Consider the following 123738-nt stretch of genomic DNA (forward strand, 5'->3'; position numbering starts at 1 on the left):
TTATCGATGGGGGTCATGGGGCCATATATAGCATGAATGATAATATGTTAAGATAGGGGGACCAAAGAATAGATTAGAAATATACTAAGATTGAAGATTAAATCAATATATAAAAAATAAAACTAGTATCAATACAAGCAAAAGAAAATGTACAAAATAATTATTTCTTAATATATTTCAATTTTCAATTCAATCACTTATCAAAATGGAACCTTCAATTCTTTTATGTCCCACAAATAATCTATAATTGAATATGTACTAAATTTCGTAACAATTTATCTTTTGATATACAACAACATCAAGGAAATAGTTAAAAACTCATCTTCGATTGTGTTTTGAAGCTTAATTTTGACAATATTCATAGTTGAAAGTGTTCATTTTGTAGTTGCGGTAGCAACGGAAAAGGTAAGCACAAGTAGAACAACTCGATAAACAATTAAGTTGACAGACAGTTGATCACTTGATCTTTGAGTGCATACCAACCATTAACACAATTAAGAAATATTTGATAATCCCCATAAATATAAATGTTGAACAACGTCATATTAATCCCAAATAGATAACAAACTGTTTAGTGACTAAAAAGTTCTGATTTTTTTTTTGACATGTTCACACGAGAGGGGGGAGGAAGATTCGAACTAGTGACTTTCGTTTCATGGGGCGTGGTCCTCAACCGATTGAACTACCCCTTGGAAAAAAAAAATAAAAAAATAAAAAAAATTCTAAATTTCATGTTCAGGGAAAAATTTTATTCTCTTGATATTGCTAGGTTACTGTTTGAGTTATGTTAAAATATTAATTAAATAGTTATATTAATTATTTATAAATTTTTAAAAGAATTGCTTTTAACCATTTTTCTAACACTTTTCACGAACCTGCGTAAAACAGAGGAATGTGAGTCTGTTGGACTCCCACGACCGGTTTGAGAGATAAATAGTACGTTGCAGAACACATGATGGTATCGTTATATTATTAGACCGTTTGTATGAAATTTTATTTTTTCCCCGGTCCCAATTAATTTTCATTTACGCAACCGTCAAGGTCGCCGTCCTGTGACCTTGGACCATAACTACGGTATACCAATCAAGTTACCACATATAACCCTTGGATTTTGGCGGGAAATCCTACCCCTACTTAACCACCAGTTTTAGCGCGCACTGAAGTGACAGACTCAGAGAGAGAGAGAGATTCAGAGATGGTGGGTCTACCGTACGATCTACTGGCGAACCCATTGGGAGCCGTCCGATTGACGTTCGAGAAGGCGGTGGCCGCCTCGGGATTCGAAACGGACGGGAGGGACTGGGGGGCCGTCGATCTCTTCCGCCAGTTCCTCTTCGACCAAGGCTGCCTCTCTCAGGTCTTCCTCTTCTCCTTCAACAAATTTCTAGGGCTCTACTAGAATCAATTATATAATTGTTTCTAAAATTGCTCCTTTTTTTTTTCTTTAAAGAAGAGAAATGCAATCCATCCTTGATTTATTTTATTTTATTTTTAATTAAGATTGATCTAAGAGTGGATTATGCCTACAGAATGCTAGGAGAATGCAAATAGCATGTCTCTTAAAAAAACTTCTTTTATTTATTTCTTGCCATTTCTTAACAGCTAGATCCTGGGTTTTATATCAATTTGATTGCTTTTTTCCTTTTTCGGGCTTTAATCTGAATAATTAATGTAATTTTAGTCCTAAATATAGTGGATTTATCACAGAGACAATTCATTAAGACTTGGGTCTAATAGCAAATTGATTGATTTTCTTCTTTGCGGGCTTTAATTTGAAAAACTAATGTAATATTAGTCCTAATTATTGTAAAATTATGACGAAGATTATTGATTAAGACTTGACTGGCTGTTGTGTGTCATTTTAGGTCCCGATTCTTAACGGTGACACTATCAGATGGTTACAGCCCAAAACTCTGGTTCGGTTCCGGGGAATGGTACAAGACATGTTGGGTAATGAGTTTTATGTCGGTGCATATAAGGTAACTCCCTATTTTTTGGCCTTCTGATGATGATTTCTGAGTGAACTGCCTCAAGCACAAAATTTTCATGCTAATGACTGTTGTTTTTCTTCAAGGATGGGTCGGTATGGCGAACCAACAAGTTTACGGATGTTTCCCAGTTCCCTATTGCTGCTTCCCAGTTCCCTATTGCTGCTTCTTCAGCCAATATGCGAGTTTGGGAACGCCGTCTGCTTTACTGTGTTCCTGTGAGTTATCTATACTAGCAATTTTTTTTTTCCTGTGTTCAGCTTGTATTTTTAATCCTAAGACATAAGCATATTACTAAGTGTATTGTATTGGAGTTGTTATTATGAGGGCTTATCAGTTATCTAGAGGAACTCGATTGCAGCCAGCTAACATAGAAAACCATCTTCTATGTTATCTATTTGAATTTACTTTCAGTTTTGAATTAAGGTTCTGCATGAAATGAAAACCATGACTTAGCTCGTCTTGGGTTGTTCTTTTTTGTGTTTTTCTTGTTTTAAGGTTCCAGGGCAGAATTCTTGGACTGAACCATCTTCTGAATCAGTGTTGAATCGATGTATTGATTCCACATCCCAACAGAGAGAGAAGCGCAGGAGAGTGGATGATGAAGCTATTGATCACATGGATATGCTTGTAAGTTCCCTGTAACTGTATCTCTTATTTGTTCTTTTCATTGAGCTAGCTGCTCAAGAATAATCTTGTGGTGAGTACGAAAGGGTATGGTCTTACGTTCCTGTGGTCTTGTTTGGCTTGGCTTCAATATAGTCATGCATCAGTATGCTAGTTGGGGAAGTTTTATGGGGTTAACGTCTTACTCAATCCGTGTGTGAGTGGGGTATGGCCCTGCGTTTGAGGGTTCCCCGCCATTAAAAGAAAAAAGTGTAGGTACACTGATCAGACACATTTTTATTTTGGACCTTTTTCAGATGGTTAAAAATCTGATTGATTGATGATTTCTTGGGTCTTTAGGAACTGCTCAGCTGCTGTCTGCTTCACAATATGATTTCCCATGTCCTTGATTTATCTGACATACCATATTGATGTCAGGTCTCTGATGATGGGGTTCAAGGTTCTCCTAGTACCAAAAAGATGGTGAGTAGAGATGATTCTGATTAAGCATTTTATTTGATTTTTTTATCCCTTTCCTTTCCATTGGATGGATAAGAATAATCTGAATTTTTGGAATCTGTAAGTCAATTGATTTTTTTTTTATCTGGTCTGCCTCGCCTGAAGTTCAAATATGTTTAGAACCATGAAATTTCTGGGTTCTTTGATTAAAGGGAAACGTGTCATGGACTGGCTTGATCTTTAGGGGCTTTACATGGCTCTCTTGGCTAAATTGCATTTCTTCCTGGACAAACATGAACTGGTTCTTCGACTTGACAAATTCTGTGGTTTATATGATCCAATTCCTTTGGACTTTGCACATGTCTCTTGATCTTTAGGGGCTTTACAGAGTTCTTGTGGCTAAATTGCATTTCTTCCTGGACATACATGGACTGGCCATTCAACTTGACAAATTCTGTGGTTTCTATCATCCAATTCCTTTTGACTTTGGCACACAGCTGATATGTTGAATCAATTGTTTGCCACATGCACTTTATGTTTCCTTTGAATAGATTACATCACGATCTATACTTCATTTTTATTTTAATGAATTGTAGGCTCCTGATCAAGAATTGTATGTTCATTTAATTTCTTTATCTATGCTAGAAAGAGGATGAACAACCTTCCGTGTCTTCTCAGAATCATGAGTCCATAACTGAAAGCTGTCGCTCTAATATGAGTATGGTACCTGCCATTGACAGAGATTCTCTTCCTTGCCTTGTTAAGGTAAGTGGCTCGTCAATTTTGTTCCTTTAACTTAATGCTAATATTACTAATATAAATGGTGTTGAACTGAATTTGTTTTCTCATTTATCCCTTAAGTTTGTGAAATTTCTGAAAGTACTTTATTATGCAGATATATGATTCTCCGGAGTCTGACTTAAAACTGAATGATGTTTTTGAGTTCATTGGAGTCCTCACTTTGGACTCAGAGCTTCAAGCAGACAAGCATCATGATGAGCTCTCTAATGGTTTTTGTGAAGATGTCTTGGTTCATTTGCCCCCTAACAAGGTATTTGACCCCTTACAAATGCAAATTTGTTATTGGGTTTTCACTGTATATGTTGTTGGCACCTAACTATACTCTAAATAACAGCTGAATTGTGCTTCTGCAATCTAATTAGATAATGAGTAATGTGACTGTCAAATCTTCGCCATATATCAGTCTATACAGAACTATCTTGTCCTCTTGTGGCACCTTATTTAGTTGCATCCTCACCTTTTTTTTTTTTGTTCTGTATTTTTTGGTGTAGGTACCACGCCTCCATTGTCTTATTCACAGGAAGCTTTCAGCTTCTGACTTTCTCAATTGTTCCCCCATGTTGGAGGTGATTTTATACACCTTAGTTTTATTCCATCCCTCTGAATGATTGTTAATCTACTTTATGTCTGTTGCCTTTTCAGTCATATCAGATCTTAGTGTTTCCTTTTTAAATCTTTTCTTGTCTTGCGTTGTTTAACTATTGTGTACTATATGTTCCTACAGTCAAAGCCCAATTTTGTCAAAGAGATGAGGGAGGCTCTGTTGAGGCATCTAACAGCCGTTCTTGGCAATGATGGTCTAGCTGCTCATTTCATGTTGTTGCATCTTCTGTCCAGGGTAAGTGATTTCCTTTCATGATAATGATGTTTTGTAATTATTCTTGTTAAACTTTCGTGTTTCACTAGTCCATATCTTGTCTCAGTGATCTTAATTAAGATAGTTCCTTCTCCATATCTCCTGCACCTATGGGTTAAATTTATGAGATTTTCTTGAGCAGGTGCATGCTAGAGTAGACGCTGTTGCTGTGGGCAAGCTTTCACTAAATCTCACTTGTTTAAGCAAAGAAAGTGCGTCTCTGTTTGGCAGTCAACTTAGCCTTGCTTTCAGAAACCTCTTACCTTTCACACATAGCATACTCCTCACGGTGGAGTATCTTAACTCTGTATCACTTGCACCAAAAAAGGATTACGAGACAGACAGGTAGTCAGATTTATCACTTTGTGACTAGGAAATCATTCTGCCTTTAATTAGTGGCCTGATATTTACAACTATAAATTCTCTCATAGATTTTTTACATTCTAACGTGTTTATGTTCCAGACTGATAACTGGAGTTCTGCAGCTAGCTGAGGGCTCACACGTGATCGTTGATGAGACCCAATTGGAAGCAGGGACCCTCAACTCTGTTGGGGTAGAAAATGCAAGGTTATTAAAAAATCTGACGGAGCTGCAAAAGGTAATTCTTTTATCATTTATATTATGATGTTTGTGTGTATATTCCGTATATCTTATATATAGCTCTATGTGAATTGGGAGAGATTTGTTGGACTGCTTAATGAACAAATGTACAGAAACTCGCACTCATTTATCTCCTAAAGTTAAAATACATCACCTCAAATATCACCAGCACCTGTGCTTCATGGAGCTACTGTTTGAGAGTAGCTCACAACCACTTTATTGAAAGTAAGATCTTGATATATATATTAAAAATCTATTTGTTCGCAGGTGGAATATGATTTTAAGTACTATAAAATGGAGATGGCAGCTGATGTCCAATTGCTAAATCTTTCTGAGGGGAAATCAAATATCTTGCCAGCTGATGTAGTTATACCTTTCCAGCCTTCTTCAGTGGGTTCATCTGAAGTTGTGGCTGCACAAGCACTAGAAGCTTGGAGATGGTACTTGGCTACAGTTAAATCATTGCCACATTCTATTGATTCAGAAATGCAGAAGGTATGAGTTAGCTTGATGTCATTCTTGATAAACAAATTCCTCTGGAAAAGAGGCTTTGGCTCAGGAACATAGTCATAAAAATCATAAAGCCTTTCTCTTTGTGTGGTCAGAGAACATTTTTGAGCATTCATATGTAGCATTCATGACTAATGAATGCTACATGTCTGGTTTGGATGATATAATATAGATGCACCTGCCATAAAATTATTCGTCAATCATTTCTTACTTGTGTTGATTTTCCCTACTCATCTTTGGATTAAGAGTCGAGATGGAGGCGCCTTTAGAACCTTAATGTTGTTGCCTGATAATTCATAGGTGGTAGAAAATGACTTGGTCGCAGCAAGGCAAGCAGACCGGAGCATAGGGAGCCATGATTTTAACAGGTTGGGGACCTGGAAGTCGAGTGGCAATAGTATTTTGTCTCGGTATTTTGTTGCACATTAGTAATTTTATTTTTTGGCATACAGATGGCTGACAATGGGCCGCCTAATGTCTCTGAGTTTCGGTGAAACCTGCCTGTCCTTGGAGCACTGGCAGATGGTTATGGAACTGGAGAGGCTACGTAGAGAGAGGTTTAAATGAAGATATGCAATCACTTGGTGGGATTGGAATGGTTTTAAACTGATGTATGTTAAAGCCCAGGGCTGTCAGATTATGTTTAGTGAAAGGTTTATATATGAAAATGTATTTGCCATTTAATGGGAACATGCTACTATTTACATCGTCCAAGCTTGAAATGAATTGGCCTATGTGAATCGACCAAATTTATCAGATGAGAAATGTTAGAAGTATTAAATCTTTTATTAAGAGATGGGTACCAAAATGATTTGCAGCTTATTCATTAAAAAGATTACACGATCTAGAATGTTATTGTATCCCGTAGTTGGATTATAGTCTCTTACCATAAAAATGCGCATGAATATGGCTGCATGCGCAGCACCCTCAACTATGAGAAATTCACCAATCCACATGTGATGTGTGAACAATAACACTTGGGTACCATAGTCAATCACTATATATGGATAAAGGGGCATTGAATACATATGGTGAGCTATAACAATGGTTAAAGAACCTAACATGGCTAGGTTAATAGATAATTGAGCATGTTATGACGGTCTGAACTCTTGACTTACACCACGCCCTTGATACCCTTTCTATAGGGATGCAGCTTACCTTCCTTCCTACACTGGTAGTGGGATAAAGGTTTCCCTTTCTAGTAGCTATAGTAGCTAGATAGAGTATCAGACCATTCTTGCATACTATCTTTTATAAGGATTTTAGTGTACCAGAATAGTTTGCTCTTCCTGTCTATAGGGATGTAGCTCTCTTTTTCTTTGCTTCTAGGAGCAGAGCTGGGTCTAGTTGTTAGGACCTCATATAGGGCCATAAATAATTAACTAATAGAAATTTGTTTAGGGGTACTAATGAACAAAATTTACATTATTTTGATACCCATATCTTGGTAACAGATTTGATACCCATGGCATTTTTTTATCAAATAACTTCTTGCTATCTCCACAGATGCTACAGTTTGTGTCAGAGGCTTCTGGTCATGGGTTTAGAACTTTACACATTGCTACTAAACGTGCATATTTTAGTTATGCATTATGCTATTTGGCGATGTCTTCCACAAATCTGAGCCTGTCATGCAGGATTGGCAGCCATGCTTGATTTGATATTTCTAGTGAAAAATTGATGTCGAAAGAACAGGCTATTGCTTTTGCTCTTGGCTTGTTGTGCGCGTTTGTTATTAATTATAAGGAATGACAATTCGTGTTCGTGTGTCGAGTTTAAGTCGTATTAAAGATGTGTAAAAGATTATTTTAACCCAATTCATTTAATTAAATGGATTAAGCTCTTCAACTCTAATCCGTTAATTTCACATGCAATTCTATAATTCTACATATATCTAGATTGTTGTCCACTAGCCTTGTTACTTGGTCGGTTTAAAGTAGTCTTGCCCAAAAAAAAATGTGAAAAGTTGAACAGGTACTATTAAAATATGGGGAGCACTTTGCCCAAAGGACTGTACACAGAACACTGCCAGTGAAAATAAAGTTGCCACAACTTGGAGATAAAGTTTACAAACTCTAAGATATTCAATGCCCCAAATTTAAATAAAAGGCAATAAATGGAATATCCATCCCTATTTTTCTTAAGAGAAACTAATAAATTTCACAAACAAACTCAAACTGGTTATATATATATATATATATATATATATATATATATATGTAAAGGCCTAGCGGGTGCCAAACAGACACCTCAGCAATACGCGGCCACACAGGCCGAGCCCATCCTACTCTACCCTGTGTATCCCACCTTCACCATAACGAAGATGGAACATTTCCAATTGACAATATAATGTATATTTTCCTTTTTACTATGTAATAAAAATCTAGAATTGAGCCCCCTCAAATGTCTGTCCAAACTGCCAATTTGCCGGAACCACGTTGTAGCTGGTCACCGTCTGACCATCACTGGTGGTGACTTGGAATGAAAGACTCTGTCCATTCAGGTAGTTATTGCTCTGCCAGTTCTGGCCCCAGTTCCTTGACATGGCTTGCCACCCAGTGTTGGACCCCTTGATCGACACAGAATGCACATCTCCGGCGCCGCCAACGTTTGTGATCAACACCAAGTTGAAGTAAGAGTGACCGTTGACGGTAAACCTTATGCCTCCTTTCTTCACACAGGGCACTCTGTTTGGACCAACACAAAGACAAAGTATGTAAAATTAGATGAGCTCCATCGCCAGCCAAGTATTTTCATGATTTCTAGTAGATTGTGTTTTTTTTTTTACCTTCTAAATGCTATGGGAACAATCCCAGCTCGGTATTGAGCGATTTGCAAGAAAGCAGGCTCCGCCATGTCGAAGTGTTGGAGTGGAGGGTTGCACCACCCGCCGTTGTCGTTGGGCAAGTCATTGTTAGGGGGGCAGAAGTTAGTGGCAGTGACAGTGATGGTACCGGGGAGGCACCATTTGGGGTCATCGTTGCATTTCATCTCATAACAAGACCCGCAGCTCAAACCATTGTTGAACAGAGCAGTGCTGAGTGCTGCAGTGTTAGTCCCATACCCTTGGCTGTACAGATTACCGTACCCACAAGCACCCCCTGCAATTAATACCAACATAGCCCATGAGAAACCCAATTACAAGCTCTCCTAGACAATCATTTTGCTTGTAAGAAGAGAAATTTTAAAACTTACCCATTGTGCCGGATGCGTCACCCCCGCCATAGAACGTGGCATGACCACCTTCCCACCCTCCGGAGTCACCGTAGGCTCCTCGAAGGCATAGGTTTAGGATAGAGAAGAGAAGAGAAATAGCAGAGAATGCCGCAACAGCCATTGTGTAAAATTGTGTCTAAGCGTGTGTAGAGGGGAGGGAGGGGAGGGAGTGAGTGCCAAGTGCTTAGTGCTTAGTGCTTAGAATTGGGGAATGGGGAGCTCATTTATATAGGAAAAGAGAGGCCTTTTGGCCTTTGGGGGCTGTTAGAGGTGGGGTCGTGTAGTAGAAAGAGAAGTTGTCGAGGCTCACATTTGCACATGCAAATGTTCTAGTTAGACTACCAACTGCTGAGCCTCATTGGCCCCACTTGCACATGCATTTCTCAACCGTCTTAATTCCTTTTCATTTGATGTTTACTTCCTATATTTTTATGCTTGTTTGCTTGTGGTTGGAAATTTATGTGGTATTTTCTTATTCAGTGCCTGAGATTATGCAATCAGCCAACAGTTTTAAGGCCTTTGATTGGGGAGCTTAGAGTCTTACAAGTAATTAAGTCCAACTTGGTGGCTTCAAAGGTACACCAAAAGGAACAATAGCCCTCTGCGTAGGGGCAGTAACTAGTATTCCAAAGTTAATATGGAATTCTGTTCAGGGTCATCTCCATATATGTACCCAGTTCTGCATGTTTTGTTCATCATCTACTCTGTTTGACCATAACAATTAGCAAAAAAAAGAAATACATGGTATGTTTGCCGGTTCGGCAATGCTGATTTGCTGTCGGAACTAAGTAGGAGCGGTAAGATTTCGTAGGTCAATCATAGTCCGACTCATTTAATTAAACGGGTAAAACCCATCGATCCTAATCCGCTAATTTTGTGTTGAATTCGTGTCAGGTTTACGAGTCGTGTCAAAAATTGACAACCTCAGCTACAATACAATAAGCTTGCCTCTATGTACCTGCATGCAGAGGATCTAAGCTAGGTCGCATGCATGATTGTTCAATGAGGAGATATGGAATCTCTTAAAGCTTGATGAGCCATGCATCATGCATGACTCGGAAAATGAAATACATTTTCTAATTTCACACCCTAAAATTTAAAGTACCAATCGTACCAACCATGAATCTAATAATTACATATATGACCCATGCATCAAAATATATATATGCATGGACTTTTTTGATAGGTTTCCACATTCAATTTGTCAAACTTAAAAGTAATCACCTTAATTTATGCAGGCCATAGTTAATTTATATGTGAATGGCATCAAGTCGGTGCTTGTCAATCCAAACCCTCTCATTAATTAGTGTCATGCAGGGATCTGCAATAGTAATTCAAATGAGAGAAAATTTGAAATTTTGGTACAAAGACTTTTTATGAAATTAACATAAAAAAGCAAGCGGGCCGGCGTTAGTTGTGCTGAAAGATTAGTATATGATTTGATGTATTTTAGTCATAAGTCTACTCATTTAACAATAATAGAATGTTCTTTTTGGCATGTCAATTAATTAATAGACGTGAGCAACTTCGTCTATTTGAGAAAGTGGCCTACCATGTTACGAGCACATGCAACTCCCGACCTTCGCGGTCCCTTGTAGTCATACGTCGTTTTCATATCAAATTTCATATATATATATATATGCTTTCATTTTCTAAGCATCTAATAATAATTTTTTATTTTTTATTTTTAATTTTTTCCAGATTTATCATAAATTTAATTCCTCCCTCCAAATCCTCAAGTTTGTCCCTTCATGGAGGTGGATTTTTTGGAGAGTCAAATCATCAACCATTTGTATGATTTAGGAAGCAACATAAATTATTTTCATTTTTGTAGATAAAATATTGTGAGCAATGAGCGTGCAAGGCTTTTTCTCTCTGTCATGAATGCGTATGCAATCTGGGTTCACGTATTTCGGTGCTATAAGTCAAGAGTGGCGGGCTTTACTATCAATAAAAGGCTATGTGAAAACTTGGAAAATCAAAAACCCGACACATTTTTTCCTGCATGATATATGACTGCAGGGAAATTTTGTCTGATTGAAGAAAAAGTAAGCTATAACATTAATACGTATCTTTTCTTAAGTTCATAACCATTGGATTTTTTGCGAGTCGTGTCAAAAAATGTTAGTTTTAAATATCACGTGTCGAGACTCCTTAACTCTAACTCATTAATTTCGTGTATGGTTTTGGGAGGACGTTTTAAGCAAACAGTGAGCATTTAGCTGATTTGATTCGTTTATATGAGCTCTTGTTGTGGCATTATAAGCACCATCAGGGTTGTAGCTAGATATATGAGGCAGGATTTTCGTCTTCCAATGTAAAGAAGTACTGTATGGTCTTGGTTCAGTTGGTTGTCTCTACGGCTATCAAAATATGTGATCCAAAAGTTGCAGAAGAGGTTGTAATGGGGGACCAGGTTGAGGAAACTTGAAATGAGGTCCACAAAAAGGGATGTGGATTTTATCCAAATGTTGTTTGTCTGTTTGGAAACAATATTAATGAAAGTGCCCTTCACAAGGGATATATTGTCTATTAGAACCCTAAAACATGGAAGGGACAATGGGCAAGAGGGTTTTGAATGGTCACTTTCCAAATGGTAGTTAATGAGTGTGGACACATATAGCAGGCAGGCAGAGACTGGTCGCACATGAGTTTCAAATTCAAACTGCAGGGTCCAACCCCTTCCATGTGCATTTAAATGGAGTGTTGGAAGTGTAGGCCTGCCATGACCCTTGTTAAGGTGACAAGTTGGTTGAGTTGGTGCCCTAATCTCTATTTTTATCCACGCGCGTGGTGAAAGGATCTGTTTGCTTGGCTAAAATATTCACCTTTCTGCATGCTTTTTCCTTTTTCTTTAACCTTTGAAGCGCTTCTACTTTATAAAATATGCAGGTTTTCCCTTCTAGAAGTTCCAAGGAAAGAGATTTTATTTTAGGTTTAGGTAAAATATATATATATATATATATTAAAAATGATTATGCAAGTGAATATACATGCAGTGAAATTCAGTCACCAAGCACTTGCAAAGAGAGTAAGGACAATCGAAGATTTGTAGGCAGGAAAACACTCTCTTACTTAAGTTCACAAAGCAGGGAGAATGGTATGACGGTCAAAACAATAGTTAGGGGTTTTCTCATATTGAGCATGAATGTGTATGGTTATACCTAGAATGGTGATATTACATTCTCTTATGTAGAACGTCCATTGATAGGTTCTGGCTTTAGCTGGAATTAGCGCTATTAAAATATGAAAGACATCTAAATATCTGTTTGTTTGACACACATGTGAGGGTTTATATGTGTATGAAAGACATCAAAGAATTATTAAAAGAATGTAAAAAAATGTCTTTTAAAAAAAAAAAAAAAAAAGGAAGGGAAAAAATGACTAAATTAGACCATTATGAATATATGATGATGAAGAACTTTTGACCCTCAAAAACCTATGGAGTGGACCATGCATTGGGCCGATAGACCACGCACCGAAGGTAAATCTTCGTTGTCTTGGACTAACCTAATTTTAATACAGACGAGATTTGATCGTACCTTTACGGTTGAACTTATTTTCACGTACATTATCACACAATTGTATTCATTTGTTATGTACATAAGACTATATAAATTAATTTTAATTCGACTCATTTAATTAATCGGATCAAACTGCTTAACTATAACTTGTTAATTTTATGTTAAGGTCGCACTAAAAATTGTCGACCCTAATTTCACCTTCACCAAAAAAAATTAAATAGCACTTTTTTAAACAGTCATGAACGGGGCAGAAAAGACTTTCCTATTGCAGGTTCAAACTACTGGATATCAAACAACCCCAACTATGTGCTTATGATTGAGGGTGCTTGGACCTCGGACTGTAGGCCACCATGACCCTTAAAAGTAATATAATTATATGTTCAAGTCAATAAGATCAAGATGCTTAGAAGAAAAAAAAAAAAGAAAAAAAAAAGAAGAAGATCAAGATGGACCCTATAAGACACCTCCTAGTGGTAAACGTGGCCCAATCACCCAAAATTCTATGTTCCCTTTTCGTTCATCCCCTTTCCTATGTAATATTTTGCATTCTTTTATATTTTAATATTTTTCTACAAAGATAATGATATTTCAAAGTTGTTTTTTTGGTATTTCTGTACTCAACTCTCTACCATGTGAAAAAATGTTAACTAAGAGTCCTTTGGGCCCGGCGTTTTGCACGCTAAAAGTGCATTTTTAAACAAAATCACGAAATGTATTTTAATTTGAGAGTCCATTTTTAAAAAGTGATGATTTGAAAACGTAAAAAACGAATCTGCATTTCTAAATCACAGGTAAGGGAGTACAATTTTATCAAATGCTAAACATCGTTACTTAAAAATCACATTTTTAAATTGCTATATTTAAATAGTAAGCTTTTAGACCACATAACCAAACAGACTCTTAAGAGATATCACGTGGTGCTGAAAAAGAGTCACCCATCTTATAACCACACATTACCAACTTACAGACTATAGAGATAGGCACATAGAGCTTTCCATATTGGATGTAGATCATTATGCAGTTGGGATTTAATATCCGAGCAAAGAAAAGTACTACTTCCATTCAAAACCTACGGAGTAGAGTGCTTCACCTCAAAATTCATTGAATATGAAATACATACAGCATTTAATAACAGTCGTGCTAGCAGGCTCTTGAGTATTTATTGACACTGACTACGCTGATGGCATTGCCACCAAATATCAAGACAGAATTGCCTCTCATTTACTACTGACAGAGAGAGAGAACCACCGGTTGACTAATAGACAGGTTTCTTCTGCCAGCGATGTGATTTTGAACAGTAACAAGAGAACAAAATATTGAGAGGTGCCTGGGATGAATGCTGCATCTTTCTAATCTTTTGGAAAGCTCTCTATTCCCATAAGAAAAAGACCCCCCAACAAAAAAAAAAAGAAAAAAAGAAATTTGGAATGCAACAATGAAGAACTCATGAATGTATAAGACCTGAAAAGCTACAAAAAAAAAAAAAAAAAGAAGCCCAATCGCTCTGAAAGAATTAATTTCAAAAATAAATAATACCTTCGGCTGTCAATAAGTCAGTCTATGAACAATCCAACAAATAGGGGCAGGTGAAGGTTGGAAAACTTTGCATCAAAATCTGTTGCTGCTTTCACTTACAGAAATAGAGGTGCCTTCAGGCTTCATCATATGGGAGCTTCTGCCACTGATATCAAGCCCCTGCAACCGGCCAATAGGATCCTGCTGCAACATATCTGTGTAGGCATGTGAGTGGGCTGCAGCAAGCAGAGGCTGATGAGGTGTTGACATGTTAGACTGGAATGGATGAAATTGTGGCATTTCCATGTTTTGGGGGTCACGTGGCTGTGAGAAGAACGAAGATGTAGGGTACAAAATGGGGTGCATTCCCAGATTGTAAGTATCAGTGTGTGTCATTATTTCTCCAGTTGCAACCTTGAGCCTCTCAACTTCCTTCTTCAGTGCTTCATTTAGAGCTGTTTTGGGGAACAGTCATACAAGTGCATTGCTATTAGCATGTTCCCTCGCTATTTTCTATGACAGATAACACATATTCACAATAATAAACGGATAGAAGTCATAGATACATGGCCAATATCCTTGTAAGATTGTTTGCACCTAATAGATAAGCAATTTGAGGTACTAGCAGACAATAATTGGACCAAATTGATGTGCTCGTCGACCACAACTAAGTAGGAAGTATACAAAGGACTCATAGGTACCACCAGCTTTTGGTATCCCATTAAGAAGTAAATTATTGTACAAGTATTCCTATAAGGTGGTCAGCACAAAAGTTAGTTCATCTTTGATAGACATCAACCAGGAAACAACATAGAACGATTTTTAGTACTTGCATACTGCCCACACCACCTAAAAGAGATAATAATGCTTGCACTTGTAACAAGTGACAAGTGGAAACACTAAACATTCAAGAATGGGTGCACAAAGCAGAGATCATATGTTGAACATAGCATGACAATGGTTTTTATTACCAAAGAAAGTCATTTATTTTAAAAACTGGCATGGATGATTCATACCATCACGTAACTGAGCTTGTTGTTCCATAGCTTGTAACCGAAGCTTAAGCTCTGTATTTTCAGTGCTCAGGCCTGATGTATCTCTCTAAAAGAAAACAGAAACCGAAAAGACAAAAAGCCCTCAGTTAGAAATCCACCGAAAGAAAAGCACTGTATAACAAAATAAAGAGACAACAAAAATTAAAGAACAGGGTTCTTAATTATATTCAGAATCATGTAAATATACTACAGAAGGATAAATAAGTAACAGAAACAACAGGAGACTGCCGAGAGAATGAGCAAGTAATCACCAAGGTTTTCTTTACAACGACAACCAATTCCTAACTTACTAGTGCATATAACCTTCATGAGAAATGGAATATGTAGCAAGTATAGGTATATAAAAAAATAAAAATAAAAAGCATTTTATTCTTTTTTCAAATTTTGTAACACCTTTTTTAAGGAAGAAGCCTCTGTTACAGGCAGAAATATACACACTGGAGTAGCACAAAGGAATTGTATCCATATTTAGTCATATTTGATTTTGATACTTCCTCATATACTTTCCTATGCATATTCAATAGGACATATAGTACATAAGCCTTGTCCTTAACTTTAGAAATGTACCAAATGCTTCTAAAGTTCACCTGCAAAGGCATAGGACACCACCTTGAACAATAGCATTGTTTTGTGATCTATAACTATGTTGTCAACACATTTCCTTTTAGATTCTTGTCAGTTGGTTCATAAGTTAGCCAACTAGAGAGGTGGAAGTTCAAGATTGGAGCCGGGAAAGAGGCTTTGAAATCCACATATTATTATAGAAAAAAAAAAATTAAAAAAAAAGGGGGATATATACACACCATAAAACCTATGCTTTAAATTGGACAATAAATGAAAAGATAAAGGAAATCAAAAGCCAAGAAATGATACCCACAAATGACCATTTTAGTTACTATTTTTTTTTTCTCCCCTTTTTTACTAGGTTAGACTTGAACCTAAGAACTGCAAACCCCACCCACTGGTTACCACTTGAGCCAAAACTCAAGTATCACCAACATTTCCATTACCTTATATCAATCGCCCATTTTTATCACCTTTCATCAACCTTGACCTTTATTTGTTATGCAATTTTAGTGTACATATTAAGCATTTTGGTACCCAGAAAAGTGCAAAGTACACAGTTATCACAAATGGACTACATCAGAGTGCAAGGGAGTCCATGCACATCCATGCGAAACAAATAAAAACATCATTTAGCAAGTCAGATGAGCATTTCAGTAAGAACCTGAAAAAGAGTAAGTTGTGCAGAAAGAGTTGTTGCTTCTGTTTGAAGGGTTTGAACTTTTCTCTCAAGTTCTGATATGTAGCGAGCTTTCCTCTCTTTTGAGCGAGCAGCAGACTGTCGATTTGCCAAAATCCTGTAACAAATATGTTGTTAACTTGTAAGCTTACTCGTAAACTCAAGTAAAACTGTACTTTAAAACAAAATCACAAATTAACTCTATAAAAGAGAATGTTAACCTTACTAGAGAACCAGACATATGAATTTCTTCCCATTAAGCACCAGCTCAAAAATGCTAATTTTATAAAAGAGAATTTCATTTAAGTCTACAAGTGAAGTTTATAAAATAAGGTTAGCATGTCATTAGATAGCCAAATTTTAGGATTTCTTCCCATGAATCTCTGGCTCAAAAACAAAATGCATAATTCTGCCAACTTATTTGCAATACATTTAACTCTCATCCATTATTCTCATATTTGAATGGACAAAACACATTTTTACAACTGGTGCACAACATTACGCCTAGTCATAAAAAATTAGGCTTCTTTGTTTTTCTTTGGGTGGGGTGGCGGGTTTGAAAAATAGGAACACAGATCCAGTGACTAGAATAACATTAGTCAGCCATGTGCGTGACTTATTAAAGGATGTAGTGACAAAGGTTCAAAAAACACCTAATTTGCTTACATTAGGTAAACGTAACCAATTGTCCTCATTTGTTTACTCAAGTTTTAGGAAGACTTATGCTTTTTGCACCAAAAATGGAACGTATCCAGAACGTAGGAACTCATATCAATCGACATTTAAACATATGAAGAAATCATATAATTATGGGTCAACTAGTCCCAGTAGCTCATGTTAATAGCATGTTCAAGTAGAAAGGTACATGTTTCAAAGTTCAGTAAATGCAAGTAAATAACCCATTGGACCATACATAAAAGTAAGCAACCAAAGCAGGCTAAATCTCCCAGATATTCCATCAAACATTGACTTGCGATAAACAGAAACCGAACCCTACTGTCATGGGGGATTATAGGCCAATTGCATGTTGTAATGTGCTTTATAAGTGCATTACTAAAATTCTCTCCAATAGAATGCTGCCTATCCTTGATTCCTTGATTAGCAGAAATCAATCTGCTTTTATTCCAGGTAGGAGTATTTCTGAAAACATTCTTTTGGCTCAAGGGCTTGTCAGAAATTATCACCGGAAGGAAGGGAGTCCTAGGTGCACTATGAAGATTGATTTGATGAAGGCGTATGACTCGGTGGATTGGAACTTCATTATTCATTGTATTACTTGTTTTGGCTTCCCTGCAAAGTTCATTAATTGGATTAAGGTTTGCATTTCTTCCCCTAGATTCTCCATCTCCCTTAATGGGACCTTGGTGGGTTACTTTAAAGGGGAAAGAGGCTTGAAGCAAGGGGATCCTCTCTCCCCTTATTTGTTTGTGTTAATCATGGAAGTGTTCTCTCGAATTATGGAAAATTGCACTAGGGAAGGATCTGGGTTTAAGTTTCACCATAGATGTTCTAGGTTGAAACTTACCCACTTATGCTTTGCAGATGATCTGCTCATTTTCTCGGATGCTAGTCTGGTTTCCACTTCTGTTATCAAACAGGCTTTGGTGGAGTTTAAGCATCTTTCAGGCCTTAAAGCTAATCCCTCTAAAAGTTCCTTTTTTTGCTCAGGTGTCTCAGATAGATTGAAAGCTACTCTGCTGGAGGATTTGCTGCTGATTGCAGAATGTTATTGGAAATGATTACAGGACGGATTGATTCCTGGACTTCCAAGAACCTTACTACTCTGCTGGAGGATTTGCTGCTGATTGCAGAATGTTATTGGAAATGATTACAGGACGGATTGATTCCTGGACTTCCAAGAACCTTACATTTACAGGTAGATTGCAACTTCTCTCTTCTGTTTTATATAGCCTTCAAGTTTATTGGACTGGTATTTTTGTCTTGCCTAAGAAAAGTTTGAAGGACATCAATCAGAAGTTTAATAGGTTCATTTGGAATGGAAAGAATGGAAATTTTGCTAAGGCCAAAATAGCTTGGAATGAGATTTGCTACCCGAAGCGAGAGGGTGGTTTGGGGTTGAAAAATCTGGATATTTAGAACATATCTTCCATGATGAGGCACATTTGGAGTATGTTTGCTCGATCTGGCTCAATCTGGGTGGCCTGGATTAAGGAATATATGCTGAAAGGGAGAAGCTTCTGGAGTGTAAGCATCCCCCAAAATTGTTCCTAGAGTTGGAGGAAACTCCTGAAGTTGTGCAGGCATGCCAAGAATTTTCTTAAGCATGAAGTGGGAGATGGGAAGGCAATTCATTTGTGGATGGATAACTGGCATCCTTCTGGAGCTTTGGTAGAAAAATATGGTTTCAGAATTGTCTATGACTCTCAAAGTCGTCTGGATGCAAAGTTAGATTCGGTTCTGAAAAATGGTATGTGGTGTTGGAAACCAGCTTGTTCTGAAACTCTAGTTGAAATCCAGAGTAGGATCCTTGAAGTCCAGCTTGGAGATGTTGACAGGCCTATATGGACCATTTCAAGGAGTGGTTTCTATGACAGTGCTGACAATTTGAACTTTCTTCCGCAGAGGAAAAATGAAGTGGCTTGGTGGTCTCTTAACTGGTTTCCTCAAGCCATTCTGAAGCAAGCTTTCTTACTTTGGCTGGCTGTTTATAATAGACTGACCACAGGTGACCGGCTACTGTCTTGGGGTTTTTCAGGAGACACTAGCTGTGTTTTCTGCAGAAGGGGCACTGAGAGTCGTGATCATTTATTTTTTCAGTGTAGTTTTAGTTCCAGGATTTGGAAGGAGTGTATGAATCGATGTAGCATTGTGCAGCCTGGCTTTGATTGGCAGGAAGTGATGGAGGAAGGCTGTAGAAAATGGAGAACTAAATTGACACCTGGTGTTGTTTGCAGATTGGTGTTAAGCTCTACTTACTGTCTATGGTTTGTGGAGAGCTAGGAATGAAGTTAAGGATGATGGCCAACCTCAAACAGAGGAGCAAGTCTTGAAGCTGATTTTCTGGGAGGTTAGATCCCGGGTTGCAGGCAAAGGGAAGTTTAAGAAGAACAAGGAGAATATTAGCCTATGTCATAGATGGAATATAGATACTGCTATTCTGATTTCATGTCTAGTTGGTTTGTTTAGTTTCTTGTGGATCAGTGTTCTGTTTTTGTAATATGATCTAGTGATATGGAGGACTTTGTATGTACTTTTGGCTCTTTGTGTTTATAATATAGTTCTACTTATTCATCGAAAAAAAACCAACTCATTCCATCTTCCTAACATGGATGACCTATATTAAACTTGTGATTACAGTATATAGAACGCACTGAATTTTATGAGATTAAAGATCCCTCCCAACCTCATTTCAATTCATCTATCAAAACTCTATAAAGGGCTCAGCGAGAACCTAATTATGAGATCAAAACACACACAAAATTAAAAAAAAAAAAAAAAAAAAAAAAAAAAAAAAAAAAAGAGGCAAAATTTTAAGTTCTGAAAACAGAAATTCAGTGTGACCCATCAAACTACTAATATGTTGTACAAAAGGTAAAACATGTAGGTAGGGAAATATAATGGCAATACATTCACAAAAATAGAATAATTTTTTTTTTCTTTTCAAATTACGAATCTGCTTCACATTCCTATCAAATTTAATCCAAAAATATACAATTTTCCATCTAAACATCCCCAGAAAGATAACCAAAAGATCAAAAGCTATATGAAACATCATAATTCACAAATTTATTATTCATAACCATAAACAGAACAAAAACCCAACCTCTTGGCTCGCTTGGGATCGGCGGTCCACAATTCAGCAAGCTTCTCAGGAGCAATGGCCTTCTTGGCCTCTATGCTCTCCAACATCCAAGGCTCATCCACCGAATTGCTATGCCGGTGCCTCGGCCTCTCGTCTGGTTTCTGGGTAGAGGGTCCGGTTCCTTCGAGTCCGGACCCGAACTTCTCGATGTCCATGTAGCTGCAGAAGAGGTCGTCCTCGAGAAATGGATCCGAGACCAGATCCAGGTCGTCGGGGATCCGGATGTGGACCTCGGAGTGGGCCCGCCGGTGGTTAGCCCCCCGGAAGGCCGAGGCCATTTCCAATTGGGGCTGAGGGCTTGGGTTTTGGCTCTGATTCGGGTTCGGGTTTGACGGATCCATGTGTTCGTACGGTGATCAGAGTGGTTCTTCTTCTTCTTCACTCATGATTCACAGTTTGCGCCTCTTGGTACGAGAATAGTTTTTATTACTTCGAGTCAATGACCGGGGAAACGATGTCGTTTTGGAGTAGTTATTTTAACTTTTCAGACCACCAATTCGCCCCCTCCTATATAAAAGCTGACAAATTATATTGTGCACACGTTCACATTTAGTGTAGGGTGAGATCCTATATGTGAAACTCATCCCACACGTATGGTGTATACAAATATGGGAGCTTTTTTTTCACCACCAACTCTTTTTATTTTCTTATATGAAAGTCCCTCTATTTTTATTTTTATTTTTCAAATAATATTATTATATGTCTGAACATGTATCTGCTCATAAGAGGTTTTATTCTCCTATTTTGTAATCACATGAAATCCATTACCTTTTTAGGAAGATGTCGAATTTTGTTCAAAGTGGAATAATTTTCCACATGAATTATCAAATTAGCATAAGGTCAAAACAATTTTGTTAAGAAAATGTTATTATTAGGAGAATAACAAAAATAAAACTGATTTTTATACATTCATATTCGTTATTATTTGTTTTTCTAAAAGAAATTCCAATTTGCTCTCAACATTATTCGGGGTACGTCACGAAGAGAATATTAGTATTAAACAGACTTGCTCACTGCTTATAAGTTAGAATTTTTTTTCTTTTTTTTTACATGTCCATACAAGAGGGGGGAAAGGAGATTCGAACTAGTGACATCCGCTTCATGAGACGTGATTCCCCGTCGATTAAGCTATCCCTTATGGACTTATAAGTTGGCATTTAGTTTAAGAGATCGATAGGATTAAATTTTAAATAGGCCTAAGTATAAACATTACTAGTTTTTTTTAAATTAAAGTATCTCCAGCAAATTAAGTAAAACACTAGTATGCTTTCCGCTCTTTTAGGGTTTTGGGCTGAACATTCAATAATAACCCACATGGGCGGGCGGGCGGGCGAATGGCGGAAAAAAGCGCGCCGGATAAACATCATGTTAAGAGATAGAGATGGGAACGTTATTAAGATAATGGTGATGGCACAAATGCGAGAGTGGGTGCTATATAAATATTCTTTTGAAAAAAAAAAAAAAAATCCTATATAAATAAAAAAGTCCAAAGATGGAGTAATTATACTTAATGTGGCCCGTCTGGTACCTGACACGTGTTTTGCTTGAACTCACGCAACTACTGCAAAGTGTAGGCTAGTATAACTCGATCTTCCCCATTTTCTTCACCTAATTCCTAATAAGAAAGGTGTTAGATTGATTGCAAAGGTAGAAAAGTCGGTGACATGGGTGATGGGGTTGGGGTCCGATGGAACTTGTATAGACAGGTGTCAAACTCAGTGAATTCGAGGGTCCAGTGGGCAGTGGGGTTAGCGGTCTGAAACGAGAATAGACAAATGTGGACCTATCACTGGGTGGCCATGGGGAGTTTCTGCCGGAGCCACATGATCTCCATGTGCCACAGCGCCACTCTTTTCTTCACACGCCGTACGCAAATAAATAGAGTCACAGATGTCTCAACTGAACAGGATAAACATGCCCCATCACAAAGGAAAAATACATTGACTAAGCTAACTAAGCTCTTAGCTCTCCATCACTTAAGCTGTTCAGCAGGGTCTGATCGATGAAATATATAAAAAAAAAAAAAAAAAAAAAAAAAAAAAAAAAAACGGCACGTATACAGCTTGATGAAAATATTCTTGGTTTATTGTTGAGAGGCCAAAGCAACAAAATGGCTCCAATGGTGATGCTGATAATTGTTGATGATGAATGATGATCATTCCTTTCAAAAACCTCAATAGAAGTTGAAGGCGCAAAAGGAGATAGTAGGGCAGTGAGACAGATGGCAATAAATTTATAAGATAAGTACCCCTTTCCTTGTGATCACATTAGCATTGTATTTATTGTCACGTAAGCGATTGATTTTGACTCTTGAGTTTACCCAATTCACAAGGCTATTAGGATGACAATTATGCATGGCCTCTACCTCTATTATTATTTTTATTTTTTTAGCCTGAGCTTTTTTGATTGAAAATTCCATCAATTTATGCTTAAACAAGAGACCGAAATGAAACTCACTTGCCTAATTAAATTTTAAGTTGCCTAATTATCTATTTCGACATATGAGTATCATATGAACTCTCTCTCATGTATTAAACATTAAATTTCTCGAGTATGGAGATCTCCCATGCGGGCTTGTCCTCCCATAGTTAATATACATAATATTATTATTATTATTATTATTATATGCTAATAGCTATAGCAGTTAGGTATCATGTCATGCAAAATTGTACACATCCATGGTGACAATGGCCAAAAACCAAAGAACATATATTATACTCAACCTTTAAATTCAAGAAAGAGAGGAGGAGTGGGAGAATAGCATTTTTTTTTCTTCAAATAAGCAAACTAAGATTAGGTGGGATCAGGTACCATAATCAAAGGTTCTCAGGCACATTTTTCTTCAAAACTATTATAAAGTTCAACCCTCGCTGAATGTAGTTCTCTCAACAATGATTTTGAAGTGAAAAGACAGGCAACACATAAGTATCTCTACTTTCACTTGGTATCCTCCCATCTGTGTCGCAGTTCTCTCTTCCACAACCCTCTCAAGTCTCAATCCCATAATCTACAAAGAACCCATCAAGCCATCTATTCCCTTCTCCCTCCGTCTGCTTCACTCAAATCAATCCTCCTCCTGTGTCTTGAAAGAAACTAGAAAATATCCAACCTCTCTCGCCTTCAATCTCTTCACTCGGGTTGTCATCAATTATCATAAGGTGTTGGTCGATCTGACGAAGAAAGAAATTGTTTGCATTGATGATTTTCAATGAAGGTGATAATTGTCATTCAAAGTCTCAAAAACTGTTCACCACCCCTTCCCTTATCCTAGTGACCCAACAAGATACTTTTTTGATGGTCTTTTTATCAGCTGGTTAGAATCCTAACAGACGGGCAATAACTCAAAAAAAAAAAAAAAAAAAAAAATCCCATCTTTCTCTTTACATAACTCAAAGCAGAGATCTGCAAGTGTTTTTCCTTGGCTTCTCTCTGTTCACACATGAAGTCCAGCCTCTAGGGTCTTATCCAAGATCAGAAGAAGCTGAAACCAACAAGACAAGCTACTTAATTTGTTGAATACACGAGTTATATGAAGTCCCTTCTTTCCGTCTCCTTTGTCGTTCGGTTCGCTGCTGAGAAGCCGTGGAGCAACGAAATCTCAAGCCCATTTACAGAACTTTTCTGAAATCAAGAGGGTGGGTGCAAGAATTTTGTGAATTACCCTGTTTGTTAGTTTTTCAGTGCAGAACCCGTATTGAATTGAGCAATGGTGACAAATCTTCATCATCGCCTACACCGTCTACTACTCGACTCAGAATCGAGCGCGCCGCCGTCTAACGGAAGTAGGAATGAACGCGGTTACGCTAGCGAGGCAAACTTCGATACCAACATGGTGATAATCCTAGCAGCCTTGCTCTGTGCATTAATAGGCGCACTGGGGCTAAATTCAATTGTGCGTTGCGCTCTAAGATGCAGCCGTAGGTTTGCTTTTGAAACACCGGATGAGGCCGCTACTCGTCTAGCCGCCACGGGCCTTAAAAAGAGCGCATTGCGTCGGATCCCAGTCGCAGTATATGGGTCGCCGTCGGTTCTAAATATTCCGGCCACAGATTGTCCCATTTGCCTTGGTGAATTTGAAGATGGTGAGAAAGTTAGAGTGCTGCCAAAATGCAACCACGGCTTCCATCTAAGGTGCATAGACCCATGGTTAGCGTCACACTCATCATGTCCAACTTGCCGGCAGTCGTTGCTAGACCAACCGACGAGTTCTGACGCCGGGGATGCTGATGCTGGAATCCGGAATCATGCAAATCCAATACCAGAGGGACAAGGGGATGTGGCAATAGCTGTGGATCATCATGACTTCATTGGGTAAGTTAAATCTTGAACTGCAAAGATTCCCCCCACTTCTCCTTCTTTCTTTCTTTTTTCTTTTCTTTATATATATATATATATATATATATCTTAGTATTTTCTTTTCATGCTGCTGGCTTGGTCATGTAATTATGCATAGAGAGATCAGAGTGAGAGACACCTTTGCTAGTTGCAATGTCAGTGCTTATATGGAGGTTTCTGAGGCGATACTGTGTATGTACATGATTAGTCTGATAATTAAAGAAATTAGTATTGGAAAGTTTGTTTATCTGTGCTGCTCTACCTCCCTTAATCTGAGTTTTCTGTTACAAGGCCAAACTGTTCATCATATGATGATTGATATTTTCCCCAAAAGAGAGAGAGAAAAAAAAAGTTATAAAAAAGTGGGTTGCTGAATAGACAGAATTTGGTTTTGTAAAATACAAGAATCAACATTTCGACTCCACCAAGATATGAAAATCATGTCATGGTTATATCACAATAGTGGAATGGTATTCCCTTTAAACTAGAATATTTACAAGTTTATTGGCCTAATCATAGATCAAAAGCAACCCCACTTTTCACGCTCAATTTTTACACAGATTAAGGCATGTTTTAAGCAATTGACATGAAAAGATACTTAAAAACACGTTATATCAACTGATATGAATGAAGCTGGCATGTAAATTTAGTGAATCAAAGCAGGTGAACTTGCATTTGAACGTGGGCAGTGGGCACCGGCAGTGCTAAAGTGCTTAACTTGGAGGCACTTCCACGTGCTTGGCACGCGCCACTCTCTAGTCAATTATTATTCAAAGTGTTTTGCATTGCCAACTAAAGTCAGTTCATAGGTTTTGATTCCTTTTATTTTTGAGTTAAAAGTAGAGTTATTGGGGCATAAGGCATCATCTCTTTTTTCCTTTTACATTTTCAAACTTCCATTCTCTCCCCAATATGCTCTATAAAATGCCTGGGCACCTTTAGCCACCCTTCTGCTGATGACAGGTCAAAATGTTGTCACTCAAACACCATCCTAAGTGTAAGTGAGTACCCTTACAGGTCTTACAACTTTTATTCTAAGACCATCAAAAATATGTTTTATCAGTTTAATAAGTTAGTCTACATTCTTAAATCAATATTGGATTTGGTTTTTCAAATTACATCTTGGAGGTCAGATCGATGATGATGAGATTCTAATACTGAGTCCACTGTCCACTTTTCTTGGTGTCAGAAGAACATGGGAGCTTGTTTAATTATAGGAAGTACAGAAAGAAGAAAAAAGCTGATGGAAACGGAAGCATCTCTCAAAAACTTGGTAGGCTAAGGGGAAAATAAAAATAAAAAATTAGGTTTGGTCTGATTTGATTTGATAGCCTTTTCTTATCAACTTTCCCTTTTGCCCTGTTTGATTTGATAGCCATTTGAGGAGAAAGAATCCTAATTTTGGTGATTATAGAATGGAATCTTGAACTCTTAGCTTTTTTTATTTTTTTTTCAAAATGCATTCATGCACTTACTCGAGACATGTCTATGTAATGAGGATGATACCTGTAGTGTGAGGAGGACATTTTACCAAAGCATCTTCCATCATTAGGAAGTAGGAACACCCCGATTGGTTAATTTCGAGATTTTTCCTTGATTGGGAAGTAGATTTGCGGCAAAAGAATTTTACTTTTAGAGTTTATTATATATTATGTTGTTTGTTTGAATCCTTTTTAACCAATATGAACAAACATGTCCACTCTACACATCTCCTGCATTTGTTGCGCCACCATGAGTCTACAATACATATGCCTACACCGTACCAGCTTGGTACACAGTTTGTCAGGGATTGCACCCAAAAGCTACGCCGTTTTGTAACAATTCATCCAACGAATATTTTCAGTGGTCATATCGAGTGGAACACAAAAAAGGAATAGGTAGAGAAAAGGACCTGCCACTCTTGTAAAGTTGCCTTTTATGTGCTCCAAATCCTATGATCATCATTCTTTCTTTGAGAATATATATAAAGATTTCAACAACAAGATTATGTTATTCAGACTAACTCATCCAAAATTTAGTATTAATTTTTATTATTGAGCAGTAAATAAGCACTTAAAAGTCAAATGACACCCTTGGCTAATGGTCATTAGCCAAGATGGTCGGTTGCCGTGGTCGCATGGCTATCTGACGGACTACCCATAAATAAATAAGGACATAAATTTTTTACAATTAAGATGGTTGGTCACGGTGGTCACATGAATTGTTATGATTGGGTTGTAAATTTTTTATTGGATAAAATCAAGTTTACGAATAAAACTGATATAGAGATAAGTCTATTTCTAAACATATGTTTGAAGAAAGTTTCTCTAAAACCCTTCCGTAATTATCACATCATGGACTTGATATTCACGTTCGTAACAGTATCTGTGAACCAATAATGATGCAAAGGGATTAGCTGTTGGCCCTTGAAAATCAATATTTATACTATCAACGAAGGAAATCTATAATGATGTTCATAAGGGCATTCTTTACCTCATTTCCACAAAAACCATAATTCCTTACTAAAAAAAAACAACTGGGTTTTTTTTTTTTTTTTTTTGAACGGAATAGCATGTGCTACTCATATATTAAAGCCCAAAGGGCATACATGATGAGAAATGAGGAACAGACCCCTCACACTTTAAGCCAGAAGGATCTGGCTTAAAAACAACTGCCTAGCAGAATCACAAATTTCACTAGAATTACAATAAATCCCCTAACTAAAAAATTCTAGTAAAACTTAAACCACACAAAGGCAAACTGTACATAGAAACAAGGGAAAATACAACACAAAGGCAGAAAGCCCTAAATAAGTCGCCGGCAGTGGATAAGGGGACTGAATCGCCGGAGTGACGGCGCGTGTGGGACACGCGCCGCATCCGGTCGCACCCGGCCGAAGATCCGACGCCGTCAAGCACGGCCAGAAAATGCGGAGCGTAACCTGCACGCGTGGATAATAAGCAGCGACGCCCTGGCGCGTGAGGGCCACGCGCCGAGCTCCGAGGACCTGCACGACCGCAGCTTCCAGCACCCAGGGCGGAACACGGCAGGGACCTCGGCAGGGTAGCGCGTGTCCACCAGGAGTCAACGGACATGCGTAGATCTAGCTTCGAAAATAAGAGAAAAACCAGGAAAGTCTGGCCAGAAAACACACCGTCGACGACACCGAAACCGACCTCACTCCACTGTCGACTTCTTAAGGAAGGTCATCCTGCCCAGAAACAGAAAGAAAACAAGAAAAAACAAGAACAAACAACGCCACCATAGCCGAAAGAGCTATGGGCGAAACAACCACCACCGGTACAACCGGGGGGAACAAAACTCTACAGTCCTAAGACTGAGAGGACTGTTTTTTGGTTTTTTACGATGATGTGACATAAATATAATAATAATTTTTAGTGTTTTGTGTTTAAAGTGGCTTGATGATGCCGTTATTTTTTTTGCTAAAAGCAAATTTTTATCCTAAAAAAACATTGCCAAACGAGTCCACTCACAAGATTGTGTATGAAATTGCTGAACAAAAGCCATGCTCTAACATAGCCCATTCTTGCCCAAAGCAATTTAAGATCTCACTTGAACTTCTCTTAAGTCATAGGATTTCATCTCCCTCACCAATTAATCACCATGCTCATAAACACACGGGCCTTGTTTGGCAAGTGTTTGAAGAGTGCAAAGTAGTGCGTGTGTTCAGGATAAACATTTCCAAAAAAAATTTCACATTTTTCAAAAACAATTAGCATCAAAACATTCTTAACTTTTTTTTTACTTTTTATATCACATCAATAAATTTTTATTACTCTTCAAATAAAAAAATCAACTACAATACAAAATTTTTTCACTTTTTTATACAAAACTTTTTTACTTTATATCACATCTATCACTTTTTACTAACTCAAATTTTTTTATCACTATTCTGTTCTGTCCCTCACTTTCCAAACAAGGCCATAAACACAACATGCAAAGCAACCCCCAAAACTGAAACCATCCCCCGCAACCCGAAAACACATAACCAAAAAACCATCCCTGACCAAAAGTGCCCTGAGCCAAATCCCCAATCAAAAACCCACAAAAAAAAAAAAAAAAAAAACCATTCCACCACCGTAAACGCACAAAACCAAACAATCCATTGCACACGTTGTTAGGAGTCTTACAGTCATATTGAAACATATGTTATTTATCTAATGAGAGTATTATTTCTTGTAAAATTTTAGTAGTAAATAATAATAGAGAATAAAGGGATAGTATGTTATCCCTAAGTAGTTGTATATTATCTTTATTAATAGTTGTTAGTGATAGAATATATAGTCATGATAAGATACGTCTCTATGAAGTGTTAGTGATATGATACATCTTTATAAGACTATTTCATGTTTAGCACATTTCTTTTTAATTCTATATAAACCCATTCGGGCTTTGATGAATAAAGTAAGCAAAAGATTATTAATATTCAGTTCTTGAGTTGATTTGAGAGGTATTATGGTTCTTCGAGCCACCCTTATTTATCCGTTACATGTTTGAGTAATTAGACACGTAACACACGCACAAAACCACCTATTCACAAGCAAAAAACCAAACCCAAAAATCACAGAGATTCAATCCAAACCCAGGGATTAAGCCCACATCGCGGTGGGAAGCAAAAAGGGAATATAAGAGACAAAAGCATCACTTTGAGGAACAAAATGGAAGCAACTTTTTTTAAGTTGAAAACCGTAGCTACCATATATATTATTGATACAGAAGCATAACGAGCCGGCTTTTGCCTTCCATGGACAAAGTTCCGATCAGAGCAGCAAACAAAGCACCACAAGACCCATAAATAAGACAACAAAAGTAAAATGTTCATGATTTAGATAACTCGGCAGAGAGGGTGTTAGCTAAGGAGGATATGGTTGTCTGAGACACCCCTCTAGTCCCTCCCAAGTACCATTTCTTGATCATCTCAACCACATTTGCATTCTCCACTTTGATTTTTGACTCCTTTCCTTCAGTCGAAAGAACAATCTGACACACACAAATATACGCACCCGGTATTAGAGTATTAATTCAATAATCATTTCTTATCAGTTTTTTGAGACAAATGGTGAGCAAAGGTACTCAGTTCAATTCGAATCTTGTTTTTATCATTCACCACACTGTTATTAACTTATGAGGAAGAATGTTAAAATATTAATTGACTTATTAAATCAATCTTTTTCTATCGGTTGGTACAATTAGCAAGGAATATTAGAAATATATGTAAGGCTATGGACACTAATGTTACTGATCAGAATGATATTTTACCTCGGCGGTGGCAGAAGTTGCTGGAAAATGATATGTGATTATGGAATTTTTCTTGAAATAAGCAGACTGGAAGAATTCAACAAGTTTTTCCAAGGCTACCTCCTCCTCCTCTTCATACTTGTCATCGGCAGCCAATCTATCCCTCACAGCGCTCTCTAGCTGCACTCCATATTGAGAACCCTTGATCTCCTTAATCACCACTATTCTTAGAAATTTCTCCACCGGAGCTACATATATATATATATAGGGAGAGATTGGAGAAGTTGTTTTTAGCAATACCCAAGTGGCTAATATGGTATATATAGTGTTCATTTCATTATAGACTACAGTACTAGGAAAAGATAACTTCATCAATAGCAGCAAACTACAGATTTGGATTACTGGAGCTAGAAATGATTATACCAGAAGCAAGGGCGTCAAAGAAGTCATCATCTTCAGCTAGGACACCTCCAGGTTTACCCTTCCATTGCTGCAGATGCTTCACAATTTCGGGTTCTAAATAAACTCCAATTGCTGTGAACTTAATTTGGAGAAAGTGTATCTCAATGTCCGTAATTCCTATCACACCAAAGAGAAGAAATTAAATTTTCGTCGAAGTCAGGCCGCTGTTAGGAGATCTAGAAGATCGAAGAACAGCATGATCATGAACATTATAGTACTAGAAGCAGGGCATGTTGTTGTGTACGTACCATGACCCAGCAGAGATAACGGCTTTGTGGTGGTAATCTGAGGAGGAAAAGGGATTTCATCCACCATAACCATTTCAGTGCCCACTGTTGTAGCACACATCAAGAACAGAGTCTAGGTGATGAGAAATATTAGAAGAAACAGAAAGTGTATATAAATAATGAAAAAAAAAAAAAAAGAAAAAAAAAAAAAAGAGCTCTTACTGGTTGTAGTGCTGCTCTGAGACAATATTGCAGTGATCAGAAAGAACTCAAAGAAGAGGGGGGAAGATTTATCAAAGAGGAGGAGGAGGGAATAGCTGATATTTAAGGCGGCTTTCTTCGGGGGTTGCTGTGCTAGCTGACACTCTTCTTATGTGCATGCCTTCCAGTCTTGGCTTTAGGAGTTAGGACAGTGGTAGGTAGGGGAGGGTTGCTGAGCTTGTGTTTCATCTCATTTTCTTCCGCTGTCACGGTCTTGGCCTCATATTTTTATTTTATTTTTATTTTTTTTTACATGTCCATACACCGGAGGAGAAGAGACTCTTCGACCTCATTGCCGTCATACAAAAAAGTCATTTTCTGATTTTTAGTTCATCAATCTACTTCCATGCCTATTGCCCAACACTATTAATTCTTCGGTCCAAATAATTACTTAAAGCTTGATCGATCAAACATTCATGGGATTTCCTGGGGATTAAATTGATTAATCAATTTTCCCGTACGTGCTGGTTTGGTTCGGGCTTGAAATTACATTTGAGGCCTTATGGCTAGCAAGTATCCACGTGTTGGGTTTCCATAACCACCGCTCATTTTACCTACCTCCCAATTCTTCCGTTGTACGTATCGTTTAGTCACTGGTGGTACCCCGCTTGCCACCTGCATAATCGTTAACGCATAAAATGACTCTTATCATTTTAAGTAAAAAGAAGATGATCCGATTTCCATTTTAACAAGGAATAAGTATTGCTCAAAAGAAATAACAATATAAGGTTTGAAAAAGAAAAGAAAAAAAAGGAGGAAAAAAAAAACTATTATTTCTCCCTTAATTTATCACGCAATTTTCAATGTTTTTCCATTTTTTTTTTTTTAATGCGGATAATGTAACCTACTAATTTACCATTAGGGTTGCAACGTGTAATACCCCTTATTTTAAGATATTGAATTAAATATCTTAAAATATGATTTAAGACTTAATAATAAGGTAAAAGAATAAATATAAATATTTATGAAAATAAATATTCATTTTGTAACACTTATAGTTTTAATTTGATAAAAGTTTAAACAGACCTTAAACTTTAGAATAACGAAAATATGGTCAAACGAATTCCGTTTTGGTCGATTCAAAAGTCAGAATGCTCATCTCGAAGTCCTCTAACTACCCTCCAAATTTCAGAATTTTTAGACTTCGTTTAGCACCAAAAAATATCCACAAAAAATGGTACCCTGATTTGGATGAAAATTGAACAATAATAATTTGTTGGCCCATTTCTATTTATTAAGACCCAGCAGCCCACATGTTTAGGAACCCAACCCCTAGCCCATAGAATCATTAATATCAGCCCAGCCGTCATGTTTTTTTTAAAAGGAACTAGTCCAGTCCACGCCAAGACCAACCCGTTTTCATGTGATTTTTGCTCAGCCCAACCCAGCTCAATCAACAGAGAAACCAACGAAAGGAAATTCAGTTAGGAATAGACTTCTAGTGCTAAGTTCAGAACCAAGGAGTGATTAGTTAGAGATAAGAGATATTCACAGCTCATCAACAACGTGCTGCCTTCTTCACCGAACACCCAGCCGTTGATCAGTTTCAGCTGCAAGTGATCTCAACCCTTTAGGTAGTCTATAAATAGAGAGGTCCCTTCATCCATTCACGCATATTTCTTCTTCTCTCTGTTTTTCTATTTGCTGCAACTCTCCTCTCTTTCGCTCAATTCTCTCATTTTCTCCCTTTTCTCTTGTGGTTTGCATCAGTAGAAGCTGCAGAAATTCTGTGTTTCTTTCCCAAAAACAGCAGCTCTCTCTCTTCTCCTTCTTAGCTTAGAATCAGTAAAGAAAAGAAATAGAAGCTCTTAAAACCCAACTTTCCTCATCTCTCACTCTCGGGTCTGTGCTAAAGACAGCAGAAAAACTATTTCTCTCTTCTTACTTTCGGTTTCCAGCAAAGGAAAAGGAAGGATAAAAGAAAAAGGTAAAGTCTTCTTCACTTTCGGTCAATTTCAGCAAACAAGGAGACAAGTTCTACCTATTTCTAGAACACTAGAAGCAATCAGTAAGTGATAAGGATGGTTCCTTGTTGATATATATATTTATATATTGGATTACCAAAAGATATTATATATATATATATATATATATATATATATATATATATATATATATATATATATATATATATGTACCGAATGATATATATGTTTAAAAGTATATTTTAAAAATGATATATTTTGTGATATACTTTAATTATTATGATTTTCAAGTTAAAATATTATAATGTCTTAAGTTATGTTTTAAAAGGGTATTTCAAGAGGCGTATTTAAGTAATAAATCACGCTGTTGTGATGACTAAGTAAAAAGTAATATTTTACAAAAGTGCTGTTATGGGGCCAAAAATTTTAAAAGTATTTTTAGGCATTAGTGTTACTAATGCCGTTATTTCACCCAAATTTTATAAGAAGATTAAAATAAGAATTATTTATATTGTACCACTTGTGTACTTTTAAAATATAAAATTCATTACTTATATTAATGGAGTCACTATGTCGATTTGGTACAAAAATATATATAAGCTTTTAGTGCTAATGCCGCAATAATGTCCACACGAAATACGTGGTAATATAATCAACCTATTTTATACCGTTATAATATCTAAGCGACATTAGAAATTGGGATAAGTGATTTATTAGTCGAAAGTGATAAAATGTTAAAATAGGGTCTTAGTATTTTATACTAATATATTATCAAATGTATATAACTGTGCGGTCATTATTCCTGTGGATCTCTATTTGTAGCAGAAAACTGTGAGTATTTCTTATTCACTGAGGGTGATGCTGAATTTCCATAATGTTATGGTTTCTGCTTTATTTAATTGTTTGCGCATGTGAAATTTGCATATTTTGTTGTTTTAATTAGTGAATTTATTTATAAAAGAGTTGAGAGTGACGTCTGCTAACGGACCAGGGAATGACGTCTGCTTGTGCCAAAAATATTAATAAAAAACAGAGTAGGGAGTGACGTCTGTCTGTGCCAAAAAAATAATAAATTATTAGAGGATTAACGTCTCCTTATAACTCGCTAAACGGGAGTGACGTCTCCTATAACACGTTAGACAAGAGTTACGTCTCCTAGATTTTATATACTGGAGTGACGTCTCTTTGAATCTATTTGATAGAGTTACATCTCTATAAGGTGAATGCTAGAAGAAAATGGTTATTTAAATAAATAAGACTGTGCATATAAAACTGTCATTTTATTATGTCATTGCATTGTGTTATTTATTTCTAATAAATCATCAATCATATTATTATTGAAAACAGTGGATTCACTAGGTATTTTTGTATTATTGTTTCTCACTGTATTATATATTAATACAGGTAATGAGGCGGAGTATCAGGATTGTCCAGACCTTTAGATGATCAGGTTGGCAGTATCTGAGAATAAGATGCCTCCCATTTTGTGGACTACTATGTTTAGTCCATTATTATATTATTCAATGAACAATATTTATATTTTTGTTGGTATGTATTAATGATGCTATGATTATAAGGTTTGTAAATTATCCGTGCCATATGTGGCACAAATACTATTTTAATGTGTAATTATTTAATTACACTCTTTATATATATTTTGAAGTATTTTTCTTAGAAGCTCTGATGTGTTATCATTAAAAAAATATTTTTCGCAGCCAATTTATAACTCTGATGATGTCGTAATGTCACGTAAAAATCGAAATTCTCACTTACGTCTTTTTGTAAAAGGCGGAGCGTTATACAATGTCCCTCACTCCCTCCTTTTGCAATTCAAAATGACAAAAATATATTGTTTGTGTAAGTTTTTTTTTATGGCCTGTTGTACAAAACAGATATTTACCAATTGAATTATCCTTTTATTTAAATTTTTTTTTTTTTTTTTGAAGGAAAGTTGAAACTTTCATTGATATAACCAACCATTACAACAAACATTTCAGAATACATACATTGCAGCATTCATCCACCCTAGGTGTACAAACAATTTGAGTCCAAAGACTCAAATAAATATAGACAGTTGCAACTAAAAAAATCCAACCAACAGAATGGTGCCTCTGCGTTGACATACACCTTTACATGAACAAGGAGTCAGTCACACAAACTGGGCAAAAGCCAATAATTGAATTAGTACACGCACAATGCAAACTGTCAGAAAAACCCACGATTAAATTAAAACACAGAAGAGCTCAAAGAGGATTCTGTCTTCCGGGAGAGCCACCGTCAGTGGCGGTGCGTGTAACACACGCGCCGGCGCCAGAGCATCCCCTCAACCCCCAAACACCAAAAAACCTCTGATCACCACTAGTCCCACCATACACGCCGAAAAACACACGGATTGAAGCCCCCACGCGCGCCCAAATCAGAAAGAAAGCACTAGCGCGTGAAGCCCACGCACCGACCACCGTGAAACCCCACGGCCGTGAAGAGCGGCAGAAGCACCGGAGACTGACGGCGAAAAAGGCTAGAAGGCGCGTGTTCACCAGAAGACGACGGAGAAACGTAGATCTAGCCACCAAAATCCGACCATGAGAAACGCAAGGCCACTGAAACTCCGCCGTCGAACACACCGAGATCAACCGCGCCCCTCCGACATCCTCCACAGAGAACTCTCTTGCCACCACAAACTAAAAACTAGACAAAACAAATAAACTCCACCGGATCAACACCGAGGAGACAAAACTTCCACACCCCTAAAGGATGGGAGACTAAACAACACTCAAAAAACCAAAGGAGGAGGGAGGCGTGAAGCCCCCCTCCCCCACCACAAACAGCCAAAGACGCCTCTCTCTCTCTCTCTCTATAAAATCGGGAGCTTCTCTCTCTAGCCAAAGGTTATTAATTGTACTTATCCTTTTATTTAAATTGAGATCTATCTTTAGAATTTAACTTAAAATTTTGAACACATTTACACACACATATGTATCATGTATGTATATCTTTTCTAAATTGTCATCCATAAGAAGCGAAAAAAAAAAAAAAATTTAAATTCTCTAGAGTCCACTGTTTAAAGCCCTAAATCCGATAAACGAGAAGTAAAAGATTTTGCCTATAATTGTCTAATTGGTGTAGGATGTCCACTAATTTTACGGACTAAACACAACACAACTTTTTCTAGATGTGTTTAATATTTTTTTTTTTTTTTTTTTTTTGTCTATCTCCTGCATATATTTTTTTTAATAAATTTATCATTAAATCTGTGAAATTTATATGTAATCTTACAAATTTAATAAGCATCTTCTACACGGAGAGATGAGTAAAAAATATACAAAAGAATGAAACTAACAATTTTTTTATTTTTTATTTTTTATTTTTATTTTTCGTGTCCAAAAGAAATTAACAATTTCAGGGAGGCATATCTTTGCATAGACTAATAAAAGAAAACTACCCACTTGGGCTTGGCAGCCCAGCCTTAAACAAAAGCCGGGCTTTTGTATAAAGGCAAATAGGCCCTTTAGGGCCGGACTGGGTCACGTTCAGAGGTCCACTTTCACTGAAGTTTGAGTTTAAAGACAGAAAGAAGGTCAACTTTGATGTGCGACCTGTCACTCTTTCTTTTTGGGTTGTTGGTTGCTACCAGCTGCCACGATTCAGTTGGAAATTTTCTCTTTCGCGTGGACCAAAAAGCTCCACCCGGGAGAGTCGTGTGGGTAAAGCTAGGGCAGGGCTTTTTTTTTCTTTTTATTATTATTATTTTTCTTTTTATATATATATACATATACTTACGGATGACCTTAATGATATTATCGTAGAGGGTGACTCACAAATTGTGGTTCTTAAGTTTCTCAACCAAGACTTATCGCTTGATTGGCAATCTGACATTGGAGTGTACAAACGGAGCGGTTATAACCGCTTATAATTGTTAACCGTTAACCACCTAGACGGAGACGGTTAGCGATTATAGGATTTGAAAAAAGCAATTAATAATCACTAACCGCTTATATATATATATATATATATATAAATAAAAAATCGGGGACCGGGGAGAGGGGCAAAACGACACCGTTTTTTAGATTATATAAATTCATATTTTAGGTTTCGGGTTGGATCATTTTTTTCATTTCATTTTCCTCCCCTCAGTCCTTACCTCACCTTGAACCACTCTCCCTGTTGCCCAGTCTCTTGTGAGTCTCGCCTCCTCTCTCGTCACCCCTCCAACCTCCACTCTCCAGCGCAGTTCGAACCTCTCCGCTAGTCTCGTCTTCGCCACCGCTGCTACACTATAAGGTTCTTTCGTTTTTTTCTTTATTTTTTCTCTTTGATTTTTTTGTTTCATTCGTGTGCCTTATCTATCTGACTTCGATTTTAGTGGTTTTGTTATAGTTTTTGATTGGGGGATTGCTTTGAATATTAGGGTTTGATCAGGCTTTTGGAGTAGAAGGGAATTTTCAGAGGGGTATCTAGTTTTGGGTGAAGATCTTTGTATTTGTGGTAAGTGTTCTAGTTTTTAGATTGCTTTGAATTTTATTATTTATGAAACTTACTTTCCAATTAATTATCACTTCTTGTTTTGTAGATGATGATCAATCAAGTACCGAAGTGGACTTTATCCAAGTATGTTAGGTAGTGTGTTATTGTAATGTTTTGGACCTTTGATATTGGATTTGTAAAGTTATTTGGATTTGTATTTGGTGGGTTTTGAATTTGTTTGTCTTTGGTTATTCGGATTTGTTATGTTTAATATTTGGATTTAGATTTGGATTTGGATTTAGATTTAGATTTGGATTTTTTTTTTTTAAGATTTGGATTTGTTACTAATTAGAAACTTTTAGATTTTGAATTTTTTATCTTAAAATCTGCACTAAAACGGCCCAAAAAGTGGCCAAAACCGGACAAAATCGACCAAAAACAAGCACAAAATTGACCCAAAATGGGCCTATAACCGGCCCATAACCCATATTCAAAAGCGGTTATATAACCGCCGGTTATGTAGTCAATAACCGCTAACCGGCGGTTAGCGGAGGCGGTTGGTGAAATACAATAACCGCTATGCGGTTAGCAGTTTTAGCCAATACCCACCGGTTATAACAGCTTGTACACCCATAATTTGACCCTTTTATTTTTCACGCTCGCCAACTTATTAATTTTAAGGGTAATTACCTTTTCCCTCTCATGAACTACCGGTCTGTGTCATTTTGCCCCCACGAACTACCACTTCGACAAAAAAAGAGCATCAAACTATCATCTTTACATACTTTGACCCATTCCGTCAGTCTAATTCATGCAAAGACTTAAATGCCCTAACTCAATTTAAAAAATGACCTAAATACCTTCATCTTAAACAAAAAAAAAAAAAAAAAAACCTGAAGGAAAAGGGGGTGGCCGGGGTGGGCTGCGACCCACCCCAGAGGTGGCGGTCCTTCAGTTTTTTTTTTTTTTTTTTTTTTTTTTTTTTTTTTTTTTTTAAATATTAATTTTAATATTTTTTTATTAATTAATGTGGAGGGCATTTTGGTGTTTAAAATTAACGGAAAAAAATTGCATATTCCATTCAAGTTAACGGGATTCCCTGACGGAAGGGGCCAAAGTATGTAAAGATGGTAGTTTGATGCTCTTTTTTGGTCGAAGTGGTAGTTTGTGGGGGCAAAATAACACAGGCCGGTAGTTCATGGGAGGAAAATGTAATTACCCCTTAATTTTATTTAGACGGGTAATTTTGCAAAGTTCATTGCAATGTTAATCTTGTTAGATGGGCAACTCTATAACCAAAAGTAAAAATTTAATCCATTTCTTTTTATTATTGTCATCCCATTAGTTGTATGGATAATGCTATTTAGTATACTGTTATATGAGAATTATAAAATTAATATGATATGACAATAAAAATTAGTTATTAATTTTTTTTTAATTCAATTTTTTATTTTTTAAATACTGATTTAATAACTAATTTTTATTATTACATCGTCAAATAATATAACAATTATATTTAGCAGTCTTCCAAATAGATGAAAATATTAACCAGAAGTTGTTCTTTTTTCTTTTTCCAATGTTTTGTTTCTTCTGTCTTGTTGTCTTATTTGGTCATAATTATTATTATTTATTATTTATTATTTATTTTTAAAAAAAAGAGAGAGGAAAGATTCCTGGTGAGGTAGAGGTGAGGTGGAGGTATTGGTTTGCACTTTGCTGATGTGTAACATGGCGCTAGCGTCATTGGTCAGGCTTTTGGACGAGGCAGACGTGAAGTGTGTGCTAGCGTACAAAGAGCATGCACTTTCCACGAGTTGGCACGTTCTTATCGCGGTCTTTCACCCTACGGCTTGGTATAAAACACGTGTAAAACATTTACAAAAACAAAAAATTAATTTAAGAGTAACCATAAATACTACACTATATATCACTCAATTTTAATATTGCAAATTTGCAATTTGCAAGCTCATCAGTTATTAATTTTTTTAAAAAAATTTAGGATTGATTTAAAGATGCCACATCAGCCTAACATAGTAAAAATATTCCATGTAACATTAATTTTTTTTTTTAAAAAAAATTAATAGACATTTTAATATAAATCCAATAAAATAAATTAATATAAAAAGGAATTTTAGAATGACGGTGCTTGCTGATTAAGCATTTAAGCGTGAGCAATTACAGCGTCGCGTGTGAGGCTCGTGGAGAAACCAATATACACGTTGTAATTCACCCGGGGCACGTGGCCCGTCGCTTCCCACCTGGAACCGCATAAAGGTAGACGTAACTTCGTAGCGGCTTCAATTATTGGTGGCGTAACATTTAAGAGCGCGAGCGTGGCGTGAAGAAATCGCAGTAAGCCAAGCTTGACCTCTCCGCGTCCACATAATAATTATTTAGTTATCCTGTTTAAATAGGACTCGAAGACTACCAATACATAAAAAAGCCACGAGAAGAGCAAGATCGAAGAAATTTGTGTTGGCTTCTACGAAATTCCGATTCTTCTCACCGGAATGGCTTCCTCGTCGTGTTACGTTGAGAATTACAGCGTTTCGAATCTCCGGCAATTATTGGATAATAATCCTGCGAATCAGAGTGTTAGACGGCCCTGTTCCTTGATGATCAGCAACCGAAAAGGGAGAACAAACTCGGTGAAGATGGCGGTAGAGACTGCCAGTTGTTCGAAGAAATTGGAGCCTCGGAGAAGTTGCGGCAACAGCGCGACTATTGTTGGCGAAAAGCTGGACGAGTGGATGCGAGAGTCGGTGGTGGACATCGTGAAGAACCTACGCGAAGCTCCTCTGTTGGTGCAGGTGTTCGCGGAGGATGAAGAGAAAGGCGGCGCGGCGACGAGGATGAAGACGGAGAAGGCGGTGGCGGAGGAGGATTGGTTGGCGGCGAAGGGAAAGTGGGAGAGCGGAGAGGCTCCGTTGCCGCAGGGGGTTATATTGGTGGAAGAGCTGGAAGACGAAGAGGAAGTGGAAGAGGAAGAGGAAGAGGAGGGCGAGGGATCAGAAGGAGAGTCGACGACGAGGGCGTGGGGGATAGTGGTGCAGGGAAGAGGCGCGGAGTGTGGACCCGCCTGCTATCTGTTGAAGACGAGCAGGGTGAGGGGGATGGCCTCAATCTGTAGCACCCACTTTTGTTTGGTGAGGGTGAAGGGCTTCAGGGAAACGGCGGCGTCTCAGCTCAAGAATTGTTGGTTGTCGACGTAGCGTCTCAGCTCAGAACTCGGAAGGGGATTGATCGGTCGGTGACTCGGTGCATTGGAATTTTATTTTATTTTTTCTTTGTAAATTTCGACAAATATTTTTTGCAATTCAGGATTAATTCCTTCGATCCATTTATGATTCCTTTTTTGAATTGCCTTATGCTGTTGGGCTTTAGATTTCGAAAGAAATGACGAGTTGTTGCACGGCCCAACAAGGTTTATGTGTGATGGGCTATGCATCTGAATTCTCCCCTAAACCTTGGTTTTTTTCTCACTAATAATTATTATGATTATACAAGAAAAATGGATGCTGTGATAATTCTTTATGACAATTTTTAATGCTATTTCTTTTGGGTTTGTTTCTTACTATTTGTAAAATCAATCTGTAAATAGAAGTGAGAAATTTTTTTATTCTTAAGAAAAAAAATGGAAATCAAAAGGCTTTTATTTGGTTATGGATACAAAAATATAGAAAATAAATCAAACAATATAGGCAGTTAAAACAACAATTTATATATAATCATAAGGATATTTTTTTGAAATAATAAAATAATTCATACACGATGCTTAGGAGTAAAATATTCTACGAAATCCTATTAGATTTTTAATCATTTCGAAATGTGAGTTTAGTCATGTTGGACCTAGTGACCTGAACACCTGACCCATTGACAAATAGAGATGGATACAACCACAAAGCATCATACTGAATACCATCTCTTAGCGCATTAACCTTAGTACTTGCAATCCCATGGGCCTAGGAAATGCAACAACTTGCAACAACTTGAAAGCCTCCGATTAGTGCGTGCCACATGACAGGCGGCTACGACAAATTGGTTATAAAAGGCAGTGGACATAGAGTAAAAATTAGACTTTCGTTTCCTTCTCTTAGATGTTTTCTTCTATTTTTAGTTTCATTCAACTCGTCATACTGAGTTAAGCATCGAAACTTTTATCCACCGGCCTATTCCAGCAAGCTTTTGTACTAATATTTCCTATTCTTAGTAGGTACTTTGAATCGCCACCTTGACTTGCCATCAACTGCTATAACAACTACTATTTCCACTCCAAAAAAAAGAAAAAAGAAGTCACGTTCCCAAAAACCCACACTAAGGGAATCAATGTTATATGAAAATGTTAATAGTACAAAATCTTTTATTAAGAGATTGGCACCCAAATAATGTGGAGTTTATTTATTGATACATATAGCATTTATCTTTATTAATTGTTAAGATGTGTTACAAATTCTCTTCATCCCTTTCTCCCATCCTCCCACATTATCTAATAATGATTTTTAAAAGTAGAATGATAGAAGAAAGGCACAAGAAGAAAAGAAATAATTTCTTTTAATTGTTTTGATCAGCATCAATGAATAACATCACATGATTTTGATATCATTATTTTAATTAAAAATTTGGTACCCCTTTACATTTATAGGTTAGATTTCCTTTATTCTTAAAAAAAAAAAAAAGAAAAAAAAAGAAAAAGGGTTAAGATTTCCTAATTCCTATAACCAAATTTGGAACCAGAGAATGCCACATGTGCGGCACGTGCAGTAAAGTCCCTCCAACCTCGTAGGATTTGAATTTGAAAAGTAATCCCCGTTGCCTAAAAACAATTACTGTACATGCGAGGGAGCCAACCTTTGGTTGCGCGGTCTTCCTCTGCAAATTCAAATCAAATCAATAATAATAATTTCAAAACCCCGAAACAAAAAGATCTCTCGTTTCCTACATCTTCTTAAAACCCCTAATCGCTCCCATCCAAACCCTTTCAATAATCTTCATCTCCAAAATCCAACCTTAACCTTCAATTCATAATCGCAACCCATAGAGCCAGAACAAACATTCAACATTCTTCTTTACCCTTTTTTTTTTTTTTTTTTGGAGGTCAAATTCTTATCCCTAGAAACCAGATTTGTTGGTTTAGGAAAAGGGCAAGTGCTAAAAGCTTTGTCTTTGAAGAGATAATGGTGGACAGTGAAGGCAATTCTTTATTGATACCCAGATCGGCTTCAAAGGTTGGCTTCTCTTGTTATTGGGTTCCTGTGAAAGAATTTGTCTTTCTGTATATGATTCTTATGGATCTTTGTTTTCTTCATTCTGGGTGGCTTTAGATTTTGGTAGAGAAGCGGAGTAATGTTGGAATCGGAGAAAAAGATGACCCTGGTCGTAAGCGGGTTAAAATGCGTGATCTTGAATCCGTGTGTCGGTCTGAAGGTGAAGTCTTACTTAAAATCTTCGATTTTTTTTTTTTTTTTTTTTTTTTTTTTTTTTTGTTGTTGTTGTTGTTGTTGTTGTTGTTGTTGGTTACTTTTAGAGATTAATATATTTAAGGTCTAGAATGGTTAGGATTGAGCCGGTATGCCTTTTAAAGGCGGATAATTCTTGGAAATTTTGTCTGGTTTTTGAAAATGTGCAGTCTTTGCGCTCCTCTTTCAGTTGAACGCGTTTCCCCTATCACTTATTCTAATTTTCTCACAGTATGGTGAACAAGTAGTAATGCCATTTTGAATGATACTTTCTCGTTCTCCTGTTTATGCAATGCATGTAGAGTTCTGATGAAGCACTTTGTGCACTTAATCATCCTGTAACTAAAATGAAGTAGAGCATAAAAACAAAAGAGAGTTTTGAATTACGGACAATGATGTCTAAGCACCTTAAAAGGGTTGCTCATTTGGCCGGATTTTGAAACATATACGTATTACGTAATACACCTATCCTTCATATTTGCTTTTTTCTTATACTTAATCGATTTCCTATGTGAGAAGCTGGATTTAAATTCAAAAGCAGTTAATTTCTACATTTATGCAACAGAAATCAACACCCATCATCCAAAATCGTTGAAAAACAAAGAGTCCATTGATCAATTTCAACTTGGTGAAGAAGAGATGTCCCAAGTTACTGAGGTGACTGTAACTTTGGATTTGGATGCTTCTCAAGCGGATAAAACTGGAAAAAACACATTCCCCATAGCAGTCAATCTTGCCCGTGGAACAGTGGATCTCAATACTGAAATTTGTATGGCCAAAGATTCTGCCTGTGGTGGTAGTCAGAAATGTGCTGAGAATTCCAACGAACTGTCTTTGCTCAGGAAGCATGACAGAGTACATGATAGTAATTGTGTGACCTCAAGAGGCATTGGCTTGGATCTTAACGCAGAAGATGTCTCTAGCTCAGTGAACCAGGAGACTTCTTATCCTTCCAAAGTTCATGATCATTTGAAGTCAAGAGATTTCTCAGAGTGTGGAAGTTCTATGGGCCCACTGGAAGAGGTAGATCCAAAGAGACGCTGGGAGGAGATGAAGCAAAACGGTTTTCTCTCATCTTCTTATGGACGCATTCCAATGCCAAAGCAACGCGGAAGGAAAATTAAAGATTACGTTATCAAGAAAAAGATGGAGCTTGCAAAGAGAGAACAGGTTGACCGGTTTGCTAAGATTGCTGCCCCAAGTGGACTGCTGAACGGATTAAACCCGGGGATTATAAACCATGTGAGAAACAGAAAACAGGTTCACTCCATTATAGAGGCCCTCGTAAGGTCTGAAAAACTTGAAAATGGCGACATTGGAAGCAAACAGGCAGCTCATATGAAAAGTGGAACTACAGAAGCTGGCAACAGGAAAGACTTAGAAAATATGAATGATCCAGGAACACATCGAGCCAGTTTTCTTCATGAAGATGGACCTTTAAGTTCTTTATCTGGGATCAAGCAGACAAAAGAATACCCTATACCAATGAATAAATCTTCTCATTTGATTATAGAGGGCAAAGGTGGACTTAATGACCCCAGCATGGTAGAAAGGGTTCGCGGTAAAAGTTGTGCCTCACACTCCAACCCTGTCAGTGAGGATGATACACTAGAGCTGAAGTTGTCATCATCAACTCAGGCATCTGAGAATACTAGCTCCTTGTCTAACGAGGAATCAGCAAACTTTGCCAGCACGTTTAAAGGTTAATATACAATTCCTTGATATCTTTGCTTCTCTGATGCTTTAAATGTTTACTGCCTTCTTTATTTCCTTTTCACAAAATTTTGTTTAAAAAAAAGTAGAAAACAGTCGGCACAATAATTTGGTATGTTGTTGGGAGCATAGTCGTTACTGATGGGTGCAAGAAATTACATTTTTCAGTAATACACTCTTGTACAAGAAGAAAATGGTGATAGTTCCACAAGTAATAAGTAAAGTAGGATTGAAGACCAGGTGATATTATACATAATTAGGCATCAGTAAAGATTGCTTTAGTGGTACAATGAGAAAAATAAAATCAGCTTAGATCTATTATTTTTTCTTTTTCAGCTGCTAGCGTTGCTTCTCAGTGGTTAGAACTTCTTCATCAAGATGCTCAAGGACGTCTTACTGGTATGCACTTGTCTTTATACTATTATACGAGGTTGTTGAGGATGCTTTACTCTTTTGTTTGGTAATGTATGTTGTTCTGTAAATGCAGCACTACGACGTAGCAAGAAGAGAGTTCGAGCTGTAATTATGACAGAGTTGCCTTTCTTGATATCAAAAGAATTCTCATCTGATCAGGAGAATAATCCTTATGTCACGAAAAATTCCACTGATAGAGTTCTCAATAATACAGCTGCAGACATGCATCGAGCAAGATGGAGTGCTCTGTTTGATCAAATGGATAAAGGACTTACTGAAGAAGAGAAACACCTTGTGAGTATATCAAAGAGAATTTTCTGTTTCACTTGCTGTATCTAAAACGGTGAAATATCCTGGCCTTAGAATCTGCGCTGTACGCACCTTGAACAGACATGGGACGCCTAAAGATCTCTTTTTTTTTTAAAGAAAAACTAAAACTCTTTTTTTTTTCTCAATGGAAAAGAGAAGAATGATTTCTGCCAACTTAACTGCTTAAATTCCTTTGGATACTTCGTGATGGAATAGAAATTTATTTTCTTTTACTTAATGTAAATTTCTCTGCAGAACGTTTTATAAGGCTCAGTATCTTTAAGGGTTTTCTTGATCATGAATTTCAGGAAAGTTGGTTGAACCAAATAAAAGAAATGCAGCTTCATTGTGACCGGGGTCTGCACCATGTCCACTGGAACATGAGTTTTGGCCTGAAACAGCTGGGAACATCAGAAAATGAATCCAGGTAACGCCCATTGTAGTTATTTCTGCTATCATCAACCTATTATTCTCATGGATATGTCCTAGTGGTACATTGTACGCCATATTTTTCAGCTCCACTAAGCACGCTTTCATCTTATTTACATACAAATGCAGTGAATTAATGTATGAAACAGCCGGCTGGTCTATAAGTACTTCCAATTCAATTAGATTACAAATTTTGATTTACAATTTTGGAAGGGAGGGAGAAGGAGAATCCTGTCTATGATATTTTCTGGTTTGTAACACATTTCCGTTATGAAGTTAGAAAAGTGTCAAGCATAAGATTCCTACATCCGTTGGCAAGAGCACGCACCTTGAATTGGCTTTATAAACTTGGACTCAGCAAAATCTTATGTTCTATAATCACATAAATTTTCAAAAATTGCATTGCAATAGAATAAGAATTCTGGAAATTGAGTAAAGTCAGCTTTGTCTTTTGTCCAGAGAAAGAGTATATAGAGGTTTACTTTGTTTGTTGTGAAAGTCCATATGTTGAGACCCAGTTATTGTGCGTTTACCTTCAAACTGTTTCCTGCAAATTTTAAACTGATCTTCTTGATTCAAATGTCCTGTGGAACATTGAATCCCCGTTTTCTACCATAACCTTAATTAAATTGTCACGTTTCTTTCTTCTATTTGATTCATAATCAGAGAAAATCATTGTTGCTTAACAAAGAAATGAATTGTTTGGTCATTTTCATTTTTCTTTTGCTAATATACACAAGATCTCGTTATCGAAATTAGAATATACTTTGTAGTGTTATCCAAGTATTCTATTAAGTTTTTCTCTATATTTGTAATTAGGATGTTGTAAGCTTTCTCTAATAGGTTATTCTTATGTCATTATTATCCGTGGAAATAATAAAAATACACATGAATGATGTTGTAACTTGTACTTCTAGATGTAATAAATACTTGTCCTCAGATTAATTCAGTGTAAGTTACATGTCATTGTAAAAATTACAAATTACTAATTTTTTGTGCATAATCGACCCTTGCATTTAAGTCTTTTGGTATAAGCTGAAGTTTCATAAGAAAGTCATGTACTTTTAACAAAAATATGGATCAAGATTAAAAGATGGAGATGATATGTATATATCCCATTCGTTAGTTGTAGCTCCAGACAAATACATGCCACTTGCCTACAACATAGGATTCATGTATCAGAACTCTTTCTAAAAGAACTTCAGTTCTATCAGGGTGTGTGAGTGAATTTACCAAGTAAAAAGAAAAACATTAAACAGTTGGATCACTTTGTTCATCTTGCAGATCAAGAAAACTGGATAACTCAGAGAAGGAACTAGCTGTTATGGCTGCTGCGGCTTCCATTTACTCGACATCCAATTTTCTTTTGTCAGAGAACGTATCCTGTTTCTGATCATAACTAGTCTTTTCTCCCCTCTGTCTAATCATATTGACCTTTTCTCCATGGTACCATCCTTGATAAATCTCCATGTGCTTTAACAACTAGTGCTTAGGTCTCCCAGATGGAAAAGGTTCTGCTGGTTGTTGAGCCCTGTAACTTTAGATGTGAGATCATTTTTTTCTTTTTTCTTTTTCTTTTTGGGTCAAATCTACTTGCTTCCCTTTATGGGAGTAGAGGCCTTATCTGATAGTTAGAAATGTAATTGATGAATTAAAAATTTGTAAGAATATTTCCTATATTCTTTTTCCCTTGGTTCTGGAAAGAAGACAACTGTGGGTGAATTTCAGATTTCTATTGCACTTTCTCTTTGCAATCTCTTTTTTTTGGTATTGTACATGCTTTCTCTTGCTGGGTTTCTATTATGAGAATTTCACTTCATTAGTTACTAGCTTTTCTTCACTTTGTTTGGGTGGCAAATATTCTCATCCATCAATACAAGATATATCCATGTCTCTATCCTTTTGTATCTTGGCCAGGCGACAAACAACTTGTTTTCTCATAGTCCTAGCTATCATGTTCCTCCCCCTTTAATCGTCATCTTCACCAAGCTGGCACGTGCTGCCTAAATTTGTCATGTAAAAAGAGAAGTTGAGCTAGAGCGGGCAGACTATTCAAAATCTGTTTAAATAAATGAGTCTTATAAGAGCTCTTTTACATTTTTTGTTGTCCAAACTAATAGCAATCTGAACAGTAAAATTGTTGAAGATCTTTATCCAGCATTTGGATGGAATAGCAACTCAAACTAGAAAAAAACGAAGTGTTAGGTCAGAGCAACACCCAAATTTGGGTTGCAAATAGATTGTTCAAAAAGTTCTTTGCATGAGAGGGAGAGAGTGCGTGTCTGTGAGACCAACAAATTGAAGTAGCACCAGATCTTATAAACCAAAATTGATTACATGTTCGTTTTCCTTCTATACACAAGCTTTGCTTAAATACAACGTAGCTCAAACTAAAGCAAAGACGACTATAATAATGCTCCTATCTCCAATCTCCAATCTCATCCAGGTTTTCTCAAATCAGTAATGACAAAGCTTCCATAATTTACAGGGCCTCAATAATCATGATGTTCGCTTGTAAGAAATACGACAATGCAAGTACAAACAAGAACCCTCTTCCTCTAGAGTGACAAAATATTTCAAGCGTGGGATATTGGTAAAGTATGTTTTATACAACATTTCCATTTGGTATGCTGCAGCTCTAGAGCCAGTTTGGTGCCATCTTGCTTGACATTGGCTTCAAGGATGGGTCATCTGAAACCTTGGCGAGTGAGCGATACTGCAATTTTACACTTTCCGCATTGTCCAATGTCTTGACTACGTACCTATATATTAGTTTTGCATCAGTAACAAAAGCAAATTAAATTTTTATTATTTTAGATTCGAATGAACAATTCAACACAAGCAGTATTATAGTAAATGCTAATTAATACACCAGATAACTAAACCAAGAGAATCTGGCTCTTTCTCATGTCTCATTCCCCATGATTCCTTTTATCCTGCTTTTTGTTTCTATTCTAACTTAGAATCAAATCTCTCAACTGACTGTGAATGATGCTTCTTGGCCTGTTCCCAAAACTGTTTTCTGATCTAAGCTACTGAGTTCAATTGTAACTATAACTTCATCCACACAGGTACAGAGAAAGATAACCGCTGCAATGCAAATGTCAGGTCAGAAAAAAAAGAGTACTGATCACAACCAAATTCATCTTCAACATCAAAATGCCTATACCACACCAGTCAAAGGTTCTAACTAGCACTGCTGTATACAACCTCAACATTCTTCCAGCATTCAAAGAATGCATTATGAGAATAGGTACCCGCTACACTAATTTATCCTATATGACCATCCTAGTACATTATGGAGATTCAAACTACCAGCTCAGCAATGTATCAGTCCCAACTATTTGGCACCAATAAAGAATTTCTTCTTTTTCAGCTCTATTTAGAGCCATAACCTCCATTAGATCTTTGGCGTTGAAATTCAGACAATGACAATGTACATCAAGATAGGTGTCTTAACTAATATTTCAAACCTTAGAAACTGTAGACAAGGTAAGGGAAATAGAAGAAGAAAAATGTCTAACCATCCATTTAAGCATTGTGTTGTTACAATAGCCTCCCGTCCAACAAAGCGCTGTGGTGTCCTCTTGTTCCCCTGATCCATTTTCCCTCCAATTATTACTTTCAAGAAACTACTAAACAAGAATTACAAGAAAACCTTGGGACTTTGTTTTCCATAGAAAAGAACCTTTATGATGACCCGGTCTGTCACTGCAAATGGAAACTGAACACCTCTACCCCTAGAAGGATCCATGAGAGTTGAATCGCCAAAACCACCCTTGTCCTACAAGAAACAAAATAGATATTTGAAAGGAACTGTCAAGTAAAATGTAATGACAGTTGTAAGTAGCCAGGCTGTCCATTCTCAAGCCAGACTGGCTGAAAAAGTAGTACCATAATGTGCAAGAAATTATGAATAGAACATGCCATACAAGAGAATGTTGAAAGACAGCAATAGGGTGCAGAGCTGCATGGTTAAAAGAGAGGTCAGCCCAGATCAAACTACACAAGTTAAAACTTGGCAATCTGTCTTGTTCATTTCCATCTATCCAACAAGCACAAGAGGAAACAACATGAGAGCTGCGTAATCTCAAAAAGACGGCATTAGGGTGCAGGGAGGCATTGTAGGGCAGGCCCGCCCAGATCAATTTGCAGAAGTATAAAAAAGAAAACTGGACCATCAGCTTTACGCATTTCCTTTTGGAAAACAAGGAATATAGGCTGTTCTCTCTCTCTCTCTCTCTCTCAAAACCACAGGCATGTACCATTTGTAATGTCTTTATGAAACTTAGAATGTTACAAAATTTGAGGCATAAAAGACTAGCGTGGCCAAACCTTTCTCTTCTTTTGAACTCTATCTATCTCTCGAAAACACACTATTTCTAGTGTCTTTATGAAACTTAGGATGTTGCAAAGTTTGAGACATAAAAAATAATAACCTCATCAAACCTTTTCCTTCTTTTGGATGAGCAATAAGGGCATTTTGCCACATATCTGTTGCTCTCTCACACCCTGACGACCCCCCCCCCCCCCCCCTCTATCTCTCTCTCAAGATGCACTATTTCGAATGTCTTTATGAAACTTAGAAATTTACAAAATTTGAGGCATAAAAAAGACTAACCTGGTCAAACCTTTCTCTCCTTCTTTTGGATGAGCGATAAAGCAGTAATTCTTCTTCCCGGCGGAATGCTTGCACAGCAGCTCGCAATGCTGAACATGTAAAGCCAACAAAAAAGAAGAAGCAAATAATCAGACTAAGTATCATACAAACATACTAACATTCTAAACATGACTTAAATACTCCGTTTATATACTTGCTTTTGGCTGTAACAGTTACTGACCCAATTCCCAATTCTTGCAACCCTATGGGTTGTAAACCTCTCATTATCATTAAGAAATTTTGGCCTACTCAAAAACAGTGGCCTCAGTATTAACAAACAACTCTAAACACAAAATACTTGCAAAACACTCAAAACTACTTTTACTTTTATGTTACATCATAACATTTTTTCAACCGGAAAGCAAAAAACACTCTAAAAAGTTTTATCAAATGAACCCAATAACACTGGTTCCCCCCCCCCCCCAAAAAAAAAAAAAACAAAAAAACAAAAATAAGAGATTTTAGTTCTCGGCTCTGGAGTTTGGGCTCTTTTTTTTCCTTCCTTTTTAGTTTTATCATATATGTTGCGACTTGAATAATCAAGTCAGATGGGTCCCGGCACTATTTCTTTCTCTGTTGGATTGGTTTGGAAAAACAGCTGCCTACCCTTCCTCCTTTTCCTAGCCTATTTGGAAGTCTTATCTTACGCTGCCTATGCTCCTATAAAAGAACAAACTCGGCCAGTTTATGAACGTGGAGAAAAGAGAGAAATGCAAGTCGTGCAACAGAAACAAAGTGAGTCGCACAGCTTCAACCGCCAGAAATTTCTCACAAATTGTAGTGCCGCACGGTACTAAGAAAAAAAGAGAAGTTTTCTCATTTGTGTGACAGTGAGAATTGAGTGTACAGGGCTTTGGGTTTTGAGTGATTTTCTTCTTGCTACTGTATGTACTTCAATTTTTGATAGTGAATTTCCTCTTGGTCGTCTCCGCTTATGGATATAGGCTTGTTAAGCTAAACCACATTAAATCTTGGTGTCCTATGTGATTGAGTTACTTTTATTCTATTCTTTTTCTGCTTCTTTGGGATCCTAAAATTAGAATTCTAGTTGATGCACAATAAAAACAGGCTACATACCACTACAAACTGTAAGAAGTAGATTACGATAATCTTTTATGTCAGAATCTAGACTTACAGAGATTTGGAGCCATTGAGTCTTCTGAAATTGACTGAGAACAAGTGTAGCAAGCTTTCTGAAGATGCATCATAAGATTTAATCAAAATACTATTTGATGGCCACAGTTCGAAGAAATGGCTAGTATTACACTGACCCCAAAAAAACTTCCAACCTAGGAACTAGATGCCCATAATTAATTAATTCATAAAAATCAAATATGAACGGCAAGTGAAAAAGGATGCTAACACCATAAGAAAAAGCACCGAGAAAACACAGCTCAAAAAGATCAGGATGCACAGGAGTTGCCAAAGGAAGCGACTGTATTGGATCATAAAATGAGCCAATGTTGCACATTTTCACATTATAGTACGAGGAAGGAAGGATTTTCAATATATTTGCTCACGTGCAGAACTCACTTCAATAATTTTGCAAGCAAATGATGATTACAAAGATAACCACCAAACACTGATGGTGTGCAAGCACACTCAAATCAGTGGGCAAATTTCAAAGCCCCAAAACTACTATTCTGCTGTGACTTCAATTTGTCTGTGCTTATATGTCATAAAAAATAGTGCACATCGATTTTTACCCAGCACCAGAAATTATGTATAACTTTCAATAATGTGACAGAAATAATCATGTTAAGAGGAATTTTCTGAGAACTCACCATTCTAGTAACATGTTGCATTCCACCACCACCGAAGGAGTGTCCACAAGATAATATCATCGCATCATCCATGAGAGCTCCCCTGAATAATGAAAAAGTATGATTAAAGTATAAGATATGATTCTAATAATGAAGAGGCTAAAAGACACATTCACCAGGAAAAAAAAATTGTGCACAACGTGCCTGTACACATGCACGCACACATAAAGACATACCTACATTCAAATGTATATAAAAATCAGATCATACTTATAGAAGAGCTCACAAAATGTTTTTTTTTTTTCCTTTTTGTTGTTAACCAATAAAGTAATACATAGAGCAGCAATAAAAAGCAGCTCATGATAAAACAAACAAACTTACGTGACGGGGTCGGAAAGAATCGCCCTGAGTGAGTCTCCGTACTCACTTGAAACGGAAACATCCTTTCTCCCACTAAACCCGCAGCCGTTGTCCACAACTGCTACCACATCCTTGTGCCCAGAAGCAGAAGCAGCAAGACCAGAAGACCCCTCCAAATACTGAGAGTAATACAAATCCCCATCGGATTCCGCAATCGTGACCGCATTTTGGTAACCCCCGACTCTGAGCCTCTCCTGCTGCTGTTGATGATGATGATGATGATTATGACTGTCGCTCGTCGCGTCGTTCAGAGATTGACCCACGTTCCCATCCTTCGCCACCAACACCTCTCTACTACTACTCGACCCTACTACCAAATCCAATTGCAATATTAAAAAAGAAGTCCCGAATTTGGAAAGTAAAAAAAGATTCGGAATTTCCCAGAGATCTCACCAAACGTGGAATGGTGGTGGTTCGCTTTCCCATTTCCCATTCTGTCGGTAACAACATTGTCAGCAGTGGCATTGGTATTCCTATCAATCTTATTGCCGGTGTTAGCGTCGTCGTTGTTGTTGCTTTCATCAACACCAACACCATTGACAAGTCGTTCGACTTCACCGTCATCGACCTCGTCGTCGTCGTCATCGCCATCGTCTTCGTCGTCGGAATCGTCGGCGCTGGGCGTGGCAGCGCCTCCATCGTCGTTCCAGTGGGTACGGCGGAAGTGGGGCCCTTGGGGGGGAGTGAAGAAGAGCTTGTCGTCTATGAAGCCCGTGAGTTCTCGCGTGGTCTTTGGGCGCTGTGTGGCTGAGCAATTGAAGCTCAGGGGCATGGCTTCGTCTTGGAACAGCAGGTGGTTGGAGTGCGAGTGGGAGGGTCCCATTCCCATTTCCTCCGACGACATTTTCAGTCTTCGCTGTGACGAAACCCTTAATTTGGGGATTTTGAATTGGAATTGGAATTGGGCATTGGTTTTGGTTTGGGAATATCGGTGCTAGGGCTTCGGGGTGGAGTCAGATGGGGTTTGATTTTGTGTTACACCACTCACCTTAGATGGATTCCACGGCATGCATGACAAGAGGTGAATGGTGATGATGCCAAAATATTTTATTTATCATGAACTATTTATATATATATATATTTAGAGAAAAAACCGCAGTAACTAGTTACCGTAACCGTAGCGACACTAAATAAAGGTTATTTTTTTTTTTTAATTCTCGAATCTCGAGTGAACCTTTAGGGCTGCTTTGCTGGTTCATAATTGGGACTGGGCCTGCTTTTTTGTGAGCTTGGGCTCATATGGATTTCAGCGCAACCAATGACTAAGCCAAGCCAGCGGGCAGGGCTAATTCCATGAGGCCCAGCAAGCATTGAAACTGAAGCAGACCGACTCAACTCAATGGACTCATGGGTATGTTTGGGTTGCATGTTTAAACCCTGAATATGAGAGAGAGTCTAGTTCGTGTGAATCAAACTAATTTAAACCAAATCTAGACCCAAAAACAAAAATGTGAATCCAATCTATCAAACTCATTGGGCTGCTTAGGGTAATTACTTTCACTATTTTCTACCCACTTAAGCTTTTTGTGGGACTTTAATATGTTTGCTCCAGTAATTTAAAAACGTGCAGTTTTAAAAAAAATATTGATTTTAAAAGGTAATTAACGAAAATACGATTTTTTTTATTTTTTTTATTTTTAAAACAACAATTAAGTGTTTGATAAAGAAAACAATTTGTTCAAAAATACACTTTTAGCCAGGGAAATGGCCAAACAAACTCTTACATAATTTAGTAAATATATTGGAAGAGATGCTTTTGTCCTTCCATTATTCCATACGCCATTTCAACATCATATGCTCTCATCAGGGCTCGGTTGCTTCAACTAAAGTTGAGAGGTATCATTTTGTCTCTCAATAAAGTAAGGGACAGAAAATACAAATAAAAAGAAGAAAAAGGAAAAGCTGTCAGTGCATATGCAACACTTTCTCTTCGTTTCGATAGTGCTTTTTTCACTTTTTCATCTCTAAAAAACAATGAATGAATGAGACTCTTTGCTTTAATAGCTTTTTGTTTCAGTGCTTGCTGCTCTTTTAAGATTCGGATTATTGAGGTTGATGAAGCTGGTCGAATTCGTCTTTTGTTTATGATATCATGCCATTTTGTTCACAACTTGTTTGGGCTGGGTGCATGCTTCCCATGCATCTTCGATTCCATGTTGATCCAATAAGAGAAGCAAACCGATTGAGATGCCTTGTTAGTTGTTCCTGTTATTAGGCTACTCGGATTTTTATGAAATTTGAACAGATTAAAAGGAAGAGACCGTAAAATTTATGTGCTTCGAACAGGTGGCCGAGCTTGATAGTCGACACCTGGGGACAACCTAATAATAAGGGATCATCATTCTAAGCAAATGGGGTTGCCATAACTCCAAGGGGTTGGCCTAGTGATTAAGGTTTGGGATTTCTAGAGTGTGATACCCATGAGGTCACGAGTTCGAAACTTGTTAGGTTCAAATTTTTTCTTGGGGTCAGCCACCCGGGTTGTGTGGGGGGATTTTCGAGTCTCTAACCATCTGCTCGCGATTTAAGGTTTAATACCTGGAGTGGCATCGGATATTGAGCTGTGGATTAGTCTACAGTTCCTAACAGGCGGTCACTACGCTTGGAAGGTTTGACTACCACTTTGCGTGGGCTAATCGTTCAACGAACGAGGTACATTGTAGCTATAGGTGCTGTGAAATACCCTGATAAAAAAAAAAAAAAAAAAAAAAGGGATGTTACCATGTGTGTAGTATATATATATAAATTGGACAGAAGAGATACTTTTGTCAAGCATTGAGGAATATTACAAAAAGAGTAGTTGTATCTTTCTGTCACTTAGAGAGATCAAAGGGACTCAGATATTCATTGGTAAAAGAAAATTAAGATTGTTAATGAGCCATGTGCCAATCGATGATGGCAAAGCCTACATATTATTAAGGTTTCCTTGGGCCCAACACCATTTATATAACTTATAGCCAACAGCCCTAGGGACAACTCATTGCTTGTAATTTATGCACATGGCTATGAGTATTTATATTCTTCGACTCCCCCCACCACATAAAGGCCGGTTTCTAATGTAGTGCTCTAATAGATGAAAATGAACACCAATAAGAAGAAGAAGAAGGGCAACCCATTGGATAAAAACATGAACAAACCGGTATAATTCATTCTTGAAAACTGATTTACATAAAGAATTTAAGTCATGTAGAACACTTATTATCATAACATACCATCACGCTCTGTAGTTAATGTTTACGGCTGCTCACTTTATTAATACTAAAATGATGGTAGGTTTTTTTTTTTAGTGGCTTTATTCATTCATCAGTATTCAATGACTTAATATTATGCTCATACATAGTATGTCCGCAACTCATTCGATTTTATACTCGGTGAACTTCGTCCGAACCTATACTTAACGTGGTGAGCCGATTTAAAGAAAGTTGAAATTAGAACTAAGGACATGGGGTAACAAAAATATAAAAAGACTACTTCTGTTCCGACAGCATCATAGTTTGCAATATTCTTCCTCCACACTTTCACCATCGTTATCTTTGGGGCATTGGCTCTTTATTCTTTACCCTACCTTTCCCTTTTCCCATGGTGGTTGTTCCCCCCGCTCCATTATTCTATTCAGTACCTTAGATTATTTGCTTGAAGTGGGTGCTAAGAATCTTGGAAGTCCTCAGGCTCTTAAATCACTTTTGACTCATAAACTATATTCTAATGCCTTCACCATTGCTATCATTGGAAATACATGATTTGGATAGATGGGATGACCATTATTTAATTTAATTGGAGCCTGAAAGTCAGATTTGCCCTTAATTATGAAGGACATTTGAGCGTTCTTGCCGGGCTAACGAAATGTTATTTTAACTAATGGAAATGCTAATAATTGTATTCAGCTCAATAATTAGGAAAAACATTTGTTAAGCTACTACAATGAACACGGTTCACTCATCAAATGTAAAAACAAAGCATTTTTTAATCTTTAATATTCTCTCTTTTATCAATAGTGAATAATAATAAAAAAAAAAAAATTAAAGAAAATAGTAAAAATTAATAGCTAAAATATATATAGTGTTAGATATAAGTCGTATGGAAAAATGGGTACCTAAAATAATAATAAAAAAAATTAAAAAGAAAAAAGAGTAATTTTTTTTTTAAGCTAAAATGGATAACAAATTTACCCAGATGTGTAAGTGCTTGCAGGTGAAATAGGGCTTAAGATTATATTTTTGGCAAGACAGGTTTAAAACTTTGGTTTGTCCAATACCAAAAACGCTGCCACAGTAGAAGCATTATGTTTTTCATGACTAGGAAAGCTCATCTTCCTTGTAATAATTGTCACATCCTGGTCGGCACCAAATGGAGCTCCACTAAGTGATAAATCTACCAAAAAAGTACAGTGGACAGGGTTGGCTGGAACAAGGAAATACTAGGAAGTATGAACTGCCTAACAAATGAGACTTACACACTTTCTCTGCACTGTGAAATTTGAGTAGGAAAATCTACAGCTCCGCTCAAATTGCCTCCAGGGCTCCATCAATGATAGTAACAGTCATAACTAAGCCACAATATTGAATATGATAAAGATTAGTAACATGGTAACAATATTCATTGGGGGAATTGAACCAAATCGGGACCCGGTGAAGAGGAATCCGGTAACGTGGCTATTACATAGAGCAGAAATACAAACATAAACGGGAAACAAGCATGAAAAACTGCAACAAAAAGAAAAAGGAAAAGTGTTCCACCTATCAAATTTTTCTTTTCCCTAATAAAAACCGGATTCTTCTTCGCCGGACAACCCATCTTCAATCCCTTCTCCCAATATCTGATAAGATTAGCTAAACTCATTCCAACTCCTCTTGGCCTTCAGAAGGGCATCTGATCAGCTCCAATATATTAACTACTTCTCCCATGTCAGGCCGGTTTGATGGCACTTGCGATGTGCATATCAAGCCTAACTTCATTATGGGAATTGCCTCCTCAGCTGGAAAGTTACCCTGGAGCCTCCCATCAACACATTCCTCCACCCTGCCTTCTTCCAGTGCTCCCCTGATCATGTCACAAAGCACTACAACATCATCTTCCATGTACTCCACAGGCCTCTTCCCAGTAACCACCTCCAGAACTAAAACCCCAAACCCATACACATCGCACTTCTCAGTTATTTTTACTGTTCTACAGGCAAACTCAGGTGCCATGTACCCTAGAGCACTCTGAATCTTGCTGCTTAAAACATAACGATCAAGCATAGGTAACAATCTTGCCAGGCCAAAATCTCCCACTTTAGGTTCACCTGTGCTGTCAATCAGGACATTGCTTGATTTTATATTGTAATGAATGATGTTTGATTGGTGCAAGTAAGCCAAGCTTTTAGCTGTTCCAAGTATTATACTGAATCTCTCATTCCAGGAGAGGAAGTTTCCACCTAATCCTTCATGGAGCTGTTTATACAAACTACCACCAGAGACAAATTCGTATATGAGGAGCTGTAATGATGGAGTCCAGTAATAACCTTCAAGTGCCACAAGATTAGGGTGCCTGACTTTACCCAATTTCTTCACTTCTCTTTCAAAATCATCTTGAGACTTCACAAGACTCGAGACAGTGAGCTTCTTGATCGCAACTGGGTGCCCATCTCGAAGAACAGTCCGGTAGACTGCTCCAAACCCACCACGGCCAAGCTCACAATCCTTGTTGAGCAAAGCATGTGCTCCCGTGCTGAAGTCAGGGTCGCCAGAAAACATGACAAGCTTGCCAGAATTGGCATCTGTAGTGGGGGAATGGCTGAAGTCATCCCCAGCAGATAATGCGAGGCCTGCTGCAGATCTAGATGTGGATGACCTAACACGAAGATTAAGTACTGTGATGGAAATAACACCAACGACAATGACTGCAGCAGCTCCAATGGCGATGAGTGCAGAAATGCTGAGGATAATTCTCTTGTGACCAATGTTTGGGGGTAATGAACCAGAAGTGGAATCAGAAGAGGAGTTAGGATTGAGGACAATGGGTTTCGGAAGGACCACAGAGCAAGAATTATTGGCTGCAGAACCACAAAGGGATGGATTTCCACCGACGGAGGACGGGGAGATGGTATTAAAAAAGCCACCAGCAGGTAGTTCACCCTGGAGATTATTGTGAGAAATATTGAAGGACAGAAGGTGGGGAAGATTGGCCAATTGCTTGGGTAGGTTTCCAGAAAGGTTGTTAAAAGACACGTCCACATTTTGTAGGTTGGTAAGTTGGGCTATTGCTGCAGGTATAGGGCCACTCAGTCTGTTCTGAGAAACAATCCTGCACAATCCAACAAAAACAAAAGAACATAGACAAGAAATTAAAAACCTATTAAATCGATAGAAGCTAATCACGAAGAAATAGCAAGTAACTAAATCAGCCAAAAATGGAAGAAACTTGGAAGTTCATATTTGTCTCCAGAGAGAGAACTATTACGCTACTTGATAACATCATACAATCTTAAAGATATAAGGATAACTGTAGTATCACAATCATTTTTAAGGGAAACAGCCATCAAAATTAGGACACCATAAAGGTTCTTTGCATCCCAAATAGTGTTAAACATCAAAATAATTTAACAGAACCAGGAAAAGAAGAAAAGGGGAATCAAATTTTTTGCTGGCTAGAAATCATAAGAGAGCTAGTTCAGCTATCGCTGAAAACCTCACTTTTTTCCCCGCAAAAAGGGTCATTGAGTCTATAATATGGCGAATGCAACCACAACTTCTATCTAAGAATAGTTGGACACAAAGCTAAACTCTTTGTCAAGCTGCAATTCGACAATCATAGTCCATGTGATAACCTCGAATTACCCATTTCAAGTACAAGGAGAAGCAAGAAATCGTAAATGAAACATAAGAGATTGCAAAGAGAACTTACAAAGTTGTTAGAGGAGAACATTTCTGGAGTGAAGATGGAATCGTCCCCGAAAGGAAGTTCCTCGCTAGTCTCAGTTCATTCAAAGAAACAACTCCTCCAATTTCCAGAGGGATGCTTCCATTCAGCCGATTGTCGCTCAAATCAAGATTATCCAGGACCTTCAACTCTCCAATTGTCGCTGGAATAGGACCAATAAGAAAGTTCCTTGACAGATTCAAGAAATGCAAGCTGCTCAAAACCCCAATTGAAGATGCAATTTCCCCAGAAAAAGCATTATGGGACAAATCTAAGATTTCAAGTTTCTCAAATGAGCTCCCCATTAACGAAGATAAAGGACTATTCATGTTTCCACTCGGTTTATTCTCCGAGAGCGAAGCTTCTTTTAATCCCGATTTGAAAATCCACGAAGGAAGATCACCCTTCAACGAATTCTGGCTAAGATCTAATACCTCAAGGTTTACAAAATTAACCATAGACTCGGGCAAGCTTCCCGTAAATCCATTAGCAGAAAGATTCAAAACCTTCAGTGACTGAAAATTTCCTATTGAACTTGGAACTTGACCAGAAAATCTATTGGCCGAAAGGTCCAAACTTTCAAGGCTTTTCATTTCCCCAATACTGTCCGGAACCTCACCAGCAAATGAGTTCTTGCGCAGATTAAGATAGTTACACAATGAAAGCTCCCCCAATGTCCCTGGAAGGCTCCCAGAAAGCAAATTTTCGCTAAGATCAATGGACCTTAACAGCAAACAACTCCCAATGCCATCTGGGACCTTCCCAGAAAACCGATTCTTTGCCAAGTTAACCGCTCTCAAATTATTCAAACCTTCAATCCCCTCTGGAATCTCACCCTCCAGCGAATTATCGGACAAATCGAGGGATCTAAGCCCATTCAAAGACCAAATCCGGAGTGGTAATGAGCCCAAAAACTGATTAGACGACAAGTTCATCGAAGCAAGAGTAGAGCATGAGCTCAAACTATCTGGTATCTTCCCCGAGAACTTGTTCTTGGCCAAAGAAATGACTCTCAGAGACCCACATTGTCGAAAGAAATCCTCTGGTATAGCTCCTGAGAGACCGTTCTCGCTCAAATCGAGCACTCGAAGGTTGTCGACCCGAGCAATGTTGGGGCTTATGGTTCCGGTGAGATTGTTCTTCGCCAAGGATAGCTTACGGAGAGATTGCAGCTGGAGAAGGCCTCGCCCTATCCGGCCCGAAAGAGAGAAGCCATCGAGGTTCAGCTCGGAGACCCTGTTGGATTTGGGGTTGCATTTGACACCAACCCAGCTACAAGGACTATCGTCGTCTTCATTCCAAGATACAAGCTTTCCCTTAGGATCTTGGATATCGACCTTGAACACAATCAGCCCCAACACGTCGTCGCTCAGAGATGGATTCAGGGATCTCACAAAAACTGGGACTGTAGCAGCCAGCACCAACGCAAACAAACTGATTAGCTGCCTTTTCATATTTAAGAAAGCTCGCATTGTCTGCTACTTCAACAAACAAAGAGACCCAACAAAGCCATCCGAAACTAGTGCCGACCCAGAAAATACTGACGCAGAAGAGGCGAAATCACGAATACTGAGCTTTCAAAAGCGAAGCTGGATACCAAAAGTAAAACAAAAAACGGCCAACTTTCTCCAACGGCTAGATTTCGAGCTTCTGGAAAGCAAGAAGGGTCAAACAGAAACTACGAGATACCTGAAAAGAGGTGGCATTGGCAAAATGGGAAATCCCTATGACGCAAAAAGAAAAAATGAAAAAAGAAAAAGAAAAAAGAGAGCTAGAAAATGATAACTAAGGTTGTTTAAAGCTAAATTGTGCAAAAACCTAAAAAATCGCTTCGCAAAGCTAAGGTTTTCAGCTTAAAAAAAGAAAAATTAATCAGAGAGGTAGAAAAACAGAACAAAGAGACCCCGAGAGGTTTCGATCTGAGGACCGCAAAATGCAAAGCAGGGCACTCAAAAGTCTCGCCGAAGAATCCAACGGTTCGCCGGAAAGTCCGCCTTGGATTTCACTAAACAAGAAGCTCCGTCGCCGAGAGCTAGGGTTCGGGGAAGACTCTCCAGTAAGTTCGCCGGAGAATTTTGAATCACCGAGCGGTTACCTGGGGTGAGAGAGAGAGAGAGAAAGAGAAAGGTCTGTTCGTGTTTGTGTGTGTCAGTGTTAGCACTGTGAGAGAGAGAGAGAGAGAGAGAGAAGGGGGGGAGAATTAATTCTAGTTTTTATTAACGGCAAAGACGGACAAGGGGCCCAGGGGTAGATGGGAGGCTATTTATTAGATTTTAGACACGTGGCATAATCTGTGCAGTGAAGCCGATTCCTACGTGGCATACACGTAGTCGTTGTCAGTAAAGCTCTTTTGACGTGGATGGCACAAGTGGCAAAATCTTTCAGCTCTACGCTTTTGGTAATCTATATATGTGACTGCCCATCTAACTTTGGGATCGCCCCTGTGTTTCACTGGATATTGCCGTTATGACATTAAGCTAAAAAAAAAAAACTGTTCAAATCGTTACTTTTGATATTTGATTTAACAATAAATTTTAACGGAATATCCTTAAGCGAGACGTTTAAAAATTTAAATACTTCAATTTGAGACGTTTACTAGTTCAATACATTTATCTCAAAACGACGTATAATTCGATATCTTTTTATGAAATTATCTTCTTCTTTTTCTTTTTTTTTTTGTAAGTTGTTATTTTGTTATTGCTTTATCCCTTTTTTTTGCAAGTCTTTAGTAGTCTATGTGTGTTTGTTTGTGTATAAGTGCTTCTTTTAACCACCTTCACAGGTGGGATTTCTTGACATTCTTGCTAAGACTCGTTAGGTTCATACCTTTAGAAGCATTATCTCTACGTACTTATATTTTTAGTTTTTTTTTTTTTTTTTGGATCGCCTGGCCTAAATGATGTATTTTCTTTTTCACGTATTTAAAAAAAGAAAAAAAAGCCAACAACCCATTCGAGCAAAATAGCAAAAGGACCATGGGATAGGCAGTCGTGGCTACTTATGGGCCTCTCAGGACTGTCCATACAGGAAACTTGTAAGAAATCTCATCTACCAAGGAAGTATTCATAGGAGGAGAAGAGAGTCTTCCTAGAAACGAAAACTAGGGTCAACTTATTAATCAAGGGAAACCTAGAAAAGAGTGGAACTTGGTTAGAGTGTCCATGGCGTAGTTTGAATGACAAGTTTGACAATTCCGCCTGAACTAACCCATAGCTTATTAGATTTATGATAAAGCAAGGGCATGTGGAATGTGGATTAAGGGGCGGGAATGGCAGGTTGAGTAAATTGGGGAAAAGGGAAGGGGAAGTAGAGTGAAGGAAGTTGGGTGGACAGTGGATAAAGAAAAAAGAGGAAAAGTAATAAAGGAAAGTAGGTGGCCATGGTATTGGTTGGTGGGGTAATAAAAGAAAGCGGAAGGTGCAGGAGATGGTGGTGGGAGGGTGTGGTTCAGAATGCAGAGCTGTGTGAGCACTGAGCACTGGGCACTGAGCCCTGAGCATAACTGAGTAAAACTGACCCTAGCTCTCTTCTTTTGCTTTTAAGATGAATTCCATTGAACATTATAAAAAAGAAAAAAAGAAAAAAAAAAAAAGGGGGTCCCATTTCCTCCGCAACTCTCGCCCATTCACTTATGGTTTCTTAAATGCAGCTGTCCACCCTCGGTTTAATTGCATCCTTAAAAGAGACCCCTCCCTCCCTCCAAAAATTACTACCTATTTGACCCAAACAGTCTTCATTATGTCGGTAGTAAATATGATGTTGTGTTGTTTAAAAAAAATTAAAAAATAAAAATAAAAATCATCATTGTCCATGGCTGAAATTGAATAGACACACATTCATTAGGGAAAACAGTGCCTGTCATGCAAGAGAAGGTCACATTTCTGTGTCGATCAGTGATTTTTTTTTTTTTTTTTTTTTTTTGTTATTATTTCATATTTCATCAAGTTGGAATTTAATTTATGACAAAGGCTTGTGGCGTTTTAATATTAAAGAAGGAAGACAAAATGAAAATCATAAAAGCTAACTCCGTTTGGTTTTTTTGACATACCATGACAGGAAAAAGCCAAATTTTTATAAATAAGAAAGCAATCAAGTTCTGCCTCTCTTTTGAGGCGAGGAGCCCGTGAAAATTAGGGCAGCAATTCTGGTTGTCTTTACGCATGGTGTTACATGGCTTGACATTTTGTTGCACGTTTGGAACTTACTACACAGCCAGGGGAATCATCCATTCTGTATTTCGCCGTAGCCACCCGACCCTACTATTTTAGCTGCACATGGGTTGACAACTCTAGTGACCTTAAAGCTTTATTATACATGCATAACTAGAATTCATCATTTATAATTATTTGTTTAAATTTGAGACTAAAATACCATTTATAAAATTTATATGACCAGATAAATAGTTGAAGATCTTAATTTTTATTTATAAAGCATATTTTATAAGTGATTTTTTTTTTTTTTTTCGGATTATCAACCTAAAATAAGAGGGTTGCGAATTTCAAAAAAAGAAAAAAAAAATATAAAAGAAAGGAAAAGGGAATCGCTGCCAGCTGCGACTATTGGCTCTGATTTCTAATTTTAAGAATTATTTTATTTTATGTTGCTCTCCACTCCCAAGGTAGGAAAAGTTCAGACAGTAAAACGACACGGCCTTCATGCGTGCTTTGTTTTTACTTGCTTGTTTTTTTTGTTACCTCAATTCTCTTTGTATTTGCGCGCGCTCCAGCATTGGTCAATCGTCAGCGTGCACAGTGACAGGAATTTTACCGGCAACGTGGAATTAACAAAACAAGACACTTCGTCAATTCCGTGACCCGGTGGGGCATCACATGAAATGACGAAATGAAAACTCCGCAATTTTCCGGTTCATAGTTGATACCGGGTATGTGTTCTTTTGGGCCTTGTTCAATAGAGATTGAGCTGGCCTGGGCCCAACTCCTTCAAGCCCAAATGATGGTTCTTCTGCCATGGATATTGTTCTTTTGGGAACTCTTTATTAAGCGCAGTTCTTTAAGGCCCATTACGGGAGGTGGGATACGCCAGGCCCATCACTCACACGCGCGCGCACATGCAAAAAGCCCTATCGAAATTTTCTGCGTCAGGGCGTCTTTGTGAGAGAAGTGGAAGGAGAAACACTGTAAACAAGAGAGAGGGGAGATGGCAGCGAATGGAAGCACGGGTCTGAATAGAGAGCAAAAGATTGTGTCAGCTCTCTGTAAACACCTCTCTTTAGATCCTGTAAGCCACCACTCACCCCACCTCGCTTTTCCATTTCCTTTGCACTCGTTTTTATTTGATACTCTTTGTTTTCCGCTCTGAGGTTCTTGATGTACGAACTCAGTTTTACTGTAATTTTACATTTTTCTTGTTGCTAGGTCGTCTATTTTTGTTGGTTTTTTATTGATTTTTGTGTGTGTGTGTGTGTGTGTGGGGGGGGGGGGGGGGGGGGGGGGGGGGCGGCTTGATGTGTTTATTTCAATCACTTAAACATTGGAGTCTGAGTTCGTATATTGAAATTTCGAGAATTGGTCCTTCAGAAGTGGTTTTGGTTGATCCTGGTGGCATTGAAATGGAGAGTGTTCATGTGGTGTGGTCATGAGTTAGGAGTTTTGACGAAGACACTTTCTTCTCATTACCAAGCATTTTCCTTTTCCCTTATTTGCATTCTTTCTGCATGTGTGTTCACTGGACTTTCATGTCATCTCGATTGGTGAAATGCTATTGAACTTCTGTATATGTAATTTCAAATGATATTTTCATACATGAATATGCATTGTCAAGGATGATATTAAACTGGCTTATAAAATTGATTTATGCAGAAAATCTTTTTGGGTGATGTCGTGGAGAATGATATAAAGAGCTTGTACTCAAACATCCTGAAGTCATCTGGGGCCCCTTTGGATGACAACGATGAGGTAAAGTTGAATTCGTTTGCCTACTGAATGTACTAGTCCAAAGCATTTGGTGCACAATTATTGATCAAAATGCAGTTTGCCACCTTAACTGATGTTACTAAAATAAGATGTATGGGGTTGTTAGATGCCTGTATAGATTGCTTATGTAAGTAACTTCCCAAATTATAGCAAATAACTTAGAAATAAAATGAAGAAAAGTTACTTAATGATGTTTTGATGTCTAGACTCCTGTTAGTGTATTCGTGTTGATTTTTCCTGGATTTCTTATTGCTAAATGTTAAAGTGTTCCACATCGCCAAGAGATACATAACTTGGGCACTTTATAAGCCATGGACACCCCTTCTCTCTAAAGGCGTCTTTTGAGAGTGAGTAAGGCCCAATGATTTTTACATGGTATCAGAGCAGGTTCCTTGGACGATGATGGACCTTTCCCTCTCGGTTGAACACGTGTTTGGCTAAAAAGTTGCCACACGTGAGGGGGCGTGTTAAAGTGTCCCACATCGTTAAGAGATACATAACCTGGGCACTTTATAAGCCATGTATACCCCTCCTCTCTAAAGGCTTCTTTTGAGAGTTAGTAAGACGCATGAACTTTTACAGTAACCCCCCCCCCCCGCCCCCTTTTTTTGCTCAAAAACTGAACTTTTGATTATAGGTGATGAAGTGGATAACATTTGCAGAGAGTTTTCCTCTGGATTCTAAGTCATGCTTTGGAGTTCTCAATGGATTAAATGACGACTTGGCTCAGAAGTCTGTGCTTTTGGGGAATGGACTAAAACCCTCTGCAGCTGACATTATCGTGTTTTCAGTTCTAAATCCTTTGCTGGTATGAAATTTGACCCTCCATTTGGTTACATTCTACAAACAAAAATGAAGTGAAGGAAGAAGAAAAACGGAAAAATTATAAATTTTTTATTATTTTTCATTCCGTAATTATAAAAGGAAAGTAGTGAAAAAGTGACGAGAAGAAAAATGAAGTCTTATATCTCCTCCCCATACCCAACTTTGTCTCCAAATATTACCTCTTTTGGAAAGAATTTTTGGTGGGCATGAGAATAAAAGTTTGACATGTTTCCTTACACTTCATGTTTTTTTTTTTGCTCTCCCTTTTGACAAACCAAATATTAGAAGGAATATAATTAAAAAAAATTCTCTAGGAGTGAATCAAATGTGGTATAAATTTTTTGCTTCAAATGAATCTTTTCATTTATTATGCTTCTCCTTGTGCAGATATATATTTTTTTCTCTTTTAATTAATATTTGGACTAAATGTTTCTTGTGAGTGTCTGAAATATTGGTTGCACAACAACAATTTGTGGGCCCATTAATCATGCATACCTACCTTTCATGTCCATTTGTGTATATATATATATATATATACACAAATGGACATGAAAGGTAGGTATATTCTGTGTATATATTTCATACAATTGTGAAATGGTGAATTAAAATTGCTGTTCTTTTAAAAAGTTTAAATCAAGAGGTTTTGTTGTGATGCCAGTCACCCCATACTTATGGGGCTTGGAGGTGCCCTTTGGCTCAAAGGCCTTTGGTCTTACAGAGTTGAAATTCTTATGATTTCTGTGTGGTTCTTATTGCCAGATTGGCCTTACAAATGAAGACAAGGAAAAGTTACCACATGTGATGAGATGGATGGATTACATCCAGGTAGGACCACATCCAGATTAGTTTCTGCTATTTTAATTATTCAATGTTTTTGATACCCTGCTGGGAAAGAAAAATGTATAGTTACCAAATGTTCTCACTAGATGCAGACATATTATCTCCTTGGTTTGGCACTGGTTTTGTCCATGTATCCTTTTGGATCTATTTCAAATATTTGTCATGCTTGGTGCTTGTATGAAACAGTTTGATGAATAAGAAATTTTATTGATTACATAAATGATTGGGAGTGTCAAAAGGTTTCGATGAAGTTGGGATTCATCATTCACTAACCTCTACTCTATGCAAACGTTTGGGATGGGTCTCATTCATTTGAGTTCTACGTATGCATTTGACAAACCCGGGTACAGCTCATCAAAAGAGCAATTACTTATCGTGGGCCACATTTTGTGATTCAGAAAGAAATGAAACAAAACTGAAGATTCAGAACATCGAAACAAACAAAAAAGATGCTAACCTTAAGATTATGTTTTCGTCTAATTTTATGAAATTAGTAATGATCTTATTATCCATTATGTACCCGGTGAGATGTCCTAATAAATCCCTTTCTGCTCAGATATCAAAATTATTGACCTAGATTAGATCAATCAAAAAGATTTACTTTGTTGCCAGAGGCCAGAGTCTACTAATTGTGGTCTGGTCATTTGCATTCATTGACCACCATTGTTGAATCTTGCTAGGAAAAGAAAAAAATTATGGGTAATTACTTTTGCCCCCCACCAACTACCAGCCATTGTCAATATGCCCCCATGAATTGACACTTCGACCAAAAGAGAGCATCAAACTACCATTTTTACACACTTTGCCCCCTTCTGTCAGTCTAATTCATGCAAATACTTCAATGCCCTAACTCAATTTAAAAAATAACCTAAATACCCTCATCTGAAAAAAAAAAAAAAAAAAAAAAAAAACCCTGAAGGAAAAGGGGTGGCTGCCGCCACCCCTGAGGTGGCCGCACGGCCACCCTAGGTCTTTTCTAGGGTGGCCACGCAGCCACCCCAGAGGCCGTGGGTGGCCCGCGAGCCACCCCTAAAGGTGGCTCCGGCCACCTCTGCGGGCCACCCCTTTTCCAGGTTTTTGTTTTTGTTTTTTTTTTTTTTTAAAAATATATTAATTTTAATTTTTTTATTAATTACTGTAAAGGGTATTTTGGTCTTTAAATCAAAATTAACGGTAAAAAATGGCATATTCCATCCAAGTTAACGGAATGGGGCAAAGTGTGTAAAAATGGTAGTTTGATGCTCTATTTTGGTCGAAGTGTCAGTTCATGGGGGCATGTTGACAATGGCTGGTAGTTGATGGGGGGAAAAGGTAATTACCCCAAAAAATTATTTACCTTGTATTTGACATTCACACTTGGTAGATGCTTTCTGCAATGGAGAGAGAAAAAAAGTTTTCTGGTATAAGCATTATTCTGAAATACGAACTCTCGAACTTTAGGGATCATAAAAATTTTCTGTCAAGACACGCTGGATAGGGTTTTTTTTTTTTTAATTATATATATATATATATATGCAAAGTGTGGTTGATGATGTACAATTCTGCTATATGGACATGTAAGTTGTGACTTGTGACAAGACGTTGGGATCGTATTTTAAAATGTGAAGCCTATATTTACTTCAGATTTCTCTTGCCTTATTCCAGCTATGTGCGAATCAGAATCCTGCTCTCCCATTTGTGCCCTTACCTTTTAAGCAGTCTGTTTATATGTTCTTGTATTATTTTCTGTGTATATATAATTAACTAGTGCTCATAAATTATTGTCATACATTTTAACAGAGCAAGGAGGATTTTGGGGAATTATTTGGGAAGATATTGCTCAAGAAGGCTAAATTTGAGCCACAAGTGAGTAATTTTTTCCAATATACTTCCATGTATGGTATATATGGGTTGAAGCAAATGGAATGTATGGGTTCCTCAGAGTGTGGTATTATACTCTTTCAACAGAGGGTTCTTGAATGGCTAAAAGATGAATTGTTTGGTTGTTTTATAATCATAATAATACAGTATAGCTGCACTGCTGCATCATATCCTTTCAGAATCTTTGCAAAATCTACTCCTGTCTGCGGGCAGGGAAACTGTGGATGCCCCTCTGGGAAAAAAAAGTGCAGCATGCCAAATCCATTAAATTTCTCTGCAGAATTCCTTAAGTGCCTGTAAAACGTTGATAGAAGTTGATTTTCTTACATTCTTTGTTGATTTTAGTTGGAAGGAGCAAAAATTACAGCGAAGGTGGTAGATTCAGATGTAAAAAAGACATCACAAAATGCAAAAAATGCAGATAAGTTGCAGCCAAACCTGAATCCAAAGAAAAGTGACGCCGAGGTACTCCTGAAATTGACCTTGATATATTGGTTTTCACATTGTTCCATTTATGTGTCTGGGTGTAGGCTTATGTGATTAGATTTTGAGAATTGTATCTATGCCTTTTGTTTTTACTTTTTAGATTTCCATCTTCGTAAAATTCTTGCATACTGACACTGTTAATTTGAATTTCAAGAAAAAGGTCACAGGAGATAAAGAAGCTACCCAGGAGAAGAAAAAGGCATCCGAAACAGTCGTAGTTGAGAAGGACAAAGAAGTTAGTGTCAGTTTGCTCAATATACAAGTTGGTCTTATTCGCAAAGCATGGAAGCATCCATCTGCTGATAGGTATGGTGATGAACCCTTCTCTCTTTCTCTTCAAAGCCTATGGTTCATTGGATAAACATCAGAATTGGGTACAACCCATTGAAGTAGTCTGAAGTTTTGGTGTCTAATTTTGCAATGACTGTTGGATACTAATTATTGATTAAGCATTCCTTTTTAATTCATGGTGCAGTTTACTTGTAGAGGAAATAGACATTGGAGATGCTAAACTGCGTCAGGTGGTCAGTGGTTTGGCCAAGTATTGTAGTCCAGATGAGTTAACGGTAATAATTACTACATCAGTTATTGAGATATAATCAGTTACATTAATTTTTGCTTACCTGTGCTCTCCTTTAGTTTCATAATCGTTGGATTCTTCTTTTAATTATTGGCATTTCAGATTTGTTGGATTATTGAAACCCATCTTTCTGTTGGCTCTGTTTCCTTTTTGCATCTGCTATGCAGAATCGGCGCATCGTATTGATTACAAATGTAAAACCTGGAAAGCTACGAGATGTGATGTCAGAAGGACTGGTACTTTTTTTTTCCCCCTTCTATGAATTCATCAATGAATCACTTTATGTTCTGCATAGCACAGAACAAAGTAAAATACATTTAAATGATCAGTGCACGGTGTTTGAGGAATAATGGTACTTGCAAGATTTCACCATGGTTTATCTACAAAGGATATACTTTCCTTCTTTTTTGCACCTCTTAATAATCATAGATGCATACCTAGAAGCACGCAAATTTGCACTAATTCATTCTGGCTTATCTTTTTTTTGAAGAAGGATTGAAAGCCTGCGTGTTAAATCACTTTACTAGTGGCAGTTTCAATCTCAACATTCTATGTCTGCAACAGAGTTGGACTTAATCAGATGTTTTGCCATTAAGCAACACATTTACTCATGTAAATAAATGTTGCCCATATGCTGAAATAAAAAAAAGGAAGTTAGAAATGAATTACCATTTTTCCTGCTTGATTTTCTTTGTTACATTGCATTTGATGTCTGTTTATGAAATTCTCGGAGCAGCTGATTTATGTCACAAGATTTACAAAATATTCTTTTCCGAAAGTCTGGCCACTTTATTCTTTGAAGTGAAACATTTAAAGTGTCTATTCTTAAAAATTTGCTATTTCTTCACCATATTCCTCTTGAGGTACTCCTTTGGAAGACTGCGATTATAGAGTGATGTTGATGTGCATACTTATAAATCCAATTTCCCAGGTGCTATGTGCTTCTAGTGAAGATCATACCATTGTCGAGCCTTTGCTTCCTCCTGAAGGGGCTAAACTTGGGGAGCGCGTTTCATTTTCTGGGTAAGCTTGCGGAAATCATGTTGAACCTTGTAATCATTCATATATCACTTGTATAATTTAGGCTACCCTAGGAAGATAGGCTGTTGGACCTTTAATGGAGAAAATAAATAGTCACAACTTGGGAACTAGTTGATTAGTTTTGCTATTCCCCCGTTTTTTTTTTTTTTTGAATGCTGCTATTCCGCTGTTAGGGTGCTTTCCATTTTACGGCTGTATTAAGCTGGGATTAACCTGTTCAGTCTTCACTTTCAAATGGTTTACATAACTTTATCTTTACCCTTATATAGTTGATAAAAGTTTACAATCATTTGTAGAGACCATAGAATGAAGCGCACATTTGTCTTACACTTTTTTCATAAGTAAGGTGTATCTTACCCCCTTGGTGTTTTTGTCTAGGATTGATGGAAAGCCAGAAGACGTCCTTAACCCTAAAAAGAAACAGTTGGACAAGATAACACCGGTATGTATATCTTTTTCATTTTCTTTTTAGTGCAGTAACCTTCACCGCATATCAATCTGTTACTCAGATTATTCAATGACTTTCCGCATCTTGAATTCAATACAAAAGAGGATAACTGTTTTGCCACGTATTAGATCAGTGGTTGAGGGTGACCGGGTCTGCTCGTTAGTTGGGGTGGCTTAGTTTTTCAGTTTATCCTTTCAGTCATACTCCCTTCAACAGATGAAGTATGAGCAAGTCACTGTCATTATTGGTCTGTTTTAAGAGTAATGAATCACTGATATCATAATATTTGCTATATTAATTATCAAATGTTATTTGGACATACTATTTTCTATATTTTGTTTCTCAAGGATGGGGGAATACTTTTCTTACGATCTGTGAATGAATGCTTTGAAATGTGAAGAAATAATTCTAGTGTTTCACGGCTGCAGCATCTTTTCACGGACGACATGGGTGTGGCCACGTTCAAGGGAATACCATTTATGACATCTGGTGGACCGTGTACCTCATCCATTCCCAAGGCTAGCATCAAATAGTGAAGATGGTATATTGGCTCCCAAGAACAATGTAACTCACTTTTCAGAGTTGAGCTGAACAGTAAGCTTTACATGAGAAGAAGACACATTCATGTAGGGATGGTTTTTGATTGTTTATGATGTGTCATGTTCCTATTTTCATATCAAATGGTTTAACATCTATTGCATTTAGTTTGGATATGATGATAAAGTAGGGTTAGACAATTTTTAACACGGTTTGCGAATCTGACATGAAATTAGCGGGTTATTATGGTTGAGGAGTTTAGCCTGTTTAATTAAATGAATCGGATTATGGTTGTCATAAATTGTCTTATACATATGCATCGACAAAATATTTAAGGCTGTCAATTTTTGGCATGATTTACGAATCCAACACAAAATTATCAGGTTAGGGTTGAGCAGTTTGACATGTTTAATTAAATGGGCTAGGTTATAGTTGATTTAAATAGTCTTGCATCCATATTTCGAAACCTGATACCCGAACACGAATTGTCACTCATAAATACAAGTCTCATTGTAACAAAAGAACCCAAAGAATATTTTTTTTTTTTTTTTTTTGGGTTGGGGGGGGGGGGGGGGGTAGCTGGTGGGGGAGGGAGTGAATTGGTTGGGGGAGGGGTGGGGGGCGACGTGGGGGGGATGTGTTTACCAAAGGAGACAAAGGAGTTCAACTTGGCGACGTTGTACGCAACAAAATCGGTGTTTACTGTGAATTTTGAAGGCTGACCAAGAGGCAATCTTGCTCTTTATCTACCTAAATGACTTTTATGGGGAATTCAGGACGTTACACACACACAAAAAAATAAAAAATAAAAAAAAAAGTGTAATTTTGTGGAATGTCATTGTTTTTGTTTTCGGAGGCATTTAGTGGGGTTTTATGTAATTTTATGGGTTTTTTTGACATGTGGCGATTCGCATTCGCGCTCCAGGTTTGAATTGTGTTAAGACATGTGTACAAGATTATAAGGTCAATCATAATCCGACTCATTTAATAAAATAAGTTAAATCTTTTAACCTTAATATGCTAATTTCGTATTTGATTTGTTTCGGGAATTGTCAAATAATTGTCGGCCACAAATCTCGCATGTTGGGTTCAGATCGTGTCAAAGCATTTGAGAATAAAACTATATAGTATATAAGTCAACTAGAATCACTAAATGGGTTAAATTTTTTAATTGTAATTTGTTAATTTCGTATTAAATCATGTAAGATTTGCTGACAGTTTCAAAATTTGACTGTTGTAATTTTCTCTTGATGTACATAATGATGTTGCGTCAGAAATCTTTTTCCTCTTACTGCTTTAAATTATGAGATCTCTTGCCAGCTACAATAATCAATAATGTACCATCAGATCGTTATTTGTTATGGCTGTTGTACTTTGTTTAATCCATTTTTTTTTTTTTTTTTTTTTTACTCCTACGTGTGTATAAACAATGTCAACATGTGAAAGCTTTTGTCTTTTTCTGAAAATAGAAATCGTCCTTCCACTCTAAATACAGAATTACTTGGCTACGGTTGTGCGGAGAGATTCGGATTCGTATCAAATCTTCCCTTTTTGACAAACACTCATTGCTCTTTGTTGACGTCCGAGACACCCAATAGCCATGGGGTAACCATACGCGCCAAAGTTTGATCTGCCGGTAAAACAGAAGAACACTCCTGCAAAAGACATGTAAAAAATACTATGAAATTTCACTTCAAAAAGACACTATAATATCAAACAATTTCTCCTCCCCAAATTCAATCGGGCGGGGGGGCCGTCTACCTAAGCACATGCTCGGATAGATTCGAATTTTCAAAAACTTGTTGTCTGAATTACTATTAATTATGGTAATAAATGTGAAAGAGTTTTTATGAAACAAACTATGTGACAAGTCTCTAGCAGCCTACGTACTTATCTTTTGAGGCAAGTGGGCTCGGTAGGAACTCTCTCCCATAGAGGTCTCTTACAATTTCCTTCGATTCCCTTTACTTTTGGCAAGAGATTGTCAAAGATCTTGATTTTCCCTTGGGCTTGGTCTGTGAGTAGATGTATAGAAAGTTGCATTGATTAAGGAAATTGCTCCATAAAATACCATTAATTTTTTCTCAATTCTTTTTTGGAAAAAAAATACAGATTTTAATGTAAACAAGAAAAGAAAAGAAAAGAAAAGAAAGAAAAAAAGATTTCGTTTGGCCATGAACTTTTGAAATTGTTTTTAAAATATTCAACTGGTGCAAATATTTAGTGTACTGGCTGCAGCCGGATTGGGGATGTGATATCTCAGAAAGATGCAGACGCAGATATTGCTTGCAAAGGGACATGGCGGGAAGAAGAAAACCGAATCAAAGTGGGAGATACCCGAAAAAGATCACGAAATATCTGTGAGTGATATGATCTCTGTAAATTGTAATAGCCTCTGATTCTCTCTGCCTCTCTGCCTCTCAACTTCCTCCCCCACCGCCACCGAACCAACTTAATTTTCTTGTGCATTTACTCTATAAATACAACCGCATCATGTTCATATGTGTCCTGTGAGTTTAAACTTTTGTCAGAAGCCTCTACCTTTCGGTTTTTGCACCATTAATTTCTTTGCAGTCTCTTTTATTACTTTCTGCCCCCACAACGTTTTCGTTATTATTATTGTTTGGTAGAGGTATGGATGCTACTTCTTCAGCAAAGGGAGTGATGGAAAATGGGGAGCAACCCCATGTCTTGGCCGTGGATGACAGCCTCACTGATCGCAAACTTATTGAAAAACTCCTCAAAAACTCTTCCTGCAAAGGTTAACACTTTTTCGGGTCTTCTTTTTTTCACTTTCTTTTGTGTATTGTTTTCAAAGTTCTAATAATCCATGACTGGCTGCAGTGACTACTGCAGAAAATGGGCCGCGGGCGCTGGAATTTTTAGGCTTGGGAGATGATCAACATACCAACTTGGAAGGCAGAGTAAGTTGCTCTAAAAACAGGGCTTTGATCCTAATATTTGATGTAAATGACCAATGCATTCACAAATCACGGTTTCCTTAGAGGGTTTTCATGCTTTTTTTTTGCAGATCTCAAAGGTCAATTTGATAATTACGGATTATTGTATGCCAGGAATGACCGGTTATGAGCTATTAAAAAAAGTCAAGGTATATGTCAGAATTAGTAAGCCTAGCTAGTAGAATGCCCTCACTATTTCAATTGCTTCACTGACATAAATGTTGTTCATTTCTTGCAAGCAGGAATCCTCAATCATGAAGGAGGTTCCAGTGGTTATTATGTCATCTGAGAATGTACCAACTCGTATAAACAAGTAAAGTCTAAATGATGCTTCTTCTCTTGTCTTCTTTTTCTTTTCAATTTTTCGTTGTTTAGTGAAAATAGATTTGCACTTCTTGATCAGGTGCTTGGAGGAAGGAGCTCAGATGTTCATGCTAAAGCCCCTAAAACAATCGGACGTGAAGAAATTAAGATGTCAAATGATGAACTGCAGAAGCTAAACACCCATTTTCCTGAGGAAATTAGAGCGTGTAACGGATATTTCAATCATTATTAGATGACAATTCGTACACAATATGACAGTGACTAAATTAGTTTCAGTCGCTAATCAGTTTTGTTTAGCTCGAATCTCGCCCTCCCCCTCCACATAACTGTTTGTGATAAATTAAGAGTTTCAATGACAATCCTTCTTTTCTTTTTCTTTTTCTTTTTCTTCTTGTGCTGCTCTCCTATCCTTCTCCACATAAGCGATTCTACTAATTTTTTTCTTAGTAGTTGAGATTGAACTTTATAATCGATTTTAAGAAGATCCGGTTGTAACTTGACTAGAGATGTTATTAGCGTTTTTTTCTGAGTCGTTACATGTTTGTACCGGTATTCAAAGTGCAAGCATGTTAACCCTGCTTAGCAAGGCATTATTCTGTTCCTCCTATACATGAGGAAAAGACACTTCATCATCTTCAATTTTGAGCTTCCACTGAACAGAATGCAGACCAACAATGATCTTTTTATGCAAATTCAAAGAATAATATATAGGACCATGTAACCATGTTACATTGAGATTCAAAGGATAGGCTTATCAAATATGGGTATACGTATTTCCATAATTTTGTTTTTCATCTAATTAAACATGCGGCGCACAATGCCTTGATGCCCTCGAGTAAAAAGGAAATGAACAGATCGAGTATAAACTTAACAATCCACCTGCATGAAATTTACTTCTTAATGGACAGATCAGTAAAAGTTTTAAGAATAACGAGAACATACCTCTGAAATAACTGATCAGATTTTCAAAAGAAATGCTTGTGGTGGTGGTGGCGATGTCTGTGGTCATCGCATCCAAAACACTGGATGACGGGGTAACACGTGACAAACATGCATCTCCCCATCCGTCTGAATATGGAGGAGGCTACAATACAGGGGCAGCAACCACAAGCGACACGTGGATCACGACGTGGGGGGGCCTTCCTTCCGAATCCGTTCTCATGTTGGTGATGATGATTATGATTACGGGCCGGTTGACGACGACGCTGACCACGATGCTTGCCCATGCTCCACCCTGCCTACACCTAAAACAGCAAGGACCCAGAATTCATATACGAAAACAAGGATGACCCAAATGCTTCATGAAGAAAAAACAAATTCATGACTAGAAGTCTAGAACGATCCGAATCTTTCTACCAAGTTTTTGAGAAGTCTCACCTTGTATCGTTGGTGATAGCCTGATAGGAGCTTTTGCCTCCGTTGGGGTGGCTGGAGAATTGTAACCAAAATGACTACTTTTGGGTAGGAAAAAACGATTTTGTTGAATGCTGTTCACGGCCCACGGGCATTAGAGAGAGAATATTCGTTGGAAGGCTTTTGTTTTCGTTCATCCAAACATATATATCATTATAAAAGAGAGAAGGTTTTTTTTTTTTTATTTTTTTTTTTAAATATATATATAATTAATTTAATTTAATTTTTTTAATTTTTTATGAATTAGAACTTTTATAACCAAACTCACCACAGTACAATTACGGTCCAGTGAAACTGGATAAAGCTCCCAAACAAAAGGGAACAACACATCAACAACAACAAACACATTCCCGAAGAAGGAAACAACAACTCAGCAAAACGCTACAACAGAAACACAATTCCTATAACAAAGGAAAAAAACAACTCAAACAACCAAGAAAAAGTTCAAGACAACTACATCGTCCAAAACTTTGAAAGCTTAACAGCGATGGGAGAACATTTGAACTTCTTTCTGTACATAACCCGAGCTCTAACTTCCTATTTAATTTGAGCTACAAGAGCCTCTTCTGTTCGAGGGGTATTTCCATGGCACAAATTATTTCTCAGCCGCCAAATATGGTACACTGTAACAGCCAAGCAAAGCTTACAGAGAATGACCTACAAACTCTTTCCTTTCATCATACAAATTCATTCTACAATATTATCCCAATCAATATTTGGATTTGGCATCAAACACGCAGCCATCATATTTCTTCAAACTCTACGACAAAAACTGCAATGGAAAAAAAAAGGTGAGCAATGGACTCCTGTCTGCTCTAACAGAACCGGCACAAAGTGTTCCTTTCAAATCCCCAACAGCACATCCGGTCTTTAGTTACAAGAGCATTCATAAAAACCAACCATAGCAAAAACGCATGACGATGAATGGCCAACAGAAACCAAACAACATAACACCAAGGAACTTCTTGAGTCTTGGACCTAAGACAGTCCCAAGTCTCTGAGCATGAATAAACACCATTCTTAGATTTCCAAATAGGAACATCCAATCCACCAATGATAATATTCGGGAGTTAACACTGAATTTCTACTAATTCATCCGACCTAGCAGGAGGCCAAGCCCAGTTATCATTTTTGATAACAGTAGACACTTTAGCTTCAAGCCAAATTCCTGAGTCATAAACAACTTGGTACCCATATGTGTCAAGTAACCGACCTACCAGGTGCCAATTATCAAATCAAAGAGAGATAGAATGACCTTCCCCAATTTTGAACCTTAAAAACTCCTTTGCCACTTCCCAGAGCTTGAGTAACTTCTTCTAACTCCATGAACAATTATTGGGAATGAAGATATGCCACGAACTCTTTCCCTTAAGCCAATTGGTTTCCACCCACGCTACCCAAATTGAACAAGGGAGAAGGCTTTTCCAAACGAGGAAGCAAAGTGGAGAGGAAGGCAGGCCATGGCGATGGGTGATATAAACTGGGACGCGTAGACACCGTGTTCTGTTTTTCTTGCATGTTGTTTGGTTCTTCCTACTATAAATTAAAGCATTATTGCAATTAATTATTACTAGATTATTGCACTAGCATACCATGAGAATGCCCTTAAGACCGTGTGAATATGAGATTGAGAAGAAATATGTTACATGCACATCACTTGTACATTTTTTGTACATCACTTTTTTAAATCAACCATTGAATCTGTAGGACTCACATGTGAATCTTTATGGGTCCTATGAATCTAATGGTTGATTTAAAAAAATAATGTACAAAAGATGTACAAGTGATGTGCAAAAGTCATTTTTCGATTGAAAATGGGGTGGCTATTCATCTTCCCACGTCATCACGAAATATTGGTATAAAATTATATGAATTAATCTTAACCTGACATATTTAATTAAATGAGTTAGATTCATCGACCTTGACTTGTTAATTTTGCTGGTCATGTTAATAGTTTTCAATCATTAGCATCACGTGTCGAACTTCGATCAATTCAAGAAAACATGTGTATAAAACTATATAATTCAACTTTAAACCGCTAGCTTTGTGTTGAATTTGTGTCAAAGATTGGGCTTTGTAAAACATTATAAAACCGACGTCGTAGAATAGAAGGGCGCAATTGGCGTTGCTAGCGGAGCCACGTGAAGTAAAGAATGGTGAATGGATAAGCGGCTCTTGCGTCTCTCTAAACCTCTGCCTCCGCGTTAGGGTGTTTGACAAATGGCGGGGGTTTTGGAGCTCCGGTCCGTTCGGAACCCACTCTTCGCTTCCAACAATCCCACGACAAGCCAAAGGTTCCCCTTCCCCTCAAACAAGCCAGTGTCTCTTTCCCTTGCCACTCACGCCGTTTCCACCTCTCAACCGCTCTTCCAAGACCCGGAACCCACTCCTGACCGGGTCAGAGATCGCCGCCGAGCGGTCCGATTGGCGTGGGAGAAGCTGCTTCGCTGGTCCCGCTCTTGGCGCTCCAAGGCCAAGACCGATGTTCTTGAGCGTACTAACAAGGTCCCTTTTTTTTTTTTTTTTTGCTTCTTCAATTTCCACGGTTCTTTCTAAGTGAAGCTTTATGCAATGTTTGGTTGACGTTAAGTTATAGAGGGTGAACTTTTGCAACAATTTATTGTATGTTGACTGATTTTGGGTCTTGTAGGTGGTGGTGCTTGGAGGTGGGTCTTTTGGCACAGCAATGGCTGCCCATCTTGCGGATAGAAAGGCTGAATTGGAAGTTAACATGCTCATACGTGATCCTCAAGTTTGCCAGTCTATTAATGAGAGCCACTGTAATGGGTAATTCTTCACTTTTCTGCATCATGCGTCAACATTTGGCGTTGCCATCTTGAAGAATCGGCACTTCCAGGTAGGTGTAGGAATGCGTGTAAATGTAATTCATGCTTCTTCTTCTTCTTTTTCAGAAAGTACTTCCCTGAACACAAACTACCTGAAAATGTGATTGCAACAACTGATGCCAAAGCTGCTTTGCTTGGTGCGGACTATTGCCTTCATGCTGTGCCTGTGCAGGTCCTTCATTTCTCTGTTTCTCTTGGTGTTTTGACAGTCTCTTTTATGTTAAATCTTGGCACTTTACACTTTCAAACCTGATGCTCTCTCATTACAGATTCTATACTAGTTTATTCACACTCTGCGGAGTATAGTGTAGGCTGTTTTTCTTGGTCTAACATAATTTATAAAACAGAGGCAACTGCCTGATTCTTATCTCATCTCTTGCAGTTCAGCTCATCTTTTCTTCGGGGGATTGCAGATCATGTCGATCCTAGCTTGCCATTCATATCCCTTAGCAAAGGGTTAGAGCTGAATACATTGAGAATGATGTCTCAGATTATACCCCAGGCATTGAGGAATCCTCGCCAACCTTTTGTTGCACTATCGGGGCCTTCATTTGCACTAGAATTGATGAATAAATTGCCAACAGGTAACACAAATGATTTTAGACATATTGGATGAACTATACCATTGTAGAATCTACTTTCTTTCTTTTTTTCTTTTTTTTTTAATATATACAGCTTTGTAGAGTCTATATCTTTAAGTTGTTCATGGTTTATGGGAAGCTAACATATGTATCTTGCTGTTCATTTTACTTTTTGTAGCAATGGTGGTGGCATCAAAAGACAAGAGATTGGCAAATGCTACTCAGCAGCTACTAGCTTCTAGTCATTTAAGAATCAGCACTTCAAGGTAGATGATCTTCATTAAATCCACCGAGTTAAGTAATATACGATTTCAGTAAATAGAGATTCTCTCCCCCCCCCCCCAAAAAAAGGGCTCATCACCAGCAACAATTCCCATTTCCAACTCAGTTTTGCCACCTAGGTCTTCATTTATTTATTGGGTGTCCATCTTTTTTTACCATTAATCATTGCATTTACTCATTTTGCCCCTTTTAATTAGCAGTTGAATGTATCTCCTACCTGCTTGATTATCTTTCTGTCCCTCTCAGGTCATACCTAGTCTTCTATGTTAGTTTTACATATGTGCCAGGGCTTTGCATTATACAATGTGAACAACCATATACATACATTTAATACACTTGTTCACCTCGTAACCTCTGATAACTCCAGTGATGTTACAGGGGTGGAAATTGCAGGTGCACTAAAAAATGTACTCGCAATAGCGGCGGGGATTGTTGAAGGGATGGATCTTGGTAATAACTCTATGGCAGCTCTTGTTGCACAAGGTTGTTCTGAGATACGATGGCTAGCAACAAAGGTATCTTATCTTCTGTTATTTCCATATAGCAAAAGTCATTGACAAACTCTTTAGATTTTTGTATAGAATGCCTATGGCATAAAAGTCCACTCGTCAAAAGCACTTAGTTATGGTGATGTAATGCTTGATAGCCTTGATGATCTGAACCAACTTCCCCATCCTTGGTTTTGTTTAGTTGTCTCACAATTATGCAGAAATACTAAATAGATAAAGTGATTTAATTGTTTTTGAATGAATTTGTTGGTCGGTCTGTTAATTGGTTGTTGCCTTAGTTCCCAGAAAGTTGTTGGTCATTTGTTTGCTGCATTGCTCTTACCTTACGACTTTTTCCTCCAAATTGGAAGATGGGTGCAAAGCCGACAACAATTACTGGTCTATCAGGAACTGGAGACATTATGCTCACATGTTTCGTAAATCTTTCTAGAAACAGAACAGTTGGAGTCCGTCTTGGCTCAGGGGAGAAGCTGGATGATATACTAAGTTCTATGAGTCAGGTGCTTGAATCTTCTTACTGTGCCTCTTGCTAGTTATAATTTCTGTGTTTGATGTGGTTACTTGTTGTCCATATTTAGTAGGTGGCGGAAGGTGTATCAACAGCTGGAGCTGTGATTGCATTGGCCCAGAAATACAACGTTAAGATGCCAGTTTTGACAGCAGTTGCTCGAATTATGGACAATGAACTGACCCCAAAGAAAGCTGTTCTTGAGTTGATGAGCCTCCCTCAGGTCTTTCTCACTCGCTAATTAGTTCAATAACTAACGATAAGTTTCATGAATCTGTTTAGGTTGTCTTTTTTGTTTTTTTTTGTTTTTATTTGAACATTCTGCCATCAGGAGATATGTTACAATATAATTTTTAACTATAGGTTGAAGAAGTGTGAAACCTAAGGGCTTTGTCAAGAGGCTGAACAAATTTTGTTGCATGAAGCTGTGTGGTAAGATACCCAATATTAACTCAAAAGTGCTGTGGTAAACCAAACCATTAGAGAGCAAATTTTCACAGATTGCGGTATACAGTTGGATTTTTTTTTTTTTCTACATTGCTTTTACTTCCTATTTTTGGGTCAGGGAGCAGTTTTGCAATCTTGAATTATACTGAAACATCCAAAATGAGATATAACAAATGATAGTTTTGCTGCCATTTAATCTATTGCCATGAATGCATGCCAAGGATTTATTTAATATACATAGTGTTATTTGGGGAGTACGTTGGTTCCGTGCAACTATACTAGATCGATGACTACAAATGAACCATGATCAAGGGAGGAGGGAGGCACATCCCCACTATTATGGTTGGCCATTCGAGTTTGTGTGTCTGAGTTCGAATCGAACCGAGACATGTGAATAAGATTATATAGGTTAACCTTAATTGCTAGCTCTCCCATCATCATAGACTATATATATATATATATGAATGAGAGATTTTATTAAAAATAAATAAATAAATAAAAAACCACACTTACAATACACTCAAGCAAACACCGGATCAACAGCTGACATAGCAGCTTACGCAAAACAAAACTCTTAACAAACAGAACCAACCAAGACACCAGAAATTCAACTACTCAGTTAACAACCAAGCAGCTTCCACATAGCTAACCAAACCTGTACAGTCAATACACCAGAAATACAAATCCTCAAATAACCACCAGACTATAAAACACCAAAAACATACGCTAAACATCATCTTATTCATCTATATCTATGTTTGCAGCAGCCTCTTGTCTGCAAGACAGTATGCTCACTGGCAAATGGCAATCCCCAACTCGAGCACAACTCCAAATTCCCTCGAGTCTGTTTAAAACTACCTTTCACCATAACTCGGGTTTTAACATCCGAAGCAATACTATGCAGAATTTTCTCCTCAGCCTTGAGTTGCTTACCAGGCTTCAAATCATTTCTTTGCCTCCAAATATGATACACAGTCGCACTCCAACTGAGTTTACACAAAACAACCTTCAACTAAACATTTCTTCATGACTTCTTTCTAGATTCTTTTGCAGAAACCGAAGTATACAAAACACCATCAAGATGCCAATTATCAAGCCACATATGTACGTTCTTCCCAATACCAACTTTGTACTGACTAACTTCTCTAGCCATCTCTCGGATCTTCAACAACTTTCTCCAACTCCATGTACAAACTGATGGCATCATAGACTATATTGTTGGATATAGATCCACAATTTAGACCACATTAAGATGGATACAGTAGTGTGGATGTGAAAACACTCAAAAGTATAATAATCATAAGCAGTAAACTCAGACATTGTTCAACAATGGTTTAAAACGAAAAAAGGCAACAACACATGAAAGGCCATGAAATGGAATTGTCTCACACAGACTGAAATTAGGGAGCGAATCTGTACGCTTACAAGTAGGTACTCTTCTTACGGGTACTTGCTGCCACCACTAGAACAAGAGAAATAATTAAGCAGCAGTTGCCAGACGCTGCGAGAAGTCATTTGAGCCGACCCCCTATGGTGTTGCCTTGCAGCGGCGGGTTCATCTCCACTGCGGGGTGAAACCAGAGTCTCAGCACAAGCCGTTTCTTGGAACCAATTCTCAACACCATGAACTGCAAGTTTCCTGACCTTATTCTCTCTCGGGTGATAAGTAACAAACCCCTCCCCTTTAACACTGATGAGTACCGAACCACTCTTTGTGAAACACAAGGGCACATAATCAAAATATCTGACAGAAGCTTCTGGTCCGGGAATCCTTGGAATGGTAATCAGTTTGGTCCATGTCTCATCGTCCTTGGTGGCCCAAACATCAACATGGTTCAATCGCTGGGTGTGAATCACGCAAAGTGATCCTTCCAAAGGCCCCAACCACGATATATTAGTCCTACCCGATTCATCAGGAGGTGGCGGCGGCACCACCTTAAACTTCTCCACGGCCAGATCAAAACGCAGAATTTCACATCGAAAAACATCGTCGTGATGCGCCACAAGCCAATAGAGGCCACCATTGACATTAGTGGCTTGAAAGAAATGCTCGATGAAGTAAGGTGGGGTGTCTTTTTCTGGAATTGTCCTCCAAGAATTGGATCTGAGCGTTAACACTTGCACCCGAGGTTTGTAACCAGGGCATTTCATTCGACAATAACTGGAAGGGGCCCTAACAACCTTATAATCACCGATGGAGGAATCATAACCGATGCCAAACACTTCTCTAGTAGAACGGAAATTGTGTGGGAGGGGCAATCTCTTGGATTCCCCAATAGATGGGTTCCATATAACAATGGAACCGTCACCACCGTCATTGATTACCAGACATAACAAGCCATCGCAATGACCCTTGACATAGTAAGGCAGATTCTGAACCAGACCGAAGTCCAGCTCGACTGCCTCCTCAAAACCAGTGATTTTATTGTTGTTATTAGGTGGCGGTGGCGGAGGCGGAGCGGAAGGTTCTTCCGGACCTATGGACAAAAGGGTGTCGCAATAACGGGAGAGAATGATGCGAGCCCTCCTAGATCGGAGGCAGCTATTGGAGAAGTCGAGATGCTGTTGAATGAAACGTGGGCTGGTAATAAGATGGAGCCAGGATTTGCATACGCACCTGAAACGTAGGAGGGACTTGACTGGTAGCCTTTTGAGGATGAGCGTATGGATATCTTCCGGAAGATCCATTGTTCATCTTATCATCACTTCTGCCCGGAGGCGCTGGTTGAGGTTAGGAAATAGCAAGGAAGGAAGGAAGGAAGAAGGGTAGGGTAAGCCGGTAAGGTCTATTTTGACTTTCTTCTGTTGTTAGCTTTTTATTCACCAACTTGCCTTTCGGCTTTTGGCGTGGGTGGCTGGGCTCTTGTGTGGCTTGCTCTACAAACTACAGGTGTAGCCCACGGATATAATTGTGCCGCGTGTCCCGAGAGTTAAGGGCCTAAGGCCACGAACACGATTTCATTGCGATAAGTTATCCATCCATGGACGATTGAGGGTCACTTGAATTTAAAATGTGTGAATTGAAAAAATAATTTTTACAAATATAGTTAAGTATTTGATAAATTATAGTTTAATTTTTAAAATCGTAAGTTAACCTTTAAAATTTGGTGTTTTTAAAAAAGTACTCATTTACGTGCGATTTGAAAAAAACAATTTTCTGCGTTTTAAATCGTGATTTTTTAAAAGTAGAAGTTCTAAATGATTCATTTTCTGTGATTTGGTTTAAAATCACATTTTTTATTTTTTTATTTTTATTTTTTAATAAAATTGCAATTCCAAACCGACCATGATTCTTTTCTTTTATTTTTCTTTTAATTTTTAATTTTTAATTTTTTTATAATGTATTAGTGGAGTAAGTGTAACGCCTTTCCACGCCTTCCTTCAGCTTCTTCTATTCTAGTGCTGATCTCGCGAATCTTCAAGGGGTAGCGTAAAGGGTAAAAAAAGCCTCAGCAACTCTCCTTTCTATGGTTTTGTCTTTTCATTTTTCACTCTTTTGACTTGGAATCCGGAACTCTCTAGATCTATTTGTTATTCAAATCAAATGGCTAGAAATTCAAATAACAAAATAGCGAAAATCAGACTATTCCTTTGATTTCCTACATATTTTTAACATAAAGATAGTTGTCACGAGACTGCAGGACTAGTTACCGTTAGGGAAATTGATCCTTGCACAACACATTTTACACACCAATCATACAACACACTCACATGGAATGAGTGGGACCCACCGCATGAATCTCACCCATTATTGTGTAAAATGTATTGCGTAAACATCATTACTCTATGGTTAGAGTTGCAGTCTTGTTCAACAAAGGCATTATTATGACTTTGAAGAGTGGAAGTTGAGTCAGAATCACATGGCTGTTCAACATATATAATGTCGGATCTATGGCTTAATCAGCTCCAAAACCAAGGCCATAGTTGAAGCACGTCACCCCACAAGAAAAACACTTTTTAAAACTACATAAACCACACTCTAATTGTTTCAGCTAATTCTTTGAATGGTAAATAAATGTATAATAAACACTTGGGGCTCTTCAAGAAGCAACTTTTAATAATTATAGAAGCTTCAATATTACTTAATAGTTAATCCGAAGAGGCCTCGTCTTTCTTTTCTTTTTTTCTTCCAATTAATTAGGGATAAGTTACAGACACGCAATATATGCTTCCAATTCCAAGAACAAATCACGTCTCCAAGACAATATAAAGAAAAAGGCAAGGAACTCTTACTCTACCCAAAACACTGCTCCATCCTGGGGTGTAATGCATGAAGCCAACCACTTGCAAAGAGCCAGTATTTGTGGAACGCAGGCTGTTGATTTCAATTTAAGCACTTTATTGGCTGTCCAACCAACGCGGCAACACCTCCCTCTTTCTCTTGAATCTCTTCTCTCTGTCCTCTGAGTCCTCTATACAAAACTAAAGGAGCTATAAAAATAATGATATGACAACTCCTGGATACACATGCTACTGTCACCTGTGGACCTGTGGTGTCCGAATGGAATACAGGAGGAAGAAAAGCCACTATTCTCTCTTGTCCTCCTCAACATCTTCTCCAAGCCCAAACACATGATGATCTGCTGCAATCAAGGCCTTCCTTTCCTTTCTTTCTATCTTTGTTGCCAACTCTACAGCCGCCATAACTCCACCTCCCGTGAGCGAGATACCCTCCTCCTCAGACTCCTCCCCCATCTCCTCTGTATACGCATATCTGCACAACTCGAATCAAATCAATTTTCAAAAAGTCCAGTCTTGTAAGAACCATAAACGAAAATTTGTGTATAGAAATGAAAAACGGTCTTAATTATAAGTTGGGAAAAAAAACAAAAACACACTGTGACAAGAATTTCAAATTTGGTTTGCACGTGAAGCACATATTTAGGTCATAGGACGATCCTCAAGGTGTCTAGTTTGCTCTTCAAGAGTGTATTTAACTAAGGCATGTCACGAGCCACCAAGAAGAAGAATATATCAAGTAATTTGGAGCCAGTGTAAGGCTGTAAGCCTTCCACCTCTAAACCTAGCTAAACAGTTCATGGAGCAAGAGCACCAATCTCCAAAACTATATGTACAATAATAATGATAATAATAATAATAATAATAAAAAGAGTGCTACAAATACTCCTAGGTGCTCACTCCCTAACATGGCTGAGAGTATGTGTAGCATTTCTAAAAATAATAAAAATAAAAGTTTGAGAATTCTCCATTTTTTATTTATTTGTTTTTGCAATTTACAGTGTCAAATTTAAAAGGAGAGTGCCAAGTGACGTAAACTAATTGTAGTCTAATGGTGTTAGCATGTATCGAACCCAACCAGCTACCTAATCGAAATCTTAGCATTGGCAAGATTTCTAATTGAGATTTCTAATCAAGGGAGCCGGGAGTCGTTTGCAAAATGGATTTAGAAAAAGCTTATGATCACATTAATTGCGATTTTCTGTTGTATATGTTGAGGAGATGCGGCTTTGGGGGTAAATGGTGTTCGTGGATAGCTCAGTGCATTTCTTCTGCAAAGTTTTCGGTGCTAGTTAATGGCTCGCCATACGGCTTTTTCAGCAGCTCTCGAGGCCTAAGGCAAGGAGACCCTTTGTCTCCCCTTTTGTTTGTGTTTGTTATGGAGGCGCTGAGTCGTATGATTACTGCGGCAGTGAGTGGGGGTGTGTTGGATGGTTTCAGAGTGGGCGATGCTTCTTTTTCCCACCTTTTGTTCGCTGATGACACATTGATTTTCTGTGATGCTAGCTCCTCCAAGATTCGGTCTTTGCGAAGTCTCTTGCTCTTATTTGAGGCTGTCTCGGGTCTTAAGGTTAACTTGGCCAAATCCAGCATTATTCTAGTGGGGAATGTCACTCATGTGGGAAGGTTAGCCGACATTTTAGAGTGTGAAGTTGCTTATTTGCCTGTGATGTATCTGGGTCTTCCATTGGGGGCTTCTTACAAGTCTACTCGTATTTGGGATGGAGTTATTGAGAAGGTTGAAAAACGGTTGGCTAGTTGGAAAATGTTATATCTCTCTAAGGGAGGGAGAGTGACCCTTATCAAGAGTACGCTCTCCAACTTACCTACGTACTACATGTCTCTGTTCCCTATACCGGTGAGTGTTGCTTCTCGCATTGAGAAGTTACAACGCGATTTTCTTTGGGGTGGAATGGGTGAAGATTTTAAATACCATTTGGTGAGTTGGGAGAAGGTTTGTACTCCAATTTCGAATGGGGAGCTTGGCATTAGGAAGTTGGTTCAGTTCAATCGCGCATTGCTAGGTAAATGGTTATGGCGATTTGGCATGGATAGAGATGCTTGGTGGAGAGTCGGGGTGGATTCCAAGTATGGAAGCTTGTGGGGCGGGTGGTGCTCCCGAGAGGTTGCTGGGGCGTTTGGAGTAGGGTTGTGGAAGTTTATAAGGAAAGGTTGGGAGAATTTCTCCAAATTCCTTAGATATGAGGTGGGGGATGGGAGCAGGATTAGATTTTGGCATGACTTGTGGTGTGGAGATATGATTCTGAAAGAAGTGTTTCCTGATCTCTTTGGCATTGCTCGGGTGAAGGATGCGTCAGTGGCTGACAATTTGGAGAGTTTGGGCGGGTCCATTCAATGGAACGTGAGCTTTGTTAGAGAGGCTCATAATTGGGAAGTCGATGTTTTTGCCTCTTTCTTCCAGGTGCTGGATTCTACCAAGGTGAATATTGAGAGGGCAGATTGTCTTAAATGGGTCCCGTCCAAGAAAGGTGTGTTCAGGGTGAAATCATATTTTGGTTCTATGATGTGTTCTGGAGGTAGTCGGTTCCCATGGAAGAGTGTGTGGAGGTCTCAGGCTCCCCCGAGGGCAGCTTTCTTCACTTGGTCTGCAGCTCTAGGCAGAATTCTTACCTTGGACAATCTCAGGAAGAGGCACATAATTATTGTGGATAGATGCTGTCTTTGCAAGCGGGAAGGGGAATCAGTGGACCATATTCTTCTGCATTGCAGTTTGGCCTCAGCTCTATGGAACAACATTTTCTCCCGCTTTGGTGTTTCTTGGGTCATGCCTAGGAGTGTGCTTGACTTAGTTGCTTGTTGGTGGAAGTCTGGGAGATCTGGGAGCGCTACTTCTTGGAAGATGGTGCCTATTTGTCTTTTTTGGTGTATTTGGAGAGAAAGAAACCTTAGGTGTTTTGAGAATCTAGAGAGCTCCCTAGAGGAGGTGCTAGAGTTGTTTCTCCATACCTTGTATGTCTGGTCGATGGCTTATTTGTAACCTTTATCAATCAGCTTTGCTGAATTTCTTGCTTCTTTTTCGCTTTCTAGTTAGGTATTTCCTGTTGTATACTTCTAGTGTACGTAGGGGCGCCTTACGCTTTCAATAAAACTATCATTACTTATCAAAAAGATATCCAACAATAATGGAAAGGATAAGGTGCATGCAAGTGCACCATGTTTGTGAAGCTAAACTAATAGAAAATAAAATATTTAGTTGTCCAATCTTTCTGCAAACAATCAGGTCCATGCAAGTGGATCATGTACCCAAAGCCTTTGGATAATAAAATAGACCTGAATTCAACCATAGTTATACTCTCAATTTCACCAATCCACAGATCCACGGCACTTTGCGCTGAAAATACCAATCTGCAGTCTAAGGATAACTCCATCCACTACTTTGGCTGGTTCAGGCACCAAGCTTTCAGCAGATATACTTTCTAAGACTAGCTTATTTTCGGTCCCACTCAATTTCCAGGGTAATAAAAGGTCCTCCTAATTCTGAAGATCACACTCTAAGCTGCATCATGCATTCAATAATGCAAGACAACTCTATTCAAGTTTCAAAATAGACTCTGCCCTGCCTGGTTCCCCTTTAAAAACCTAAAGATAACCATAGCTGGAATACCCTATGAGCCAAAAAAATAAAAATAGAGAAAAATATGGCACTTCATCATTTCAGGTATGAATGCCTAATTAGGAGTCAGGACGTTATCACGTATTTCCAATAAACTTTACTGCCAAGAGTGATGTATTTCGCCTAATATTAGGAAAGGTCTTGAAATGCAGCATGGACATATTCCACATTATAAATTTGTTTGATATATTGTATAAGATCAAAGTTCCATTAACCAGTTTTTCTAGATTGCTTAGCCCCATGCTCATCAGAAAATTATCACAAATGCTTTCTACAGTTTCAAGTCTTTTCCTTTTCTTTTTTCTTTTTTCTTTTTCTATTTCGGAAAGCATTTTAAAGAAAAAAGCTTGATGATCTTTGAGATAAGTTTAATTACATATGGAGAATCTCTGAATAAGTATAGTGAAATCAAAAGGCATCTAACACAAATGGATAAAGCAGCAGTTCAGTCGATAATTAGAGAGAGAAAAAAAAGGCACCAGAATCCAGGATGTACCTAGTTGGGTTGTGTGATGGAGCCCAGAGAATGCATATCACCCCTAACAGTATAAATGCAAGCAAAGTCCAGAAAGCCGGGATGATCCAAGCTCTTCGCCACAGTTCGCTCAAAGGGTCGGTGGCATTAAAGTACAACTGAACCAACACAGATCAGAAGCTTGATTCTAAGTGCTAACATTCTACATAGGAAAAAAAAAAGGGGAAGGGGGGACTTTTATATTGAAAGACAAACATATATGTGACTGTTTCAAATAGCAACACAATGGTGCAATTCTAGGGCCAAATCATGAAAGAAGTACAAACTTCTACATCAAGATACAGAATAAGATTTGATACTTTAGTCTTGTTTATTGACAATATCATGAAAGATGAACAGATAAATTTTAAACTCTGCCATGCTACTGAATAGAAACTGTGCCACTTAATTAGTTGATAAATTGTCAACTTAGCAGATAGGGCCTAAAAGAAAAGGAAAAGTAAAAGAACTGAAAAGGAAAACAAAAGACCACCTCATAACCAATCCAAGCAACAGAGAGCAGCACCGATACTGCAAGGGAATTGGTAAACTTCCGGTAGAGCTCAAGTTTTGCCATGCTTCTACGAATCTGTAATGAGAGTAGACAAAAAAATAGAGTGAGTTGTAAAGGAATATAAATACAATCTTGCCAACGGGCTCTAGCTCAAGTGGCCCTCCTTCCCCTAAAAAACAAGGTGGAGGTTGAAGCTGTGGGTTAAAAACCCACTAGGTGTGCATGTAACTTACCAACAATAGTAATTATAATTTATTTATTTTTTTTTAAAAAACAGGAATAAAGATACAACCCGGGATTCAAAAATACAACCTAGCACATAATCCCATTATTCCCATCTAATTAACGGATGCAAAGCAACATCCTTTAGGGTCCTGTCGGCAGTGAATTACAGAACTCTCCCAATTAAATTATATTAAACTACTGTTCATTATTGCAGATGCATCAAGGCCATGAGACGTCATGGCCTCTGATCTATCCTATTCTGTGGACCTAGATCAAGCGAAATAGCTAACATGCAAGTCTTTTCTAGATTTTACTTCATAAAATGCATAATTGCACAATTCATAAAAAAAATAAAAAAACAAAAAACAAAAAAAAAAAACATGCATAAGTACACATTAAGATTCTACCATGTCTGATGCACATATTTCACCCGCGAAACTCATATATATGCACACAGAAATGGAACATGAATGAGTCTATTTCCTGAACAACCACAAACTACTAGAGACAGGGATCCATTTCGATGTCTACATTGTAATAGAATGGAAAGGATGTGCACGAAAAAAAGGAAAAATTTAAGTTTACCTGAAGCTTCTCCAGAATTTTAGATAATGATGAAAATATCCAAAGAATAAAGCAGGCATCCAGTACAGCAACAGGTAGCACCAGAAAGAGTCTTGTTTTTCCAGAAAAGTCATTGATATTTCCCAAATGTTCAACAAGCTCAAGTGCTTCTGAAGCCACAAAGTATGTCACGCCAAGAAGGAGTACTTTTGTGGTTGTACTGCCAAGTGTTGGTCGAACAACACCATATCCCATTGAAACTACTAGAAGAAGAAGCCTGGAGAAAGTCTTCTTAATAGCACTAAAGGTTACTGCCCATACGGTAATTCCCATTGGTCTGCTTCCAGTGGAATTGAAATTAGCATATTCAAAATACCAGAGAGCCATTTCACACATCCCCAGACCAATCACAGCTGTGATATGGTAATGCAACTTTATTATATCTTTCCAGTACCGTACAAAGTGGAGGAACCAGAAGAGACCTAGAACAAGGTAAGCTAATGACATGTAGCCAAAAAATGTCATCAGCGGGGCCATCTTTCCAGGTAGATAGCCATCTGGGTTCCTCCAAACTGTTCTTCCGCTGACTAATGTGCCGTCGAGTACTGGATCACAAAACATGAAATATAGGTAATACATTCCGGTATTGTTGATCTCAATAGTTCGAGGATCCATTTTGGCCTCTTCATTTTTGCCTTCAAAGAAGGTCTGAATTCGTTGAGGCCCATTAAGCTTATCTAGGTCTTGACGGATGATAACCTCCCCTACCTTGCAGGACCCATCCTCGGCAAGATCAGGGGTGCAGCAAATTGCATGAGAGTTCAAATAAGAACCCCCAATCTTCGCCCTGTCTTTGACCTCAATAATTATAGCTTCAACCAAGCCAGTTCTTTGCTGCATCTCATTCTGCTTTTGGGTTGATTCTTTTGTTCTTTGAAAGGTGATTGACTCGAACCTATATGTCGTATACATACGGAATAGAATTAACAAGACCTTGTAACATTTCTAATGCTCACGAACAAAACATAAAGATCCGTGTATTTGTTCTGTACAGCCAAACAAGAAATAAGGAAACAACCTTGTATTTTGTTCACTTAATTTTTTCCCCAAATGCTCATCACATACATGATACAGCAGCACCATTGAAATGAAACAAAATCAATCAGTGTGTGTAGCAATAGCATTGCACATTTCAGTCCAACAAAACAGAGACAAAAATCAGAGCAATTGTTGAAGCCGAGAAAACCCTATTCGATCAACAAAAATAATGAAAACCCATCATGCTTTCACGGGAAACAAACAGATCAAACACTAGACATTGGCTCATAAAACAACGGATATATTACCTGATGAAGGATTTGCCATTGAGGGGTTTATCTTCGGAAGAGGAGTTGTCGCGAAGAGCGAGAGGGGAAACTCTGGAAGCGTAGAGGCCCTCGCTACCGCCATGGAAGAAGAAGGAATTGGAGCGACGAGTGAAACGTTGTGTTTGGTATTCGTGGATGGAAGCGCCGACTTGGATGATGGAGTGGGAGGTCAGATGTAATGCTATTAGCGCTACGAGTAAAATGAGAGAGAGATCACAAGGAACGACACTCCCTCTAATACGATGACCGTCACCCATCCTCATCTTACTCAATTCTACGTCTCTTTTGTGTGTCTCCCTTCTGTCAAAGATCCTGAGTGAAACGGATTGGCATTGGCTGTTTCTTTATTTGGATAATTAGCAACTAGACTGGCTGAAATTAATTAATAATACTATTCTTTGCCTCTCTTTCAAGGATTTGGCTGGGTGGCGCGCGGGTGCAGTAAAAAAATTGTTGACAGTGCTATTTTTCTTTTAATGGTCTAAGTTTAATTAAGCTACTTAACAAATGGGTAATTCACATTAAGCTACTTATTAATATGTACTATTTGGCTTGGAAGAGAATTAATCTTCTGAGTTCTGACCCCCCCCGATACGTACTACTCTTTAACAAATGCTAAAGAGGCCATATATATATATATATATATAATATTGGGTAATTCACAAGAAACTGTAGTTGATTCGGCTAACACTAAGTATTAACATTATTAATTCTTGTTTTTTACATTTTTATTTAAATCCAAAAATACTAGTCATAAGTATAATTGAAATACAACTTCTTACGAGCTAAAGTGGCAGTGCGATGTGACACTGTTAATCTTAAATCATATCGCCTCTTTGTTTTTCTTATGGCCATGCTTAAAACATAATAATGGGATAACCCCCATCACCAAAGTGGTCTACAATCAAGGGTCGCAATGTACACAGGTCTTAAAACATTATATCATGCCCAAAAGCAAGCTTTAAGAAATTTACTTCTTGCAATCTTAAGTTATGCATTCAAAGTTCCATTCATAATAATACAGCATATGCATATATATATATATATATATAGTCACAGAGAGAGAGAGAGAGAGAGAGAGAGAGAGAGAGAGAGAGAGAGGGGCCAGGGGACAACATATGATTAATTCTTAAACACCCGTGGCTTGGCAACAGTGGTTGAATGGTTCCATATATATGTGCAAGCTGAACATGCAGCCCTCCCTTCTCGGAAGTGTCTAACTTCGGCTGTCCCGGTGGAGGCAAGAGCTAGCTCAAAGTTTTGTACCAAACGCCCCAACGTGATTCCGAGAATCGGCAAAGCAAGTATAATCCCTGGACAGCTCCTCCTTCCAACACCAAAGGGAAGGTACCTGAAGTCATTGCCGTTGGCTTCCACTTTGGCTTCCTCTTCCAAAAACCTTTCAGGCCTCAACTCCTCCGGGTTTTTCCAATGGGCAGGGTTGCTGGCAAGCCGCCAATTAAGCATTCACGACAATCTTGCTCTCCGCCGGAATGTCATATCCGCCAAGCTTATCATCACGGAGGTTCATGTGTGGGACTAATAGAGGGATGTCCATCCGGAGCCTGAGGGTTTCCTTCATTACTGCTTGTAGGTACAGTAGTTTGTGGGTGTCTGGCTCGCTCTTCTCCACTCCGGCCCGGACCAAGCACCGTGTCAATTAATGAAGCTCGCTTCATAGCTTTTGCTGGATCTCCGGATGGTTCACCAGCTCGGCAATGCCCCACTCAATTGATCGACCACAATGTCGTCTCGATTGCTGTGTTACCATATATCATCAGTATATATATATATATATATACTGATGCATTAATTTTAAACAGATATGAGTTTAAAAAACTAATTGATCCAATTTGAAGGAAAATCTTATCCATCAAATAAAGTAAAGGTGTCCACCTTGACAAATTATTCAGCACATAGAACAATGACTTTCTTTTACAGTGACCTTGATGTAATTCTAATCAGTTCATCAGCAGCAACATATCGTTCAATTTGAACATCAATGATGCCAAATGAAGCCTAGGTATTTTCAGTACTTGACCATTTAGTGTCATCAACGAGGCTCTATATATATATATATTGGTTGATTTTAATAAACTCTTTTTTCTTTAATCTCTTTGTGCAAAAGAAATTAAGACAAAAGTAGCCTACCAGCAACAACGTTTTATGTTCTCAACGATGTAGAGGACGCCGTCTTCGTTAATCTCACCCTTTTGTTGAGCATCAAGATCAATGTGATCTATAGCACACTTCAGAACATTGTTGTCCGTGCTTTTCGTGCTACCCAGCTTCCTATAAATTAGGAATATTCAACGAGAGTTGATCTCATATCATATATACATATTGAAAACATATAATTCGATTATTAATTATAAGAACCCAAGAACAGAAAAATGAAGCTTACGTACTTCCTCTCCTCAGGTAAACAATCCTTGACAAGCTGCAACCTCCTTTCCTTCACTTCCTTGCAAATATTCAAATACTACCCTCTCAAAAATGGCCTTAAGATGGGAATAAAATCTCCATAATTGTAGTCGAAGCTTTGAGCCAACCTACTTACTCCTTTCCCCGTTCAACGTTTTCAGCCTCATAAACAAAGGGTCATCCTCGCTCTTAAACCTTCGGTCAAACAATACTATCCTAAACATGTTATTGTACATCATAAGCTGCAATCGCTTCCTTAGCTCAACACAATCCCGCAAGTTGATGCCTCGGGATTTTTCCTAACATCCTCAACAACCCTCGCAATCTCGTCCACCCAACCATGCCTATTCTGCTGGACAACCTTGTTGATAAAGGAAGGGACGGTCATGATCCTCCTCATCTTGCGCCAGTGCTCGCCGTAGACAATGAACACCATGTCTTGGCCTTTACCGGTGAAGATCGATGTCAAAGACAACGTTTTTTGATCGTGGACCGAACTCGACACCTTGCATGTCGAGGACCTCTTTGGCGAGCTCAAGGGAAGATTCCACAACCAGGTTGCGTTGGCCCATTCGAAGCAAGAAGAAAACTTCCCCAAACTTACGAGCGATGTCGGAGAGGCTACGATGGTTAAGGTCATCGCTAACTTGGAGCTAGTTGCCGAATACGGGCAGGGGAATAGGGCCAGGTGGGAGCTTGAAGCGCTTGCGACGTAGCCTGGAGATGAAGATGGCAAGGATAATGGTGAAGAAGAGGGATAGGAGGACTTTCTCTAAGAAGAGGAGGCCGGCCAGTGCATGCTGGTGGTGTTTGTGTTAATGGTGTTGGTGTTGTGGACTTTCTCTAAGTGAGAAATTGAGGGGCTTTTATGATGGTGATTGTAGGGAAGATGACCTTCTCATCTTTTCTGGAGGCAAGCTGAGTTCTGTCCAGATCATCAAGGAGGTTCTAGATGATTTTGTGGGGCTTTCTGGGCTCAAAGCTAATCCAGCTAAAAGTTCTGTTTTTTTTTTTTTGCTGGTTTAGACAATGTTCAGAAGAAGGAGATACTGGATTTCTTGGAGATGCAGGAGGGGTCTCTTCCAGTAAGACATTTGGTAGTGCCCTTAATCACAAAAAGCCTTCCTACTATGGATTGTGATTGCTTACTTAGTCGGATGACAGCAATAATGGATTCTTGGTTGGCTAAACATCTTTCTTTTGCCGGAAGATTTCAGCTTATTACCTCAATCCTGTTTAGCTTTCAGGTCTTCTAGACAAGAATATTTATTCTTCCTAAGAAGATAATCCGGCTTAATAGGTTTTTGTGGAATGGAAATTAAGGCTCGTGCTAAAGTTGCTTAGGAGAGTATTTGTATGCCTAAGAAGGAGGGTGGCCTCGGGATTAAACAGTTGGTTGTTTGAAACATTATTTCCATGCTCAACCACATTTGGAATATCTTTTCTTGGGCTGGCTCACTTTGGATAGCTTGGATTTATCATAATAGATTACATGGATAATACCGTTAGTCTTTGGGGTTGGCCATAATTATTTTTCACTCTTTGTAGTTTAAAAAGTTCATGGGAGGTCTTCATGGTAAACAATAATTACAAATCAGTCATTGAACACATTGTACATCCAAAAGTTAACAGATTTCATTAATCAGCCACGTCACACCCAATAAGAAGCCAATATGTGTCCATTACAATAAAAAAAAATAATAATAATAAATAAATAATATTAGTTATTTTTTTAAAAAAAAAAAAAAAAATACAAAGGGGTGACTGCCGATGCCAGGCCACTCCCAAATGATTTTAGGGGTGGTGCGCGGCCACAGTCTCCCCCAGGAGCTAGGACCTGGCGGTGGCCCGAAATCGTTTGGGGGTGGCCACGCGCCACCCCCGGCCACCCCCATTGGCCGAGGGTGGTTGGGCCACCCCCAAATGACAGCCACCCCTTTGTTTTATTTTTTTTAAAAAGCAAATATTTATGTTTTATTTTTTTATTTTTTTTATTATATATATATTATTGTAATGGGCACGTGTCGATTTCCTATTGAATGTGACGTGGCTGACTAACGGAATCTATTAACCTAGTGGATGGAAAATTGGTCCAAGAAGTGATTCGTAATTATTGTTTATTACAAGGACCTCTCATAAACTTTTTGAACCATATGGAGTGAAAAATAATTATAGCCAAATCCAGAGACCAACGGTGCAATTATCCCTAGATTAAGAGTGCAAAGTTCATTGGAGTTGGAAAAAGCTCTTGAATCTTCTGAATGTTACTAAACAATTCATCAAGTTCAAGGTTGGAGATGGTAGCTAGTAGCATATTCCTATGGCATGACATTTGGCATCCAGCGAGTTGCTTGATAGATACCTATGGGCATAGAGTAGTATATGATGCAAATCCCTCCATCGGTCCTAAGCTCTCTTCTATTATTAGAAGATGTGATTGGTTTTGACCCCATGCCAGATCAGAGGTCATTGTAGAGATCCAAAGTAGGTTGCCTAATATTGAGATTGGAGAGGCTGATTAACCAGTTTGAGATTCAAAAAGTGGTGTGTTCTCAAGTTCTGAAACTTGGGAAAAGCTTAGGAATAAAAAATTGGTGGTGGAATGGCATTATGTTGTCTGGTTTTCTAGTGCTATCCCTAGACATGCATTCTTTCTCTGGCTTGCATTCAAGGATGCTATTGTGACTAGGAAGCATATGTGCAGATGGGGCTATAGTAGAGATTGTGTCTCTTCTGTCATGTAAGGCAAGAGAATAGAGAACATTTATTCTTTGAGTGTAGCTTGAACAGGAGAATCTAGCGGTCTTTGATGTAATCAAATTGTGGGATGACTGATCCTCCATTAAATTGGAATTCAATTGTTCATTGGAGTTTGCAGAATATGAAAGGCAAGAAGAACTTGCAAGCTACCGCTAGGAGATTATGTTTTGTTGCAGCAATTTATAACCTGTGGTTACATATGAATGCTTTGCTCCATGGTCAATCCCCCAAATTTGAAGAAAGAATTTTGTCCAAGATTAGACTACGGGCATTTGAACTTGACATTCTCTTTTGAATGTCTTTTTTCTGAGCAGTGAGGTGCTAGACATTTGTCAAAATTAAGATTCTTTGTTGATTTGCTTGTATTTGATTTTATATCTTTTTAGTTTTTGCTGTCCGTAGACTCTTCGTTGTCTGCAATTTGTTCTTTATGGTATCTATATTAAAAATAATTATTATTATTACTATCATACTATGATGGTGATTCTTAAAGCTATATATATATATATATATATATGATCTTTTTTTAATCAGATTCTTAAAGTTATATGTTAGAACAGAGTGAACAGTTGACTGCATGTGGGCCAAGGTAGTGATATGAGGTACTTGCTAATTAAGTACGTAGGAGAAATTAAATTTTCTTCTTAATTGTTGCATTCCTTAAGCCCGTGGCCGGCCGTGAGTCTGTGACTCCTTAATCACATCCCCTTTTGTTGTGATTGCAGGAACCAATGCTAATGTAGTAAGAGATGAGATCTAGTGTGTCACTCTATTATGGGTCCATTGGTCGATGGGCCGGATATTCGGATTGCTAGGCCGACACCAAATAAAAATATTAACAAGCCCCATAGAAGAAACACAAATCATGATGGGCAGTTGGGCACTGCTCCATTGTTCACCAAACCAAGCAGCATATACGATAGTCGGCGTTTCCTTAACCGCAGAGGAGTGAAGGGACCACAGAACAGTAGTCAATAGTCAGGCAGGGACAATTTAGATAATTTGAACTAATTTGGGCTTCACGTCATACGCCAAGCTCTCAATTGTGCAAAGCTTTGAAAAGAGTCCGGATTGAGAATTTTTGCCCCGTCCCCGATCAACAACAATATTCAGCATCCCGTTATTCATTTCCCGGCCAGCTCTGCAGATGTGATTAATTTGGACCCAAACCTGTTGTATTGATTTTATGAATAGAATGCGCGCAGCAAAACAGAAACAGATCGAGGATCGATGCACGAATAGAAGAGAGAAAATTTCTCTGCAATTGTATTGAAATACACGATCTCAGAAGATCGAGAAAGAACTAATTAACAGAAATTACAACCGATTCTAACCAATTATATATATATATATATATCCAGCTCAGCTACTGCTTAACTACCTTCAGTTTCCTTAATTCCTTTGTTGACAGTAACTTAATTTGGTTAATAACCTGCTTTCAGGCAAAGTGGTCAAGCTGATCTATACAAATTAGAAGTACGTTCCGTGTTCTTCACCGTTCATCACTTCATCCCTAAAGCATGTCACTATTTTTTATTAAATTAATATTTTAAAATAATAGGTGATTAAGAATGATATTAGAATAAGGGTTAAAGACATATTTGGTATGTATGGTTTAAAAACTTTATTTTTTGGTATCTCGGTTTCATTTCACTTCACAGATTGATAGAATTTAAGTTTTGGAAAAAGACTGACTTAATACCTCCATCTATTTTTCTATCTAAATTTTAACGGACTGTCACGCGTACAATATAAAATAATAATAATAAAAATAAAAATCTTTAAAAATTAATTAAAAAATCAAATTTAATAAAACTTAAAAAAAATAAATTAATTAATTAATTAAAAAAAGAAAGAAAAAAGACGAGAAGTGAGTCAATGCATGCATGTTCTTCATATCATTCATAGGGTAGATTGTCTTTTATTAATTTATCATTTAACATATGAATGAGGAAGGAAATGAAACAAACAGAGAGCAAAAAGAAAAGGAAAGTAGAAAAATGAAGAAAAGAAAGAAACCCATTTGGGCACAGGCGCAGTTGCAAGAGAGCGTCGAGATCGTCCCGCACCACCAAATGGGCAGCAAGGTCGAATGGTGCATGACAGAATATTGCGATAGGTGACAAGAATGGTTCGTTTTCAAGGACAGCCAACTGAACCTGATGAGTGGGTTCAGACTTCGTTTCAGCGAGAATGAGGGTTTGGCCGACAATAATATTGTCACATGCTTTTTTAAATTAATTTTTGAAGATTTTTTTTTAAAAAAAAATATATTGTGCCACGTGTCAACCAATGAGGGATGACATGTGGCAATCCATTAAAATTTGGATGAAAAAATAGACGGAAGTACTAAATCAATTTTCTCCCAAAATTCAAGTTCCATCTGTGAAGCGAAATAAAACTGAAGTACTAAAAAATAAAATTTTTAAATCACAGGTACCAAATATATCTTTAACGACCTGGCCTTATAATAATTAAAAAGCTTAGAATTCATATCATGATGTCACAATTTGTAACCACTCAGGAAAGAGTACTAGTAAGCCACATCTATCCTGTTACTCCAAAATAACTAGTTAATTAATTTGGATCTTCCTTAGAATTTCTTATAAAGCTCAGTTTCTTCTAATAACAAATTAACAATGTGAAACTTAAAACCTATAAGCATCTCTTCTAAATTATCCACTCTCTATGTGGACTTCTCATCTTCCTAATATAGGACCGGAGTGTTACACAATTTATCCCCCAATTTTAATTAAAATATTTTTCATGTTGTATATGCATGTGGAAAATTAATATATATGTTGTGGGATTCCACGTTGCGGGAGAATATTAAAATATTAGTTAAACAAAAAAGTTATCTTAAATTTATAAGAGAGATTAAGTATGAAAAAGAAAACCAATTAAAATTCTAATTAGAATAAAGGAAGGAAAACATGATCGATCAGTACTGCTATTTTCACAAATGGAAATACTTGCTGCACAACAGGTTGTACACAAAGATTAGAGTATGAAAAAGAAAACTAATTAAAATTCTAATCAGAATAAAGGAAGGAAAACATGATCGATCAGTGCTGATATTTTCACAAACGGAAATGCCTGCTGCACAACAGGCTGTGCACAAAGATTAGAGTATGAAAAAGAAAACTAATTAAAATTCTAATCAGAATAAAGGAAGGAAAACATGATAGATGTTTCAGTACTACTATTTTCACAAACGGAAATGCCTGCTGCACAACAGGTTGTGCATAAAGATTAGAGTAAGAAAAAAGAAAACTAATTAAAATTCTAATCAAAATAAATGAAGGAAAACATGAATATTGATCAGTACTGCTATTTTCACAAACGGAAATGCTTGCTGCAAAATTGTGCACAACCACTCACATGAGTGGGACCCACTTGAGTGGATGGGTCCCACCCGTGTGTGTGGGTTGTGCACAACCTGTTGTGCAAATATCAATCCCCTTTCACGAAATTAAATTGGGCTAACTAGCTAGCTAGTTTACAAATTAAGCATACATCGATCTACAGAAGTCTGATCTTCATTGTTACTGTCGACGCTTGTCAATCAAAGCCTGAACTTGGATTTTGAAAATATATCAGAGTCTATAGAAAATTTGTAGTAAGACAAATTAAACAGGGAAAAATTAGCTTAGGATTCTCGCAGAAACACATGATACAAGTGCCAGGAGCGAGGTTTACGTGATTGGTTGGATCCCCCCGTTTGGACTGTGGAATATTGACCCTTTTGGTAGGTATGACCGCTGTTATAGTCATAGAGTGGAGACCAAATGGGCATGAGTCATAACGTAGGGTAAAGGGTTGAACCAATTTGCCATGGTTACTCACTTGGAAGAATCATTAGTCCGACTAATGCTTCAACGGGACCTAGAAGTTATGGTATTCGCTTCAAAGCTCAGAAAATTCTTCCGGGTTCGGATTCAACGGGGCGAAGTCTTCCTCTAGACTCATGGAAAAGAACGTAAGAAAAACCCTCTGCGGACCATGACTAAGTCATCCTTTCAAAGTTCCTGTTATATATTGTAACGTGTAGAAGATATTCATCAAACGTAACACATATATGTACACATGGTTCAATTCTCGATCGATCTCTAGCTAGCGCATAGAAACTAGCCCACCAAAAGGCTACGTCAACTACTCGATCCATATTTAAATTTCCTCCAAATCTGAGACGACGATCGACAAGCCAAACAAAGCAGATCGATCGAGAAGCTCAGAAATTAAGCATGGAGGAGATAGCATCCCTGTTTATCCAGCGTGGGTGTAAATTAGCTAGAGAACTTGATTCAAACCTACCAAACCTGGCCGACCAGCCCAACATCCTCTCCAAGTCCTGCGATGAGATCATTAGTGCTTTCAGAGCCGCAAAGGAACGGCTACACGGTAGTACTCAAGACACCACATCACTTTCCCACATGATATTCCGTCAACCACAGGAATCTCAGCAGCCTCAGACGGAAACAAGTTTGAAGGCCGGATGGCGAAGCCCGCCGAGTTACACCCAGCCAATTATGGACATGTTGCAGATGCAGCTTCAAGCTGATAGGAGCCCCTTCAAAATGCGCGGGTTAGGGTCCGATGGCCTTGTTGCCGGAGTGGGCGGAAGAGAGGCCGAAGGTTCTGCACGCTCCAAGAGCATAGGAGGGGAGGTTCAGCCAATGGACGCATCGGATTCTGGCAATATTGTTTCATCCTCGCAAAGACAACGAAGAAGGTGAGAAATTTAATTAATGTTTGACTGATTAATTCTTTTATTCACACACGACATTATATGTTGAACTTTGTGGCCGGGTGACTTTTGTCTAATTAGTACTGATTTTGAATCATTCCTCTAAACCTAATTAAATGAATTAAACAACCATACGTTGACGTGTTGACTGCCCTTGCACATTCTTTGGAAACGCACAAACCGGTATGAAAACGTCTCGAAAGTAAAATAGGTCCGAGCTCCATGTTTCTTGGAAAGACAACTAGTAGTATATACATATGAGAAATGATTCTTTACCATCTAAATATATAACTTTTCACCACCTTGTCTATGTGGCAAGGTGGTCCCCCACTTTATTTTATTTTTTAAAAATAAAAAAACTCTAAAGTTAATAGGGGACCACCTTACCACATAGACAAGGTGGTGAAAAGTTGTATATTTAGGTGGTAGTGAATCATTACTCATATACATATATGTACGTTGTATGTTTCTTAATTAATTAAAACACTTTTTTCGTGTTAAACACCAACCAATTCGATTCGTACTTATAAAAGAGGAAAACGTACGGATAAATAATGGCTTGGAAATTGATTATATATTATATACTTTATGCTATACATATATATATGCCAATTTTTTTTTTTGGGTAAGTGCTATATATATATATATATATATATATACATACTACGTACGTACGTTGATTATTTACATTTGTTTGGCATCCAGAATATGATCAAGCTAGGCAACGGGATCAGAACTTGTTAGATTTTGAGTATATATAGCTAGCATTGCAAGCTGGCCGGAAGTGGGGTAGCTTTTGGTCATTCGAACTAATTAACGAAACATTATTGATCAACATGATAGTTATGTTTATTATTTTTAATTAATAAGCAGGAAAGATGATGGGGAGAGACGGACAATAACTGCGGCTGCACCTCGGATTGGAAACACTGATATTCCACCTGAGGACGGCTTCACGTGGAGAAAATACGGGCAGAAAGAGATTCTCGGCTCAAAATTCCCAAGGTACGTACGTACGTATACGTATGACGTCTGTAATGGTTATATACGGTTATGGTGACTCTACCAAATCAGATATATATATATATTAAATTCCCCAACACATACGTACGATGATTTGACACTTCAATTCACTGCTTATGCATCATCGGTGCTTTTTTCTTTACAAGGTCTCCGATCAAGATAGACTTTTGCAGTCAATTGATCTGTTCAATTCATGCAATACCTTGAAATTTCTGCTCTTTTAAGATCTATTCTGTCTCTTATTTTACGGTCTAAATTTTGTTTTGTTTCATCTAAATATTAATGTTAATACAGTTTCCGGTATGCATGATGCGAACACGACTTTTTCTTCTAGGTTCTTCAAGCTTTCCCAAAATCCTGCAAAACAAATAGAATTAAGAGACCCTTATAAAAATCTAGCTCTAATGCTTAAGTTAGCTTCTAAGAGAAAAAGAGTCCGCTTAATTCTCCAAAATATTAATTTGTGCCTTAATCACAATAAAATTTTGCCAGAATACCTAAGTGTCTGCATGTATTTATAGCAAAAGGATCTGAGTCGGTTTCTCCGAACATGGAGGAAACTGATTCTTTGATCGTGGGGTCCCCATGTATCTGGAACGTGGGTTTTCACGTTCCTGATCATGGGTCATCACTCGTTCCAGAACGTGGGTCATCACGTATCTGGAACGTGGGTCTTCATGATCCTAGATCGTGGGACTTTTGTGTCACTGGAACGTGGGTTTCGTCATTTCCTGAACATTTCCAAATATCTCGGGATCTTAGTTTTTCCATGGTTTTTCGCAACTTATTCTTGAGTTCTCGGGATCGACATGCGTGTCCCAGGCCTTGACTACTTAATATTCATCCCCCGGGATGGGACTATCACGGGAGTTCTGCTGTGAATCCGTCTTGGGCCGGTACTAACCTGAAGGCCCTAATTTTAAGGATAGGTCGACTTGAGTGGGATTATTCCCAACAACTAAATAGGACAACATATACAGCAATCCTCTCTGTGCATGCCTCTTAGACTTAATTTGACCAGATCAATGCATATTCTAGATTGATTAAGTCTTTTGAGACTTTCATGCATCATCAATTCAAAGCAAACATCCGATTGGCATATTGTCATGGAAATTAAAGGAAGTCACTTATTGAAATTGCTATCGCTGTCAACTATAATTATTCTGACTTTTTCCTCTCTTTTGGACTTTGATCAAATGTACACAACTTTACCAGAATTGACTCAGTCTGCCAAGTGCAAACCAATAAGATTTACTGGCAATTGCCCAATGATCTATGTCGTACACTAGTTTTATAGCTCAGCCCAGAGGAGATAGACCTCGATCTGTAAATGACCAATTAACTATGGACTTAAGAGAAGAGAATGTTTGATTTAGCAAACGACAACATTAACCTTGACACCATCGAGGTTTAATTTTGACCAAATATATGCCTTAACAATATATACAATTAATGTCCTATATATATATATATCTTAATATATCGTTACTTAGTTTAATTTTTGGGTCACCCGTGACCATTTGCATCAGGGGTTACTACAGGTGCACCCACCAAAGGTTATACCAGTGTCCGGCCAAGAAGCAAGTCCAGAGGCTCGATGATGATCCCTACACGTTTGAAGTGACATATCGAGGTGAGCACACATGCCACATGTCATCCACGGCACCATCAGTTCCACCACCGGCAGCAGCAGCAGGGGACATTACCCATGAGATCACCCAAATCATAACTACCCAGCCTGCACAGTCTCCTTCAGTTCCTCTAAGCACATGGCTCTCAATGGAGTACTTGGGCCTAAGAGGAGGAGGGAGCAACAGCATTAATGTTCTTGGTGGTGGTGGTGGTGGTGGTGGTGGTGGTGCGGGTCCATCCACCACGCGAACCGGTAAAGAAGTTGAATTCCCGGTTGCTGATATGGCTGATGTAATGTTTAACTCTGGCAGTAGCAGTAGCAATATTAGCATGGATTTTCTCTTCCATTCTAATGAAGACAAATGGGAGAAAGAGGACAAACAAAGTTGATACACTAACAAGACTGGTTTGATCGCAGTGGCGATGCGAGATAATTGTGATCGGAGGGGCCAATTTACTTGATTTGTGCTATACAATATACATAACATTATATATCTTGTAGACTCTTACTTTTTCCACATAAAAATTTTGTTTTCATAATTCCATTGTTTATAATTAGATATATTTATTTACACAATTTTATTGATTTTCATAGGAACAAAACTTAAACAACCAAACAAGAAGAAGTTTACTACAAGTCTACAACTTTAAAAGAAAAAATTAGGCACTTATGAACAATAATAATTTTTGTAAAAAAAAAAAAATTAAAAGATGAAACTTACATGAGAATGAGATTAATAATTAGGAATGACAAAAGCTTACCTATGTTTTTAACACATTAATCACATCTCCCACAAATGCTTTGTTTGAGAATTAGGTAATCTAATATTATGAATTACCACATGAAAAGCTTAAAACAATTTAAAAAAGATTATGAGAGTCAAATTACCTTACGAGTAATATATATATATATTTGCTAGAGATTCATATATATACTTCTACATGACTTGGTTGCTAATAGCATAACTCTCCTTTAATTTCATTAATTAGGCTTTAGGCTCTACTTAATTTACTGGTTGCTTTTTTGGTTTGCTTTGTTAGTTTTCGTCGTGATTGACTATAAGGTTCTAGTGTTGGTGCTCAGACCTTTGTATTTGTATGTTAATTTCTTTAATATAATTCTTTCTTATTCAGAAAAAAGAAAAAAAAAAAAAAAAAAAAAAAAGACTCCCTTACTAAGTTACTATAGCATGTTTTTCCAAATGTTTCTTGGTGTAAAATTTACATTTTTCCCACATTACTCATTACCCATAGGTAGGTACGGAATTTTATTTTTTTTGTCTTTAGGTAAGTAAGAATAAATTTAAAAGAAAGAACATTACAAAATTATTAGCTAAGGCATACCCTGTTAGAGAATATATTGATATCGTATATTATGGTACTCTCTATATATTGAAGAATTTGATTTAATCATCATTAATTGTAATTGATTATAATCAAATCAGATTTAAATACAATCAATTCTGATTTGATTATATTCTATTTACATACCATTTTGTATTCTCTCTATATCCTTATAAACAAGGATCATTTGTATTGTAAATTAATCAAACAATAAGAGCAAAAATGTAGCCATTTGAGCTTTATCATGTAGACATAGGTCATAAACCGAACTATATAAAAAAAAAATCTCTTATCTCTTTTCTATTATTCCGCTTTATTTTATTTTAGCATTATATTTTCTTTCATACCCCGTGCTATAACCAGATCGAGCATGCATGACCAACAACTAATTGGGAAAATGGGAGCCAAGGTTGGCCTTTTCCATAACTCTGGATTTATCTCACTCTTACTCAAATTCAAAAAGAAACATATTCTCCCCCATGATCGAGGTGGAAAGAAAGAGATCCCGTCGGCTTCCAGGCTCCCAGTATATAGTGGGGTCCTAAAATAAATCATCCTGTATCGTAATTCCCTTGCTTTCTTCATCCGGTACATTGAACTTACCCCATAGTCTTGACAAATCCTCTGCCGTGTTTCCCATATATAGGATCAGTACTATCCAATCCTGTCTTGATAGAGAGAAGACTATCAAAGCAGAGAAGGGACAGAGAAAAAACTCCCGGCCCTGATCAGAAGGCTAGAGATCGAAGAAAGCTTCACCTCTAGGTTTCATGTGGCCTATACTTGTATCATTTTTGGGATTCAATCGATGGCTCCTTTCATATGCCTTACTCACCAAATTAGGGTGGTAATCCGTATATATATTCCCGTATCAAGGTATAAATATTAAATTATGTAAATTAATTATATTTTTAATTTATTTAATTAAATAGGTTAGAGTCGTCTCTCGATATAATTCACTAATTTATATATTAAAATTTGTGTCAAATCTAGTATCATTTCAGAAATTGTCAGGCTTGGCCAAATGCATGCAAGGAGCCAACTGGCCAAGTACGAATTTATAGCCTTATAGGCAGAGAGTGTCGACATGTTTTTGGCATGTAGCTTATCGTACGTGTTGTCATTTGATTCTTCAATTTTCATAAAAAAGAAAAAAATTAAAAATAAAAAAAAATAACAACGATTCTTTAATTTATTATTATTTTTTATTTAATGAATAATTCTTCTACTTTTCCCTTTAATATGCTGTGTCCTTGAGCTACACTTTTTGTCGACATTTTTCCTTTTTGGCCCTTTTTTTTCTCCTCCCCCCCGGTTGAAGGACAATGCGTTATAAAGAGGACAGGTTGGCGACGTCAGTACTGTCCCACTTGCACATCTTTTGTCTTTCTTTTACATTTTTTACAAGCAAAATTTTAAATTTAATCTCAGCTTTCAAACTATTTTAATTACTTGGTGAATGAGTTTTGAATTCAATAATCATTTCCTTCTCTTTTTTGTCCAATAAATTAATAGGGGTTATGCCACGTTTTACACGCAAGCATCATCGTGGATGGAGCCAAAAGCTCTTCCAAATACATGTCAATAGTTAAAAAAAATTATTTTTTTTTCTTCGCATAAACAATGAAGACCACCACCGAGCTACTCCCGAACTATCTTCGAACCATCCCTGAGCCACTCACAGACTATCACTGAGCCATCTTAGACCGTAACTGACCCACCCTCTTACCATAACTAGACTACCCTCAGACCACCGACAAGCAATTATTTTACATTAATATTTTTATATTGTGAATAAAAATTAATTTTTATAGGTTAAAATGATTGAATAAAAATATAAAACATATATGTGATTTCCGTACACGCCAAACATAGGCCGAAAATATCTTCTTGAAAAATTATTTTCTTAAAAGCATTTTAAAACGAAAATATTTTATGCCGAACAAATGGAGCATAAATAAAAATTATATAAATGAAAATTTAGAATTTTCCTCTTTAGAAATCAAAACCCGAATGAGACGTATATATGTTAGCAATTCCGCGGAAAAGACAGGTTGGATAGTCAATTTCAAATTGTGGGCTAAAAGTATGCAAACCATCTAGAGGATCAAATAGCCTATTCCTTTGTCCATTGGACAAAGCCATCGCAAGCCTTGACCCCACCCGTCCCAACCCTTTATACAAATTTCCAAGTTTCTGTGGAAATTTGATCATCTCTAATAAAAGACAAGCAGAAATGAATTAATATGAACTTTTGCTTTTATTTTCTCTAATTAATATAAACATATAATTATTTCTAAGCAAATATTGCAAGTGGCCGGGATATTGAAGTTATTAACATCGATCGATAACATGCTTGTTGTACAATTAAAGGAGGCGGGCAGCCTTAATTAAGCCTTAAGCCTAGAGAAACTGGCTAAAATCACCGTCAAAATCAATGTTCAAACTAAGAGAATCAGTGTCCCTACAGGAGTACATGGTAGACACCACATCTCCGTTATCGGACCCCATAGGCCCGGACAACTCGAAATCCTTTAAATCTGGCCAAAGATGATCGCCCAAAGACGGAAGGTTGTCAGTCAGGTCACTCAGTGCCTCTTCCTTAGATTCCTCTTTTATGGTTGGGGTGGAGGAGCTGACAGTCGTCACAGCGCCATCTTCTTTACTTGGGATCGCTGATTCCGAATTACCCAAGAAAGATTCCCAACCATGACATTCCGTGATGATTTGCGGCGTCTTTAGTATGTCTCTGCACGTGTGATGACCAATGTATGTGGTCTGAAACATTTGCGGATCGTCTTCCTTTCTCTGGACTTGTTTGGTCGCCCGGCAACCTTGATCGAACTTGCGCGTACATCGGAAGTAACTCCTGTCAAATCACAAATTACCAATCCAATTAATTAGCTCTTCCTTAAACAATCCTCTCGATCTGTTAAAACTCAAAAATTACACAATTACGGAATTAGTAAAAGAATAAAGCTCACACCTTGGGTGCTTAGCATTGAGGATCTCCTTTTGGCCGTACTTTCTCCACGCATGACCATCATTCTCTACTGTGGGAGAGACTGTTGTCCATGTGTGTGCAGTCTTCCTGCAAACAAGAAAATGCAACTATTAGAGTCCATTGAATTTGGTTCGAATCTCTTAACCCGATTCGCGTGAAAAAAGTGGCCCTCTCTCGGAGGTAATTTCCGTCATATAAAAAAAAATTTATATATATGTATAGATGTTAGATAATTTTTTTTACCTCCTCCTGTAACACCCTCTACGATCCTTGGAAGCGGGCCTCTTTCTGCTACTCTCGCCAGAGTCTTCAGACCTCCGGTCATCGCAATGCGAATCAGCATGGGAAACAGCCTGAAGGTTCTGACAAACCTCCCCAGACTCAAAAGAAGTGAGTACAGAAATAGACTCGGTGAAAGATCTTAAGATTTTGGACACAAGCTGGTCTTCCAAGGTTTTGTGGAGCAGGGTCTTGAGCTGGGTTGCGCACTCCTGGCCTTGAACTAGCTCTTTGATCACCTTTTGCCGAGTGTTTGACAGCTTCTCAGGCCAAGGAGTGCCCATTATGTTTAACTACTGGCCGGGTTTGTTTGCTTGAAACTTCGTGGTTAATTTTTTCACAAAAAAAATGAGTAGATGAGGGCTGTGGAGTGAGGAGGAGAAGAAAGGGATAGAGAGTTTTATATGAAGCTACAGAATGGGCTGAGGAAAGAGAGAAGTAATTTAATGGAAGTTGTAAGGAAGGAGGGGTTGATGTGAATGGGAAGGAAGAAAATTCCACCCATGTGCTTACAAAGCTATGCTGACGTTTTTCTGTGACGCAAGGCTGACGGGGTCTGTCCTTTTGAGCTTATCTGGTGAAGTAACTTCTTTGTACCAACTTAAAGGTCCTACTGCTACGTCACTAAATACTAAATAATGCTAGGACCGCTGCATCTAGTAACCTTTCTGAATTCTGACCCATATAGTAACGGCCTCCATTTCAATCTACCTATACTCCTATAGTAACATCTTCATGCCAAAAAAATAAAAAATAAAAATAAAGCCTTCATTAAAAGGTTCACTTTACATGTATCGATGATGGATACATTATTTTTTTCTAAGAAATAATGTAAAATCAGCCCTATAATTGCACTGATCATAATCAAATTGATAGAGTTTGAAAAATGGCTTAATACTTACACCAAAGGGAGATTTGTTTTTTATCAATTGTACCTGCGGCTAACGCAGCGAGTAATAATTGATCTAAAATTAGACATATAGTGAACAGAATTAAAATGAAATTGCATCAACTGAAATCTTGAAGAATTGAACATGCAAAATGCGAATTTAACCGATCATATTATGAAAAGTTATTTTGTATGTTTTGGATAAAGTAAGCTAATAGGAAAAAAATAATTAAAAAAAAATTAAAATAATAATAATAATTAAAAAAAAAACAAAAAACAAAACATGCCCTCTAAAGATGAAGATAGAATTGAATCTTCGCATGGATGAGAAGCATCATAGGCACGACTTTTCGGTTTCCCCTTTGTCTAATCCATTTCTGAAATTCATCGAAAACGGCACACCAGAGGTGTGAAGCACTTGTTGAGTTTGGGGCATCACGCTTGACCTCGTTGTTCTAGAAGGAGGGCCCAAATAATATTATAAAATTAGCGAGCATATTTTCTACGCATGTTGATTCTCTCTCTCTCTCTCTCTCTCTCTATTTAATTTTAAATTATTTGAATAGGTGATTTTGAGAGAATACATATGAGATTCATTTGACCGGATAAGTGGTTAAATAGCTCAATTTTTATTCGATCAAGTAAATTTTATAATATATTTCTTTTAGGGTTAAACACATTTTTAGTCATTGAGTTTTCACAACTTTATTTTTTAGTCTCTGAGTTTCAAATTACATCACAGATAATACCTCAATTTTAGAAAAATACCTAATTGATACTTTTGTTAAGTTTTTCATCCAAAAACTAATGGTTTGCTACGTGTCAACCTCAGAGGTTGACATGTGGCACTACATAAAAAAAATTAAAAATCTTTAAAAATTAATTAAAAAATTGGAAATTTTTTTTTAAAGAAAAGAGTCACCCCCTTAGCCACCATGGGGGTGGCCGGCCACCCCCATTTTGGCAAAGGAGGTGGTTGGGCGGTCTGGGGTGGCCGAACCACCCCACCCCCTGGACAGAAAAAAAAAATGGCAATAGGGGGTGGTCCGGCCACCTCCAATGGCCAAAATCGATCTTTATTTTTTTTCTTTTTGTCAAGGGGTAGCCGAACCACCCCATGATGGCCAAGGTGGGTGGCTTAGCCACCCCCTTGTGTTTTTATTTTTTCAATTTTATTATTTTTTAATTAAGTTTTAAAGATTTTTAATTTTTTTATATAGTGCCACGTGTCAATCTCTGAGGTTGACATGTGGTGAACCGTTAATTTTTGGACGAAAAACTTAACCGAGGTACCAATTCAGTGTTTTTCTAAAATTGAGGTACCATCTGTGATGCAAATTGAAATTCAGAGACTAAAAAATAAAGTTATGAAAACTCAGAGACTATAGGAGTCCTTAACCCCTTTTTTTTTTAAAAAAAAAAAATCAAACCAAATTTCATTAAACAGAGGATATATCCTTTTGGGAAATGATCCTTACACTCTTGGAGTACAACAATAGTATAATAACAAGACACATTGGGGTGGGACCCAATGTGTGAGTCCCAACCCAATATATCTTGTTGTTGTACCATTATTATTATACAGTATTTTGATTATTTCTCAATCCTTCTTATCCAAACGTACAAGATCACAAACAGAGTTCGAAATAGATTCGATCCACCGCTGAAAAACAAGATTAGACACAGCCAATCGGGGCTAAATGATGCGCCACGGCATTACCTTCCCTTCTATTTGAATTCTTTTACGTATGGACAAATAATAATTTGTAAGGATTCTAATTCCATTTTTTTTTTCTCAAGTTCGGAACGGCGTGTTCCTCGGGTCATCGCTTTAATCAATCCTTCAAAAGATGTCCTTTCACAGTTCAACCAATCATCCATATCAAACATGCCTTATCCAAGCTTTTTTCTTTTTTCTTTTTTCTTTTTTCTTTTTTCTTTTTTTTTTTCTTGATTTCAGTGCCAGCCTATCGCTATGGGAACCAAAGAAAGATACGTGTAATTTGTCTCCATGTGCTAGGGGTCAAGTATCAAACGAGAGGTGATGAATTGTTTTTCCTATTCAAAAACCCATCAACTCCCGAAAATTACCTCCCCATGGACCACATTTCACTATTTTAGGGTCCACCCAATGATGGAAAAAGATTTTGGGGAGACCATGTGAGTGGAAAATTATCTTTTAAAGGGAGGCCGGCAATGGTAGACAAGATCTTCAAACTTGATACGGTCTACTTAACCCGCTTAATCCATACAATTAAATTATATTTTTATCCTTAAAACTCTTACATTTTTTGAACTTCCCGTCGCTATGTATGTATTTTATGATTATGAGTAACAATGATCAAATTTCTTTTGTCATTAATTTAGTTGTGAATGTGAATGATTGATATATATATATTTATGCTCATAAGATGTGAAAATTGTGTTAATCATGTGAGATTAAGTATCAATGTCAACTCAATCCATTTATGTTAAACATGTTGAAATAGGTTGGAGTTATTTGTATTTGTGTTAACTCAATATGATTTGCTTATTAAACAAGTTATACGAGTCATATCTTGCCACCCTTTACTTCAACATTTCGTGTCAGGATTAAGGGTTTTGACACGATAAATTAAAGGGATTGTTTTTTTATTAACCCATATGAATTTTTGGAATTTATTTATTAAAATAAATATATAAACTATTTTTTTATTGACAAAAGAATTTTAATATGTAACTTTTCCCAATATACTTTTCAAAATAAGCAAATATTTTTTACCCCCCCCCAAAAAAAAAGCATATATTTGAAACTTTAGAATAGAAAAAAAAAAAAAAAAATTACAGAAACTATATATATATATATATATTGATCTGGGCAGCTTAGAATGTTGAGTCTGCTTGCTCGTGGACCACACAAACTCTCTTAGGCTACCTAAATTTAAGCCTAATTTTAAAATATCCAAATTCCACTAAATTTGCCTTTCACTCGTACTCCCTTTCTATAGCTCTCTCTTGACTAATTTTTTATACAATTCAGGCGGCCTAAATGTAGAAAATCCTCATCCAATTTATTTATTCTCATTTCATTTGTTTGGGCTTTAGAATTCAGAAAATGACAAAAAAAAAAAAAAAAAAAAATTGAGAGAAGAGAATCTTTCCCTTCAATTATTTAGGTGTTAGTAATAAAAGATACATATGAATATTATTTTACAAATAATGCTAAAAATCACTACTACTTGAATCAATCTTTATTTAAAAATAATAATAATAATAATAATAATAAAAAGTTAGTTGGCACTACCAGTCAATTTTGTGAGATAGAAATTAATTTATAGCATTTATTCTATATTTATTATGTGGGAGGAATGATTAAGATTGTGAAACACATGTTAGAAAATATTGGCAATAGTTTTGGAGGACAGCTAGAAAGAATGGACAAATTAAAGGACGTCACTAACCTTAAAAAGTCCCACTATCGATCCCAGGTTCAAGCATAAAATAAATTCATTAATCTAATTAAATTATTTCATTTTATTTATTGTTTGTTTGAGTAAGGTGTTTTGGGCCTTTTCATACGTCATAACAGAAGGTCCATCCAATTGGACCACGTACATGTTGAGCACCAAAAAAACAATACGCCGATGCACCACATTGTTAACATCCAATCAACTCTGTTCCATATGCCCCCAACAAATAAAATAATAATAATAAAAACATTAATTTATTAAAAGCAAACCAATTGCTTGAATCATGCCATCTTATTATAATGGGTTTTGACTTGAAATTTTGTAATTATAATCCAATCTTATAATGTCAAAACGTAGTGCCAAAGCAAAAAAAAAAAAAAAAGAGGAAAACGTACGGATTCAACTGGGTGCTTATCAAATCAGATATGGATCAACTTTGGTTAAAAAAATTAAAAAAAAAAAAAAAAAAGAATAAAAAATCAAATAAAAATATAGTGTATAGTATTACTCAAAATATAAACATTGTATTCATACAGTTGAAAATACAAACCATAGTATTCATTGTTATGCAGAGGTACATTAGCGTAATAGCATGAAGTGAAGGTCATCTGTTTCTAAGGAAGTTTCCAGGTGTGTGGCTAAAGTCATCTTCTAGAAGTAGTATTGAAGCTTTTAAAAAAGAGATCGAAGATGTAGGGGGGTATAAATTCGATAATTTCAAATGAGTTTTCTAGATACATGAAAGATTCTACTGTTGCATTTAATTATGGGGCCACAAGAGAAGATGCGCGCAGAAGATATGAACATGTCTCATTCTGAGATGGATTCTTCTGTTTCAATTTATTGTAAATCTCTAAGAGAAGATTCAGAAGATATGGACGTGGGTAATTTTCTTTTTAATGAGCAAAACAGGAAAAATGGAAGGGAATCAAGACTGATCTTTCACGCTCTTAATTATATCATAAAAGAGGAAGAGAAAGAGAAAGTGATGCGAAACTGCTTCCGTAACAATGAAGAGAACCGGCCGATTTTGTTGATGTGATTTTTAGCCTCAGGACGTGGCAGCTTTTGATTCGTCTATTTGCTTGCAACCTGCAACAAAGCGAAGGTCCACCGAGGGTTGGACAGTGGAGCTTTTTCCGACGCCCAAGTCAGTTGGGAGAGTGAGAGTGAGAGAGAGTGATGCGCATATATTAGATAGATCCATACTTCTTAGACGATGGGTAAAAATATAGGCTCTATTTTACTGTTGATGCATAGTAAAGTCTTATTCTAGAAACTTTGTCCGATTAAGAAGAAAAGAAAAAAAGAAAAAGAAAAAGAAAAAAAGTGGGTGATCTTGTTAAACAAATTTTATGAACATTTTACTCTTTTTTAAGAATAAAACGGGGGTACACGTAACACGTACATAGCAAATTCTTGATAGTTTAAAGTGGGCATTATTTAATCTTTAATTGTAGGAGATATTATTATAAAGGGTTAAATACCCTATTAGTACCTGAGTTTTAGGCTTTTTTAAATTTAGTACTTGAGTTTTCATTTGTTTCATAAGTGGTATCTGAGTTAAGGGTAAAAGCCCATTTGGTACTTCTGTTACATTTTCCGTCCAAATATTAACGGTCTGCCACGTGTCAACCCCTGGTCAGCGGTTGACACGTGGCACTATATAATAAAAAATAAAAAATATTTAAAAATTAATTTAAAATAATATTTTTTTTAAAAATAAAATAAAAATAAAATAAAAAAAGAAAAGAAAAGAAGAGGGGTGGCCAAACCATCCTCCATGGGGCTGTTCGGCCACCCTAAACAGGCCACCCTCATGGTGGCCAAGGGCACCCCTTTTCTTTTTTTTCTTTTTTTTTTTTCAATTTTTAATTTTTAATTTTTAATTTTTTTTTTCTTTCTATAAATAGTGTTACGTGTCAATCTTAGCGGTTGACATGTGACATGCTGTTAATATTTGAACGAAAAATGTAACAGATGTATCAAACGAGTTTTTACCCTTAATCTAAGTACCACATATTAGGAGAGTACAAGCGGGGCGGTTATTAACAGGCAATAACCGATAATCGCTAATAACCGCCAACAACTGCTAACCGAAAAACTGAAAATAACCGCAACCGGTTGTAGTTACTGGTTATAACATTTTAAAAAACCGGTTAATAACTCTCAGTGACATGCACCCGTTTCATATTAATGTGAATGACAATCACTGGAACATTAAAAAATTGTACAAATATAAATCTTTTACTCCTTTGTTCTCTTTTTTTCCTATGTATATTTCATATCCCACAAAAATATCGGCATAGATCGATCCCAACAGATACAAATATATATATATATATATATATATATATATATATGGTGTACATATATATGCAGAGGACCAACATTAATTATCGTTGAAGATTTCCCACTGCAGGTTTATGTCACTGTTAGCCTGTTACTTGTTAGCTACAGTAGATGAAGACGTAGCACGATGCCTTGTCTAAACCAAACAACATTTCCGAGCTACATTTGAAATCATTATCAACAAGTCAAAGAGGAACGGAAAATCCCATCAATAATTCGTCATTACTTGCGCAATAAGAAAGCATACCGGACGGTGCAAGTCTGCATAATAAGAATTGCAATCTAGAAGATAATCATATCCATGACCACGAGAAGATGACGTACACCTAGTCATTACCCCAAAAATCTTGCTTTATATCATTTACAAAATACACCTGCAGTTCTGCAGATAAGTAACGTAGGATTCCAAAACTAAATGCATCCTGCTTTGGGCCTCCGTCCCATGCACTACTCTTCTAACTCAATATTTCTAAAATAAAAAACAACTAGATTAAAATCCATGTCACTGAGACGGCATTATTTGATTTGTAATATTATTCTTTTTTTTTTTTTTTTAATCCAAATATTGGATTTGAAAAAAGAATAAAAAAAAAAATTAAACAATGTATGAAAATTAGTTATCCGATTAATAATCGATTTTTAGTAATCGGATCACTAGTTATCGATAAAAATCACAATTAGTCTAGCAGTTGCAGTTATTGAAATAGAAATAACCAGATACTTCAATTACGGTTGTGGTTATAACTAAATAATTAATATTGCGACCGGTTGTACACCCTTGATATTTATGAAACAAATAAAAATTTATATACTAAATTTAAAAAAAATCTAAAACTCAATTACCTATTATAAATTGTGCGTTAGTTTGAGGCACTCGTATTTTTTTACGAAATTTTTCTATGTTGAAACCCACCCCCCCCCCCATACACTGACCTAACAAACTGTTGGTGATAGGGGCGCGGGAGCCTGAGAGCTGCGTCTATGCTGAGGTGTAGCACACCTCCATTTCTCGCCCTCAGGATGCTCTCATCGTCACCCTCCTATTCCGCAAACCCTAGGCTCAGATTACATTTACTCCCCATATCTCCAATTCCTCATCCGTCCCTGTCCCACCACCACCACCACCACCACTATCATCATCCTCTCTTCTCCAACTCTATTCGCGGCCTCCCTCGAACCCAAAGCATGACCATTTCCAGAAGCTTTTTATCTGGGCCCGCCACCGGCCCCATTCCAGTTTCGACCGGATCCGAAGCCGGTTCGGGTGACTCGGATTCCCAATCTCTCGTGGTCGTCTCCTTCTACAAGTTCGCTGATTTTCCCGACCATGCCGATATGCGAACACCCTTGAAGGACCTCTGCCAGCAACTGGTACCAATTTTATTTTCTCTATCAAATCCCCAATATGAAATTCCATGTACAAGATGTTGATTTTAATGCTTCTTTTGTTTGTGTTTAGACTTTGAATGTTATTGGCGCTGTTGGGGCGTTTGAGATTCTTTTTTGGTCACCAACGTAATGTTTGGTTTTTTCCAGTTTACAGCTTTGACTAGCTTTCTCTCCTTTGAATGCTATAAATCAAATGCAACTGACCCCTTTTCGTTCTGAGCCTGAGAGAGACAACGATTCATTTACCCATAATTCCAACCAAAGGCACTTGTGGCAGTCTGAATTTTCCACGTCCAAATGCCTGCGAAATAAATGATTTCGTCAGCATATTCTTTGCTCTTGTAGCACCAAATGCACAAAGCAAAGTTAAGAAGGATTTCATGGTTTCTCGCCACAAACTCTTAGTTGTTTAGTTGATATAAGCTTAGGAAATTTCGAAACTTTGTCTTGGTGGGTGACAAGTTTGCTTGGAAATTGTTATTTTAGTATTTGGAAACTGTCTCTCTTGATGTATAAATGACTTGCCGTGTTTACTTCCTATTATTCATCTTCTGAGTTGCTCTTCTGACCTTGTTCATCCTCTTGTTCGTGCCTCACCAACCTGATGCTGTTCAGCGTGTTTCAGGTGGTATCATACTAGCGCCTGAAGGAATCAATGGCAGCATTTGTGGTACCCGGGAATCAGTGGAAACAGTTCTTGGATTCATCCAGAGTGATAACCGGCTAAACGGGGTAAGACAAGTGGAATCACCCGTGAGTCCTGAGGAAGAAGCTATCCATCACGGACACACTAGCAGTTCTCCCCTTGCAGCAGGGGAGGATGCACCCTTCCGATGGGATCATGTGAGGGTCAAGTTGAAAAAAGAGGTATTCTTTACTAAGCCTATGCAGTGTCTTTTTTTTTTTTTTTTTTTTTTTTGAGTTTTACGGCACTATCTTTATAATGAGCAGTAGAAACTACTTCAATAATTTTGTTCATCTGCCTATCAGGTGATTCTTATCATGGTCTATATCTATGTTTGAAGCAGATTGTTACTCTCGGAATGCCTATTGTATCACCTACTGAGAGGGTAGGAAAATATGTTAGTCCAAGGGATTGGAATGCATTGATCAGTGATCCAGATACAGTGAGTGATTAAAATTTTGTTGCATTTGTTTACCCTGTTAATCACTCTTTGGTATGAGGAATTAGTCAATTAGATATGAATTGTAGTTGTCGTTGTTCAGATTCTCTTCAACTTTGACAAATATATTTGCTTTCTAGAAATCTCTGCTTGGTTCTTTTATTTTTTTAGTCAGAGAACTTGTGGGTTATCTGTTCTGAAACAATTAATTGAAAGGTTTTGAGCTGTGAATACCTTTGAGAAACCATTACAGCAATTGACATAGCTTTTGGGTTAAATTTTGTTGTATATATCTGACAGGCGACAGCATCGATGCAAGTAGGGCTTCTCGCTTAGAGGCATGCATTATTTATCATATTTCCAGTATTTTTCTTTGAAGTGTATAAGCTCTAGAAACTTGACTCTTTAAGTCTGGCAGAATTTAAAGCATAGGTGGGTTACTGTTCTAACAAAGTCAAAGTTGATAACAATCATAGTTGTTAAAGTCGTAATTTTCCCTCGTCTATAATTCCATAATTTCTACCAACTTATAAATGTCGAAATTTCATTTTGATTTATTTCCAGCATTGAAATAAGTGTTACAAGTACAATAGAAAATGTAAACACATGGTATGGCAATATAGAGTGGTGGTTGCATTTGAAATATGAAGCGTTCACTTTTTATAACTTCACATGGACGGGGACTGCATCTGACTCTGTAATTTATAGTAAGCAGGCATGGTGAAAAGCTTTGGAGTTTGCATTTGCATACTCGTTTTGATTCGAATCTTGATGTTGGCACACTTTTTTAGGTGGTGATTGATGTGCGCAATGCTTATGAAACTAGAATTGGGAAGTTCAAAAGAGCAGTTGATCCATGTACAACCGCATTCCGGGAATTTCCATCTTGGGTGGAGGATCACTTCCAAGTTTCTGATTCAGATGATGAGCATTCAAAGGTAAAGGTGAATGGTCCAAATGGAAGCACTGAAAAACAAGTGGATATTCCGGAGCAAAAAATGCCTCAGCGGGTTGCGATGTACTGCACAGGAGGAATAAGATGTGAGAAAGCTTCAAGTTATCTTCTCAGCAAAGGATTCAAAGAGGTGATTTTCTTTGGAAATTTTATTTTCTGCCAGCTTTCTGCCTATTTGTTTTATGAACTGTTGTGCAAGGGTAGATATCCCGTGGTCATGACAATACTATAGGGAAAAAGTTCACCATTTGATGGTTCCTTCTTAGGAGTTTTGGGTTCTACATTGACATGATCATCCATCCAACATTATGAATGGGCTCATTTCCTGTTTTTGTCTGGGATGTGAATTTCCACAATCCTCGTAGGTTTAACTTCTGAGCTTTGGGAACATGATAAATACCAGCATTAAATTGTTAATCATTGACAAGTTTCTAGTATAACGTGGGTTCTTTCAAAACACATGCCCAAACTGATCATAATGTACTTCTATTTTGATCTGGCCAGTATCATTTGTTGGCAACCTGCCGTGAGTTTGTTTCTTACAGTAACAACAAACAATATTTTATTAGTTACTTTTGTTTGATGACTTCCTGCATCATTGGACCTTAAATTTTTGCCAGGTTTATCATTTGGAAGGTGGGATTTTGAAATACCTTGAGGAAGTTGCAGAATCAGAGAGCCTCTGGGAGGGTGAATGCTTTGTGTTCGACAAGCGGGTCTCGGTTGATCATGGTTTGGTACAGGGAACTTTCAAGCTTTGCTATGGGTGCAAGCAACCAGTGAGTGATGAGGACATGGAAGCCCCAGAGTGGGAGTATGGAGTTTCGTGTCCACACTGTTACTCATTGAAATCCGATGAAGAGAAGGAGAGGGCACGAGCTCGTCAAAGGCAGTTTGAGACGTGGGGCATCATAGGTGGCCCAGACAAGGGTCGTCGTCAAACATCAAATCCAGCTACAGCTAGTATTAAGAGTTCTACCCGGCTTTCTAGTTCAGCTTAGCTAGTGGGAAAAAATGAGGTCGGATAGATGGTTGTGTTGCGGACAATCTTAGAGCAACGAATTCATGTTATCTCAATCTATTAAATTGGGGTTTGTCTCTAGAGCATCACTGCATTTTTTTAAAATGTATGTGAGAATTACGTGTTCTACTAAATAGCTTGACATTGTTAATTTTCTGAGCGATTATGCTTGGTGGGCAAGTTCCTGTGTATTTGCCAATTGACTTGGTTTGCAATCGAACTGCTTTGAGCATTTGACCTTTACTATGCATTAGCATTAGGAATGAGAACGAGGAACCAAAGAAGAAAAGAACAGAAAAAGGAAAAAGTTGGTGTGGTGGGTCCAAATATTTACTTGAAAGTTTGAGATGGCGACATCCTAGTGGAGGTTGGAGGAAACTGAATTTGACTAGGGTGGAGCTGATACCAACCCACCTCGTACCAAAGTAAAGGGGCTTGGGCTTGGGCTTCGCGTCAGCTAGTTTCAGCAGGCGGTGGACATTGACATATTCAGACAAAGATTCCTTTTTTTTCTTTCCATAAGCTTCCTCCGTTACTATATACTTTGTTAATAGGGTTGAGCAAATCCAAACGGGGAGGTTGAGATTGAGATCGAGATCGAGATCGGCGACTAGAGATTAGAGATTGAGATCAGAAAATGGGAGGTGAAGCAGCAGCGTGGGGAGTGTTCAAATTTCTAAGCCCGAGGCTTCGTCCCCAATCAACTGACATCCAAGCCGCCGTCTGCTGGGGCGTCGCTGCCACAACCACTGCTCTTTGGCTCATCGAGGTTTCCCTCTCTAGCTCTACTTGTTGCCTTCACCTTTTTTTTTTTTTTTTTGATACGTGGTTAAATACATACTTAAATACTCGTTTCTTCTTGCCACCATGCACCACCACCGCCGTCTGATGTGATACGTCTTCTTGCTTGTCAACTTCTATATTGAGATGGAGAAATGGGAATCTACTTCCCATGCACTGGCCGGGGGGAGCGCATCTCTTTTGTGCTCTTCTATTAAATTTATCACTTGCATATATATATATATATATATATATATATATAAAAGATTGATATATAGATAAGTGCAAATATCAGAAAACATAGAATATTAATGAACGAATATGTTCGTTAATAGAAAAATGTTTATTTCTGGCATTTACCAATAATTAAATATCAAAAAAGGAAAATCAAATGTGGTTAATTAATATTGTTTATTATTTTCTTCTATTCTACCTTAGTGTTTATTATTTACTTATACTTAATATTGTTTGTCTTGAATTAAGATTTTACATTAATTAATTTCTGAAATATTTCACAGCCATTTGAGTGGTTTAAGAAGACCTATTTGGAGAAACCAAAGCCTGAGGAGAAGAAGTGAAGAGAGATTTGAAAATTCTTGTACAACCTTTTGATTGCCTGCCTGCAGGTGGACAGTGGACTGCTGTTGCGAGAATATATATATATATATATATATATATATATATATATTGTTTTTTTATTTTTTTTTTATTTTTTATTTTTATTTTTATTTTTTTTTATAAGTACATCAGAAACTATTACAATGAAAATTTAAAAGAACAAAAAAACAGGAGGGCTTGGGCCACCCAAATTTAAACTAAGAATGAAAGTACGCGGGGGCAATGCTTCCGAAGATGCGGGCCCTTTGGCTCGAGGCACTGATGCCACAAAGCCGGGGTCACCATTAAAGGTGATATCACAAGTGTATTGAGCCACAAGGACCCAAACACAAAAACAGGGGTAAACTGGGGGAGATGGATACAACAAATAAGCCCAAAAAAACAACAAAGAAATAAACACATAAATAGTATCAGTAGCCGTCTGGCAGGAGGAGGAGCAGTGGGAGCCGTCCGTGACGGCGCGTGAGGAACACGCGCCGCCGAGAGGAGGCCTCTCAGCAACAGGAAACGCCGGTTTCGCCCGGAACCACCGGTGGCCGAAGTGGTGGGAAGCGGTGGGATCAAACGGGGTGGTCACGCGCCGGCCAGAACGAGGAACGCTCTGGAGCGTGCAAACCACGCGCCGGGAAGCAGGCGGCGGTGGAGGAACAGGAGACCATCGGTGGAAGCTGGGGACGCCGGAGAACCCGTTGGTGAGGAGCGTGTCATGTAAAAATCGAAGAAGGAGAGTAGATCTAGATTTGAAAATTTCAATCATAAAACCTTTCCAAAAGTTACATAGAACACGGTGAGGGGCGGAGGAAAAAACCGTATACAGACGCTGTGTGGTGATAAACCGGAAAACATGTAAAGAATTGAAAGGATAGTGGGATAAATGGAGCTTTTGCCTTATCTCCAGTGGCATAAAACATTGAAAAAGATAGAGGGATAGATGGAGTTTATACCTTATCTCCAGTGGCTTTAAACAACAGAAAAAAGAAGGATGAATAACAAAAGGTGAGAAGGGTGGACGGTGGGCAGGGAGGATGAAAGGATGAGGTATGGAACAGTGATGGGTGATCGGGAGAGAAGCACAAAGCTTCCCTCCCATGGAGACTGTAACCAAGGACACCAGATAATTCTAGAGAGAAGGCAGAGAGAATTCTAGAGAGACTGTAGATGACATTCCGTGTTTTTTTATTTTTTGTTGAGGTTTTTCTTTGCTTTAAAAAGTTTGTCAACGCCTATCGATCTCATCGTTGGTGTGTAACGACTAACGACTAAGACGACGATACCAGGCCTTCTAACACATGACTGTG

At 37.7% G+C, this 123738-nt stretch overlaps 17 protein-coding genes and 1 pseudogene across 25 annotated transcripts; 9 read left to right on the forward strand and 9 right to left on the reverse strand.

Annotated features, from left to right (window-relative positions):
- The first annotated feature begins 958 nt into the window (after window positions 1-958).
- LOC133862450 (mini-chromosome maintenance complex-binding protein) lies at window positions 959-6535 on the forward strand. Its single transcript, XM_062298269.1, has 14 exons — window positions 959-1357; window positions 1866-1979; window positions 2075-2206; window positions 2487-2618; window positions 3033-3077; window positions 3699-3818; window positions 3949-4104; window positions 4346-4420; window positions 4579-4692; window positions 4853-5055; window positions 5174-5309; window positions 5579-5806; window positions 6122-6189; window positions 6274-6535. Exons 1-14 carry the CDS (start codon window positions 1196-1198, stop codon window positions 6386-6388), a joined length of 1800 nt encoding a protein of 599 aa, XP_062154253.1. The 5' UTR covers window positions 959-1195; the 3' UTR covers window positions 6389-6535.
- A 1243-nt stretch (window positions 6536-7778) lies between these two features.
- On the reverse strand, window positions 7779-9224 carry LOC133862868 (expansin-A8). The gene is made up of 3 exons (XM_062298772.1): window positions 9017-9224; window positions 8610-8922; window positions 7779-8508 (listed from the first exon to the last, which is right to left on the reverse strand). The coding sequence occupies exons 1-3, from the start codon at window positions 9156-9158 to the stop codon at window positions 8205-8207; spliced, it is 759 nt and encodes a 252-aa protein (XP_062154756.1). The 5' UTR covers window positions 9159-9224; the 3' UTR covers window positions 7779-8204.
- A 4364-nt stretch (window positions 9225-13588) lies between these two features.
- On the reverse strand, window positions 13589-20624 carry LOC133862867 (bZIP transcription factor 18). Of its 2 annotated transcripts, XR_009899329.1 has the most exons (5): window positions 20159-20624; window positions 16360-16492; window positions 15093-15177; window positions 14098-14531; window positions 13589-13930 (listed from the first exon to the last, which is right to left on the reverse strand). XR_009899329.1 is itself a non-coding variant. In XM_062298770.1 (4 exons), exons 1-4 carry the CDS (start codon window positions 20536-20538, stop codon window positions 14170-14172), a joined length of 960 nt encoding a protein of 319 aa, XP_062154754.1. In that variant the 5' UTR covers window positions 20539-20623; the 3' UTR covers window positions 13589-14169. The 2 variants fall into 2 exon arrangements, 1 of the variants encoding a protein (XP_062154754.1); XM_062298770.1 differs by having other exon boundaries at window positions 13589-14531; window positions 20159-20623.
- A 2341-nt stretch (window positions 20625-22965) lies between these two features.
- LOC133863569 (RING-H2 finger protein ATL74-like) lies at window positions 22966-24779 on the forward strand. Its single transcript, XM_062299566.1, has one exon. The coding sequence runs from the start codon at window positions 23904-23906 to the stop codon at window positions 24510-24512; it is 609 nt and encodes a 202-aa protein (XP_062155550.1). The 5' UTR covers window positions 22966-23903; the 3' UTR covers window positions 24513-24779.
- A 4398-nt stretch (window positions 24780-29177) lies between these two features.
- LOC133863568 (chalcone isomerase-like protein 2) lies at window positions 29178-30834 on the reverse strand. Of its 2 annotated transcripts, none has more exons than XM_062299564.1 (5): window positions 30682-30834; window positions 30481-30564; window positions 30194-30349; window positions 29792-30018; window positions 29178-29512 (listed from the first exon to the last, which is right to left on the reverse strand). In XM_062299564.1, coding segments are annotated over exons 1-5 (630 nt in total). In that variant the 5' UTR covers window positions 30683-30834; the 3' UTR covers window positions 29178-29350. The 2 variants fall into 2 exon arrangements, with proteins under 2 accessions (XP_062155548.1, XP_062155547.1); XM_062299563.1 differs by having other exon boundaries at window positions 30481-30592; window positions 30682-30812.
- An 8625-nt stretch (window positions 30835-39459) lies between these two features.
- On the forward strand, window positions 39460-40469 carry LOC133863879 (uncharacterized). The gene has a single exon (XM_062300003.1). The coding sequence runs from the start codon at window positions 39620-39622 to the stop codon at window positions 40319-40321; it is 702 nt and encodes a 233-aa protein (XP_062155987.1). The 5' UTR covers window positions 39460-39619; the 3' UTR covers window positions 40322-40469.
- A 1487-nt stretch (window positions 40470-41956) lies between these two features.
- Window positions 41957-47188, forward strand: LOC133864292 (uncharacterized). Its single transcript, XM_062300575.1, has 7 exons — window positions 41957-42334; window positions 42431-42533; window positions 43131-44267; window positions 44615-44677; window positions 44766-44986; window positions 45310-45428; window positions 46715-47188. Exons 1-7 carry the CDS (start codon window positions 42284-42286, stop codon window positions 46821-46823), a joined length of 1803 nt encoding a protein of 600 aa, XP_062156559.1. The 5' UTR covers window positions 41957-42283; the 3' UTR covers window positions 46824-47188.
- Window positions 47189-47728: 540 nt separating this feature from the next.
- Window positions 47729-53320, reverse strand: LOC133864547 (U-box domain-containing protein 62-like). 2 transcript variants are annotated; one of them, XM_062300919.1, is made up of 8 exons: window positions 52667-53320; window positions 52235-52583; window positions 51875-51956; window positions 51226-51283; window positions 50052-50140; window positions 49119-49214; window positions 48955-49025; window positions 47729-48192 (listed from the first exon to the last, which is right to left on the reverse strand). In XM_062300919.1, exons 1-8 carry the CDS (start codon window positions 53115-53117, stop codon window positions 48069-48071), a joined length of 1320 nt encoding a protein of 439 aa, XP_062156903.1. In that variant the 5' UTR covers window positions 53118-53320; the 3' UTR covers window positions 47729-48068. The 2 variants fall into 2 exon arrangements, with proteins under 2 accessions (XP_062156903.1, XP_062156904.1); XM_062300920.1 differs by having other exon boundaries at window positions 52235-52580; window positions 52667-53319.
- Window positions 53321-56820: 3500 nt separating this feature from the next.
- Window positions 56821-61384, reverse strand: LOC133863482 (probable LRR receptor-like serine/threonine-protein kinase IRK). The gene is made up of 2 exons (XM_062299431.1): window positions 59159-61384; window positions 56821-58558 (listed from the first exon to the last, which is right to left on the reverse strand). Exons 1-2 carry the CDS (start codon window positions 60643-60645, stop codon window positions 57109-57111), a joined length of 2937 nt encoding a protein of 978 aa, XP_062155415.1. The 5' UTR covers window positions 60646-61384; the 3' UTR covers window positions 56821-57108.
- Window positions 61385-64254: 2870 nt separating this feature from the next.
- LOC133863729 (tRNA-aminoacylation cofactor arc1) lies at window positions 64255-71881 on the forward strand. The gene is made up of 12 exons (XM_062299794.1): window positions 64255-64411; window positions 64993-65088; window positions 65744-65914; window positions 66691-66756; window positions 68551-68616; window positions 68977-69096; window positions 69272-69423; window positions 69593-69683; window positions 69865-69933; window positions 70629-70720; window positions 71117-71180; window positions 71615-71881. The coding sequence occupies exons 1-12, from the start codon at window positions 64331-64333 to the stop codon at window positions 71717-71719; spliced, it is 1173 nt and encodes a 390-aa protein (XP_062155778.1). The 5' UTR covers window positions 64255-64330; the 3' UTR covers window positions 71720-71881.
- Window positions 71882-73894: 2013 nt separating this feature from the next.
- LOC133864588 (two-component response regulator ARR17) lies at window positions 73895-75383 on the forward strand. The gene is made up of 6 exons (XM_062300971.1): window positions 73895-74083; window positions 74354-74484; window positions 74568-74647; window positions 74755-74832; window positions 74926-74996; window positions 75087-75383. The coding sequence occupies exons 1-6, from the start codon at window positions 74022-74024 to the stop codon at window positions 75181-75183; spliced, it is 519 nt and encodes a 172-aa protein (XP_062156955.1). The 5' UTR covers window positions 73895-74021; the 3' UTR covers window positions 75184-75383.
- Window positions 75384-78549: 3166 nt separating this feature from the next.
- On the forward strand, window positions 78550-81784 carry LOC133862874 (glycerol-3-phosphate dehydrogenase [NAD(+)] 2, chloroplastic). Of its 3 annotated transcripts, none has more exons than XM_062298781.1 (9): window positions 78550-78925; window positions 79071-79207; window positions 79333-79438; window positions 79649-79850; window positions 80026-80113; window positions 80497-80644; window positions 80917-81138; window positions 81220-81369; window positions 81510-81784. In XM_062298781.1, exons 1-9 carry the CDS (start codon window positions 78641-78643, stop codon window positions 81522-81524), a joined length of 1353 nt encoding a protein of 450 aa, XP_062154765.1. In that variant the 5' UTR covers window positions 78550-78640; the 3' UTR covers window positions 81525-81784. The 3 variants fall into 3 exon arrangements, with proteins under 3 accessions (XP_062154765.1, XP_062154766.1, XP_062154767.1); XM_062298782.1 differs by having other exon boundaries at window positions 80989-81138; XM_062298783.1 differs by lacking the exon at window positions 81510-81784 and having other exon boundaries at window positions 81217-81354.
- Window positions 81785-82048: 264 nt separating this feature from the next.
- LOC133862875 (F-box/kelch-repeat protein At3g06240-like) lies at window positions 82049-84397 on the reverse strand. Its single transcript, XM_062298784.1, has one exon. The coding sequence runs from the start codon at window positions 84279-84281 to the stop codon at window positions 83034-83036; it is 1248 nt and encodes a 415-aa protein (XP_062154768.1). The 5' UTR covers window positions 84282-84397; the 3' UTR covers window positions 82049-83033.
- Window positions 84398-85632: 1235 nt separating this feature from the next.
- On the reverse strand, window positions 85633-92998 carry LOC133864067 (uncharacterized). Of its 2 annotated transcripts, none has more exons than XM_062300263.1 (5): window positions 92630-92998; window positions 91305-92238; window positions 90474-90569; window positions 89963-90099; window positions 85633-86307 (listed from the first exon to the last, which is right to left on the reverse strand). In XM_062300263.1, exons 1-5 carry the CDS (start codon window positions 92911-92913, stop codon window positions 86121-86123), a joined length of 1638 nt encoding a protein of 545 aa, XP_062156247.1. In that variant the 5' UTR covers window positions 92914-92998; the 3' UTR covers window positions 85633-86120. The 2 variants fall into 2 exon arrangements, with proteins under 2 accessions (XP_062156247.1, XP_062156248.1); XM_062300264.1 differs by having other exon boundaries at window positions 91305-92329; window positions 92630-92767.
- An 891-nt stretch (window positions 92999-93889) lies between these two features.
- On the reverse strand, window positions 93890-99542 carry LOC133863440 (trans-cinnamate 4-monooxygenase-like; annotated as a pseudogene).
- A 2317-nt stretch (window positions 99543-101859) lies between these two features.
- On the forward strand, window positions 101860-105776 carry LOC133864713 (WRKY transcription factor 55). The gene is made up of 3 exons (XM_062301124.1): window positions 101860-102566; window positions 103455-103586; window positions 105134-105776. The coding sequence occupies exons 1-3, from the start codon at window positions 102079-102081 to the stop codon at window positions 105624-105626; spliced, it is 1113 nt and encodes a 370-aa protein (XP_062157108.1). The 5' UTR covers window positions 101860-102078; the 3' UTR covers window positions 105627-105776.
- A 3045-nt stretch (window positions 105777-108821) lies between these two features.
- Window positions 108822-110251, reverse strand: LOC133863549 (probable WRKY transcription factor 70). 2 transcript variants are annotated; one of them, XM_062299535.1, is made up of 3 exons: window positions 109828-110250; window positions 109567-109671; window positions 108822-109449 (listed from the first exon to the last, which is right to left on the reverse strand). In XM_062299535.1, exons 1-3 carry the CDS (start codon window positions 110145-110147, stop codon window positions 108984-108986), a joined length of 891 nt encoding a protein of 296 aa, XP_062155519.1. In that variant the 5' UTR covers window positions 110148-110250; the 3' UTR covers window positions 108822-108983. The 2 variants fall into 2 exon arrangements, with proteins under 2 accessions (XP_062155519.1, XP_062155520.1); XM_062299536.1 differs by lacking the exon at window positions 109567-109671 and having other exon boundaries at window positions 109828-110251.
- A 7224-nt stretch (window positions 110252-117475) lies between these two features.
- On the forward strand, window positions 117476-121285 carry LOC133863974 (rhodanese-like domain-containing protein 7). Of its 2 annotated transcripts, none has more exons than XM_062300149.1 (5): window positions 117476-117924; window positions 118558-118809; window positions 118968-119069; window positions 119858-120151; window positions 120642-121285. In XM_062300149.1, the coding sequence occupies exons 1-5, from the start codon at window positions 117535-117537 to the stop codon at window positions 121020-121022; spliced, it is 1419 nt and encodes a 472-aa protein (XP_062156133.1). In that variant the 5' UTR covers window positions 117476-117534; the 3' UTR covers window positions 121023-121285. The 2 variants fall into 2 exon arrangements, with proteins under 2 accessions (XP_062156133.1, XP_062156134.1); XM_062300150.1 differs by having other exon boundaries at window positions 117477-117924; window positions 118971-119069.
- The last annotated feature ends 2453 nt before the right edge of the window (window positions 121286-123738 follow it).

This window comes from Alnus glutinosa, chromosome 3, assembly GCF_958979055.1.
Source record: "Alnus glutinosa chromosome 3, dhAlnGlut1.1, whole genome shotgun sequence".
NCBI lineage: Eukaryota > Viridiplantae > Streptophyta > Magnoliopsida > Fagales > Betulaceae > Alnus > Alnus glutinosa.

What these genes read in the sequence shown, in the direction of transcription:
- LOC133864547 (XM_062300919.1), bottom strand. Translation starts at nt 53,117, where the DNA reads ATGTCGTCGGAGGAAATGGGAATGGGACCCTCCCACTCGCACTCCAAC. An exon ending in ATTCTTTCCGACCCCGTCAC is followed by an intron (nt 51,957 to 52,234) that starts GTAAGTTTGTTT and finishes TTCATTATTCAG; the next exon opens with GGGAGCTCTCATGGATGATG. An exon ending in CTCAATGGCTCCAAATCTCT is followed by an intron (nt 50,141 to 51,225) that starts GTAAGTCTAGAT and finishes TTACATGTTCAG; the next exon opens with CATTGCGAGCTGCTGTGCAA.
- LOC133862867 (XM_062298770.1), bottom strand. Translation starts at nt 20,538, where the DNA reads ATGGATCCGTCAAACCCGAACCCGAATCAGAGCCAAAACCCAAGCCCT. An exon ending in GATCCCAAGCGAGCCAAGAG is followed by an intron (nt 16,493 to 20,158) that starts GTTGGGTTTTTG and finishes TATTTGTTACAG; the next exon opens with GATTTTGGCAAATCGACAGT. An exon ending in ACAAGCTCAGTTACGTGATG is followed by an intron (nt 14,532 to 15,092) that starts GTATGAATCATC and finishes TCCCCAAAACAG; the next exon opens with CTCTAAATGAAGCACTGAAG.
- LOC133864588 (XM_062300971.1), top strand. Translation starts at nt 74,022, where the DNA reads ATGGCGGGAAGAAGAAAACCGAATCAAAGTGGGAGATACCCGAAAAAG. An exon ending in AAAAAGATCACGAAATATCT is followed by an intron (nt 74,084 to 74,353) that starts GTGAGTGATATG and finishes ATTGTTTGGTAG; the next exon opens with AGGTATGGATGCTACTTCTT. An exon ending in GTACCAACTCGTATAAACAA is followed by an intron (nt 74,997 to 75,086) that starts GTAAAGTCTAAA and finishes CTTCTTGATCAG; the next exon opens with GTGCTTGGAGGAAGGAGCTC.
- LOC133862874 (XM_062298781.1), top strand. Translation starts at nt 78,641, where the DNA reads ATGGCGGGGGTTTTGGAGCTCCGGTCCGTTCGGAACCCACTCTTCGCT. An exon ending in TACGATGGCTAGCAACAAAG is followed by an intron (nt 80,645 to 80,916) that starts GTATCTTATCTT and finishes TTGTTGCCTTAG; the next exon opens with TTCCCAGAAAGTTGTTGGTC. An exon ending in TACTAAGTTCTATGAGTCAG is followed by an intron (nt 81,139 to 81,219) that starts GTGCTTGAATCT and finishes CATATTTAGTAG; the next exon opens with GTGGCGGAAGGTGTATCAAC.
- LOC133863729 (XM_062299794.1), top strand. Translation starts at nt 64,331, where the DNA reads ATGGCAGCGAATGGAAGCACGGGTCTGAATAGAGAGCAAAAGATTGTG. An exon ending in CAAAGAAAAGTGACGCCGAG is followed by an intron (nt 69,097 to 69,271) that starts GTACTCCTGAAA and finishes TTGAATTTCAAG; the next exon opens with AAAAAGGTCACAGGAGATAA. An exon ending in AGTTGGACAAGATAACACCG is followed by an intron (nt 71,181 to 71,614) that starts GTATGTATATCT and finishes TCACGGCTGCAG; the next exon opens with CATCTTTTCACGGACGACAT.
- LOC133864067 (XM_062300263.1), bottom strand. Translation starts at nt 92,913, where the DNA reads ATGAGGATGGGTGACGGTCATCGTATTAGAGGGAGTGTCGTTCCTTGT. An exon ending in AAATTCTGGAGAAGCTTCAG is followed by an intron (nt 90,570 to 91,304) that starts GTAAACTTAAAT and finishes CTCTCATTACAG; the next exon opens with ATTCGTAGAAGCATGGCAAA. An exon ending in CCATCACACAACCCAACTAG is followed by an intron (nt 86,308 to 89,962) that starts GTACATCCTGGA and finishes CGAGTTGTGCAG; the next exon opens with ATATGCGTATACAGAGGAGA.
- LOC133863879 (XM_062300003.1), top strand. Translation starts at nt 39,620, where the DNA reads ATGGCTTCCTCGTCGTGTTACGTTGAGAATTACAGCGTTTCGAATCTC.
- LOC133863974 (XM_062300149.1), top strand. Translation starts at nt 117,535, where the DNA reads ATGCTGAGGTGTAGCACACCTCCATTTCTCGCCCTCAGGATGCTCTCA. An exon ending in AGGACCTCTGCCAGCAACTG is followed by an intron (nt 117,925 to 118,557) that starts GTACCAATTTTA and finishes GATGCTGTTCAG; the next exon opens with CGTGTTTCAGGTGGTATCAT. An exon ending in TCAGCAAAGGATTCAAAGAG is followed by an intron (nt 120,152 to 120,641) that starts GTGATTTTCTTT and finishes AATTTTTGCCAG; the next exon opens with GTTTATCATTTGGAAGGTGG.
- LOC133862868 (XM_062298772.1), bottom strand. Translation starts at nt 9,158, where the DNA reads ATGGCTGTTGCGGCATTCTCTGCTATTTCTCTTCTCTTCTCTATCCTA. An exon ending in TGACGCATCCGGCACAATGG is followed by an intron (nt 8,923 to 9,016) that starts GTAAGTTTTAAA and finishes TATTAATTGCAG; the next exon opens with GGGGTGCTTGTGGGTACGGT. An exon ending in GTTCCCATAGCATTTAGAAG is followed by an intron (nt 8,509 to 8,609) that starts GTAAAAAAAAAA and finishes TGGTCCAAACAG; the next exon opens with AGTGCCCTGTGTGAAGAAAG.
- LOC133863568 (XM_062299563.1), bottom strand. Translation starts at nt 30,580, where the DNA reads ATGTGTGCTACAACAGTGGGCACTGAAATGGTTATGGTGGATGAAATC. An exon ending in CTTTGACGCCCTTGCTTCTG is followed by an intron (nt 30,019 to 30,193) that starts GTATAATCATTT and finishes ATATATATGTAG; the next exon opens with CTCCGGTGGAGAAATTTCTA. An exon ending in CAACTTCTGCCACCGCCGAG is followed by an intron (nt 29,513 to 29,791) that starts GTAAAATATCAT and finishes TGTGTGTGTCAG; the next exon opens with ATTGTTCTTTCGACTGAAGG.
- LOC133864713 (XM_062301124.1), top strand. Translation starts at nt 102,079, where the DNA reads ATGGAGGAGATAGCATCCCTGTTTATCCAGCGTGGGTGTAAATTAGCT. An exon ending in TCGCAAAGACAACGAAGAAG is followed by an intron (nt 102,567 to 103,454) that starts GTGAGAAATTTA and finishes ATTAATAAGCAG; the next exon opens with GAAAGATGATGGGGAGAGAC. An exon ending in CTCGGCTCAAAATTCCCAAG is followed by an intron (nt 103,587 to 105,133) that starts GTACGTACGTAC and finishes CATTTGCATCAG; the next exon opens with GGGTTACTACAGGTGCACCC.
- LOC133863549 (XM_062299535.1), bottom strand. Translation starts at nt 110,147, where the DNA reads ATGGGCACTCCTTGGCCTGAGAAGCTGTCAAACACTCGGCAAAAGGTG. An exon ending in AGAGGGTGTTACAGGAGGAG is followed by an intron (nt 109,672 to 109,827) that starts GTAAAAAAAATT and finishes TCTTGTTTGCAG; the next exon opens with GAAGACTGCACACACATGGA. An exon ending in CTCAATGCTAAGCACCCAAG is followed by an intron (nt 109,450 to 109,566) that starts GTGTGAGCTTTA and finishes GTGATTTGACAG; the next exon opens with GAGTTACTTCCGATGTACGC.
- LOC133864292 (XM_062300575.1), top strand. Translation starts at nt 42,284, where the DNA reads ATGGTGGACAGTGAAGGCAATTCTTTATTGATACCCAGATCGGCTTCA. An exon ending in ATCCGTGTGTCGGTCTGAAG is followed by an intron (nt 42,534 to 43,130) that starts GTGAAGTCTTAC and finishes TTTATGCAACAG; the next exon opens with AAATCAACACCCATCATCCA. An exon ending in CTTTGCCAGCACGTTTAAAG is followed by an intron (nt 44,268 to 44,614) that starts GTTAATATACAA and finishes TTTCTTTTTCAG; the next exon opens with CTGCTAGCGTTGCTTCTCAG.
- LOC133862875 (XM_062298784.1), bottom strand. Translation starts at nt 84,281, where the DNA reads ATGGATCTTCCGGAAGATATCCATACGCTCATCCTCAAAAGGCTACCA.
- LOC133863569 (XM_062299566.1), top strand. Translation starts at nt 23,904, where the DNA reads ATGGTGACAAATCTTCATCATCGCCTACACCGTCTACTACTCGACTCA.
- LOC133862450 (XM_062298269.1), top strand. Translation starts at nt 1,196, where the DNA reads ATGGTGGGTCTACCGTACGATCTACTGGCGAACCCATTGGGAGCCGTC. An exon ending in CTCCTAGTACCAAAAAGATG is followed by an intron (nt 3,078 to 3,698) that starts GTGAGTAGAGAT and finishes TATCTATGCTAG; the next exon opens with AAAGAGGATGAACAACCTTC. An exon ending in TTGATTCAGAAATGCAGAAG is followed by an intron (nt 5,807 to 6,121) that starts GTATGAGTTAGC and finishes GATAATTCATAG; the next exon opens with GTGGTAGAAAATGACTTGGT.
- LOC133863482 (XM_062299431.1), bottom strand. Translation starts at nt 60,645, where the DNA reads ATGCGAGCTTTCTTAAATATGAAAAGGCAGCTAATCAGTTTGTTTGCG. An exon ending in TGTTCTCCTCTAACAACTTT is followed by an intron (nt 58,559 to 59,158) that starts GTAAGTTCTCTT and finishes TGGATTGTGCAG; the next exon opens with GATTGTTTCTCAGAACAGAC.